At 36.9% G+C, this 120,001-nt stretch overlaps 13 protein-coding genes, 2 long non-coding RNA genes and 3 other non-coding genes across 38 annotated transcripts; 8 read left to right on the forward strand and 10 right to left on the reverse strand.

The window, feature by feature from the left end:
* The first annotated feature begins 4,346 nt into the window (after positions 1 to 4,346).
* Positions 4,347 to 5,894, forward strand: LOC103994254 (probable WRKY transcription factor 48). 2 transcript variants are annotated; one of them, XM_009414586.3, is made up of 3 exons: positions 4,347 to 4,875; positions 4,966 to 5,130; positions 5,227 to 5,894. In XM_009414586.3, the coding sequence occupies exons 1-3, from the start codon at positions 4,493 to 4,495 to the stop codon at positions 5,657 to 5,659; spliced, it is 981 nt and encodes a 326-aa protein (XP_009412861.3). In that variant the 5' UTR covers positions 4,347 to 4,492; the 3' UTR covers positions 5,660 to 5,894. The 2 variants fall into 2 exon arrangements, with proteins under 2 accessions (XP_009412861.3, XP_018685720.2); XM_018830175.2 differs by having other exon boundaries at positions 4,966 to 5,894.
* A 1,830-nt stretch (positions 5,895 to 7,724) lies between these two features.
* On the forward strand, positions 7,725 to 11,645 carry LOC135644457 (probable NADH dehydrogenase [ubiquinone] 1 alpha subcomplex subunit 5, mitochondrial). Of its 5 annotated transcripts, XM_065162028.1 has the most exons (5): positions 7,725 to 8,027; positions 10,092 to 10,302; positions 10,702 to 10,999; positions 11,098 to 11,303; positions 11,484 to 11,645. In XM_065162028.1, coding segments are annotated over exons 1-3 (426 nt in total). In that variant the 5' UTR covers positions 7,725 to 7,813; the 3' UTR covers positions 10,703 to 10,999; positions 11,098 to 11,303; positions 11,484 to 11,645. The 5 variants fall into 5 exon arrangements, 4 of the variants coding, with proteins under 4 accessions (XP_065018100.1, XP_065018098.1, XP_065018099.1 ...); XR_010498481.1 differs by lacking the exon at positions 10,092 to 10,302 and having other exon boundaries at positions 10,709 to 10,999; XM_065162026.1 differs by lacking the exon at positions 10,092 to 10,302.
* Positions 11,646 to 13,102: 1,457 nt separating this feature from the next.
* LOC103993319 (uncharacterized) lies at positions 13,103 to 17,462 on the forward strand. 3 transcript variants are annotated; one of them, XM_009413342.3, is made up of 4 exons: positions 13,103 to 13,318; positions 13,649 to 14,336; positions 16,775 to 16,910; positions 17,173 to 17,462. In XM_009413342.3, exons 2-4 carry the CDS (start codon positions 13,787 to 13,789, stop codon positions 17,180 to 17,182), a joined length of 696 nt encoding a protein of 231 aa, XP_009411617.1. In that variant the 5' UTR covers positions 13,103 to 13,318; positions 13,649 to 13,786; the 3' UTR covers positions 17,183 to 17,462. The 3 variants fall into 3 exon arrangements, with proteins under 3 accessions (XP_009411617.1, XP_009411618.1, XP_065021520.1); XM_009413343.3 differs by having other exon boundaries at positions 13,649 to 14,279; XM_065165448.1 differs by lacking the exons at positions 13,103 to 13,318; positions 16,775 to 16,910; positions 17,173 to 17,462 and adding an exon at positions 14,599 to 14,750 and having other exon boundaries at positions 13,654 to 14,336.
* Positions 17,463 to 26,415: 8,953 nt separating this feature from the next.
* Positions 26,416 to 26,487, reverse strand: TRNAG-UCC (transfer RNA glycine (anticodon UCC)). Its single transcript has one exon. It is a non-coding gene; the product is annotated as a tRNA-Gly (tRNA).
* Positions 26,488 to 26,595: 108 nt separating this feature from the next.
* On the reverse strand, positions 26,596 to 26,667 carry TRNAG-UCC (transfer RNA glycine (anticodon UCC)). Its single transcript has one exon. It is a non-coding gene; the product is annotated as a tRNA-Gly (tRNA).
* A 74-nt stretch (positions 26,668 to 26,741) lies between these two features.
* TRNAG-UCC (transfer RNA glycine (anticodon UCC)) lies at positions 26,742 to 26,813 on the reverse strand. The gene has a single exon. It is a non-coding gene; the product is annotated as a tRNA-Gly (tRNA).
* A 535-nt stretch (positions 26,814 to 27,348) lies between these two features.
* On the reverse strand, positions 27,349 to 34,632 carry LOC135645747 (protein REDUCED WALL ACETYLATION 1-like). 2 transcript variants are annotated; one of them, XM_065164412.1, is made up of 16 exons: positions 34,383 to 34,632; positions 33,721 to 33,812; positions 32,582 to 32,722; positions 32,418 to 32,474; positions 32,268 to 32,340; positions 30,630 to 30,788; positions 29,758 to 29,907; positions 29,383 to 29,638; positions 29,172 to 29,293; positions 28,758 to 28,844; positions 28,583 to 28,671; positions 28,438 to 28,500; positions 28,223 to 28,279; positions 28,005 to 28,101; positions 27,747 to 27,905; positions 27,349 to 27,646 (listed from the first exon to the last, which is right to left on the reverse strand). In XM_065164412.1, exons 1-16 carry the CDS (start codon positions 34,413 to 34,415, stop codon positions 27,641 to 27,643), a joined length of 1,641 nt encoding a protein of 546 aa, XP_065020484.1. In that variant the 5' UTR covers positions 34,416 to 34,632; the 3' UTR covers positions 27,349 to 27,640. The 2 variants fall into 2 exon arrangements, with proteins under 2 accessions (XP_065020484.1, XP_065020485.1); XM_065164413.1 differs by lacking the exons at positions 33,721 to 33,812; positions 34,383 to 34,632 and having other exon boundaries at positions 32,418 to 32,482.
* Positions 34,633 to 35,197: 565 nt separating this feature from the next.
* LOC135645748 (pentatricopeptide repeat-containing protein At3g48810-like) lies at positions 35,198 to 42,002 on the forward strand. 6 transcript variants are annotated; one of them, XR_010498851.1, is made up of 3 exons: positions 35,198 to 35,441; positions 35,555 to 40,623; positions 41,427 to 42,002. XR_010498851.1 is itself a non-coding variant. In XM_065164417.1 (2 exons), exon 2 carries the CDS (start codon positions 35,984 to 35,986, stop codon positions 37,961 to 37,963), a length of 1,980 nt encoding a protein of 659 aa, XP_065020489.1. In that variant the 5' UTR covers positions 35,198 to 35,441; positions 35,520 to 35,983; the 3' UTR covers positions 37,964 to 42,002. The 6 variants fall into 6 exon arrangements, 2 of the variants coding, with proteins under 2 accessions (XP_065020489.1, XP_065020488.1); XR_010498853.1 differs by having other exon boundaries at positions 35,555 to 38,669; XR_010498852.1 differs by having other exon boundaries at positions 35,555 to 38,196; positions 38,497 to 42,002.
* A 1,275-nt stretch (positions 42,003 to 43,277) lies between these two features.
* On the reverse strand, positions 43,278 to 49,920 carry LOC103993316 (long chain acyl-CoA synthetase 1). Of its 6 annotated transcripts, none has more exons than XM_065164414.1 (20): positions 49,505 to 49,920; positions 49,025 to 49,192; positions 48,539 to 48,602; positions 48,344 to 48,433; positions 48,168 to 48,224; positions 48,030 to 48,078; positions 47,720 to 47,796; positions 47,574 to 47,613; positions 47,388 to 47,482; positions 46,959 to 47,126; positions 46,645 to 46,755; positions 46,417 to 46,504; positions 46,267 to 46,333; positions 46,111 to 46,186; positions 45,846 to 45,963; positions 44,762 to 45,007; positions 44,546 to 44,685; positions 44,292 to 44,474; positions 43,613 to 43,732; positions 43,278 to 43,473 (listed from the first exon to the last, which is right to left on the reverse strand). In XM_065164414.1, the coding sequence occupies exons 2-20, from the start codon at positions 49,168 to 49,170 to the stop codon at positions 43,423 to 43,425; spliced, it is 1,986 nt and encodes a 661-aa protein (XP_065020486.1). In that variant the 5' UTR covers positions 49,171 to 49,192; positions 49,505 to 49,920; the 3' UTR covers positions 43,278 to 43,422. The 6 variants fall into 6 exon arrangements, with proteins under 6 accessions (XP_065020486.1, XP_009411612.2, XP_009411611.2 ...); XM_009413337.3 differs by having other exon boundaries at positions 49,539 to 49,919; XM_009413336.3 differs by having other exon boundaries at positions 49,025 to 49,174; positions 49,505 to 49,919.
* A 1,398-nt stretch (positions 49,921 to 51,318) lies between these two features.
* Positions 51,319 to 54,435, reverse strand: LOC135645168 (uncharacterized). The gene is made up of 3 exons (XR_010498685.1): positions 54,366 to 54,435; positions 52,967 to 53,122; positions 51,319 to 51,847 (listed from the first exon to the last, which is right to left on the reverse strand). It is a non-coding gene; the product is annotated as an uncharacterized LOC135645168 (long non-coding RNA).
* A 5,758-nt stretch (positions 54,436 to 60,193) lies between these two features.
* LOC103993315 (transcription factor MYB2) lies at positions 60,194 to 61,329 on the reverse strand. Its single transcript, XM_009413333.3, has 3 exons — positions 61,099 to 61,329; positions 60,875 to 61,004; positions 60,194 to 60,789 (listed from the first exon to the last, which is right to left on the reverse strand). The coding sequence occupies exons 1-3, from the start codon at positions 61,256 to 61,258 to the stop codon at positions 60,309 to 60,311; spliced, it is 771 nt and encodes a 256-aa protein (XP_009411608.2). The 5' UTR covers positions 61,259 to 61,329; the 3' UTR covers positions 60,194 to 60,308.
* A 5,575-nt stretch (positions 61,330 to 66,904) lies between these two features.
* Positions 66,905 to 68,496, forward strand: LOC135645038 (galactinol synthase 1-like). Its single transcript, XM_065163068.1, has 4 exons — positions 66,905 to 67,323; positions 67,421 to 67,744; positions 67,836 to 67,970; positions 68,065 to 68,496. The coding sequence occupies exons 1-4, from the start codon at positions 67,006 to 67,008 to the stop codon at positions 68,266 to 68,268; spliced, it is 981 nt and encodes a 326-aa protein (XP_065019140.1). The 5' UTR covers positions 66,905 to 67,005; the 3' UTR covers positions 68,269 to 68,496.
* Positions 68,497 to 69,341: 845 nt separating this feature from the next.
* LOC108953586 (uncharacterized) lies at positions 69,342 to 74,827 on the reverse strand. The gene is made up of 4 exons (XR_001979369.2): positions 74,717 to 74,827; positions 72,362 to 72,512; positions 69,783 to 70,023; positions 69,342 to 69,644 (listed from the first exon to the last, which is right to left on the reverse strand). It is a non-coding gene; the product is annotated as an uncharacterized LOC108953586 (long non-coding RNA).
* Positions 74,828 to 76,108: 1,281 nt separating this feature from the next.
* On the forward strand, positions 76,109 to 79,321 carry LOC103993312 (uncharacterized). Of its 2 annotated transcripts, none has more exons than XM_009413329.3 (5): positions 76,109 to 76,329; positions 76,952 to 77,307; positions 78,217 to 78,321; positions 78,412 to 78,459; positions 78,677 to 79,321. In XM_009413329.3, exons 2-5 carry the CDS (start codon positions 77,041 to 77,043, stop codon positions 78,914 to 78,916), a joined length of 660 nt encoding a protein of 219 aa, XP_009411604.2. In that variant the 5' UTR covers positions 76,109 to 76,329; positions 76,952 to 77,040; the 3' UTR covers positions 78,917 to 79,321. The 2 variants fall into 2 exon arrangements, with proteins under 2 accessions (XP_009411604.2, XP_009411606.2); XM_009413331.3 differs by lacking the exon at positions 76,109 to 76,329 and adding an exon at positions 76,347 to 76,468.
* A 1,815-nt stretch (positions 79,322 to 81,136) lies between these two features.
* LOC135646165 (peroxidase 5-like) lies at positions 81,137 to 82,501 on the forward strand. Its single transcript, XM_065165390.1, has 2 exons — positions 81,137 to 81,443; positions 81,520 to 82,501. Exons 1-2 carry the CDS (start codon positions 81,228 to 81,230, stop codon positions 82,300 to 82,302), a joined length of 999 nt encoding a protein of 332 aa, XP_065021462.1. The 5' UTR covers positions 81,137 to 81,227; the 3' UTR covers positions 82,303 to 82,501.
* A 6,241-nt stretch (positions 82,502 to 88,742) lies between these two features.
* On the reverse strand, positions 88,743 to 94,126 carry LOC103993310 (uncharacterized). The gene is made up of 7 exons (XM_009413327.3): positions 93,836 to 94,126; positions 93,089 to 93,394; positions 91,394 to 91,602; positions 91,273 to 91,321; positions 91,056 to 91,145; positions 90,880 to 90,942; positions 88,743 to 90,701 (listed from the first exon to the last, which is right to left on the reverse strand). The coding sequence occupies exons 1-7, from the start codon at positions 94,001 to 94,003 to the stop codon at positions 89,040 to 89,042; spliced, it is 2,547 nt and encodes an 848-aa protein (XP_009411602.2). The 5' UTR covers positions 94,004 to 94,126; the 3' UTR covers positions 88,743 to 89,039.
* An 11,976-nt stretch (positions 94,127 to 106,102) lies between these two features.
* LOC135645826 (pto-interacting protein 1-like) lies at positions 106,103 to 111,531 on the forward strand. Its single transcript, XM_065164612.1, has 8 exons — positions 106,103 to 106,234; positions 108,602 to 108,743; positions 108,900 to 109,150; positions 109,223 to 109,349; positions 110,043 to 110,316; positions 110,481 to 110,613; positions 110,757 to 110,843; positions 111,237 to 111,531. The coding sequence occupies exons 2-8, from the start codon at positions 108,659 to 108,661 to the stop codon at positions 111,366 to 111,368; spliced, it is 1,089 nt and encodes a 362-aa protein (XP_065020684.1). The 5' UTR covers positions 106,103 to 106,234; positions 108,602 to 108,658; the 3' UTR covers positions 111,369 to 111,531.
* Positions 111,532 to 112,576: 1,045 nt separating this feature from the next.
* On the reverse strand, positions 112,577 to 117,991 carry LOC135645825 (probable receptor-like protein kinase At5g18500). 2 transcript variants are annotated; one of them, XM_065164610.1, is made up of 8 exons: positions 117,723 to 117,991; positions 116,386 to 117,060; positions 116,190 to 116,294; positions 115,815 to 115,937; positions 115,325 to 115,495; positions 115,069 to 115,198; positions 113,896 to 114,105; positions 112,577 to 112,976 (listed from the first exon to the last, which is right to left on the reverse strand). In XM_065164610.1, the coding sequence occupies exons 2-8, from the start codon at positions 117,039 to 117,041 to the stop codon at positions 112,854 to 112,856; spliced, it is 1,518 nt and encodes a 505-aa protein (XP_065020682.1). In that variant the 5' UTR covers positions 117,042 to 117,060; positions 117,723 to 117,991; the 3' UTR covers positions 112,577 to 112,853. The 2 variants fall into 2 exon arrangements, with proteins under 2 accessions (XP_065020682.1, XP_065020683.1); XM_065164611.1 differs by having other exon boundaries at positions 117,737 to 117,980.
* Between the last annotated feature and the right edge of the window lie 2,010 nt (positions 117,992 to 120,001).

Consider the following 120,001-nt stretch of genomic DNA (forward strand, 5'->3'; position numbering starts at 1 on the left):
GATGCTCAATTAATCTTTTTGAATGAAAAGTTGTAAGAGGAGATTTATTAAAGTAGTCTAAAGGATTTAAATTTAAAGGATTAGAAGATAGAAATATATAAATTGGATAAAGCATTATATAATCAACCAACTTTAATATAGTATAGTAGAATTAATAAGTATTTTCTTTAATATATTTTTTTAAAAAAATTAAATGAGCCAACTTTATATATATAAATCCAAGATGATTGAAAAAATATTAAAAATTTATAATCAACCTTGGTTTAGGTGTGATTTCATGAACAATAAAAAACAAGAATGTGTTGCAAGCTCTAAAATAAAATATGGTACGACAATAAGTGCAGCATGTCAAACAATTGAACTTCGAATAATTCTAATAGATTTTTAAGAAAAATAATATGAACTAACTAAAATCTATTGTAATAATAAGTTTATTATTTCAATAACGAAGAATCTCGCCTTGCATGAGCATATCAAACATATCAAAATTTGATAATATTTTATTCATGAACTGATTGATAAAATTAGAAATTCAAATGTGAGTGGACTATTGTAGTATGGAAGATCGATTCGACATTTTTACAAAAATTTTAATATTTATTTTATAAAATAATACACTATAGATTGAAAGTAATGATGGTTTCTTTTACTATCTTCTTCCCTTTCTCTAAAAAATTCTACATAAAGCCAACAATTTTATTACCATAGCAGTAAGAATAATTGGTAGTAAACCTTGAGCAGTCGTCGGTAAGGACATATCGGATAGCTTTTCATTAGCTAAAACATTAGCAGAAAAAAGTTGACAGAAAATATTGGAAGTAGTCATCTACTATTTATGTTTGCTATAAGAATAAGATTGAGATCCTTGTCCGCAGTGAAGTTTTCAAATCAAGTGCATGGCCACAACTCCCTGTGCCATCAGTAAAAGGAACCCTAACTTAGTTCATGTCTCAAGGTTATAAAATAATGTACAGACTTTGAAATCCCAGAACCTACAATTGTCCTAAATTATTAGAATCCATAGCTTAGTCTTGAGCCAAATGCATGTCCTACACTAGGCATCAATTAAACCTGTTCACATCCAAACAAGGAGTAGATGCAGGACACATCAACCACATCTTTCGGCAGCTTGTACCTATGCTTAAGTTAATGGTATATATATGTATATAGTGATTGTTTGCAGGCTGATTAAGACTATTTGCTCTCTCCTCTTTCCCCCAACAAAGAAGAAAAATAATAATAATCAAGTATGTATCTAATTAAGTGTGTGTTAGTAGTCATATTGATGGCTTATGGATAGACATGTGATCCTTCAATCAGAAAGCTTAATGTCAAAGACACCTAATTATGCAGGTGACAATGAGATTCATTATTATAAAAAAGTATGAAGAGAGCAAATTAAACAAGCAATTGACTCAATGCCATCTCCTGTGCAATTAAACAAGCAGCACAAGTTCCAAAACCTAACTTTAGTTTGCACCTAAACTTTGCCAGATGTCAAAGATGCTTGCTTTGAGCAATTAAGTATGGAATCTGATTGTAGTCATCCAGTGAGAAGGAGTAGCACATGGGATTCTCTTGGCCTAATTGTCTCATCCCTTCTTGTTCCTCATTCAGCAATCTTCTCCATGCCTACAGACCCCGTGTCTTCCTGCACCAGACATGCTGAATCATAATTGTACAAGTGTTTTGTTTATGCTACTTCTTGATGAAAGGGAACAAGCTCATCCTTATCCCAACACTAAGATCTAAGCTCCCTACTCTTTCTTAACGCATGCAAGCATGCACAATAATCCAATCTCGGATCGTAAACTATATTGTTCTCTAGGGTTTTCCTCCAGAGAAACAACAACCTAATTGGCTAACACAACACCTGTCATGTTTTAGCAACCCAACAAGATGGGACCCACCCATGACAGTGTCACTTAGCTTTAGCCGTGACGAAGGAGTCCCCTCCATTTGTGAGGCAATGGGAATAATCCAGGGTGTTTAGGTGAGAGAAAGCATGAGAATAGTGGGAAGAGAGAGGATGGGGGTTTCATGGCATCATGTGAGTCCATGTGCATCGAGTTAGGAGAACATGAGCCTATGCCACAAGGATAGCAGATTTAGTGCCCATTCCTATATGCACAATTAGCACCACAGACATAAGAGGGTGTGTCTCCATGACATATATAAGGACCTGAGAGACAGCACTTTGTTATTTGTGTTTGAGCACCAAGAGCATGGAGGCATCCTTACCATCCGCAGGATTGGTCATGGTTCTCGACGGGTCACGCCGCGCCGGCCCAAGCCCGTTTCGGCGTCAGGCCTCGATGCACCGAGCTCAAAAGAGAATGAGGAGTAGCGCCGAAGGCCCAACAGGCCGCTCACGGAGCTCGACGGGCTCATCCGGCCGGCCGCCGACTCCGTCGAAGGTTCGCGAGTGCTAATCGAAGCCATGCATGCGATGGTCGATACGTTGTCTGCGTGCTCCGACGAGCGAAGCGAAACCGAAGCTGATTTGTAGTTGCCGTTGTTGATAGCCAACCCACATTCATAGGCAAGGAATTCTTGTGACGTACATGACAAGTCTGTAGTCTTCTCTTCAGCCACCGAATGGATTCAATGTGCTGTGCCTTACCACAACGAGCGTCCATCACCTTAAAATCAGATTTGGACGCATCATAGCATCATAAAATTGATGCCTTCAAATCTTCATGCGCGCAGTCCCAATTAATCCACCTCGGATTGGACGTAACGTCGTGACATAATAATCGTTTATTATGTAATCACATAATTGTTTGTCCTCACGATATTATCGGACGACGTCAGCACCCCCACGTCACTGACGGGCAGAATCAACGTTTCTGTTCCCGTGTCGATCTGGGCCACGTGGTATACTCGTCTTTTGGGTTAACGATCTCACGCCTCCCCGTGACTTGTGCGTGTCCCCGAAACCCGTCCACCAAGCAACGAAGTCAACAGCCTCGAACTATGAGAGAGAAAATAATGATACTAAGGGAAGAGGGGAGGAAGGTGTGAAGCAAAGCGACCGAGGAATGGCGTGCGCGGTGTGTTAGTATACGCGTCCCTCTCGGATCGAGAGAACGGAAGAGAGGGTTCGTGGGACGCTTGGGAGCCGTCCGATGCAGGGACGGGCGGTGTCAAGCTTGCAACCTGGCCCTCCTTTTTGCCATCCAGTGCATCGTCTTCAATGAGGACATAGGCTTCACGTAATAAACACTGCAAAAATGGAGATACAACAAACCGAATGAACAAAGAACTGCTGCCTATTCTGAGGTCCTAATCACCGTTCCCATCCTCGTCTAGATCGCTGTAAAGTCCATTAATTAAATCCTACCGTTCACCGGCCAAGCGCTCGAATTCCAATTCCAAATCGCTTTCCTTCGTTCCTCCAAAAGTCCCAAGGAAGAGAAGAAAAAAAAAAAAAGAAGAGGAGAAAGAGAGGAAGTGAAGTGGACGTGAAGACTTAGCACGGGTTCCTCTTTCCCTCGCCTTCCACCTCGCTTCTCGACTGCCATGGACGCGATCATTGACGTAACCAGCGCCAAACCTTATCTTCTTCTTCATCCCATGGTGGAGATTGATGTAGTCGATGTTCGTGAGGGATATCCACCACCGGGCAGCTCTCTCTCTCTCTCTCTCTTCAGGCGATCATAACCATGCCCACCATCGTCGTCGTGCTCAAAGATGGAACTTTTCTTCGCTTCTTCTAACTCCAAAGTTGGATGTGGCTACTGACACCTAAATGCTTTCTAGTCTCTCCTGCTGCTCCTCTAGCAACTAAAGTAAATGATTATTTTTTATCTCCTTTACAACTAAAGTAAATTATTATTTTCGTAATTGGAACCTAATATTTTAGGTAAAAATAAAATTTTTTTGAGTATTTTCCTTTAAAGAGATATAATATAAATTCTTCCAAGTTGTTTGCGTTAAATATTTCAGACATAATGCCTCCTATATCATTGTCTTATTTTTTTGAAATAATATTTTTTTGATAAAATTTCAACAAAAATCTACCCAATTTGACATGTTAATTATTCTTACTAATTTTTGCGTTAACAAAAAATAAAGTAGATCGAAGTATCTCCTGAAAATAAGTTTAATGTCACCAAATAAGAGGCCCTTCAGATCTAGTACACGTGTCGGATCACATGCGCCACACCCGCACCCACACGTGTGACTATCTTCTCTACAGACGTCTTTGTCCTCGTACGAGCCGCCCGGTTTGGGTCGGCACGCTCGCGCTCGACGCTCCCCATCGCCGCCCGTATCAACGCCTCATCGCCCACCTGCGATCGCCGGTCGCCTGTCCCTTTTGGTTTACCTTCTTTTCCCCCCGCACGGTTAAAGAGAAACAAGGAGAAAAAGCTACGTCTTCTCTCTCTGTCTTCTCCGGTCTTCCTCTCTGTCTAGTTCCTATCCGTAAGAAGCCAACCCTAACTCTCACGAGCGAGAGAGCAGGCGAGTACCTGCTGATGCTGATCAGATGATGATGATGATGGATAAGCGAGATGAGGAGACGATGGAGGAACCGGCCGCCGAGATCCCGCTGCCGTTCTCCGCGCAGTCGCCGTCCACCTTTCCGCCCCCGAGAGGGACGTTCCTCGATGCTGATGGCGCGGACAGGGGCTTCCTCGAGCTGATCGGCCTGCAGGAGCTGCACCAGTCGTCCTTCCTGTTCCAACAACCGGCCGCAAGAGCGACGTGTGTGGCGTCTGCTCCTCCTCCGGTCCAAGCGAAGTCCTCCGACGCGGTTAACTTCCCTGCGAACCCGTCGTCGATGTCGTGCTCCTCGACCGAGACGGGCGCCAACCCGACCAAGCCCGCCACCGCGGGGGAGGCGAACGAGCAGGAGGCCGAGACGAAAGAGTATGCCATACGACACTGCGATTTGTAGCTATCTTTGAATATGGAATTGAAATCGAAGCTAATGTTGGGGAAACATTACAAAAATGGCAGGAGATGCAAGGAGGAAGGAGGGAAGAAGAAGAAGAAGAAGGGGCAGAAGCCTCAGAAAGAGCCGAGATTTGCGTTCGAGACGCGGAGCGAGGTCGACCACTTGGACGACGGTTACCGGTGGCGCAAATACGGACAGAAGGCCGTCAAGAACAGCCGCTTCCCCAGGTATTATTTGCTCCCTCTGCCACTCCATCTCCACCGCGCTACCCTAACTTGCTGCAATCATGGCCTGACGCTTCTTCTGTCGGCTCTCTGCTGCAGGAGCTATTACCGCTGCACCAGCGCAACATGCGGCGTGAAGAAGCGGGTGGAGCGGTCATCGGACGATCCCGCCGTGGTGGTGACGACGTACGAAGGGCAACACAACCACCCCAGCCCCGTCGTGCCGCGCGGCGCCCACCATGCGCCACCTCCCCCGCCTCCGCTCCTCCCGGCGGAGCCGTCCATGCCTCCCCCGCTTGGGTTTGTCTTTTCGCCGCCGGTGAACACGAAGGAGTTCCAACTCCCCCTGCTCAGCAGCTACCTCGCGCCTCCCCCGCTTGATTTCAACCGTTCAGCCGCCCCACGGACCCTCGTGGTGACCTCCGATCTCACCGCCTCCATCGAGGGCCGCAATCAGACGGCCGAGTCCGCGATCAGGGACGACGGGCTGCTGCAGGACTTGATACCGTCAGAGATAAGAAAGGAGGAGTAGTCGTAGAGTTATGGTACGTTGGTCGACCTTCTCCTGACAGAGATTGGTGTTTTCTCCTCCATTTTAGGAGATTTTTCCTACAATATTTTCCTCTGACTCCGATCAGTTGGATAAAGAAATCATAGCCGTTCTTTCCCGTATGCACAGATTACCTACTGCTGCTGATTATGTTGTATTACTTACTCTCGGTAACTCTCTGTATATTGAGTTGTTTATCTAAACCTTTCAGTTGAAAGATTGCATTCTTGTCATTAAGAAGCCACTTTAGGAGATTTCACCGAGGGATGCAGAAGCATAGAACTGGAGATGTGTTCCGGTTAGGGTTGTAGGATAGTTGATCAGAGTCATGGGTGGAGCGAGTTGAGTTGGGGAAAGGGAAGGGTGAGAGTGAAGGACTGGTGATGTGCTCAATTCTTCACCTTTGAAAAGCTGAAAGAAACCTCACAATGAGGGGAATGTGCAGGAAAGAACAGCCAGGGAGGGAGTATGAAGAAGAAAGCTTTCCTCATCTCATTTGGAATGGAATTTATGGTTCCTTTTCATTCATTTTGCCGTTTGCATGCTGCCTGTCAGAGCAGATAGCCACTGAGATTGGACATTGCATTCATGCACTGCAGGTTTGCAGACAGCAGTAGGAATGCAATTCTGATGGTTCTGGATGAACTTAATGCGTTGTTTCTTTGTGTTTGTCCTTTCATTCTTTCAAACATAAGGAGAAAAAGATGAGTGAGATGATGATGGCGGTGCATATATGTACTGGTCTTGCTAGGAAATATGAGATTTACTAAATGAGGTTTCCAGTTGCAGCAGGAGATTGATGGAGTCAGAAAGCAGTGGCGGGGAAGGAGTGGCTTCTGAATGAACATTGTTGAAGTGGAAACATCTCAGTTTATTAAAGAGGAATTCACAGGGCTTCATCGAGGAACATTGTGTACGCCTTATCACCTGCAATTTGATCTCAGTGTTCAAAGACCAGGCAATAATGTCTCATTGTTTTACTCGTCCAAAAATGGCGCCGAATGACAAGTTTGTACCTGCAGCGTGACCAAAGTCAACGGGCGTTTGAAGGATGGAAGGAACATAGTTTGAGGATGGGACAGGCGGAGGCAACCTCAAAAGAGAGGGAGGGGCATGTGGATGGCTATATATAAGTTAGTATTTGAGTTAATTATAAATTATCTCATCTAATTAGTCGATATATATAATTTTAGAAATTATATTGAGATTTCTATACTTATGAAAGTAAAATATTTAATCTTATTTTTTTTTATATTATCATCGATTGTTTCACGAAAATATCATATATATTCATTGATAAACTAAAGCGAGATGAAAATTATATAATATTTTTCGTTAATAAAATTATTGATATAAGAAGAAATAATGCTAAATATTTTAATTTGATATAAGGATTTCAATATAATTTTTAAAAATATAAGGATCGAGATATTAAAAATAACTAATTACTTAGTAATATATAATTAGATCGACATATTATTTGGCATAATCATTTCTCTCTTTTTTTTTCACTAAAATATTATATTTTATCTTTCAAATTATAAAATTATATATATATATATATATATATATATAATTTTAGTCGATTTCTCTAGACAAGCCTCAAGTTTAAATTTTCCTATATAGCGTTCCTCATTTCCAAAATGGCGCAAGGAAGCCCTTATTTTTTAAAATGATAAAACTATCCTCGTTGACGACTCACAGCTCGTGCGCTTCGATGGATCATGAAGGGTCTCTAATCTTAAAGCACGGGAAGCAATTACTTCGGATTACGTGAGCGCGTGACGAAAACTAAAGAAAGAACAACTGCATGCAAAATCCAGCGGTATGAATGGATCCAATGTACATATATAATTAATTTAGGTTCGAATCAATTGATTACCCGGTCGAATCGGACCTGGTTTGGTCGGTCCGTTGAACCGGTTAAAAACTATACTCAAGCGGAACTAAAACAAATCCCGAACTGCACAATCTGAGCCGTTGGATCGACGTTTTAACGCATTGAACCGGTCATCTTCATCTTTGTCAAACCTTTTACTTTCTCCATTTCAATCGGCATGAAAGCGCGTGGATGCAGGTGGCGACGGAGATGAAGGAGACGACGGCCATCGTGGGACTTGAGGTGGTTCCCGGCCCATGGGAGGTTGCCTCATCTCCCTCGGAATCCGCAAACTCGAGGACGAGGGCTACCGCGAGGCCGTAGATGACGAGATCTTAACCCGCTGTCGCCTCAAGGTCTGTCGGGAGGAAGGGGACAGGGAGGCCGTCGAGAAGCGCCTCGGATTTGGCCAGGTCGAGGAGCTCATCGAGGAAGCCCTTGAAAATCTCAACCTCATCTACATGATGCTCGGTCCGCCCTTGCTCTGATCCCCCCTTTCTCTTCTTTTCTGTTCCTCGCCAGAGTCGGATTGGTGATTTAGGGCTTCCCGGGTCTGAAACTGAGTGATCTTTGAGATTTTCATCCTTTTCTCACATGTTTATTAGTAAATAGTAGGTATTTAGAGTGAGTAGGCTCTTCAGTATTCTATGGCTTATCCGTCTCATAGAATTGCTTGTTGTCTGTTCTCGCCGTCTCACTAGAATGAAGACCTTTATAGGTTTCACGATGAGAAGGAAGACTATGGGGATGGCAATGCCATAAAAGATGATCTTTTCTTTGAATGAACAGCTCATGCATATTGTGACAGTCGGGATGGTAGGATGATGAATAGTGGTTGACAATGAGATCAATTATACAATACTTGCTCCTGTGTAACCTACATACTTAGCTGGAACATAAAATGTTAAAATTAGTCAACTACATCATGTTGAAATTTGTCTTATTCTTGCTAGTTGTTATCTCATTTGAGATCTGGTTTATGCCTGCTTTTTCAGAAAAGTGCAGATGTGATTGTCTAATATGGTGTTAGACAATGCTTTGCTGAATCATATTAATTTTAAAATGTGACTTGGCTAGCACACTCAACATATCCACACATCAAGCTTCCTAATGTTGTCCAGAATTTGGTAGAAACTATGGCACCTCATAGCTTAGGTTGCACTAATTGTCTGATTTACTAGATGCAGGTTGAAACTAAGGTTGTTATCTTGTTTAAAAATGATATCACCATTCTTTATGTCAAATAATGAATTTGTATTATATTTGTTTTTCAGTGCAGGGATGGTAAAAACTCATTTTTGTCATCATTTGCATCATTTCTCATGCCTATCCTTATGGTCAAGGATGATGCTAACATCGGCTGAACTGAAATCTTGCTGTTATACACTAAAAAGGACAAAGCTGACAAATGGAATGTTTATCTATTTAATGTCCAATATTAATGTGTTTATGCATAGTGATTGAATGTGTTAAGTCTATAAATGTGGACACCAAGGCAAGTACTAGTGAGTTCAGTACTCTGGCCACGTAATTTTGGTTGCAATTTCTGGACTAGTTGTCTTTCTAGGAGTCTCAAGTAAGAGAAAATCAAAATTCAGGATGGATCTAGTTTTTTAAAACTAAAGAAACAATCGCGAAGGTATGATTTACAGCTGCTGTATTTAGTGACTAAGGTCAGTTGTTGCTTCAAGCTTTTGATTTAGAAGTTCAACCTTCTTACAAGTCAAGTTAGACAGTCTTGCACATCAAATATATGAGACATAGTTTGGTGCAGTTCAACACAGGAATATGTGAGAGAAATTTCCATTCTGCAATTTAGTGTATAAGTTTGACATATATTACAGATGAAAGCTTGATTGAAGCCAAAACTGATAAATGCCTCTGGTTTGTTTGTTTCCGCAATTCCTGCAGATCATTAGATGTGTCTTTTTGTATATCATGCCCTGCTTTGATTTCTAGGATCACCTTTGTCAATCTTTTTCTCCTTAACTTAGGGAATGCACATTTCAGGCATTGGCTCTAAATGATGCACCATCAAGATTAGGAAGAATGTCATATCAACATAAGTCCATACAGAGCAACTGTTTCTTTCGCATTTTAGTATGGTTGTTGGTGGTTACATATGGAGTTAAACTGCTACATACTTGCATTCTGGTATGGTTGCGGTGGTTTATCATATTCATATGGATAAGTAGTTATCTTTTTTTAACATGATTTGGTAGTCATAATAATGATAAAAGCGCACAAAAAAATTAGAACTTGAGAAGAGAGAACTAGATGTTGGAAGTTTTATGTAAATAGGTTGAGTGTTTTGACTTCTCTTCTTTGTGTTGGCTTGTAATGCTCAAAGACATCAGCTGAGAGGAGCTAGGTCCTAGTGAAATCTAGAAATCCTTTTTCATCTATCTGTTGAAGTCCTCTCTTGTCATGAACATCTCACAACGAAATCTCTAGTTTATTTGCTGTTTGTTTCTTTTAGCAACTTATCCTGTTTTTAATTACTTATACTTTTCTACTTTAAATATTTAATTATAGAGTGGGAGCCATGGCATGTTCCTGAAGACTATGAATATGAAGTCATTAAAGTCAACACTGTTTCCCAAACATGTCTCTTGACACTGACCTTGTTAACTCCTAATGGAGTTCTTCAAGACGGTAGGGGCAGTCTTTCAATCAAAGGTTTAAAGTTTAAACCTCTGGCTCAGTCGTCTCAAGTTATGTTTGTCTCAAGAGCTCTTATCATTTGGTATGTTATGCTTATCATTAATAGTCTACCTTGCTCTTGTGATAAGAATTCTGTTAGGAGTCAGCAAAAACATAACCTGCTTGAAGGATCCTTTGTCGTGACATTGTTATGATATATGTGATGCAACTCTTAAAGAAAGTTTTTTTTGGATTTGTTGAAAGTTGTGCTGCAAGGTTAGTTCATATAAATAGTCAAGAACGTTCTGATATTAAGAACTAGTCAGGAATGTCAGGTCCATTAAGTTGATCTAACATTTATTTCTTCAGTTCATGCTATAAGGGTTAGAACATCTTAATAGTCTTCACAAGAAAGAAAATTAAAATAAAATTCTACCAGAAATTGTTGCATGAAGCATTTTAACTTTGGATCAACTTCTAAGGGATATCTGGTGGTTGGCAGAGACCAGGGATGGGAGGTTGATTTGGAATCAAGTGTGCATTATCCACCAAGTATTGGACCTGTGTGATTTGATTCGACTGGGACTGTCCTTGAGCGGTGTATATGGAGACCTGAGCCTGGGTCTCAGCCAGCTCACGTTGGGCGACGCTGATCTCCCTCTGCAGCATCGATATCACCCCAACACTCCCATAAACTGGATCTTGCACACGCCAGTAGGCCTCCAATGCAATAGCATCTGCAGCTTGTCTTCTTTGCTCCACTGGAATTTGCTGCAAGATATTTATGCACACTGATGAGAGTACATGTTCATTATATAAGTTCTTGTGTTTTGTTGCTGGAAAATTCTCTCTTTAATTTTGGATTGACCATGTCTAATTAAATGTCTTGGTTTTGCAGGAAATTTTTTCATATGTTCCAGATCCAGAGAAGGGCACATGAACTAGTGATTGTGATTATAGCAAGAATGCAGGAAGAACAAGAACCTGCAACATTCGAGCGGCATTGCTGGCACCAAAGATCCTATGAACGCAGGCGAATCTTTCGGGGTTGACGGAGGGGAAGTAGGGGGCTAACACACAATCCTCGCAGCATCTCCTCCTCAGGTATCGACAAGCAGCACATCGAGTGGAATTGGACATTGCTGTGGTTGCTGCTGGACTCTTAGATTCTCCCAAGGGACACAATAGATCCCCCAAGATCTATACAGGGGAGGGTAATCTAATACTGATCTGGCTCTTAGATTTTGCCAATCTAATGGAATTCTTGTGTACATTTGTTGACAGGTTTCAGTGATGGAAAGTGCAACGGCTAATGGTTTAAACGGAGGTGAGGAGAAAATGGCATGCATGGAGAGATGAAGGTATGAGCAAGCGTGTCAATCTTGTCAAATATGTTTCATGTAAACCGTTACATTTGATACCACCATGGTGAAACGAGATCCGTACAATACTTGGAGAACTGTGTCATGACCCCACACACACAAAAAAAAAAAAAAAAATATATATATATATATATATATATATACTTTAAATAAATTTAGAGAGATAAATACAATATATTTTATCAATTTCTCATAAACATAGTGATATGGTTATTATTTTGATTCGACTCATGAGATTCAGCCAATTCTGAAGATAACGAAGGGCTTATTAAGCATTTCATATCAATAAAGTTTAAAAGGTATTGTTACACAACTTTACGTCATCGTCAGGGAGTGAACATGACTCGATCCCAAGGACCCAAGGTGGTCCATGCAGATTCTTAAGCGGAGGGAGTCGATGTCAGGTTGGGTCGGAGCGTCGTCGGTTGGATTGACAAGGTAGAACAATATGAGGTGGGTTCTTTTATGTCAAATTTCAGCACACATGCTGAAGTCTAGAGGGGGATTCTTGATTTGACTCTTTCGAAATTTAAGTCAATATGAGGTTGAGTTGAAGGTGTTGTGTTTTTAGTGTCCTAAGGTTCGATCGCCTCGTGCTAGCCAAGGGGTTGATCATATGTGGTTCGTTAATGTTTCGGGCGATCTGCCCGTATATTTCTTAAGGTGTGGATTGATCTGCATAGTTTCATGTCGTGTCACGTTGTTTCGCATGTTTCCAAGGCGGTTCCATGCCGTGCGATGTCGTCTCGTATGACCCCAAGTAACACGAGCACGATCTGTCATCACATAGGGGGTCCAAGATGTCACATTTGTGCACATGCACCATGTCAGCTTCGAGGCTCCACGTTGTTGACTGTTGTGTGTTGTTGTGAAGGCGATACCAGAATATACCCTATCAAGTATATTATATTATTAGTTTGTTAATTAGAAGAACTAGATTATATAAAAATGATATTCTTATTTTATGATTAAAAACATTGAACGAATTAAACAAACACTGTATAAAGACACAAGATATATATATATATATATATATATATATATATATATATATATATATATATATATATATATATATATATAGATAAATATCTTGATAAGAGACACGAGATATAGTCATTTTTTTTATCTTAGAAAAAGATTTATTTATTTTCTTTTGTAAGAAGAGGTATGAATGACATATATCTTTCATGTTCGAAAAAATTCTCACCCTCAACTTATAATAGTAATCGAAACATGGGAACATATAAAATCAATTTCGCTAAATAATTGACGTGACACACATATTAGTACGACCAGCTTAGCGTCGGCAATTACCACGGGGTCATGTAGAATCAATTTCACCTTATCACATGGCGAAGATATTGTTAGGATCAGCGCACCATCGGGAAACTGCTGATCTCGGCTACCACGTGTCACCTGTAGAGTCGTTGATCCAATGTCATGTTTTGGGCCAGATGGAACAGGTTAAGGCCATCGGAGGCCCGCGAATTAACTGCTCACATTTCCTCCGTTATTTCATCAATTTCTCTCGTGCCTTTGTTGTGCTCTTCTCTTCTATCTTCTATTCCGTCTTCTTCCTGTGTTTCGTCTTAGCCTTGCCGACACATCCTCTTCCCCTTGCCCTAATCCCTCTCCGATTTGAGGAGCTTCGGTGTTCGTTGATGGGGAAATGGGCGACACGCCCGTGCCGTCTTCTGGATTTGGTCATACGCTTTGTTTCCCCGGTGGAAAATGGTAAGCGCTGACGATCTCCTTTTGTTGTTTGGTAGGGGTTGTTCTTGCACGAACTCTGTGTAATATTTGGCCCATCTTGGTGTTTTTTTTTGTCTTCTGTAGCTTTCTTGCCTTCCTCCAATGATTATTCTTTTCTTTGGGATAATATGATCTGGACTTTAGGTCAGAACAAGTACATTGGGTTCAATCGGAGATGCAGTAGCTGCATTTTGAGATTTTTGGTTGTTTCTCACGACAAGATGATTTGCTTCTTTTGGCTTCTCGATTTCGGGCGTTAAAGCCAGTATTTTTTTGGGTGTTGATTCTAACGTTGACCTTAACTTTACGCAGGAAGATGAGATTTTTGAAATATTTGGAGGTGTTCTAAGTGGCTCTTCGTAAATTATAACGAGAATGTGGGGGCTTCTGTTTGGATTAGGGCCGTGACGGATAAGGGAAAAGGAAACTTCTATATTGATTGTGTTTATCATGGATAGACAAATATCAGTAGATAGAGATGTTTTGGTGGATTTGGAAAGTGGCATGAATACGATGATAAACCAACAAGAGGAAGCAAAAGATGTGGGCTGCGGCGCAGGGCAGGGGAGAAGAGTGTTGGATAAGGAATGGAGTGGCTTTCTGGGCATTGATGGATTCATGAAACATGAAGAAGCTGTGAAATTGGAAAATGGTATGCCTGGTTGTGCTGAGCTTCCTATCAGGAATGCAGAAGCTTCAGTGGACAAGAGGGATGGAGGAGAGGAATGGGTGAGGCTTCTGGAGGAGAAGGTGGGAGCGGAGAAAATGAAAAAGAAAGGCTGCAAAAAGCATCCGAAACCACCCCGGCCTCCCAGGTCTCCATCGTTGGATGCTGCTGATCAGAAGCTGATAAGGGAGATTTCTGAGCTTTCCATGATGAAGCGGGCAAGGATTGAGCAGATGAAAAAGAAGATGAGGAACACAAAGTCGACATCTTCTACAGGCAACTTCTTTGCCTTGATTGTTACCATTCTTTTCTGCCTTGTTATAATCTGGCAAGGTATACTGCATCCATGATTTTTGGTACCTCCAAGTTTTACTGGAAGTTGTTACTTATATATCAATGGCAGTATAGTTACTAGCATTTTGTAGCTTCTTTTTTCTTGGGTTGTGTTGCTACCAAGTAATTGATGTAAGATATTGTGGAAGAATTTGTTCTTCATTGACATATATATTTATGTGCTTTATTTACCATATATTGATGTCAGATCCCTTGAAGTGCAAATATTTTACAATGTGTTGTTTTACATTCTGTGTTGCAGAAAAGGAATGTTTCAAGTAACCCTCTGCTAGGTATAAGAAAGTCTTGTTAATTCTGCTTGATGCTAGTTCATACAAATCAAGATGCTTGCAGATGTTGCTAGTACACCCAATATTGATGCTGCCATAATCAAAGTCAAAAACCTCACCAGAATAGCATGCCTTATCTGAGAACAGTAATAAGAAACAACTGATCATCTTGTTCCTTTTTCTTTAAAAGTTTAACTTTGTATTGTTGAAGGTTGATTTATGAGACAAAGACTGACAAGAATCATGACAAAAGTTGTGTTAGAATGACAATTTTGAATTAATATCAATTTAAGAATTTGAAACAATTGGTCATCTCAGTTGTCCTTTCATCTGCAGCCATCTTTCAGCTAATGTTGATGTTTGAGTTTGATGCTTTCATATATATGAGTGAATTGCGTTAGAATAACATGTTTAAAATGGTGTAATCATCTCCCTGTTTACATCACCAATTCTTATATCTAAATATTTCACTATGTAAATTACAATGACTGCAACTTTCATGTGTATGCATGGCTCTTTAGTTATCCTGCTTTTAAGCCAATAGTTTTCTGGAAAATGGCTTATGATGAACTGCCGAATCTGTTGTCATGCTTTATACATGACTCCAATGTTAGGATTGATATACAAATATGGTGTCAATGCTCAGTTTTATTCTGTTTACAATACCTAGCCCCAAATTATGGCTGACAACTGATTCAGAGTGCTTAAAAATGGGTTTTCATCAGCTTCGTATTATACTTGATGAAGCTTAGCACTTAGAGAAGTCCAAACATAATTCAACCTGATGTGGTATATACTATATAATGTACACCATCTGTAACATCCATGTTTAGTCCCACATCGGAAGTGAGCAAGATTAAGATTGACTTATAAGGATCTGATGAGTGTACTACTATCAACTTCAGTTTAAGCATTTTGGGCAGTGGTTTAGACCAAACGAAGTTAATAGGCTAGTTAGCTCATCAGGCTCGAGCCATGACATTTGGTATCAGAGCCGGCCTAGTATTTGGGCATGGTGAGGGAGCTCAAGTAGGAAAGGATTACCCGTGAATGAAGTCAGAGGACTCGTCATGGCGCGGAGCCACCATTGAGCTACGCTTCACATGCACTATGTTAGGGTTTGATATGGGTTATGCTGAGCCTTGACGAGGACAGTGGTTTAGACCAAACGAAGTTAATAGGCCAATTAGCCCATCAGGCCCGGGTCATGACACCATCTCTATATTTTTCCTTGTGCAACTGTCATTTACTGATTATGATATTTATATGGATCTTTTTTTTTCCTTTTTCGAGCATGTTAAGATTCAATTGTGTTTGATTTGATCGTATATAAACGTAAACCGTATCTGGTTTATTTTAAGTGTTTAAGGGCACTAAACTGCTTATTAATTAATATTATATATAAAGTATTTATATCAATCTCTGATTTGAGTTTTAGTTAATGTTTAATTAAGCTTAATTTTGGTGTATTCTGATGTAAGCTGAAACAAATTTGGTCTGTTTTGACTTTCAGCTGTTTGTGTCCCTTTCTATATTAGTTTTTTCACTTGTGATTTGTTGTATAGCAATAAGCATCAAAGGAAAATATAGTTTCTCCAGGTTTGGATTGTCCTATCAGCCTATTTACATCTATGTAATGATAAAAAGTCCATCCTGTGCACTGTGAATCATGAACACTCACTTCTAAGGTAAAGTTAGCAATATTTGTTATTAATCACTATTCGTAGTTTTTTGTATGTAAACTTGGAGAAGTTGTGCAATAACTTCTTCAGTTGCAGAAGTTTATAATGAAAACATTTTGGGAATCTATCTGTTCAAGATTTGGTTCCAGATTCTGCTGGAATTGTACTCTTGGACAAGCTTCCAGCACATTGGGGTTATTCTCTTCTAATTTAATCGTTAAATAACTGATCAGAAATCATGATTATAAGTGTTGACATCTGTGGGACAATGAAAAATATTTCACTAGTTCGTTTTCATGGCACCTAAATTGTCCTCTAAGGTGCTGATTTATTAGTTGCAATCAGGTATGTCTTCGAACTCTCTAGTAATACAGCTGCTGTTGCAAGTTATGATGTAATTACATCCTGGAAGTTAATATCTAACTGATCAAGCTTCTCAGTTTCATACTTTTTGTGGTTCTGTTAGAAGCTTTTTCACAAAGGAGTTCCATAGTCAGATCTCATGGTTCTGAATCTTCGGTTCGCGGTGGATTAATCTCTGTTCACTTTCACAAGAATGCTTCAGTAAATCACCTTAATATGTCTTCCTCAGGATACCCAAGGTAGGCAGGTTTGGTTTTTTTTTTTCCGCCGTTGTAATTATCTATACCAGTTTCATTAAAAAATCTTGAGATAGTTACATCTGTTTAGTGTTTATATAGGATATCCTAGCAATGTTTTGGATGGCAAAATATACCCGCTAGCACTAAGGGCAGCTATGTAACTAGAGATTTCATGTTGCTAACCGCTTCTGTAATATGAATACTACTATTTAATGATATGCATGTTTCTAATGCCTATCACATGTCTTTGTTCTGATTGCAGTAATTTGTAAGCAAGAAGAACTGGATGATGAGCAGTTCTCAAGATCTCCTGCAATCTCAGCAATAGAAATTTGCAACCTTTGCAAGAGATTGATCTGAATGTAATGTGTCACCCTTTTCTTTTTCGCCTGCCCTTCTTGCAGAGACACTCTCTGCATCCTGTTTGATAGTAATTATGTTCTGTAAATACGATCAGATAACAGTGAGCCGCTAAGAGTTTGACGGTTCTTCTGGCCTTCAAACCTTCAGCTTGTTCTTAAAGATTTTGGCACCTTTGTGCATATTTTTCCAGTCCATGTTGATCCATGAGCCATCACCCTTTGCCAAGAAAAAGAGAAGTTTCTTGCCCTGATTGGTTTCTGGCCATTTGCCATTAACAGTTTTCTTACGTAAAGATATATTTTGTTGCTTAGTACCTTTGACCATGTTTTAAAAGTACTTATAAATTGGGAGTGAACTGTATTTATAATAGATTTAATTAGTTTATGGGCATCTTATATTATAAATTGTCACATGGCAATATTTAGAACAGTTTTAATCTAATTTTTTAAAATTAATTCTAATCAAGTTTACTGCATTACTTAAGGAGAAAAAAAGGAGAAGCAAATGTATAAAAAAAATTGGAAGAAATTAAATTATGATTGTTATTAGAGGTAACAAATATTGATTTAAGATCTTACAAGTTTATCAATTATTATCATCATATATTAGATCTTGTAATGTGTTATTCGGAAGTGAGTCAATGAATTGAATTTATTTTTTTACATTACCTGGGAGATGAGAGAGAACACAATTGTCAATTTTTTTTAATGGTATGATTTTATCGTCTATGTGCAGAGATATTTTTGAACTTTATTCCTTGATTAGTCTGATAGTTATCTTATTTTATATTTCTTTTATTTTATTATCATAAAAAAAATCCATATTCATTGTAAATTACTCCTAAATCTATTTGTTATTAGAGTTGTATTTTAGTTAAGATGTTTTATCATCCAAGTTGATCCATATCTTAATTATATAACTCGATATAAGTTGTTACCTAGTGAAAGCCAATTTAATTTATCTTATATTTGCATAAATTATAATTAGTTTAAAGGTATTAAGTTGCACATGATAATATTTAGAATAATTCTAATGTCGTTTCTCATATTGCTCAAGGAAGGGAAAAAGAAATTAAATATAAAAAAAATAAATTATGATTATAATTGAAGTTACAAATCTTAAAAATTCATCAATTGAAGTACAAATTTGATTCCATCATAGCAACGTTCATGATCATATCATTTTAGAATATTAGAAAATGAAGAGAAGTTCGTTCTTTTAAATAACTTATAAAAGTCGGATGTTAGATGTAATTTTTGTTTATATTTGTGTCATTTAGTTTTTTTCACATACCATATAAAGAGTTTCAATAGATTTGATAATTTTATTTTGATTTGTTTTAATTGTCATTTTAGTTTTGTAAATATAGGTTGTCTATGGCCATCGTATAAATTTAAAACTATCCCAAAATATATCATCCAAATAATCATTTTAGGATTTTTTAGCTTCGTATGGGGATACAAAGTGTTAGCCAGTATAGCATCCTAGAGCTACTCAGATGTTATATGATTGAATGGGTCTTTGGGATATTATGTAAGGTTGATTCGTTGTCAATGTTTCACAGTAGCATCATATGGGCACTTGTGGGGATTTTTGATCATGAGAGACCATTTGTTGCATGATTGTTTAGTGTTTGCGAAGTCTATATTTATAATTTACATTATCTATTAAGTGTTTGGTAAAATCTCTACTCATAGGATCCCGAGAAAAATGCTTCCTCTAACTTATATTCTCTTTTACAGGCCTTTACTGGACCATAAGATGTTTCAATAAGGTTAGTCCTTTGCAGATGAATATGCAAGGGTGTTGCACTGTCATAGATAGTCATCGTGCACTCACAATGTAATCAAATCAAATATTTGAGATTGAGATTTAAATTTTATTTTCCTTACTTGCCATCATAATTTAGGAAATCTTAATCTACTTCCTTGTTTGTTGATATGAATTAAGGAAATAACTATTAAGTATTCCAAATATGATGATATCATATTTGTTAGTATATTAAATGAAAATAATTTATATTAAATAAATACGAAAATTAAAATTTATTTCCCTTAATAGAGGCTCACCACCTCCTATTTAAAGGGGAGGGATTTCTCTCCTTCGTTCCTTACCTAGTCGAGCCTGGCAGCGGGAGGAACGAGGAGTTACACTCTGTTGACAAGAGAACGAGGAGTTACACCCTATTGACAAGAGGTAGGTTTCCCTACCTTTCTTTAAAGTTTTAGCTTTTATTTTGATTCTTTAAATGTTGAAAGTTTTATAATTTGAAAAATGTTTATCAATTCTTTAAATGTCAAATTTTTTATATTAAAATAATCAATTAAAGTTATCATAATATTCTTTGACCCATGATTAAGGTTTTTATTGTATAATTAAATATGTTAAAAAAAAAATGTTTTATATGATATATTTTCTGTATTAGAGTTTATCTTCAATCTTATTTGGATTAAAATCTTGTTAGACTAGAATATGTTATCTAAAATCCCTTTTTTTGATATTCTTTGATCTGAAATTTAAAATATATTATTCTGAATGATTTAAAATATGACTAGAATATGTTGAAATTTTATGTGTTGAAAACATGATTTTTATTTGAATTTAGAAAGCTATTTCCTTGTGTTAAAACTTATCTCCTAGTCTCTCTTTTAATGTCTTATGATTTCTAGTCAAATTGAGAATGTTATTTCTTTGTATTAAAGCTTTTCTACTCATCTATCTTTTAATGCATTATTATGTTTTCATTTATGTTGTTAATGGGTATATGCTATGACTAGTCCATGGGCCAAGGTTGGGCTAGTTTTATGTAATGCATGCTCGATCATGTATAATGCACATAACCAGTAGATGAACTGGCTCAATCTAGCCCAATATTATTGTTGAACTTGAGCCCAAATATTGATTGAATTAAACTAGACTTGATTAGTCTAGATCAATTCAGGGTGATTCCGAATTGATTGACTTATTCAAGTTAGTTTAACCTAAATTGAACTTAATCTAGTCTAAATTATACTAGTCTAGGGTGGTTTCAGACCAGTTAAATAAGGATTAGAGATCAGTTCAGTTAGGCTCTAGTAAATCGAGTTCAATTGAATCGATTAAACTAGAGTTCAAGTCAATTGAGGGTTAATTTATATTATTTGATATTGATGATTTTTGAAAGAGATGTTTTAAATATGTTATTTCATCCCGAAATGGATATGACCAGTGTGAGATTATATTCCTGCCGAGAGCAGGTAGGGCGATTCCCTTCGGGGATTAGCGGGCCGTCAGACGTGGCGGCTGGACGGTTCCTCCATCCGCTGTTGGGAGGAACGTGTCCCCACTTTGGCGGGTGTGGGACACCACTCCATCCGCTGTTGGGAGTGTGATATGAGTTTGCCTCCATCCGCTGTTGGGAGAACACAAACTCATCCCGTAGGATAAAGCATCTTCATCCGCTGTTGGGGGAGTGCTCCTTCGGGTACTTGATATACGCCAATGGGATGATTGATTGAATTTTGATCATGTATTCATCTTGATTTGACTTTTGGGGTTCCTACTCAACGTTGCTGAATTTTCTTTGTTTTTGATTTTCAGAGCAGCCTCTCTCTAGTACTAAATCATATTCCAATGGAGAGCGGACCTTCCTCTACCGCTAGGTAGAGCCACTTGGATGACTCTTGAAGTTAACATCACTATGTTTACTTTCTATTTGTAATTTTATGAATAAATGAATTGTAATAAATGGTTATAGATGATGAATAAAGTGATGTTTATTTATTTGGCTTGTGTGGATATATATATATATATATATATATATATATATATATATATATATAAATCCAAGATGTGACACACAATACTTTCATTAATAGATCATTCATCACCTTTGTTTACTTGCATATATATTTGACAATGTGTTTTACCTTGTTTTTATGTGTTTTTACTTAAAAATTATAAGCAAGAATAGTTTGCAAGACTACGGAATGATCTCTCACCAAAATGGGTAGAACTGCTCTAAAATGACCCAATTTTCGTGTGTCATGACTTGTTTTTTACAAGTTGTGATGCGGAGCCAAATGTCAGCCATCTCAGTACTCTAGAACCACTCGAGTGGCCCAGGACTGGATGAGGATTTTGGATAGTATTGAGCATTGATTGAATTCACAAATTCGTATATTAAGATTATAGAAACTTGTTAACCCACTTGGCACTCAGTGAGTAGCCATTCGTAGACTTGCGATTATTAGTTTACCTTTTAAAATTTATATTTTCTCCTTTCTCTTTTTTCTCTCTTTGCTCACCAAGTGTTTGTTAAATTATTAATAAAATTATCCTCTTTGTTATATGTTGGGACTTGTCTATCATTCATTTTCAGAACTAATCAATTTGCTCTTTTGTAGGTCCTTCGAGACTTAAGCAAGGGTACAACTAGGTTGATCCTTTGCGAATGGATAATGTAAGGGTGTCTCATGACTTAGGTAATTCTAACTAAGTTTATTATATTATGGTATTAGAGTGGACAACCAGTTCGATCAAATAACGGAAGTTTACAATCTCACATGGCAAAACATTATGGTGAATTAAGCAAAATGGGGTTGGAGAAGGGAAAAATTATCACCTTTAGTTCGAGTAGTTCGAAATCCAATAGTGATGATAAAGATTTGTAAGAATCCTAGATGGGAGCAATGCATTTGTTGAATGCATTGTAAGGTCAAGTGGGGGAGAACAAGAAGATGAAGCAAAAAAAAAATAGGGAGCAATGAGCTAATGTACATGAACATCAAGCTAAATAGTCGAACAACTTGTGCAATGGTGGACACGGGTGCTACTTACAATTTTATTATCGATCAAAAAGTAAGGCGACTTAAGTTGAACCTAGAGAAGAGCCCAAGTCGGATGAAGACGGTAAACTCGAAAGCAAAGCAAATCTCCGGGCTAACAAAAGGGGTCCCTATTAAGATTAAGATATGGAGCGAAAGCACAACTAATATGATGATACTATTGGATGACTTTCAAGTGATCCTCAAAATAGAGTTCATGCACATGATGAAGTTGGTGTTAATGTCATTCTTACTCCCTATATTTGATAGAAGGTGATCGACCTTTGTGTGGTTCAAGTTTTTCAAGGACAAACTAAAGACCCACAACAAATATCAACTTTACAACTAAAGAAGGAGGGGCGCAAAAAGGTGAATTAACTTTCATAGTTACAGTAAAGTTGGAGCTACTAGATGTGGAGGCTACTCATAAACCTGTTGTGGTGGTAGACATTTTTGTTATTTCTCTCTTGCACACTAAGTATTTATTGAATTATTTGTAAAGCTATCCTCTTTATGAGACATCAAGACTTATCCATCATTTCTTTTTAGAACTAATCAATTTACTTGTTTACAAGTCCTTTGGAATCTAAACGAGGTTGCAACTAAGCTAACCTTTTATGGACGGATAACACAAATATGCCTAATAATTTAAGTAATTCTAACTAAGTTTGTGATAGCACGACTTAGGCAAAACCAACTAAATCTATGACATATGATATCAGAGCGTGAAAAGTACACTTAGAAATACTTGGCATACAAATATAGGGGACTTAGTGGGGTTGTGTTGAACGCAACCAACTCATATAATCGTTTGAGGGAGGGTGTAGATACATATAAAAAAGAATCACTAAGAGGAGCAAATATTCAAGGCTGACATTTAAAAGAATGACCAACCTTTTGTACACGATGTATTATGAGGACAAACGAACAAGAAAAAATATATAATACATAAAGATTGAGATAGCTAAGTTTGAGCTACGGCTTGATATTGGCAATCAAAGGGAGAATCATATACAATAGACTACATATGTTGAGAGGGGTACCTCAAGATGACAGCTCAATAAAGCTTAATGGAATGAGTGAGCAACAAGGAGTCATCACATGATCTCTTATGAGATAATACATTGGTAGATGCAGTATGAGATCAAATGAGGGAGCAACTCTAGGCAACACTAGATGATGACACACTTGGAGCCAATGTGGAGATCATTTTCAATGGAGGACTGACATATGGAGTAGGCATGATGGCCAACATCAACTTAATGTAATCCAAGGATTAGAGCAACTTAGGTAAAACTTGGTGAAGTACTCAAGTCGCATAAAGGGAGTCAACATAGAAGATGAAACATGGTGTGAAGGCACGAAAATACTAGACATTCATTGGACAGAGATTAAGGACATGAACTCTAATAGAGATAAGAGTAAGATTATATTATTATATGGGTCTCTTGTTCTAATGAAGCGAACTCATTTTATATTATTCCAAAGTCGAATAAAGCTTCGAGGCACATACACCATATCTTAGTAAAGTAATTAACATAGGGACTAAGGTGACTCAACTTACAGAGGTAAAATTAGATTTAAAAGACCTTGGCATGAGACAAAAGAATATAGAGGTAGATACTCTTGAAGAATATGCTGTAGTATTATCATTTAAGTTGCCACTAAGGAAGATGTGTGTAATGTAGATTATGCTAGGACCAAAGGCCTTGTATCCATATAATAGCATAACAATTTTAGTGAAGTCAATGAACTTTGAGAGCTGTTAGATGATGGACTATCTTAGAGTTGCACTTCATCTATGTATGACATAAAAGCAAGTAAACAAAGGTCGATTACCGAAGGAGTGAATATAATTGAAAGTGATGGAAGCTTAGAATGTGCTGGTGGAGAACAGATATTGAGAGATCACGATCCAAGTTTATCATATAATAATTAAAATATAACGAAGATATACTAGGAGATGACATAGTCTAGCAAATCCTAGTGCTTAATTTGAGGCAATATGACACACACGAGAGATGTCCAATGAAGGACAATTATACGAAGGCATGATTGGAAGCTATTAGGAGCTATACTTCAATGTGATAATAAAAAGGGCTATGAATTTAAGAAGTGAATATCATAGTATTATAGAAGTGGGTCTTTCATGCTGTACCGAATTTTGCATCATATGAAAGCTTTAGTCATCAATATATGAAGGCTATGTACCACTAAGGAGAATTTTGAGTGTAAGTACTAGTGAGTCCCATGGGGGAGATATGATAATATAGAGATATGATCATAGATGTTAGAAAGTTAGACTAATTTAAAGCTCATATTTACTTGAGAGAGCCCAATAAGTTAGAGAATAATATCGAGCGAGTAAATATTACTACTAAGAATGTAAAAGATAATAAAATCAAAATGAGCCTTACAACTTGATGGCGAGGGCTATGCATGAGAGGTGTAGTATATCTTTTTGTTAACTAAGGAAAATTGCTTGAAGAACACAAATGTTTTGAAGCAGGTGATTAAAAAAGCGAGGAAGCAACGATGAGTTCAAAGGGACTTAGCTACCCAAAATTAAGTAACAGTTAAGATGAAGATAGACTTGGAGGAGTGTCATAGTGTTGCATAGCTTCCTATCAATTGTGAAGAAAAAGACGTAGATAAGAGACGATGAATAGTAGGGTCATAGGCATGGTAATGTCATGATACTATAGAGATGAGATTTATAGAGTCATCAATCTCTTACTCTCATGGAGGGAGACACATGGTCATAAAGGGGGGCTGAGGAGGTGAAGAATGCAAAGGTAACGACAAGGCAAAAGGATAGAGGTTAGGGAACTTTGTAACTTCGATGCCAATAAGCTTCTCATTAAGATAGTTGAAAATAAGAGACTTCGGGTCGATGTAGGAGTGTTTAACTAAGGAATAAAGTAGGCAATATGCGATCGTATCATTACCGAGAGATGATAAGGAGACAAGACGAAGATCAGAAAAGGGATAGTAGAAATGGCGACAAGAGTCACAAGAGTAATATTCTATTTTAGAAAATAAAAGATTACAAAAATAAAATAAAAAAGAAGCCCTCTTTAGAAAATAAATAAAAATATAAGATTTGTTAAATAATTTATTCTTAACTATAAATGCTGAATATGACACGAGGAAACAAGAGTCAAGACTGGAGGAGAGATAATAGTGACGATGATGGAAGTCATAATAAAGTTAATATTATCCTTTGATAAAGTAAAGAATATTTTACAATAATTAGAAAAAAAACTTGAAAAAAAAGTAGGCAATATGCGATCGTATCATTACCGAGAGATGATAAGGAGACAAGACAAAGATCAGAAGAGGGATAGTAGGAATGACAACAAGAGTCACAAGAGTAATATTCTCTTTTAGAAAATAAAGGATTACAAAAATAAAATAAAAAAGAAGTCTTCTTTAAAAATAAATAAAAATATAATATTTATTAAAAAAATTATTCTTAAATATAAATGTCGAATATGACACGAGGAGACAAGAGTCAAGATCGGAGGAGAGATAATAGTGACGATGATGGAAGTCATAATAAGGTTAATATCATCCTTTTAGAAAGTAAAGAATGCTTTACGAGAATTAAAAAAAACACTTAAAAAAAAATAGGCGATCGTATATTATCGGGAGATGATAAGGAGATAGGACGAAGATCAGAAGAGGGATAGTAGTAATAACGATGAGAGTCACAAGAGTAATATTCTTTTTTAGGAAATAAAGGATTACAAAAATAAAATAAAAAAGAAGCCCTCTTTAGAAAATAAATAAAAATATAATATTTATTAAATAATTTATTCTTAAATATAAATGTCGAATATAACATGAGGAGACAAGAGTCAAGATCGGAGGAGAGATAATAGTGACGACGATGGAAGTCATAATAAGGTTAATATCATCCTTTTAGAAAGTAAAGAATGTTTTACGGGAATTAGAAAAAAATTACTTTAAAAAAAAAGATAATATGCGATCGTATCAGGAAGATGATAAGGAGACATGACGAAGATCATAAGAGGGATACTAGCAATGACAACGAGAGTCACAGGAGTAATATTCTCTTTTAAAAAATAAAAGATTACAAAACTAAAGCATAAAAGAAGCCCTTTTTAGAAAATAAATAAAAATATAAAATTTGTTAAATAATTTATTCTTAAATATAAATGTCGAATATGATATGATGAGACAAGAGTCCAAATCGGATGAGAGATAATAATGATGATGATGGAAGTTATAATAAGGTTAATATCATTCTTTTAAATAGTAAATAACGTTTTAACGGAATTTTAAAAAAAAAAGCACTACAAAAAACAAACAATTGCGTCTGCCGGGAATCGAACCCGGATCTATTGCTTGGAAGGCAATTATCCTAACCTTTGGACTACAGACGCCTTTATGTTTATTTGTTATATATTTATTAATCGAAAATGATAGTACATAAATATTTATTAATTGAAAATGATAGTACATAAATATAAAAGAAAATTGTTTAAAACAAATGCGTCTGCCGGGAATCGAACCCGGATCTATTGCTTGGAAGGCAATTATCCTAACCTTTGGACTACAGACGCTTTATGTTTTGTTATAAATTTTATTAGTTGAAAATGATAGTACATAAGAATAAAAGAAAATTGTTTAAAACAATTGCGTCTGCCGGGAATCGAACCCGGATCTATTGCTTGGAAGGCAATTATCCTAACCTTTGGACTACAGACGCCTTTATGTTTATTTGTTATAAATATTATATATATATAATTATTTTAGTTCTTTATTCCCCAAATCAAACGCGCGTTGGTAAGTTGAAACAAACCGCTTGATTGATTTGACCATTCATTGATTCCTCGACGTCCACATTTGTCCCTTTCAGCAAAAGTTACGAACTGTCCCAAGAAGACGTTTGTTCTGAGGTCTGATCGAACTTGTCTACAATGAAAGACCATACCCTACAGATGGAAAATATGATGTCCTCAAATTAATCGGTTCGTTAGTGTCACAAAATTACCAGCGGCAGATAATAATAAATGCATCTCCGTCTCTGTCGAGTCCATACCATATCAGTTCCATTTCATCATCTATACATATGGCTTCTGAATCAGGTTCAGCAGCAATGAGTTAAATCCCCCACTAGTTCACTTTGTTATGATCATTAGTTTGACTTCAAATATCTACATTGCATTCATTAAAAGAGGATAAAACTGCAGCTTGCTCTATGCTTTTCCCCTATTCATAGATGTGCACTGCAGGCCGAGGCATAGAAACACTCAGAAAGAGCAAAATAATTGCTATGAAGCATCTGTGTCAACTTGGGGGATGTAGTGGAACAGAAACTACAAAAATACACATCACAACAGCTTAACTTTTATATAGAAATCTGCAGCCTGATTTGCTGGTGCTTCATCTTCCAAATAGACGTTATCGCCACAAGCTTTGTCTCGTATGCACGCCAGGTGTATTTGCCAAAGCTCTTTAAATTTTAGCAATACACAGATTGCATAGCTGCTATATTTCCCAATATTATTTGAAGTATTGACACAGTGTATCACGTCATACCTACAAAGGATAGAAACATGAGAGTAGGAACTAGGCAAAGCAGGCATTCCTTTTCAAATTTGCATCTGATCTTAACTGGCATAAGTGCAGATATGCTTACCAGCATTTTTGGAACACTGACGAATACAAATGACACTGAGTACAAGATAACTGAGACTGCAATTCCAGCAATCACGTTGTGAGCGAGGCGCTTATCGTCTCTGCTCGGCACAAATGCCATCTTCAATGTGTTTGTCAACTCAAAGAGTCGATGTGAAACCTGCACATGGAAATCAAGAAATAGTCACTCTTTGTTTATTTGTTAGTTCACACACTAGCTACCAATTTATGTGCCAGGTTGATTTGGTAATCCACACACCGCAACATATATCGCGGTAGTGAGCATGAAATTCAACATTGGATAATCAGGAACGAGTGACAGCAGCCATCGCGGTTGTCCATCAGGAACTCCTGATCTGCAAGGTCACAAAACTTCAGTGAGGATATGTTTTAATCCATAATTCAGGAATAAAATGCATTTCCAAGATTATTCATTGACTGAGGAATTCCGACAGAACTATAGATCACATTGCAGACCTTAGCCAGATATGGATCTGAGATATGTAAGTCTCCAAGGTTATTTTGCCAAGCCACCTAACACGTAATTACAGACAATTTTAGAATCTTCTAGTACATAAAAGGCATTTAGATTACAAGAATAGCTTTCCTAAAACTTAAAAGGTAATAGTATATACATCTGTATTCTCATCGAAGAATCAACAAACAATGACTAAAGGAAAGAGGTTACTTACGCAAAAAGGGTAAGAGAGCAGCTCCGAAATGGTTGGGTAAAGTTTCTCAAGGAGATATAAACACTTAATTTACAAGAGAAAGAAGTGTTAGAAGATGGCAAATGAAGATCATAAAATGCACGATGCATGTACAGTAGTTGCATACGTTATCGGGATCCATGATGTATATGGATGATACTTGTTGTAGGTAACCCTGTCCAGCTTGTAAATATACTCGTACCATAAGTATCCAGCCTGAGATGCAATAAGAAAGGCATTTGAGACAAAAAGCAGAATAATTGTGAACATTATACGAAAAATATAACGTCTAATAAAGCTACCACTAGTGAAACTGTAACAATAGATGTCTTGATTGATATTCTCTTCCTTGTTTCAGCTTCTTCAAGCTTTTCCATCCACCTCTCAACCTGTAACAGCAAGTATAGAAGTTTGGCAACGAACTAAAAAAAAAGAGTAAGATTATACTTCATAAAGAATGTCATATTCAAAAAATAGTCACGACAACAATGTGAACATTTTCATAAAGGCATATTTCGCATATCTGATTCATGTGCATGGTCATAAATCTTATAGAACAGTTCTGTGTAATTTGTATAGCTGCAAGCCTCTGGTTGCCTTAAGATGTCAGAACCATGATTTATAGATAAAAAGTAATCATTGTGAAATGTAGAATGTTCAATTAAATTATGGAATAATTTCTTAGCAAAAAGTACTTAAAAATATTTAAAACTTACAGTTGGGTGATAGTATGCATATATCATTCCAACAATCCAGATATACCGATCAAGTCCTGACCGGAAGTGCCATTCGTGCAGACGAGGGAATTTTGGTTTCGAAGGATCAGGATCGCTGTAACCTGAATATGTATAAAGAAAATAACTTATTTGACTTAAAACTAACATAATCAAGTCAAAGCACTTGGTGAAAACTTTGCAGAGCACCAACCGAGCAGGAAGGTGAATGGACTCCAAACAATATCAAAAACCCCAGGAACCTCCCAGATCAGAATAACAACCAAAAAGCAGGCAACAACTTTTATGGCAATCACAGCACCAAGCTCATTATATTTGTTCAAAATTCCAAGTGCACCATAGACCATAAGGGTGAAAAGAGTGTGCATGGGGCAGATATAATACAGCATGTAGTCGTTATTAAGGACAATGCAGCAAAATGCCACAAAAAAATTAAGGCGCCACATCATCTGTTAAACAAAGACATTGTTAGCAGAATTTAGTTAGAAAAGGATAAGGAAACAAGAAGGTAGGCAAAACCACAAAATCAACACAAAGAAATAACTATATGTGTGTGCATACAATTTACCTGAGCAAATCGAGCAAGACTGAAATCTTTCCGAACATAATAGTAAGAAAAATTTCCAAATCCAGTCATCCACACATATGCAGCAATGAAAACACGAATTGCGTTGTATATTTCCTTTGCATTAAAGTAGTGGTACATTAAAAATAATACCTGTAAAAGAGCAGCCACTATAAGAAGAGCATAAATGCTGAAAGGTGAGGCTTATATCTGATGGTCCAGCTCCAAAGTAATTCAAAAACCAAGATCTTAAAAAATGAGTTTACAAATACTATACTGGACAAAATAAAAATGGTCATGGAGTCTACACAATAATATAAGGAGTCTACAAAAGTCAAGCCACGAAACATTTTATCTGAGAATGAAAAACAGATTGTGCTTAAACAGTACTAGGAATTATTATAGGTTGGACCAGATACGATTCAACAGGAATATATTAACCAACAGAATTGGGAAAGATATCCAACAAAATCCAGATCAACAGAATGAACACAAAGTTTTCGAGCAAGTTTCTTCTATGATTAGCTTTGCCAGTAGGAATCAATCAAAATAGAAAAGCCTCCTGGTGAAACCAGAAATTTATGCTTTGTTGATTCAAGATGAAAAAGAACATTCTAATCCTCTGGCCTTAGGTTGTGCTGTTGATTTCTAATCGTCTGTACTTCATGTGCCGTCCACAAACTTGTTTCACATTTTCTACTACACAAATATATCCAGGTACATATTATCTAACTAGTAATCATGGTAAGCTCTCTGCTACATGATAACAAAATTAAACTGGAACAGTTTATTTGCACAGACAATTTTCATATACATAGTATAAACAAACAGAAACACAGGTTGACCAAGCAATGATAGTCAATAGGAGGATAAACCTGCATCCATCCTTTCCATTCTTCAGTCTGATGCCTATTCAGATACAATATAGATTTTCCTGAAAATGGCGACTTGTCTTGGTGGACTTTGAAAGATGTCATTGAGGCCACAACAATAAGAAGAAAGTAGAGAAAAAGAAAGAGATCACGGCTGTAATTCTGCAGATAGAAGGCGATATAGAGTGAGCATTTTTTAAAAGTATATAACATTCTGCAACTATGCCAAACAACAATAAAATTGTCAAACCACAGTCAAACAGAAAGAAAATCATAAAAAATTTATGAACAAAAGAAATTGTAGGGGTTATTGCATTTCAGAGTTGTTTTACCATCAATCTATTACTAAAGGAAAGTTTCTAGAGACATGTATTCATGTATATTATAAGTAACAGCTCTCTGTAACTTTCCAAAGAAATAACCAGTATCACCTCAGTATTGCCAAGAGATAAGGTTGATAATTATCCAATTTGGTGCCTTTTTGGTCCTGACTTTTAGCCTATGCAAGAGTTAATGCAGCTGTTCAGTCCCATAACAATTAAGTTAGACACAGATGACTACTGGGTAGCTTGTGACGATTTGAATTTATAAACTTCTCTCAACAGTATATAAATTGCAATAATAATTTTCCTTGTGGCTAGAGTATATAATCACCATTCTGATTATCAATTTTTTTTGGGTTCCATATTGCCAAGTGCCTAACATTCTATTCTATTAAGAAACAGTTCTTACTGTGACGAATATTCTTGATACATTTTGTAGGTACACACTTCCCTGAATTGCCAAGATTTTACCACAATAAAAAAGGATGAGAATACCAAGATCTGAACTAGTTGAAAACAGAACCCTACATCCAGAAAGGTATCACATGTAATGTCGAGTAAGGCTTGTTGGTCATGTTCTTTTACAAACATTGATTTTCTAGGTAAATTGCCAAGGGCTGCAAGCCATTCTATGTTGTGCTTTCACTCTGAAAGAGTTTTGCTGTGAACCAGCTTGATTCTCAAAACTTTCTTAACTGCAACTTTCTAAACGCCCACACCTATCGAGCACAAATACTTTGATGGCTTGTTTTGTTTATATTGAGTACATGCCAAACACAGTATTGTACGATAATTCTTGGACATGGATACTTCCTCGAAACATCTGAATCTTAAAATACATTAAAAAATGATAATTTAGGATATGGCATTGAATACTACTTCGGAGAAGTTTGCTTATCTTAAATGTCGAATTTTGTCTTTTATTATAGACAAGACATAAATATATTAATAAAAGAATTGTATATACATAATTCATAATAACCATCATGTTATGATTATTGAGATATAAATAATGAAAATTTAAGTTCAACCATAATTTTCTTATCATAATGCTATGTCAGTAAAAAAAATCATCATGAATTGTTTAAGGGTGCTAGTTATAAACTTTAAGACTATTAACAAATATCAAACTTCACCACATTGATTTGACATAGCAGTGCTTTCATATACCAAGTTGTACTAGTTACTATAATATCCATATCTGCATATATGCATCATAAATTAACACTATTTTCCATATATCTAGGTGCTTCAGTGTGGACAAAAACTCTGTAAAAGAAGCATGATAAAATTTAAGCAACTTGAGTGCTAATCGTACCTTTTTTGACTCCCCAAATAGATTAGTACGATCACATACATAAAAATAGAGCAAATAAGCACCAAATTCTGATCTGAAATTGCCATTTGACAAAAATCACAATCGGTAAAATCAACAAACATTTTATAATACAATAAAATAGTTACTTACATAGCCCTCAATATCAATCGATTCTCTAGCAAGAATGCTTCGTCCATCAGAAAGAACCTAAACAGCTCCAAAATGTACAATGAAATTTGACCTTAGCTAAGAACAGATAGCAACATAAAGCTTTCCTAGCAATACAGATGGTTCAAGAACATCAGATGACCAACCTTAAAAAGTGTGATGTGGTAGACAAATGGTAAGCTTTTGGAGATGCTGCTTGAAGACCACTCTCTAATAACACAGCTTGATCATCTTCTTTGTTTGCTTCCTTATCCAATACAACCAAATTGACGTCCGAGTTTCTGCCGCTGCAGAATGAATTGTAATCATCAGTTGCTGTTTAAGGCTAAACTTTAAGACAACTCCGGCTTACTCACTGTAATCCAGAACAGACATGAAACTTCGCAGAAATTTAAGATTAAAAAATAGAACAATTTGAAGGACTAACTAGTACCTAGTATGGTAGCAACTCATGCTAAGATAATTGGATCATATTAGTAGTTCATCTTGGTGACATCCTCAGTCCACAGCAGCAAACAGCTCTCCCATACCATCACCTCGGTCGAAACACCACCATAGCTTGACCAGCCAAATGGTGGGGGTGGGAGATAAAGAATCATTTTGTTTATCATTTATTTCAATTCAACAGTCATTCATCCTCAAATAGCATTTCATTGTGTTGGCATAGATCCATCATTGTTTATACTCTATACCCATCTAATCCATAATCATCTAAAACAAATATGATTGTCCAAACTCATTTCCTCCAAATAACCAAAGATCATCAGGTTAAAAGGCTTCCCATATTATACATATGTTTCTCCATCTAAAGACAAAAAGGTGAATGCCCAATTCATCAACTTCATATCTGATCAAATTTTAAGATGTATCAAGTATCACCACATGTTTATGATTTGACTGCCAAGCCCATTTCACTAAGTTGATCGTAAAATTATCTTCTCGAGTCTATCTACAACTTCATCAATGACATCATCACTTCTTTGGTGTCACTAATCAGCATAAGGGAAGCACAAATTTCATTCAACTTATAGTGGCAACATCAGCTCTTTGATCTCAAATAGCCAGTACCGCTTAAGCTTATTTCATATGACATTGGAGTGTCATATAAACAGAAAGCTAGCTACTAAAGCAAATTCTGTGTTAAAATTTGTATCACAAACTCCACCTTGTGGTGCAAGATAAAATGGCCATCACTCCAACTTAAGATGAACGACAAAGTATTAACAGTAACTAACAGCAAACCTACAGGAAAAGATCTATCTGATATAAATGGAAAACAACTCACGCTTTCAAGGGTGCTGAATTTTTCCTGTACTGCAAGAATTCTGAATACACCCATGCTGCCAAAAGTGGAATAATTCCAAGCATAAATGACACCTGTCACAAGCAAAACATAATACATTAGTTCACAAGAAGCCAATGAACTGCTTTTTACAGCGTTCTTACGGCATCGAGGAATGAAAACCGGAAACAAGCGAGATCTGATTGGAGTTAGATAAATGCTTAAAACATATCTTGTAAATCACTTCATTTTCAACATTGTAATTCACGAATATAACAAAGTGTAACGGAGTCATCAATTCCGAATCTATAAATTGAAATCCAAAAGCAAGAGACTGGAAATGCCGTCCTTCATAGATAAGACGACCGATCAGAGAATTCCGTTCACCTCTTAACACCTTGAACACCACGGAACCCACTACCCAAAACCCTAGGCTCCGCAATGTCGCATCGCAAGTAAAAAACACATTCGAACACACGAAAAATCCACGAATCCTAGCATATCATCTGTATCCGACTTCTCGTATATCCAACGAAATGCAGCTCGAAACAAGAACCCAAATCGAAATCGCTCGACACTCAAATCGACCGAAGGTAAAGGGAAATATTTCAATTAAACGACAAATCGGATCAAAAATCCATCAGATCTAGCTCGATTCCCTTTACCTGCCCCGCAGTTACAGGGCCAGAGATCTCCATCGACGATGGAAGAGTAAACAGCAGATCTACAAGGAGAAGAGCCCAAGATCGACGAGCATTCGATGGATCGATCAGAGGAGAGCACCAGATCTGATCCCCAAACTCATCTCATTACAGCCACAACCAAGAAATTAACGCAAGAGGGATTGATCGAGCGCGTAAATGCGAGGTTGGGTGAGCGGCGGTCACCCAAAGACAGCAACCCGGAAATAAATTGAGTTCGAGATCAGTGACGCAGGATGAGTTGTTCGTTTGTTAGATGATCAGAATCACGGGGCTGCCACTGTGAGCTCCGAGGTGACGTGTCCCTCTTTCCGTGTCGGTGCCGCCAAGAATGCATGCGTTCCCATTGCGATTAGGAATTGATGTTCCAATCGATCCAACTCAATTCGATTGGATTCGATCCGTTTTGTCTTGTAAATTAAACCGAGAGAACCACTTATCCTAATTTCAAATTTATGTCATTACATTTCTAATAAAAATATATGTTGGTATAAGTTACGTTTCATCGTACTTAAATAATGTGGCAATTTGCGACTTTGACGATTCATCTTACTCAAATAATGTGACGATCTTACTATAATTTGGTAAATGATGCAAGCGGGATTCGGGGTTGCTCATTGTAGTCTATGATGCGGATGACGAAAACTGACGGAATATACCTGGAATATTCCGCTAGATTAAACGCGAGGGATTCATAGTGGAGCGACCTTCGGCTCTACGACGAAAATGACAGAATATACCCGGAATATTCCGCTAGATTAACCGTAAGGGAGTCATATTGGAGCGACCTACGGTTCTCGTACGACGAGAGCGAGTTGAAGGGGCATCTCTTCCCGTCGCCGTTTCAGCCACGATCTCACCGTCGCTGACGCTGCCATAAAGGCGTCGAAACGATCAGCCCTGATGGAAGTCCTCGTACGGGTGTCCCTAGGATAGCAAGCATGGATGTCGCGTGTGGACTTGGGGGCTCCTTTAGGGTTTTAGCTTCACTCAGTAACTCCCTCCGGTGAATTCAACACAAAGGTAGGCGATATTGTTTTATGTCGAATTTTCTTTGGGAATTTATCTTTCAGGATTTAGCAAAAAAGGACGATCTTGCAGTTCATTTCTTTCCGTTTGATTCTTTGTGTTACTAGGCTTCGGTAAATTACTGCGCCATAGCTCAATTTACTCTTCGGGTTCATTTAATTAATGCTGGAGTGTGGCTAGAGTGTGGAAAAAACGCTTCTTTGGAATTAAATCACGAAGCTTTAGTGATTGACAATGTTACGTTTGAGATGATGCGTACTGGGACAAGCTTCATTGCAATTCTCTTCTTTTTGGGAGAAAGAATACCTTTGGTTGTTTGTCGGAAGATAGGTGACTGAGAGAGTATTCCTTGTTTGTTTTTTTTTTTAAATCGTGGTATCTAATATTGGCATTCTTCATAACCATCTGAGAAGATAATGATGGCTATTGGGTGATGAACCTCGGCTATGGCCAGATGTTGTTGTGTTGATCTTGGATATTTTTTTGATATGCAATCCATTGGTGGAGATTGGTGATCCTTCCTGGAAACTTGAATCATGTATCTCAGAGAGGGTCGCTCCTTGTTGTTGAAGGTTCGAAATCCGGTGATGCCAGTGGTCCTCAATATGGATTTGGTCCCTGATGGTAAGCGAGAAAAGGTTTCAAATGTTTCTGAAGTGAAAGAGACTGATGTACTGAAGAGTTTACATTCGGAGAGGAATGTTGCGGTTGCACTAGATTATTTCAGATCTGTAGCTGTATCAAGAGGCTTTAGGCACACACGGCTCACATACCAAATTATGATTGAGAAACTAGGGAGGGAAAGTCAGATGGATTCTGTTCAATACCTCCTGCAACAAATGAAGCTGCAATGTCTACCCTGCTCCGAGGACATACTTGTCAGCGTCATAAGCTCATATGCTCGAATTGGATCTGCAGATCAAGCTTTAAAAACATTCTATCGCATTCAAGATCTCGGTTGCAGGCCGACTGTGAGAATCTATAATCATCTTTTGGATTCATTGCTCAAAGATAACAGGTTTAGTATGATAAATCCTATTTACAGTAACATGAAGAAAGAGGGAATAGAGCCCAATGTGTTCACATACAACATTCTTCTCAAAGCTTTATGCCAAAATGATCGAGTAGATGTTGCATACAAACTTCTTATTGAGATGGCAAATAAGGGACATTCTCCAGATTCTGTGAGTTATACAACAATAGTTTCTTCCCTTTGCAAGTCTGGGAAGTTAAATGAGGCTAAGGTGCTGGTTACTTGTTCAACCCCATGTGTACCTACTTATAATGCTCTCATAAATGGCATGTGCGAAGAACTTAGAATGAAAGAGGCACTATGTTTTGTAGATGATATGATAGCTAGAGGATTATTCCCTAATGTAATTACCTACACAACAATTCTTAATGCATTTTGTAAGGTTAGAGAAATGAGGTTGTCCCTCGCTATTTTGGCTCAAATGCTGGTTAAAGGATGTGCGCCTAATATCCTTACTTTCACATCTTTGATAAAAGGTTTTTTTGAAGAGCACAATATATCTGAAGCTCTCGATGTTTGGGATAGGATGATTCGGGACAGATGCATGCCCAATGTTGTTGCATACAATGTCCTTGTTCATGGTGTTTGCTCTACTGGTAATCTGAAAAGTGCTTTATCTGTCTTTGATGAGATGATTCAAAATGATTTTCCTCCTAATATTAGAACTTATGGTTCTCTTATTGATGGCTTCTCGAAGCAAGGAGACCTAGAAGGTGCAATGTCAACATGGAACAAGATGATGGACAGCGGTTGCAAGCCTAATGTCCTCGTGTATACTTACATGGTGGAGGCATTTTGCAAGAACTCCATGTTTGATCATGCAATAAATCTTATCCAGAACATGATGTTAGAGGATTGTCCTCCCAATACAGTGACATACAACACATTGATTAAGCATCTATGTGACAGTGGAAGAGTGGGTTGGGCCATGAGTATAATTGATGATATGAAAATACAAAGGTGTCAACCAAACACCAGAACCTACAATCAGTTGCTTGATGGCCTTTGCAGAGAAGGAAACTTCAAAGAAGCTTTTACACTTGTGAATGATATGTTAGTGAATGGGATTGAGCTAACTTTGGTTACCTATAACACCATAATACATGGCATCACTCAGGCAGGTATGATCGAGGAAGCTTTACTACTTACTGGAAAGATGATAGTTCAGGGTGTACAACCTGATTCACTCACTATTAATGGAATAATTCATGCTTTCTGTGAGGAAGGCAAAGTTACAAATGCTGCTCGACTATTAGGTCTAATGAACACAGAAAATTGTTATAGGGATGTCTTTTCATACACTAGACTGATTTCTGGTCTTTGCAATCAGCAGAATTTAGAAGAATCAATGGTATATCTTCTGAAGATGTTGAGTGAAGGAATTTTCCCAAATGTTGCTACATGGAACGTGCTAGTGCGCAGCATTTCCATGAATATGGATTACTCTAGTTCAATTCAATTAGTGAATCATATCCTGAATTAAGGTGATAGTGATAGAGCATGGATGGTATATTCTTTGTTAACAATCATCAACAACGAGTTGGATTCTGAATATTTCTAGCCCACTTTATAATCAGCAGAATTTTCAGTTTGCTTCCTATCCTTCGGCGGCAGTTGCTTTTGCCATGAGCTGATACATTTTTGGGTGACACAAGGTTGAATTATAGTCTGTCAAAGCCTACAATTCACATAATACATGAGTTAGCAGAGACAATGGTATAAGAACCTTGATGAGCATCTTGCTATTTGATTAGTTTTGGGTAACAATAAATCTTGCTTCTTTTTTAGAAGTAAATATCCCTGCTACAACTACTTGCATTAGCCATTGACTGATGGTGAGGTACCTTATCTGTTCAGTAGATAAAAGGTTTTAAATTTAAGCCTCTTGTGTCAAAAATTTATCCTTGGCATGCTTTAACATGCCAATATGAGCTTCTGACCAACTGATAATTATTATTTGATTTAATTGATCTATGGCTCTATGTCTTCACTTATAGTATCCATGTTTTGTGGTAGATGCTTGCTTTGTATCTCAAGAGGTTTTCTAGCAGAATTCCCACAATAATAACTGGAGAAGTCATCCATCAAAATCCTAGAGGAAGACATCTCCAAAGTGAAATTTCTTGGGGGACATACAAATGCCAGTATTATTGAGGATAACTACAGGAACTTCTCGATGCTCTAACTTTGTATGAAATGTATCTTTACTGAAGTTGATAATCGGTGCTAAATGATTTTACAGATTATGGCACTTATCCATGTGAAGTAGATAATAAAATGTTGCTACATGGTCCCACTTACATCAGAAGTATGTTGTTAATTTCTACTTAACATTATATGCTATTAACCTATTGCAGCCTTTTCTTATCTTTAAAGCCTTAAAAAATGTTCAAAAATGTTAACTGTACTTCGTTTCAGCTGTAAAATTTACAAAACCTTCAAGAAGATATGAAGTCCATCAACTAAATAAATTCCTAGAGTTTCATTGAAGTATTGCTTGAGTTATCATAGATGAAATAAAACATGGACAATGATCTTGCAGATTCATCGAACATGATGAGCATTTTCAGTTATTTTTATATAGTCTAGGTGACTTTTGAGTTTTGATTGATATCACTTATTTTAAAATATAATTTATTTGATTCTAGTAGTTGAAACTGCAAAAGGAATTAAGGAGGTAAACTCGATATGTCGCCTCATCTTGGTTACAATTTCACTTCACTTGCATTCCTGGCTTTATATTTCCTTTTAATGTATTATATGGAGTATCTATGAATGTTCATGCTAACAGTTACATAATAGCTCGTCTTTTGTAGATCCTGTAATCTTTTCCCCTAAATGGTACAAGATTCATGTCAGGTTGGTTCATTACTAATGGAGTAATAATACAGTTAGATCTGTCTATTTTTGTTATTCTCCTTAATTGCTTTGAACGTGATGTTGGATTGGCTACTAGATGCTTGGCTTAATAAGTGATAAGTAAATTTAGGCAGACAGCATGCTCTAGGGCACTTATCATTTCTCAGCAACTTGTAGGTGCTACGTCAATTATAAAGTATTGTGGTAGTATGTCATTTTTTTGTTTTCTTCCAAACAATATTGGTTATAGTTAGGTTGAGTATTCTGCAAGTTTTCAAGGAAGCTTAGCATGCTGTCTTTTTAAAATGCTTAATTTTGAATATCACTAATCATGTTTTTCCCCTCAACAACCTAAACATTTGTTATTGATTTTTAGTGTTCAATAAAATATTCTCATTTCATCTGATAAACATTTATTTCACATGATAAGTTTACTTGATTGTAAGATTTATGTAAACTTTGGCATGTATGAATTCTCCAGCAAAGGCATTATTAATTTGGATACAAACTCTTGGAATTAGATTGTCCATAGTTCAGATAGCAGAATTTAGGCTTAAGTTCCTACCCTATTATGCATATGTTCATTTCTCATCTCTTTGTTGGCCCTGATTGACATTTCATGCTATGATTCCCATATCAACTAAGAAGAATAACCACTGAATTATGACAGCTTCACATTTCTATACATCTTCTAGATGTTGCCTCATCAGTAAACAGTAAAACACCTTCTGAAGCTAAGCTGTACCAAGTTTGTGGATTTGTAACTTTCTAGAGAAGATTACCATAGCAAAGAGGACCTCTAATGGTCCCTGATAAAAACAGTCAAATCTGAGAAAAGTTGAAATCTCAGCATGACTTATCAGATGCTCTGGATTTACTCAATTTGGAATATAGGTTGGTTAGCAGCATGATTTGATTTGGCTGAAATGCTACCGAGAATTCACTGAGTAGTGCTTCTTTGTTGCTTAATTTTATGTACGATGATGTGATGATCTTGGCCTTGCTTAATCTGGACAGAGTTGATCGCTAGTGTTTCTCCAGACTGCATAGTGCTGCCCTGCTGCTTAATTTAGTCTTGCTTTATGCTTATAGAATGATATTTAGATGTGTATGATGATGTGATAATCTTGGTCTTGCTTAATCTGGACAGTATTGATCGCTAGTGTTTCTACTGCAATTGATATGCTTATCAAAGCAGTAGGAAGAGCTAACTCTTGTAAGTGTACTACATGGCCTGTCTCAAGGACTTTCAAATGATTGCAAGTAGACACTATCTAGCAGCTGGTACATTTCCAGTTTAGGAATGATGCATTGTTTTAGTATATGCACTTTAATTACTCAGTTCACTCAAATTTGGCTTTAACATCTGGTTATACCTCATGTTTACTGTCATGAAAACATGATGCATCAGATTCAACAAGCATTGCTTTGTGTAACTGTTTTTTTAGTCATATTACTAAAAGAATGACAAGCTCTGGACAATTTGGTGGAGCATTTTAGTCTTCTTTGAGGGTCTTAACCTATCATCATTTTTTTCCCCTATAAGTGGCAATCTCATGATCTCGTATGCTGAAGTAAATCTTATTTATCTACCACTCGTGCTCAGATTTAGATTAACTTTGGCTAGAATTTTATATTTCCTTTTCTTCACTGAAATACTGAGGCAAATGAATAATCAATTTCATATTTTGCCCTCTACTTCAAGCTGTTTTTTTTATTTTTTCGTGGCCTTACTGATTTTTCTGTTGTAACAGTATTTTTTAAGGCTAAATAATGTCTGCTTGTCAAGATTCAGTTGTATTTGGTCCTTTTGTTAATAAAATGATGTTTTCTTTCCTATTTGTCTGTTATGTAAACTTTGTTTGTCAGTATTACTTGCTAGAAGATATTGAACTTGTGAAGGGATTCTATGTACTCTACAAGTCTTGGTAGTTCCTTTGGAAGTTGCCTTGATTAAGAATACTTTTTACTGATTGATTCTGGACATTCATTCATTGGTCAAGTTTCTGTTTGATAGTTTTTTTACTCATAAATCTTCTCTTCATTTTGTTATGAATGAAAATTTCTCATCTAAAAAAATTCAACAGATGCTAGCTGAGGAGAATCCGATCCAAAGCTCTGTTACGTCCTCAAACAGAGAAGTCCAAATGATACGTAAACATCGGCTTATGAATAGAATTCTCGTGGACAATGAAAGCAGAAGAGTCAGAATCTGACCATGAGGGGAACGGAAAGACGAGATGTAGCAAACCCTCTGCATGTTTATGACTCTGATGATCTCAGTGGCAGCATGGACCAGCTTCAAGATCTACAGATAGTGTGGTGACATCTATCGAGGCAATTTTTGTCATTGGATCATCTTGAGTTGAAGATTCTATTTATGTAATCGAAATGTTTTTTCAGGCCATTATGGTTGATTCCACCTCATGATACAGTAGGGTCTCATGAGACTGGATGTTTGGTTATGTTGAAGAAGGATTTAACACAGATGGAGGAGATGAGGTTATTTGCTCCAAAGAGGATAATGTTGTATTTTCTTTTACACATTAATTTCTGATGCTGGACTTTGGTTGCATAGCTTAGGTCACCTAATTGTCATGGACGATTGTTGTGCACCCGCAACATTTTCGCTTAACGAATTGTTCGTTGCTTTTGCATCTTTATACATATTTTTATATTTGGTAATATGTTTTGTTTTGATTTTATGTGTTTTTGCTAGAAAAAAGTAAGCAAGAATAGTATGCAGCACTACAATGCGATCGCTCACCACGTCGAGCAAAATTGTCCCAAAATGATTTTATTTTTGCATGTCACGACTTGTTTTATGTGAATCTAGTTTTGTCCAAAACATCAGTCATCTCAGATCCATGGAACCCCACAGGTGGCACAAGAGTGGATGGGGCTTCGAGGTAATATTAGGTATTGATCGGTATACACAAGTTCACACATTAATTTGATAAGAATTTGTCATCGCGCTCGACACCCGATGAGGAATCGTTTGTGGACTTGCGATTGTTCGTTTTGCTTTCTAAAGGCCTTGTTTTCTCCTTCCATTTTTTTCTCTTTGGCACTCGAAGTGTTTGCTAAATCACTTGTAAATCTTTCCTCTTTGCGAGACGTCGGGATTTTTTCATCGTTCGCTTTCGAACTAATCAACTTGCTCTTTTTATAGATCCTATAAGATCCGAGAGATATTATAAATTAGCTAACTTTTTGCGAGAGCATATCGCAAAGGCGTTTCATGACTTAGACAATCTTAACTAAGTCTAAAAAGTTGACATAAAAGTGCTTCACAACTTAAACAACTCCAATTAAATTCACGATTTTGTCACAAGAGTATCTTATGAGTTGAACAATTTTAACTAAGTCCATGACATAATAACAAAGAAGCCTATGTTTTATAACATATAACTCAAAAGGCTTATAAGTAGTCATCTGACTAAAACAGAGTTTAAACTACCCATACTTGTGTACTTGGATCTTATTAGCATTATAATTTTTATACTTAAAAATTTTTTATTGAGATCTTTATAATCGTCGTCAGCTACATTGATGGAAAACACAATATATGACATCATGTGTTGGATCGATGTGAAAATAATGGATAAAAAGATAATTTTAATATTTCTACTATTTTTAATGATTTTATCAGTAAAAAAATAATTTTAACATATCATATATTAGAAGCGAAAGAAATATTCAAATTATCTTTTTGCTCAATATTTTAACGTCGATCCAACAACACATGATATAACATATTGTGCTTTCCATTAATATAATTGATACTGTTAAAGCAAATGCAATTATTTGTTTCACTTTCAAAATTATAGGAATCCAATATAAATTTCGATACTAATAGGTCCAAGTCTAAGGAATAATATGTAATTAACCCGATACTTATGTCATAATATTATATCAAGGAAAGCAGCAAATGCCCATTGATTATTTACCACTCTATTTTATTAAGTTAAGATAGGTTTTTAGCATGATAAGCTATAATAGACAAGTAGACAACAGCATTTTTTATGATGATACTGAGTTTGCTCCTCTATTTGACACAAATATATGAACTGCTTCCAGAGTTCAAGCTCTCCCTTCTGCCAGAATATTATGATAAAGTTTGTCGATCTCTGACTGCACAATGCAAACATGTAAAGTTGAAGGTTAATCACCAGAAACAATTAGAAGAATGACTGGATTAAATGCACATGATCATGCAGTCACCAGAGCAGAAGCACAAGATTCCACACTGTTAGACCCTCTATTTGTTTACCTGATAGAACTTCAGCATCTGTGCTCTTTTTTTCTTCATGGTGGGAGTCACAAGATCCCTTTCAATGTCAAATGGTAGGGGATCCACAAGAATCCCTTTAATGTACTCGAAACCTCTCAGCTGCAGAGTAAGCAAATAAGCAAAAAAAAAAAATTGTTAAAAATTTGATTAGTATTCTATAAATTCCACCTGAAGTTGATTGAGCAAATACATTTACTTTTTGAACCCACTTTTTGATAGTTCACCATTTGAATTCTTATGTTCCACATTGTTCAAATGTCCTTTAATACTGAAGTAAGATTATGCACCCTTTTTTTTTTACAAATAGGTGGCTGCATGATGATATGATCATTAAAAGAAACACAGAAGTGCCAATTGTGTAGGTTGGCTACCAGGGAGCCTTCACAGGCAAATACAGCTTCTTGGTAACATGGAATGCACAATGAGTTCTCAAGAAAAAGCTTCAACTCAAATCCAACACTAAATGAGTTAGGTTCATTAAAAATGGCACTGAAATAAAACTTTTAGAGAAAGAAGTTTAATCAAAAGACAGTAAGTAACATGCTGAACATTTTCAAAAGTTGAAATCCAAGATTGGCTCTTAATATTAAATGATAAGAAAAACCCACTGTGAGTAAAGAAGCCTTTCAATCCATGGAAGAAAGGAGCAGCAGTTTACCTTATTGTTCTCAGCAACTGTCTTCAGCTCTTGAAGAATAAACTTATTTAAAACTTCAAGCTTACAGAGGTCACAGAATGATTCTTTATGGCCATTTTGCTCTGCCCATCTTTTGGCACTATCTTCGTGTGGTGTTACCACCGCTACAAGCATAGATCTAAAGCTGTCCCCATAAACCCAAATCTGAAATAAAACAATGCAGTTGTTAGAACATGAGAGGCATTGTGGACTATTTGAGTGACAGTGAAACTGACATCTTCAACAATTGGAGAAATTTTATATATCTTCTCCAAGTATTCAACTGCAACATATTCCCCTTGTGATAGTTTAAATATGTTCTTCTTTCTGTCTATAATCTTCAACACTCCATCAGGTCTCATCTCCCCAATATCCCCTGGAGAGAGCAAGAGATAAGACTAGAGTTGTCGCAGTGCTGTTTGTTCATTAGAATAACTTGCATTCATCTTCACCTGTATGAAACCACCCATCTACCATCACCTCTTTGGTCAGCTCAGGGTTTTTGTAGTACTCAGAGAAGAGTGTCTTCCCTCTTACACATATTTCGCCACGCGAAGGTGTTCCCAGCGGATCGTAGCCCAGCTCTGGTGCTTCTTCAAGCCGCACCTCAGAGTATGTAGATGCAACACCAACAGTTCCAACCAACGACATATCATCAGGAAATCCGACAGTGCTGAGTCCGCATGTTTCGGTCAGACCTTAAACAACAGTAAATCTCTGTTTACACTTCATGCAATGGACTCAGAATTAAGGAATAAGATACTGACTTCCAAGGTTGTAATTGGCAAAACCATCCATTCTATTTTGAATCTGAAGTAGGCAAAACCATTTCAGCAGAACAATTTTGCAAAACTGAGACTTCATTGAATTAGTACTATGGCAATAGAGTTTGACTTGAAGGCAGTGAAATAAGGTTATTATCTGTCCATCGTATACACTTTTTCACCAGTTTTGTATTCAATCTACTTCACTGTCAGATTTTGACCTCAAGTGTTTTGACTCAGCTGGTACTTGAACATAAGGAATTTGCTATATTGGAAACACTGATATTTAACAACATACATAAACAAAGGTTTTAATGTCCATAAGAGGCAAATCTTATATGTTAAGCTGAAGGAAATCTTCTTTTCCAAGAATGGAGGCAAGCTGGAATGCATGACATAAGAATAAAAACCTTTTAACCACTGATGAAGAATCTGCTACTGTGGAACCCTTCAAAGAAGTGTGAATAGTAGTTAACTAGTGCTGCTAGATAAATTTAGGGCAATCTTTTCATGTTTTACCAGGAATATATCATAGCTCTGCAATGAATTAACAGTTTGATGTGATCAAGAATATTTCATGTAGCCAACTATTGCATAATACCTAGCAGTCACTGAAGAAAAAAGAAGATAATTGTTTAATGACAGACAACGGAAGGACAAAATAGAATATAGCAGAAACAACTTATTTAGCTGCAATTATCAGTAAGCTAAATTCATAATATAGCTTTGATTCTAATAATTTGGTCAAATAAATGAACAGCATGTGCTTTACCGTAGCCTTGAGTAAGATAAGCACAACTAGTGACTCTCAAGAACTCCTCAATTTCAGGATTTAATGGAGCACCTCCAGATATTATAAGACGAACTCGGCCTCCCAGCCTAGCCTTCACCTAAAGTAACATCGATAACTCTAAGATCCGAATATGGAGATTGAAGAAAAACTTTCATGCAGCATGTGGTGTCAAGCTTCCAGCATAATTTCTTGACATGAATACAAAAAACGTGCTAAATTTCATGAGACAGAGACAATATATAACCTTTCGGAACGCCAACATGTCTGCAAATGGAGAAGCCGTCTTATGAGAACATCCTAACCTCATCCACCGTAGCTTACTGTTAATGAAACAAAAAGTGAACAATACATTGAATATAGCAAATTCTAATAAAAAATTGAAAGATATGTTCCAATTTACTGTTTGTATAAGGCATTGAAGATCATCCTTCTAAGTGGTCTGAGTTCTGATAATGCTTTCAGCACACCTGAAACCCAAAGCCATAGCTTTTGGAAACATGTAAATCAAAAGAATAAATTGAGAGCTGTACTGATGAAAAAGGTTGAGTGCCTTCATGAACTCTTTCGAAAACCCGAGGAACACCAGCAAAGAGAGTTGGCTTCAGCTCCATGAGGTCATCCCTCAAGGCATGAATGTCCTTGTCAATTGAAATTTTCATCACATCATTATCAACCGAAAGATAGCCATGGATCCAGAAAATGCAGCTGAATCTATCATGATAAGTAACCACAAAATTGCTTTCGCTCTCACTGACTGTATGAAAATATTTTGTCATACCCCTTGATAATAGCCAACGGAGGCCCCATTGTGGAAAAAATATTCTTCAATCATACGGTCAAGAATGTGAGCTAAGGGAAGAAAGGAGAGGTAGACATCATCCGTAGTCATCTAAAACATAAATCTCAAATCAGATATTTCAAGTCGGTATGCAATTTGAAAAAAACATGCTCATATACATTGAATTTCCTCAAAAGAGAAGGATTTATAGCCGAAAACAACAATACTTTAGATGGCATTCAATAAAATGGTCCTAAAAGAAACAATTGGCACAATTAACCATGTTAACACCCAGAAGAGAGCCAAGACATCACCTTGTCTTCAAATTCGTTCAGAAAGAGGTCAGCGCCCTTTACATATGTTGCATGGCTTTCATGAGTCAATACGACACCTTTAGGGTTGCCACTAGTTCCACTTGTGTACATTATTGTGCATATATTATGAGGTTGTGGGGGCAAAGGCTCTGATGGATATTCTTTTCCCTGAGAAAACAATACTACTTCTAAGTCAAAACCAAAAAAAAAAAACAAAACATGCTCAGTTGCAGTAGAGGATTTAAAGCAATGAAGCAGGACAGAACATCTGAGGTCTGAGCATACAGAAAATCTTAAAATTTATTACTGGTTATCAGTTGGAAATTGTCCATGATAAACTACAATCAGTGACACAAGGATGATCGCCATATGATCTTCTCACCAACACCTCAGTGATCAAATAAGTGAATAACATCTTAGGAAACTAACCATCCGTAGTGTTTCGTTCCAAGAGTATAATTTTATTCCAATGTCCGCAGCGGCATCGTTTTGTTCCCCGGTGGTTGAACTAAATGAGACAATTGCTGTTATCATATCGAAAGCAACAGTAGATTAGTAAAAGGTACTAAAAAGGGTCTCTATATATCAAACGAGTTAAAATTGAAGCATACTCACATTTTATCAGACGAGCAGATTCACAGCTGGAGGACAAAATCTGCAAAATGAGTGATACATGTTGGTATTAGAAACTGTAATTGCCAGCTGATAGAGGAGGAGGACCCTTCAGATCTAAGTTAGAAAAAGATTATGTAAACTCTCACTTCTTTCATTTTCTTATCCTGGACAAAGACAAAATCAATATCTGCATGCTTTAAAATGTAATCAATAGCTCCTGAACCTGTTAACAAAGAACAAACAACATTTGTAAAATAGATCCATACAACTTTAATCAGAACAGCACTGGCTAATAGAACACATGGCATTTTTCCAATTAGAATCCATGTGTACTTTCCACCTGAGGTAAAAGGGCTGAAATATAGATTTGTAATAATCGTTTCTATCAAAGCTACATGAATGTCGGATCTTCAAGCCCGAACGATACTGCAAAATAGACCTTATCGATTTGCTTACCTAGAGTGTCGTAGAGTGGGACACAGATTAAGCTGTATCCATTGCAAGCCTGTACAGTATCCCATCTTGGTTAGCATTAAGTTTATTCAGCAGACTAAAAAGTCATTCTAACTTCACATAGGAAAAAGTTGGACAAACCTCCATCACCACTATCCACTGAGGACAGTTTGCTCCGTAGATCCCTATTCGTGAACCCTATGACAGAGTGATATATGGGCATCATGAACACCAATAACCAGGAGAAAGAATTATCAAATATTAAAAGAAAATGTCTGGCACTCAGATTGAATCATTGAAATTAGTTCTTTGCTCACAGGTTTAGCACCCAGATGACATAAAGCAGAACCAACTTGCAGTACTTCCTCATATACTTCCTTGTAAGTTTTCCATAAATAAGGCCCTGCCTGTTAGAGAACAATCATATCCATGCACAAACATGCATAAGTTATGGAGTAGAAGGAAGATTTACAAGAAGAGCCTTGAAACCAAGAATAGCAAGCATAATTTACCTTCCCATTCTTGATCTCACGCCATCCAAGCATCCTATTATTTGGATACTTCTCTGCTGCTACCCTGAAGCACAATTATTCATGCACGAGAAGCAGAAATGTAAGTCGACTACATCAGAAGACATTAACCACAAAAACTAAAAGATCTTCACTGAAAAAAATCAATCCAAGCATCCAGGAATATATGCTTAAAAGGTGATTAGTATGAAAGCCTGAAGCCTCTGTTCAGGCTTCTTTATCGGCGGATGGATACTTGGACCGAAGTCTTCTCAAAAACTTCATCGATCGACGAAGCCGTAGTGGAGTTTACAAGACTTAAGTATTCAACTCAAATAACTACAATTGTGTTCAACTGTTAATGGCATTAACAGGATCTCAAAGTAAACATATACACTAAAGGACATTAAAGAACTTTCTTAAAGCATCAACGAACCCTAACATGTTTTGTGCAGCATCTGACTCTTAACTTAGTTTTTCTCAGAGTACCTGAACACATCCCATGAGGTGGTCATGTCAGGGTCGAGCGGTGGAAACCCGTTCTTGGCTAATGAATTCCGGTACACCGGTCCGACCGATGGCTTCCCATCTTCCCCTGCTCTTCCGCTCTCCACTTTGACAGTATGATTTGCCATGATCCTGCAGTCAGTCGTCAGCCTAACCAAGAAGAAACAGCCAGACGTACGTATATCACTTCCGGCTAACGGGAAAGTAAGAGAAAATACAATCTAATAAACCGATGAAGCGCCAATCCGTCTTGTCTACAGCTGCAATTTTCACTTTCGTACTTGCAATCATCGGTGGTCAGTGCAAAGAAGCAAAACAATGTTAACTAGACAAAAGAACAATCCGACAATCCTAACAAAACAAACAACGTGAGGCGTAAAGAGATGGGCTCATTCACACACGAAAAAGAAGCCAGCGAACTAATCATTTCGGTCCAAGAAACATGATGTGCAACGAGGCAACCTGCGAAAGCACCGGCGAGATGTACGTGACCCACCTAGATAGGTGCGTCTGAGGTGCTCGTAGATCACCAAAAGAGGACTTCTGAAGCCAAAGCTGAGTTGAGCTTGGTGTAGAACACAGGCAGGCGCACACACACACACAACCAAATAGCTCCTCGACGTAGGAGAACCAGTGGAGCAGTGACCAAAACGACGTCCAGTATTAATTCAAATCTGCCTGCCTTCCCCCGTTTCACTCAGCAATGAATTCCAGCAACCAACTTCCCATTAAAGAGACGGTCCAACGCAACCCGACCAAGAGGTGCAGTCAGTAAACAGTTTGGTGGCACTGTACATGGTTTTAAGGCTAACCCGACCAATGAACGAGTATACATGTATCGAACCAATACTAATGTACCAATCTGAACTTAAATCCTAAATAGAACATGATAAATTGATATGTTTTAGTGTCTCAAATAAAACGAAAGAAGAAAGAGAAAATGAAGAAATAAAAGGAGACAATTAGGAAGGAGAAAGGAGGGAAAGAAAAAAAGAAGAAGAAGAAGAAGAAAATGATGGTGGAGGAAAAGAGGAGGATAAGGAACCAACCATAGACAACGACGGTGAAATAGGCAGTGAACGACAATAATAAAGAGGTAGGTAGCGAATGACGATATCAGGAAGGTAAGCAGTAATGATCATAGTAGCTTGGGAGTTACTCCGCGCACTCTGCAGGACATCGAGAAGTGGACCTGAACGTGCCTCTAGAACCAACGATTCTAGTTGATCAAACAAGGATAAATAAATAAATAAGTTCCAACTAAGATTTGATCCAAAACATTACACTTGGAGTTTGAAGTGAAAACCACTACACCATAATTATTACATTTATGCCTTAATTATTTTTTTGATTTTTTTCAATCCATTTGGAGTCAAATCCAAATAGATGGTTATGATTTGGTCACGATTTTAGGGGGATGGAACTAAAATCAAACCATTCGAACTAAAAAAGTTCGAAATTATGAAACCGTTAATCGATTCTAGTTTTACCTGATTCAATTCATGGTTTGAATCAAACCATGGTTACTCTACCGAAAGAGGGCTCGCATTCGCAAACCCTAATTGAAGACTGCTAGAATATTCTTTATTTTTCTAATGGGTCAAATCGAAGCACCTGAAATGAATGGTGATTGATTAGTGCCATTTTCTAATGAGTCACTAAACCCAACCAAATTTTCACAGAATAAGTAGAACATGATTCTTAGATGATTGATACTATTTATTATTTTAAATTTTTTTATGATAATTAATGATCGAATGTAATTTTATCAACTTCTACTAGACCGACCAAAACTTCAATAAAACTACTGGGACATAATGATTCCACGATGATTAGTATCACTTTTATTATTATTTTTAATAAATTAAAAAAAATTAGATATGTTTCGTGATAAGTGTAACTCAATTTAATTTTAAATATAATTTAATTAACTTTCACTAAGCTACCTCAAACTTTCACCAAACTATCTGACCATAATTTTAAGATTGTAACATAATTTTCGTTTTTATAAAATTTTATAATAATTAATTATCAAATTTTAAAAAAATTAATAGATTCCATGATTGAGTTTAACTTACTTCAATTTGGAATATAGCTTGATGATTTTTAAGTAAATCGATCTAAATTTTTAAAAAATTATTATGATGTTATTTTAAGATTATTAGTATGATTTTTTGATAACTTTTTATGATTAATTATCAAATTTTAAGATTTTTAAAATAAAAATAGTGTATATTTTTTTCTGGTAGAATACCTTATAATAAATCTTCCTCCAACTATAGACTTAAACCCTCGTGGTGCAGTGCGTAGTGGGACCTATTCATTGCTATAAACCTATTTATCCTTTGGTTGCTGGAAATATGACCTGTTCATTCCTTCAGTACCGATGCATGCTTTGGTGGATTCTTCCTCTCTCCTTCTTGGGGGAAGGAAAAAGCAGGGCACTGTCATTCTTTTGTTGCTGGAGATATGCGCAAGGCTGTCGAACTATTCATGCATCTCATCTTCCCCGAGAACAGAATGCCTTTCTAGCTTTCTGGAATGGGTTGTGATGCATCGATGAGTCTTGTTATCCTCTCAGGATAATTTTGAAACAGTGCCTTTCAAGTCACAACTGCAATGTATAAAGAGTCGGCATTATTTCCGCTTAAATTTAGTGATGAAAAAGAACGCGAGAAAGCGACATCTGAACGACTTCTCTGTAACTGAAGTTAATGCCTCCCTGCGCTGTTTCCTTCCACCTAAAAGTCTCTGGAAAATATGCCGTGTACATCCGTAGCATAATTCATCATCGACATGGTTGTCCTGCGACATAAAAGACTGATATGAATGCTCTTATAATTAAATTTCATCGGACATTGAAATAGTGATTAATATTAAAGTCATAGGAAACCCCACATCGAAAGTATTTTAGATTCCTTGAGATTTATAATCTACATAGATTTTTTTTTCCCTTATTACAAGATGAGATTTTTTTACCACCTAAGCTAACAAAGACCTCCACTTAAAAAAAGTGAAAACAGATCAAATATTACGAAAAAAAATCATATCTTATCAACTATCAACCAGTGGATATACAAATGAATTAAAATGGGAGATGGGCATCCTCTCCTACCTCACGGAAATACTTGTTCAAAACAAGCACTTATATGCTGGTAGAACATAAAAAAGTACCTACTCCGTCATTTTCTTAATGTTTGAAGTTACCACTTTTACTGTGAGCTATGTCAAGAGAGCCTTCAACAATTGGCTCCACCTGAGCAGAAACTAATCAAGAATTACCATCTTTCAACTAGTGAACAAAAAATCCATAAGTAGAAAATTTGACGAGAAAGGTATATTACTTTCCATCTTATTATTTCTCATCAGAAGAACCTTATTAGGATCATTTTTGATGGAAAATACTTGCAGAATTACTCCCGATAAATTATGTACAGATTATGTAGAAAGTGACTCAAGTCAGTTTCCAAACTTTAGGTTCAAGACAGATCGTGTATAAGCCCTCCTCATAAATGGAGTCTTTAATATTCACTGCTTTAACTTAAGGGACAGTATTATTTTAATCCTCACGCACCTGACATATACATGCATGTTCCTCCATACTGCTTGTCAGAGAGTCAGTCAGCTAATTGAAAGGAGAATTTAATGGAGGGAACCAGGCTACTTGTATGTATGAGCCTTTTGCTTCACCATAGGAGAAATCAATCTGGTTTCAAATTAACCTATCAACAATGATATTAACTTCAAGATACAGTAACAGAGAACCAGTACTTGAGTGGATATTTTGTGCTACCAATATCTTATAAAAGTTACTAATTACATGAAATAGAAACAACATGAGGACTATATATAAGGACTTTGGTCAAGTATACAAAGTAAGAAATCTAATTTTAATTAATTGTTTTTGAAAAGAAGGTATCATACTTGGAATTTGTCTTCTGGAAGATCCTTATGCCTCAGTGTGGTGGGCTCAATTCGAAGGAGAACTCCAGTTTTCTAAACTCTCCAGCCAGAAATTTCAGGAGTAGGCCTGATGTGTGAAGGAGCCACAGTTCCATCATCTGTTTGTGGATTATCCTGCTGCACAAGGAATCCTTCCCAATTGACTTAAGCACAGTTGATGTGAATCATGGTACTGAAAAAACCTACTGAAATTATTAGTTTAACTAATCAAAAAGAGAACATGTTTCGACCTTAAAAATCATAGAATTGAGGTTTTTTAATGATAAACCTGCATACTTGAATTTTGTATGAAAATTGTACATGTATGGCAGATAGAACTTATACTAGCAATATGCGGATAACCTCAAAATACTAATATCGATGCATCATGACCCTCCCAAGTTTGCATGCATAACCTGAAATCAGAACAGTGTTCCACATGGTGCACCCACCAAGAACATCCATTTTTCTCCATGTACTCTTAAAACAAGCTGGCAATCAACTTTTTTATGTTAACAAGAACAGCGGAACGCCAAACAACATCGGAATTTAGTTTGAGATGGGCAACTTCATCATACCGTGTCCCTGGTAATCCTTGCAATCCAAATCCCGATCAAGATTGATGACATTCTCAAGCATCTCAGTTGAATCAATTTTTTTTATGTCACAAACATGAAAAGAATCATTCTTTTTTCTCCATAGACTCTTAAAACGAGCTGATTGCCATTAAATATTCAATCAAAGACAAAAGTTGAAGATCTCCATTTCTACAATATCAGAAAAGAAGTCTTTTGACGGTGAAACTGTTTTGCGACCTGGAAACTGGCCCATTCCCATCTCTGAAATCTTGCTTTTGACGTTGGAATTATTTGTCATCTGGGACCAACTCATAGATTGCTTGTCAATTGTTTTCTGTATCAAAGGTTGGATGCACAACCATTGTCTCACAACCAGATGAGTCTTCATAACCTAAATAAACAAAAGAATCCGCTATAGCATTTTTTCTTGTTTCGACAATAGCATTCTGTAATCTCTTGAAGAGAAAGAAATTGATAGAAACACCTTTGTTTCCACAATTCTTATAAACCCACGCAAAAATAGCTCGAGATACCATTTCTCTGATTTTGGATTCCTATTTTTCTCGAGATTGCACAATTTCTAACCTCTAAATTGTCAAACAATCCAAAAACCCACTGTCTGTGCTCTACAAGTAAAGCTAAAGAAATGGATAGATGAGAAGCCCATAAATCCGATCAGAAACATTTCAACAAACCCAAGAAGAGAGAGAGGAGGAGGAGGAGGAGGAGGCGTTAAGACGAACGATACGAGTGAAAAATCAACAAACAGGGGAAAAAAGAAAGGGGGTAACTGATCCAAGTACCAGCGGTTCGGGAAGAATCCATTCCCCAAGCCCTATGCTGCTGAGCCCCGAACTCCATCATCTCCCGGTTGGCGGGAAAGCAGGCCCGAGTCACCGAGGGTCTCCGGAGGGGATGAGATCTGTCGGTGCCATCGGCTTGGGCTTGGGCTTGGAGTGGACGCCCAAGAGCCAGGGTTTCAGCCTTGGGCGGGAAACCAGGGGCCCCGGGGGTTGTTTTAGAGGGAACATAACGAAGGCAATTCTAGAACCTTCGGCTTTGCGTGAGGAGACGCATGTATCTATATCGAGCTGGCGACGCCGACGTGCGACCTGGTGAAGGAGATGGATTCTTGGATGAGGACCATCCTCCTCGAACCCTATCGTGTAGCTTCAACCACTGCTGCCGCCGCCGCCGCCGCCGTCGCCAAGAGTAATAAGAGGTAAACTGGCGACGAGGAGCACACTCCGCGGCTGGATGAGCCCTTGCGAACCAAGTACTTCAACGGCCGCCGGCGCGGATTTGCCGTCTCACGCCGACGCATCAAAATCCTTCCTAACTACGGCCGCCGGCTGCATTTGTTGTTTATCTCATTTCACATCTGCCATTCAAATATAACAAGTCTAACATGTTTCACATGGAGGCTTAGCCGCTATAGAAGAATCTCTCGTTAGTGTGACATGTGCCGCATCAAAATTATATTGCAATATAACAACATACATGCTCATTTCCCGTCTCTACTTTTCTTTCGTCATCTCTAATGGGTTTTTAACGATGTGTTCGAACTTGTTCATCTTCCATTCAGAACTGACAGCTTGAGAACAAAAGAAATCATCAGATTCAATGAAGGAATTGGTCCTGATTCTTATGAAATGTCCCCGTCAACCTGTCAGTAAACCTGCATATGGAGATCAACTTCACGTGACTGAAAGAAAACATTCAAGCTGATCTAATTATATCTTCGGGAAGAGAGTTTTATGCCAACGGCAGGGGCAGAATCAGTGTCTTTGTCTCTCTCTCTCTCTCTCTCTCTCTCTCTCTCTCTCTCTCTTACATATATATATATATATATATATATGTGTATATATATATGTAAGAGAGAGAGAGAGAGAAGTGTTAAAAAGGTTGAGAGCTGAAGGAAATGACAGCCTTTCATGCAGAGATGAAAGCGAGTACTTAATTGTTTTCCAGCGAGTCATGCAGAGCGCTTTCATCATTTTTATCTCTTTACTGTGTTGGCGTAAGTCTCACTGATGCCAAGGGCTTCAAACATGAAGGATGATTCTTCTTGTTCTGTTGTCTTTCCCCACCAACTCTCTCTCTCTCTCTCTCTCTCTCTCTCTCTCTCTCTCTCTCTCTCTCTACCATTACCTCCATCTTCTTCTCATTCTTGCGTCAAACAGAACAGTAACTCGTCACTGTATCGACTACGTATGATATGATGATAAAAGATATCAACAGCAGCAGAAGCATTGCCTCTCCAGCCCTTCTTTGACCGGTCTTCTCTCCTCCCTCTTTGAAGAACGTGTTGACGTCGCCATGGCCATCATCAGTGTCTACCCTTGTGCTCGACGAGCGCCCACGCCCTCCCGTTTCCCCATGGAGCATTCATCAAAGCTCATTAAATACCCGTCCCAGCCTACGTGTGCGTCGTCGTCTCCACTCGAGTCGTTCAAACTTCAAAGAGAAAGATGATACCGATGTTCTTCGTGGTGCACGAACCCTCATGTGAGTCTTTGTGCTTAGTTCCACCTTGTCTCCAAATATAATAGTAATAACGTGAATGTGAAGGCACTCGTGTGACATGCACCTGCCTTCTCCGTCGCACATACTACCGCACAGCTATATAATAGCCATCTACGAGTTCATGTCTTCTTCCCCATCTCTTCAAGCCAACTTGTAGAGTTATTTTTGTTTTCTTAGCCAATCTTCCCTCTCCCTCCCTTCACAATCTGTCTTGCTTCACTCTGCTCCCTCTGCAGCGCTGTCCCCGTGGTAGGTAGGCTTTCGAGTTGAGGCAGTACATGTAAAATGGCATCTTCTTTATCTTCTTTCTTTGCAGGCCTAGCTTTAGGTTTGGAGAATGGAGGACAAGGATCTCGGTCACTTTCTATGGCTTACCTCTGATAACGACTTGGTAAGGAGAAGAGAAAGGATATACTAATACTCTTCAGTTCTGCATCTCATGTTCCTTCTTTTACTTGCAGGATACCTATTCCAAGTCCGTTGTAATGGGAGGAGTCGTCGTTGTTTATGTCATCACCAGCATCCACTTGCTTGGCTACACCAGACATGGATGCAACATTTCGTGTTACTAGTCTCGAAATGGTGCTATCTGTACTGAGCTTTTCACCTCTTTGCATGTTGTTCTCTTTTTCATGTTGTTATCTCTTCCCTTGCAAGTCTTCTTGACCTTGTAAGACCTTTTCTTGACCTTGTAAGGCCTCATTCCTCGATCTCCACCCTCGTCCCCGACGGTCTTTGGTTCCCTCTCTTCTCGCTTCCCACTTGCCCTCCTCTCCCGTCTATCCCTCTTGAGCAGTTTACGTGTGACTGTGCTCGTGGTTGCAATGTTGTTTCGCCTGCCTCTTTCGTCTCACATGTTGATGATGATGGATGATTGACCGCTCGAGTCTGTCGCAACGTATGAAAAGTCTTGGAACATCATCTGCACTCTTTTTTGTGTGGTAGCTTTCACTGTTCCAACTGGCAAATGTATGTACGTATGTATGTATCTCTTTGGGTTTAAGTTCTTTTGGTGTGTTCTAAAATGGTGCTGGAGCCTGTAAGAAAACAAAGATAAACTCCATAAAATTTGATGTCGATGAGCTCTCATGGGCTTGCATGCAGTCACTGAATTTGATGCCGAGATCGCTCTCAATCTCGAGCGATCCACCTCGGTTTCTGCGACACGCGAGGATATCACAAAGCAAGCCATGGGTTTTAGCAGCGCCGAGATTGGCAGCATGCAGGAAAAAGATATAGCAGGGTTTGTCATCTCAGATGACAAGATGGTGAGATAGCAGACCCATCGAGGATGATGACGGTGACGATGATGGCTCAGAATCCATGGGAGTAACATCTGATCAAGGAAAGCTTTCATAGGATGACGATGATGCCTTTGGCACACATTCATCATGAGGTCACCATCATAGATGAGGACTTCTCTGCTGAAGGACGAAGGCGTCGTTTCATGTATTTGGATTCCTCGAGCATCCAATGTTGCGCTCTTCCTGTCTGCTTTACACTTGTAGATGACAACAATTATGCCTATAATAATAACAATAATTCATAATATTCTAATTATTTGGTGTAGATTTATTTTTACTATCCTTTTGTTGGTCACACACTATGGCTGCAATTAATTAATTAATCATGCAACGTTTTTCCAACTCTTTTCTATTTAATTAGGATTTTATAGGTCAATTTTGTAAAGAATATGTTGGGAAAGTGATATTATTCTACGTGTCTCTATCATTATCTTTTATCAAAATTATATTACAATCCTATGAAATAGTAGATAAAAAGTAATTCGGATCCTCCACGCGAACAAACTTTCCTTTGAAATGGAGGCTAGAAATATAGCCCAAATCAACCTATTTATAAAGCTTCTTTAATTATTAATAATCGATATGAATATTATTTTGTGTGAGATTCGAGAAACGTGATCTTATCGATGCATGCTAAATATGTTATGTCAATTATAAAACATAGTGAAAAAAACCTATACAACATCAAAAATGATATATTCTTTCATTAAACTAAAGATTACACGAATAACACTATGTAAAATAGTCTTCTGATGTAAGTTTTAGATGTTTACAAATACGTATTAGCTTAGGCTTTACTAGGCATACTCTCGACGTAATATTTTACGTATAGAATAAATTTTTCTCTCGTCAAATTCTGAATGTAGTTTAATGAGTCATCTCTTCTAGACGTGATAATACTTAAAACACAAGTTAGGTCAAATCAATTTACCAAGTTAAAATGATTATTAAATAATTATATTGATAATAATATTAAATTTAATTATCAACCCAAGCTAGATTTTGGGCTTATGGTTTGAAATCAAGTGGGTGGATATGAAATATGAAGATCTTGCAAATCTAGTGTAATGCACACATATTAGAAGTAGTTGGAGATATGGCTAGAGATTCATCCTATATGGAGAGAGGAGGTCCCTATATATATGTAAATAATTTGTAAGTGTTACAAATCATAATCCGAATTCATCTCATAAACTAAACAATTGGAATGCGAATTGGGGAATTCTAAACCTAGTATAAAGTGGTCAAAAGTTGCATCTATGTAATCGTAGGTGTACATGGGAAATCTATCGACTTGTCACCCACCCCAACATTACATGCGATCGATGATTGAGGGGATCAGATCATGGCACTAAGTGGGCCGACGTGGCTAAACCGGGAATTAAGCACGAGGGAATACGACTCCGCGGTTGACCACCATGTGCGCAAAAGACCCTACTTTGACCGACGCCGACGGGCCCCGCGGCATTGACGCACGTCAGCGACCGCGGGCGACCAGCTTGTGCGCGTCGGTGGTCCTCCTCGCGACCTGAAGCGCGGGTGCAGAAGTGGGTGCGTGCGCCAAAGGTACCCACGAACGGGACTAATGAATTATATTCAGGTGTTTTTTAATGCAATTAAGGAAAACAAATAACCAAATAATATTCTGATTTTATAGGTAAATAATTAATCTAGCGGTATAAATATTTCTTGAGATTGACGAGTATTCTAAGATTACTGAAGTTAATATCCCATAAAGACAAAAGATCTTAGCAAAAATAGAGTCCTCATAAAAGAATAAAATATCAAAAATTAGATTTGGTTCTTTTATATTTCATGAGGATAAAAAATCTTAGTAAAAAAAAAGTCCTCGTAAAATAATAAAATATCAAAATTATATTTGGTTCTTTTATATCCCGCGAGAACAAAAAATCTTAATAAAAAAAGATTTATTGTAAAAGAATAAAATATTAAAATTAGATTTAGTTCTTTTATAAGTCGCATGTATTCTTATATTTTAGTGGGAGGAGAGTAAAATATGAAGAATATTTTGATTGACTATCCTCTATAAAAATGACGAGAGAAAAATATAAATTGTTTAAGATATATATGATAGTATAAACAAGGAGATTTATATTTAACTGAATTATATCCGTAGATGTAAATGAGAATTATCGAACCATGTTACTATTATATCGACTTTCTAGTATGTTATTTATTTATTGATATATGATATTTTCTTGTGAATAAATAATTTTAATAAAATATAAAAATATGAATTATCATTAATCAGTTTATAAAGGAGGTATTAAAAATAAAATTTCACTATTGGAGAAGTGAAAAAGGGGAATTTCTCACATCAAATATATATTAGTAAGGGAGAGAAAAAAAAAAAAAAAAAAGAGTTCCCACGGAATGGTTAAGATATCATCTTGCGTGGGTCATCTCTTCCATTGATGCAAGCATCGATAAAGGTGCTGTTTCGAGATGTGTTTATGGTTAGAGCACTATAGGTGTTTCCCAAAGAATAAAAAGTACATGAATGTATGATGACACAGTTCTAAGTTGTAAGGAAGAAGGAATGGTTGGAAATGCACACATAAGTGGCCAACTATAATGAGACAGTGAAACAAATGGGACCTCCACTAGTGGAATTCAACATCTATCTATCACTCTAATCCACCACCTTATAGGAGATATTATATTATGTGTTGATGTAATCACATAGAGGTTAAGGATAATTTTATTTTATTTTTGTAAGTGAACTTCATGTCATGTTAAACCCAAAGAATGAAAATTGTAATTTTATTATTTTTCTCAAGCAAAAATAATATGTAATCTAATCCTCCTTTTTCTTCACAGTTGTAAGTCTTTTAAGGTTATCATGTGGTTTGGCTTCACAGTACAGACTCTTTTTCTTCTCTCTTCCTCCTCTTTCTAAAGCTGTTGCTGCAGCCATATGTCTTCCGCACTCCACAGGTCGTCTCCCCACACGCTGTGGTCGAAGTCAGGCAACCCCAGGTCAGTGTCGCCGGACTCCGACCACCATCCGGGGAGTTCACCCTCGCCACTCTGCGTGGCGGCGGCGGCGGCGGCGGGGAAGGTATCGAAGACCGGAGGCGCCGGTGGGAACTCTGCTCCGAACGACGAACTGGGGGTGCTCGACTCCTCTGGGCTCGGCTTCATCACCAGCTCGACTTCCGCGGCCGGGCCCGCCGGAGCCGTGGTCGAGACGCCGGAGGCCGCCCGGATCCGCTCCACGAGGCGAGGCATCCACACGTATGTCATGGCGTCCTTGAACTGCTTGCTGTTGACGTCGCACCGGAGCTGCTTCGCGTGCTTCTGCACCCTCGTCCGCCAGTAGTTCTTGATCTCGTTGTCGGTCCTCCCGGGCAAGTACTGCGCGATCTTGGACCACCTGCGACAGATCACTCTTCATCATTCATCGTCGGCAAAGCTCGTCGCGCCAAGGAGGGGATTTATACATGGTGAGACTGGCTTACCGGTTTCCCCAGCGAGTGTGGAGTTGCAGGATGAGGAGCTGCTCCTCCGGGGTGATGTTGCCCCGCCGGACGTCGGGACGAAGATAGTTGAGCCATCGAAGCCGGCAGCTCTTCCCTGTTCTTCTCAGCCCTGAACAGCAATTTGCAGCGAGGGAGAGAGAGTTAGATCTGTCGCCATCATCAGGAACAGTCTCAGAGATGTTCATAGCGGATGAGCTACGTACCCGAGCAACGGGCGAGAGAATTCCATCGCCCCTCGCCATGAGCCGCCACATAGTTCATCAGAACGAGGTCTTCCTCCGCGGTCCACGGCCCCCTTCTCAGGTCCACCTCCTCCTCGCTCTGGGCCATGAAGGAGCCGCAAGTCCTGCCATGGAACTCCATCGATTCCTCCAACTTCCTGTGACTGTTCTTCCGTGAAGCACACAAGAGAAGGGAAGAGAGAGTTGGATGTGTACATGACCACTTTTGGTAGCAGACTCGGGCTTTATATAGAGGGATGGAGTGGAAGAGATATGGATTGGCTTAAGCTCTTTAAAGCCTAAAGTGGTGGCTTTTCATCATCATCCGTCATCCAACAGCGTACACGACCTTTGAACTTTGACTTCTCAGCCTTTCCTCTCCGTTTCTTTTCCATGTGGCTATTGCCTCCTTGGACTTCCATGGCTCTCAAGTGGGTAACTCTGCAACACTGCTGTGACTTCATATGGCAAGTTGGATTCTCTCAGGAAAGAGTACTGTCTTGACATGGACTGCAGTAGACGAAGCAGGTCGTCTTTGGCCATGCCTAAATGATTTGGTACTTGGGATGGAGGTTGCATGAATGATATATACCTAAAATACTATGATCTGTGTATTAATGGCTTGTTTAACAGGTTTGTATTAGTTTAAGTAGCAAGTGGAGATGACATGAGAAGAGGGAAGGAGAAGAAGGAAGCACTGAGCTGGAGCCACTTTGTTACCAACAAAGGGTTTAGAGGCTGTATGTACTTGACAGCATTTGCTTGTGTGATTTCATCTGAATGATTCATAAAGCTAGAAAAGAATTTACTTTATATTTGATTTAAATGTCCCTTCTTATGTGAAGTCAAATTATAGAGTCATTATTCAAATTCATAATTTGATATCATAATAAATATTTAGAATTATATGATCATCAGTTCAAAATTCAAAAGTTTAAGATGGTAGGAAAGGATCTAATCATTTTAGTTTTCGGTTTCCTTACCGCCACTCGAAAAAAATAAAATAGTATTAATGTTAATGATCCAATTATTTGATCGTAAAGAAACAATCTTACGGTGACACCGATAAGAATTTCCAAGATTAAATAGAATTACTATGATCAAAGATGAACCAAATCAAGGTTTTATGGCTTGATATCTATCTACCATTATGCTCTCAGTTTTTGGTGTCATTACAGCATTCTGCACAAAAATCAAGGAAACCTTCTCTTCTCCTAATTTATAGCTAAACTAAACTAAACTACTGGAAGTTCTCTTTCTCATGATAAATTACACACAATAATCACCTCACCACCACTAACTCTTAACAATGAAGAATGTCATATATTTCATTTGACTAGAAAGTCTTCAGATCATCATGCAAATAGACCATTTCATGACACATGACAAGAAGTTTTCTGGTCACTCCTTCTCAGAAAACTTGGTTGGATGTGGCAACAGAAACACCAGCTAAATCCAAGACCACAACTGTAAGATCAACCCCATACATGTCTTGTACTCCTTGTCTGATGCTTTCTCCTATGTGTCTCACTCTGTGAAGGGAAACAGTGGCCAGAAAGCCAGACAAGAAATCAAAAAACCAGTGACCTCATGTTTTGATGAGGGTGAGTAGGCCAAAGGGGATGTTTTGAGTGACTTTTCTTTATTTACTAAACTATCATCCTTGTGTTGATGGAAGTTCTTTAGTTCTCCATTGATATTTTGACCTTCATTCAAATACATGTAGTATTATAGTAATGGTGGTTCCTACTTAGACCTAACTCGCCTAAGACAAGGATTATTAGAATCTTAACCTGATAATTATGAGGATAACACGTTAGGATGATCCAAAGTTAATTTCCTAAAGATGTTTAAATCAATATCACGAGGTATTTAGTTTAGTTTTGAGGCACACTTTAAGATAATTAGATAAGAGATGTATTTAGGGGCTCTTTTTATAATAGTTTGAATACTCATTAAATTGAAGTGAAAAGTTAATTTATAAAATCTTGACCTATCATTCCATTACGAAGATGATGTACGCCAATCTATCAAGCGTTACGATTATGACACAATGACTCTGTTAATGTCAAGAGCTTTTGATCGATATGTTTGTGTCAGAATGGATAATTATCTTTGTCGATGTTGACTCGAAATCAAATTTATAGTGATGTATCGTCAGTTTATCCATGTGTCATTTTCTCTCATCATTATCTTTGTAGATTAGAAATGGCTATAAAGAGCTTGGAAAAAGAACATGAAGAATGACTTTGCATGCTTCATGTGGACCACTAATTTTTGCCTTTCTCTCTTCAACATTGTATGTAACATAGCATGCCAAACTCAATTGCAACTGTGATATGAAAGCTTTAATTGCCTAACAAATCTTGAGAATGACATATCAAGCTTCAGCTGCATATTCCACTTGGGAATAGTATTGGACTAAAAAAGAAACAAAAGAATACAATGAAAATACAAAACCAGCCTCCCAACCATTGGATCTCCCATCCAATGGTCATGGCCTGCCCTCAATCAACAGATAATTTTAGAGTGTGTGGTGGAGCTCACTGTATCACATTCTTCAACCCTTCGACTTCCTTGTCTCTCTCTCTCTCTTTCCCCCCTTCCCAATACAACAGCAACCCCCTGAAACTTGAACATATGGACTAAGGTTCAATCCTCAACACTTATAAACAGAATAAGAGAGAGAGAGAGAGAGAGAGGAAGAGTCCACAACACTTATAATCATAAACAACTCAATAATTAAGAGAGATAGATAGATAGATAGAGAGTTCTTTAATGAAGCGTGTTCTTGCACCACTAGGCAAGGTTTATAGCAGCTCACTAGTTTAGTGACATGATCGTAGAATGAGTAACAGGTGTTGAGCCCTTTCTACCTTCCCCTTCCTCCTCGTGTTTGTTAATGGAGGAGAGAGAGAGAGAGAGAGAGAGAGAGAGAGAGAGAAATTTCAAGGTGATGGAGTTGCAGCCATCCCTATCACACACTACCACACGCACTTTACTCTAGCCACCCTATTACTCGCCGAAATCCTTCATCATGTCTTCATCATCACCTCCCTCGAACCAATCAGGTGGCTCCGTGTGTCGATTTAAGGGAGACGGCCGATGGTGAGGATGACGAGAGCTGCATGAGAACGACACCCAACCAAGCCCTTCACACCTGACAGTCAGCAGGCTCGAGTTGGCAAGATATGATTCAGATGACTAAATTTCTTGTGATTAGGTCCTCCTTTTCCCTCATAGCCACCACCACCGCCATCGCAGGTCTCCCGAGTACCGAGTCTATACGCGTATTCCTCTTTTGTCATCCAAAGAAGGCGAGTTCACATCCGCGTGTTGCAACCACGATGATGACGACGACGACTAAGTGGCTGATCGAGTGGGGAATCCACAGGCGTTGCATGCTCAGAGGAGCTGCAGAGCCATGTATCACGAACATGCAGTGCCATGGTACCTACCATGTGCTGATTTGTACGAAGGTTCAGCGATGCTTCTTGCACCCCTGAGGTCAACCCATCACGACCTCAGCAGCAGTGTTTAAGGGTCAATCCATGTCTCAGGTCAATGAGGTGTGCTGTGGGGCTTATCCTTGAGAGAGTCATCAAAAGATATGAAGCACCTTTCCTTGCGATCGTGTTCACTTTGCAGCACTCACCAAAGATGGCCGACACAGGTGGATGATGTAGCGTGGGATGCGTACGTCTCATTGGGGAAGAAGCCTTTAAACCCCAAGTACAAGAGGAGAAAGGCGCTTTGCTCCTGTTCCAAAAGGGTCAACAGTATGAGAGGACGAGAGATGGAGAAGGAGGAGGCGGAGGCGGGGAAAAGAAATGTACCAGGTTGACTTGCAGAAAGGTGCAGAAAAAAGGTACTGATTTGGTCGTCCCTCAGCTCTCTACTCTCCGTGTTGCTGTTGTCAATTCTGCAGCCTATGCAGCCTCGCTTTCATACGAAAGGAAGAGGAATAGAGATCACCAGTTTTCATGCAAACACAGCAGGTTTTTGGTGGCCGTCTGAAGTGCTCAAGCCATGGAGGTGATGTGTAGATACGAAGACCTTTTTCTCTTTTGGATATATAGGCTTCAAACGATTTGCTTTCGTAGAGGACATGTGGTGCGATGCTATTGGAGGACATGCACCTTTCAAGTTCATTATGGTAGGTCATAGAAAAAAAGGTCAAAATATCTCTAAAAAGTCAACAATAGTAGGGGAGACAAATGAATGCCCTAGAAAAAGGGACCATATCAAACGACAGAAGATACCATTGCATTGGCAAATGAAGATAGCAGAAGATGTGATGCCTTTCTTTTGTTATTATCGTACGAACCGATTCCTCCACAAAAAAAGAAAAGAAAAACAATATAGTTCTCTTAATTGATTTAATCATAATGCTGTTCGATGCTCTAATGATCATTTTGCATAATGGTTTTAACAATCGGATCCGATAAGAGAGTTAATCTAATAATCTATTAATTTTTTATTATTAAGAAAAATACTTTAAGTTCGAGATAATAATAATCATCATCATCCATCATCTCAGCGGACAAGCAGAGACAGAGAGGAGACCGATAATATGGGGTTTTGGGCCTTTAACGGGTGGCACAAAAGAGCCGTTAATTATCTGTGGGAGAAGCCCGATACCAGCCTGGCTCGGCCCAAATTAGCGTTCAGCGATAGGCCCATCATGCTTCAAGAATCGTGCAAACATCGAATTGACGCTTTAGCATTCGTGCCTTCAGGAATTGTACAGTCATGAGGGAGAGACATTCTTTTCTTCGTTATCAAGTTCTTTCCATGTTGTGATTTCCTCCAAAATACAAAACTGGTCGACCCGACACTAATTAGTCTTGCTTTCTAGTAGAATATGACCCATTACTTTATTTATGTTTAGGGCGAGGTGGAGATTATAGCTGTCTCCATGATCGCCATCAGGTCTCCATCAGGCAGCTCATGTAGCTCCACGTGTCCACGCATGGTCCGGTTTAGTCCCCGGTCGGTGGTCCAACCGGACACTAATACAAGGAATGCACCTACCACGACGTGCGATCCCATAACCGCCCATTCGGATAAGGCAAAGACCGCGCGTCGAGGCGGTGGAGTTGTCCACTTGGCCTACTGTGTGGGGAGCCGGTGACGACACCGCGATTTCAACCAGATTTGCACGGTCACGATCCACCGCTCGTTGAATCCCGAAGTCGGTTATGGTACCTCGACGAACTAACGGTCTCGGCCACTCGTGTCGCGCCACCTCCACGCGGGGACAATGACCGACCCCGCGTTCGTTGGTTGAGATCACACAGCTGCCTCATCACCGTCGATCCGTCGGAACTAACAGATGAATGGCTCTGATCATCACCGAACTCGTTTCACCTTCGGGTGCACCGTGGCGGACACGGACCATAATTATTACTGTGCCCTTCGCCAGCGGGCGAGCGAACACGTTACCCGGAGAGCACGGGTCGTACCGCCGCTCCTAGATAACTAAACCGGTACCTAAATCATGAACCGTACAACAGATATGTGGCAATTTCGAAGAGCGAGGTGGCGCTCCTGCGGACGCGCAGGGTGAGGCGAGTTGATATCGGTGTTCTGTGCTGCCTACGACTTCCAGAAGTAACCCTCTTCCAGAACTTTCGTAGGACCATCTCTCCCGTTTGATCGCCTTAGTCGGACACGTGTACGGTGCCGACACTTAACCCTCCCCAGGGACAGATTACCTTAAATGTAATTTCACAAGTCTCCATTCTCTCCACCGCGCTTATTTAATCGCATCCGAACTCACCTTTCCCCCCATTCCATCTCAACAGACTCTCCGAAGTGTTCTCTGTTCTATTACTCTGCGTTCGTAGCTGCGTTTGACCTTGTTCTTTCTTGACTTCGGTCGCATCCATGGCGCCGAACATGAAGGCTAAGGGGAAAGGGAAGCAGGCCGGGGGGAAGCCGTCTAGAGCGTACGTGACGTTCCTGGCGGGCGACGGCGACTACGTGAAGGGTGCGGTGGGGCTAGCGAAGGGGTTGAGGAAGGTTGGATCCGCTTACCCGTTGGTGGTGGCGGTCCTTCCCGATGTGCCGGAGAGCCACCGTCGCCTCCTCGCCGCCCAGGGCTGCATCGTCCGCGAGATCGAGCCTGTCTACCCCCCGGAGAGCCAGACCCGGTTCGCCATGGCCTACTACGTCATCAATTACTCCAAGCTCCGCTTATGGGAGGTAAACTAAATCTTTCTCTTATCTGTTGTTTTGCATTCGAGGCTCCATTCTGTTGGTACGATTGGGGGGTGTAAGAAACGGAGGAACTCGATTGCAGTTTGTGGAGTACAAGAAGATGGTGTACCTGGACGCGGACATACAGGTGTTCGAGAACATCGACCACCTGTTCGATCTGCCGGACGGCCATTTCTACGCCGTCATGGATTGCTTCTGCGAGAAGACATGGAGTCACTCACCACAGTACAAGATCGGCTACTGCCAGCAGTGCCCGGACCGGGTGGCCTGGCCCAGCGACGAGTTGGGTCCGCCGCCCTCCCTCTACTTCAACGCTGGCATGTTCGTCCACGAGCCCAGCCTCGCCACCAGCGAGTCCCTCCTCGCCGCCCTCAAGATCACTCGCCCTACCCCCTTCGCCGAGCAGGTAGATGAAACAACTTCTCCCCCTCTCCCTAGTCGTATCCGCGTGCCCATAGGTGTACAGAAACCTAAGGATTCGTATGCTACCATTGTAGGACTTCCTGAACATGTTCTTCAAGGATATCTACAAGCCAATCCCGTTGGTCTACAACCTGGTCTTGGCCATGCTGTGGAGGCACCCGGAGAACGTGGAGCTAGAGAAGGTGAAGGTGGTCCACTACTGCGCTGCGGTACGCATCCATCCCGCAGCGATTATTCCGTCCCACGGGGCCGACACAGGAATCATGGTTTTGACATCGAGAGGTTTTGTGGTGATGAGTGCAGGGATCGAAGCCATGGAGGTTCACAGGGAAGGAAGCGAACATGGACCGGAAGGACATCAACGTGCTGGTGAAAAGGTGGTGGGACGTATACCATGACGAGAGCCTGGACTACAAGGGCCCAGCGGTGACCTCGAAGCAGCCGCTCCGGGGGGCGCTGCCGGAGGCTGGGCCGGTGAAGTACGTGACTGCACCTTCGGCCGCGTGACGAGAGAGATCTGCCATCTTGTCACTCTTCCCCTCTTCTTTCTTTTAGCGTGGTGTATATGATTAGAATGAATCGTGCGTGGTGTGGTCTATCAAAGAAACACTTATGTAAACGGTAACTTAAAATCTGTGAATTATAGGTAATATTGTGGGCCTACTCTGAGGGCATCATCAGACTGTTGTATAATTAATCCAGATTAGTGAGAATCAATTTAGAATGATATGTGAAGACTTTGTCTTCTTATTGGGAAACCAACATCACACATTCAAGATAGTCTTGTCGACCTATGATCATTTATGTCCTTACTCTTTGCAAACGAATGCCATTGAAAAAATAATCCTATTGAAAAAATAATCCTCCTTGAGGTAGTAACTTTATTTTAAGCACAATCCTTTCAACTTCGTAGCAAAATGCATTCCACCTTTTAATATTTTATCTCCATTTCTTTTCATCTTAAACCTCCGATTTCAATATGATATTCCGCTTCGTCTGTATTCTACTTTCATAACCTCTCTACGAACATCTGTATATTCAATTGGATTACATCTCTTCCTCACTTTTATCTACAAAGAAATATTTTTTTACGTATTTTCTCGTTTCCCTATTTGTATTTACTCCTCGCCTTTCATCTTCTATCATTTCCGGCTGCGGAGAACTTAGGATCTATCACATCTCAATATGCCTAATGCATCGGATTTTTTATTTTATTTTGAGATTAACTGTCGTAATACAGCCAAATAAATCTAGTAGCCAACAACTCAATGTACGGAGATCTTAAGAATGAGACTCAAAATGCTGAAGGTCATGAAATCTTCTTAGATACTTTTTTCTCATTCTACCGGAGAATCTCTTTCCATCCCAATGAAGTCGTTCATCTACGTTGACCAAATTAATTTCATAATTTAAGATTACATAATTGATTAAGATAAAAGTGCTGATGGATGATCTTGGAAGACCTGACATCAGATGAGGCCATGGGATGTCGGCAGAGGCACCGTGACAATGACACCGTGCTATTTTTCTTTTTTTAAAGTCTATTCCATTAGTTGAAATTGACTTTGATAATCTTTTAATTAGATTTGGGATTAGAATCGATTTTGAAATTAACTATTTAGATAAATTTGAAAAATAACACGACTTTAAATTCCAAAAGGTAAAATTAGAAGAAACCAACCTCTTTGTCCTTCTATACCGCGCCGGCCGGAGCCAGGGAAGCTGCGTCCTTCGGTGCGTCGTCAGCCTGTCGTGCTGTGCCACAGCGAAGGATAGTGGTATGGCGCCCACGTCGCAATCTGGCGCATCTACGTGTCGAAGTCGAAAAGAGCAACTCCCCCACGCGGCGTTGCATGGCCATAAGAGTCCGCCCTGGTTTTGGCCTGTTAAAATAGCATTTAACCAGGGAGAGTTCTCCAGGTGGATTATGTTTTATGGTGAGAAGCCTATAACTACTACTGAACATATAAAAGGCGATACAAAGATAAGTACGAAGCTTTCGCCTGTCTCTACCTACTCACCGACGGAGCAGACTCTTCATCATGCAACACATGGTTAAGACGTTGATTACGATCTTCCCCCTGAAAAGCGGAGTAGGTTTCATCTCAAGGCAGAACGTGGCCTGACTGGCAATGTCAGCTGAATGATGTAGGAGTAGCTGAGGGTGGAGAAAGGGAACTGGGGTGTGAATCCGGAAACATCACCATCATCCTTGGGCTTATAGTCCACCAAAGTATGGGAAAAGAAGGCTCTAAGAAGGCTCTGGTATAAGAAAAAAAAAGGATCAAGTAAATAAATAAAATAAAATACAAATTACATGCATGGATGAAACTTGAAGAGTAGCACAAATGAACGATGACAAATTCGCCTATGTAACATGTATGACTTTTAAGTATACATATAAACGACGACAACTTGTAATCTAAAGCACAAGTCTCTTGGGATCAATATATACGCAATCTTATCAATGCAAGCAAAAGATCCAGATTCATGATCTAGATCCTAGTCATCTAGGTCACAAGAAGTGAAGAAATCCACCAAAACTTAATTGAGGAGCACCTGAAAAATCTGATTTTGAGACCAGACAAGCTCAAAAGAATGAAGAATCAGCAACAGAAAAGGATCCGAATTATCCTAGCATTTAAGTACAACAAACATAAAGATGGGAACAGAGTAATTTATCGTTTACCTTAAACCATCATCCCAGCATATAATTAACTAAAACTCCTGAATTAGAACTATAGAAAAAAAAGAGTAAACTTTCCAATAAATCCAATGATAGCCTAAAGCACAACATTCAAGGACCTCAAATGGTATAACTTTGCAATTACCTCGATGTGGTAATTGGAAGAAGTAGATTTGAAGTAAAATCTGTTCTAGGAATCTGGAATGAGACCATAGAGTATAGACCACCTCTTTTGTTAACTATTTTAGATAAAGTGTCAATAAAAAATTTTGATCCTTCAAGCCTTCACAAAATTCATATAGGCTACCTCAGGTGAGTAATCTCTGCATGCTGAACAGGTTGGTCACGTGGAAAAACGCAAGATGAATTTAGTGGTCATACCAGCTAACTCCATGCTTAGCTCCAAGTAGAAAGTCAAAAGCAATGAAAAATATGCAATTAAAATCTCTCTCTCTCCACATTCTGGAAAATGTTCACCAGACTATACGTCCTACATTTTGCACCTTGTGTATCCTGTAGAATACCAATTAATTTGTGAAGTTTAGTAAGCGGATTAAAACGAAGCAAAGTGCCTAAGGATAACCGTACAGGATTTATGAGATTCAATTGTTTCAGTAACTTTGGGTCTATACCAATGGCATGCCAAACATATTTTTGCTCCCTTTTGCATGTCACAGATTTAAATGAGCACAAACACTGAACTGATAGATCATGGCATCTCGAATCTGCAGAGGATAATGGTTCTAGACAAACTATCAGATTAAAACAGAGGGAACAAAGTTGTGGATAAGATATCAGATAAAGTAAGATGGCAAACACAAAAGTAGCTTATGAAAGAAAGCTAAATTTCATAACCAAGAGATGGCTCTTGTTAGCATTTCATCATCTACAAACTGAAATAATAATATGCAGATGGTGGATCACAACAAGGGAGAGAGGTCTCCCTACCAACATGCCAACCACACAAAAGCCAGTAAAGTTTCATTAGGCAACAAGAAAAATAGAGTAACCCTGCATCAGATAAGAGAGGGAATAAAGAATGCACCACAGTAAGCAGAGAACATGTTTTCCTACAAAACAGTTTCATAAAGGCTATTCAATTAGTGGAAGAGCTGAAATTGGTTGGATTTTATCACTTGCCACAGATAATAGCATAGAATTATGTCAGGATTTGGCACTTGGATATTTCATGGATAGGCTAAGCATGCTTACTATCCCCAAATGATACCTTATCCAGTTTACTACACTACAATTGCTTTATCTTCTCTCTTACTTTCTTTTTTGTTTTAGAAAAATATAACAATCATGCAATGCAAAGCCAATTAGTCAAGAAAATTTGAGATGAATGGTGCATGATAAAATTCAATGAATTAACAAAATCACCAGGTCCTAGAGCCCAAATACCGGGGATAGTCATTCAAACATCCCAAAGGAAGGATGCAATACAGAAACATAAGAGCATAATTCACATGCATCAGAAAAGAGTATGTTAAAGCATGCTTCAGCCAACGATGGAAGGCCAAAAGATAGTGAAACGAAAAAATGGAACAGGTAAGGATCTAAAGAAGGCCATAACTATGCATGAAAGCCACTATAATACATAAAAAATATTGCTGTAAAATATCGAGCATGAGAGAGAGAGAGAGAGAGAGAGAGAGAGAGAGAGAGAGGAAACATCATATGTCTGTTTGGTTATAAACTGCATCCATTTTCCAGTGACAATGTTCTACCAGCTATACCATAAAAATGATTAGCCATATCGTGAAACGCAGATTTTGAAATAGAGAGAGCAATTAAAGACGACACATGTTCATAGCCTTTTTTGTCACTAATTATTCAACTTAAACAACAACACATCTCCATAGTTCTCCTTTCAGATGATAATGAAATTGTGATCAGGAATTTCATCTTTACCTCAGACTTCTAGAATACTGGGATTCTTTTCGTGCCCATATCTTCTAAAATTCTTCTGCCATTTTAGCTTCAGAAGTATCCAAATTTTTAATCCACAAACTCTGGTAATGGTACCGAAAGCAGCAAAGAGAAAAAAACATTTTGATGCAACCTAGAAATATTCATTATACAATACCATGATATGTAAGAAAGCAAGTGTAGTCCAACATGAATACCATGATAAATAAGAAGGTAAATGTATGGATCAACATCTTTCCACGACAGATGACAGAAAAGTATTAAAAGCATATCTTCCTAGTAAAAACTAAGCAGAATTATAAAAAGAATATAAAGGAAACATGAAGGCATAAAAAGAATATAATGGAAACAACATAAACGGAAGAACAAGAGAAATTTGAAAATATGGATCCTACCAAGATAACAGGAAGGCATAACCATTAAATTTTCAGGATTATTATCTAAATTAACCTCAAACATAAACGCCTTCTTAACATCAAATGCAAGGTAATATAGACTATCAGTTCAATACCAAATTCCAAGTTCATTAAGCATCTCCACTTTTTATTCTGATGCATGGATATTGTTCATAGATGTTCACTGATAGAAAAATCTTGATGTATTCACCGCATAGCAATACAAAAGGGATGATGACTTGCTTCCAAGCTAGGTATGTTTCTATTTTGAAGAAGTCAAAGAATTCACAAACATAAATGCATTTGAGATCAATAATTTTAAAATTTTAAATGGTGTTTTTACATATCTATCCTTGCAAAGTTTGGAAATAGTGTATTTGTTATTACAGATTTTAATATAGCATACATGCCTTCCAATATTAAGATTTTCCACATATACCTCTTCCCTTAACATCTGTCCAAAATACTCAAGTTCACCACTTTTAATTGTAATTAGTATTAACTTATTTAAATTAAAGACATATGTAAAATTATATAATATCTAAAGAATCCTTAATGTACTTCCCATCATAACGAGTTTGCAAAGGTTCGTACTGTAAATTAGAGTTTTAACTAACGGTGAGATGACAGTCAACTGATGGAGAATTGGAGATAAACCAAGATGACATATATGCAAATTTTTAACATTTGGAGATATATATATATATATATATATATATATATATATATATAAACTTAAATTTAGAGGGACAAAACAAAAATCATTGAGTTTGGAGGGATATAAGCAATTTTGCCATTGTCACCATGCAAAGTCATCTGATGGTGATGAAACAATAATAAACAAACCATACTTAAAAGGGGATCCACAAATCAGTTGTTATCCAAATTTTACGAGCCTCAATAGAAAATTCTCATTCATACAGCTCAGGTAAGTCATTATGATTTTAGATGTATTAATACTTTTACAAAAAGATAATTTATTCAAAACCTAATTATTTGGCTACAGGAAAATCCCTACAATAAACAAAGCTCAGATGTGACCTTAATGTACATAGATGTCTTTACTGGATGCCCTACCTTTATGCGCTATGCATGTTAATGGTTGTCCAAGTTTTAGGATTGTCATGGTCCTCTATTTTATGATATTACAATGTAGCAAAATAGGTAGGTCACTTGTTAATTGTTTCCAAAACAAGCAAAAAACAAGTCATCAAAAAGTCATTTGATTTTGACTAATTCTATAGACATTAGGAGAAAAAGACAATAAAACTAATCTGACAAGACCTGAAATCACCTATCAGGGCTTTCATCAATTCAAGAAGCAGGAACGGCTTCCATGAACAGTCAAATTATTGATGGCTATAGCTAAAGGTCTACAATTATAGAATTTTAGTGTCGATGGCTTCATGCTACACATAAACCTCACAGTCATCATCCTGTTGCAGATCAAGGTACAAAGTACCTTAGACATCAAGCAAAAGAAGCACAATGCCCACTTCAAGCAGCTTGAAATATTACTAGATGGGATCACCCATTTCGGAGCCACCTGCACTCGCACTAGTGTAGTAACATAGGCATCTAACTTGGAAAGTCATCAGGACAGGAAGCATGAACCCCAAAGCACAAGTGAGGCACAACATATGGTGATGGCAGAGGAACACCGTTGGGTCCCTACCCTATTACTCATCTGTAGGACAGGGCATACAACAGTTGTTTGCAGCAATACATCAAACAATTGTTGGCGTCAGTAATGCAGTGATTCCGTCTATGAACCGAATTCAAATACGCGTGGTCGGACAATTTCAAACAAATCATTGCAACCCTTTTTCGTTTGCAGTGTGGGTTTTCCGAAGAAGAAGAAGAAGAAAGATCCAAACAGATCAAGATTCATAGGCAGGAATCTAGTAAGGATTGGTGGAGAGAGAGAGAAGTAGAGACTCACGGGAGGATCAAGAGCCAGCGGGAACCGGGCGGAGTCGAACGGAGCAGAGCTGCGCGATCGGCGGAGCCACCGAGATCGCGACGCATGACCGGCTCAAACCGCGATTCAAATTTCATCGAATGTATATTATCGTAACCGTCCCCCGACTAATTATATATTATCTCTGTGTCTAATATTATCATCTTTATACTTTCAAAAATTACATAATTTTTTTTATATTTATAAAAATAAAAATATTTAAATATATTATTCCAACAATTTTTTTTATTTTTAACTCTGCAAAATTATTTTTTGAATTAAATCTTAATATTTTATTTTATAAATATAAAAATCTTAATATATCTTTTGAAAATATATAATTAACCCCTTTAAAATATTTTATTTTTACTAAAAAGCCCCGATGTCTAATATCGTTAGGCTAAGTAACATCTTCATGATTTATTAATTAGGATAAGTGTAAAATCATCAATAAGTACTATTGATGCATTATTGGTGAAGTCGATATATTTCATTTTTTTGAAAAAAAAATTAATGAAATATTGATTGATACATCCTAATATGCATAATTGATACAAAATAAATGGAATATTTCTTTTGGAATAATTGATACATCCAAAGAAAGTAAAAAATATATTTCCTTTCGTTATCGACTGTGAGACCCACATTGACTTAATATGCAATCATGAATCACATCCTCAATCATATGCACTTTTATATCGAATTATTTCATCGACATGGAGTCATGTGATTGTTCATCCTAAGTTTTTCTAATGGCTCAACAAAAGGACATGGTCATTATTGAACCTTTTTTTCTTTCTTAAAATTATATTATTATTTTTCCATTTGAGATGTCATTTATATACAATTTTATTGTAGTAATTGAATCTATCAACTCGATTGCAACATATATTAGTGACATTATTGAAATAATTTTAATATTTGAAATTATATGTTACAGCAAAACTAATTGGCTTTATCATTATCATGTCAAGATGTAAAAGCACTTTCCTCCTCACCCAAAAACAAAAAAGATATATAACTATTAGAAGGAAAAAAAGAAAAAAATTCGTATATGGTAGAAGTTGAAAGAGTTCTTAGAATTAAGTGATATATTGACGATATTTATGTTTATAAATATTAAAAGTTCTTAATAAAGCATGAAGTATATTTTAGATATACATTATCAATTTAGGATTACCAAAATTTTTGGATGGTGTCACCAAATTGTTTGGGTTAACAACAAGTCAGTTACGGCAAATTTATTTGAGGGCAAACCAATCTAATAATCCGATTCATTAATCTAATTAAGGGCGAGGGAGGGAGGAAGAAATCGCCACGTCATATTTTTGACCTGACCCGAGGTTGGCACGTTGGATATTTGTACTCTTCCTTCTCCCCAATCTCATCACTTCTCGTTTCATCCCTACGATCCGACGAAGGAATCCGTGGCCTTTCTGCGTTGCATCTCTCTCCCTCCATTGCCCTTTTCTCCTCCCGTCACCGATTCTGATCTCTCTCGTCACCACTGCCAGAAGTTCAATTTAATCGAAGTTATCGAAAAGATCGGGGTTACTGCTGTGTCTGCCGTTTCTTTGATCCCGGGAGGCTCCGAGGTGAGAACTTTGTTTCTTTGGTCGATCGATCGGCGTCAAAATTCGAGAAAGATGGCGTCTTTTCGCGATAAGCTCTCGGTTTCTTGATCTTTTTGCTCTGTTTTTCGCCTTTACTTGGACTTTCCCGGGAGGCTCCGAGGTGAGAACTTTGGTTGTTTGGTCGATCGATCGGCTTCAAACTTCGAGAAAGATGGCATCTTTTCGTGATAGGCTCTCGGTTTCTTGATCTTTTTGCTCTGTTTTTCGTCTTTACACGAATTTTCTCTTTTAGAATGTGGTTGTTGTCTGTGGATTACAGTGGGCGAGGGTTTTATTAGTTCTTCATCATAATACTAGAACCAAGTAATGGTTGTTGTTTGCCAATATGGTTGCTAGGATGAGTTGTAACGAACTCATTGTTTTGATTCTTATTTATGGACCATTTACATGTTCTCGTCGATGGTTGGGCACAAATCACTTTCAGGTCTTTCTCATGATTTCATCCACTGGCCATAATTTTATTCTGTTGATGCTTTTTTCTTCTTTAGAGGACTCTTGGGATCCTTATATCTCAGTATGCAGAAATGCATGTAACATTCAAAAGAGATTCTTTTTTATTGACATGATATAGTTCATCTTGTAGGTACATTCCATCTGTTCAACAAAGCATACATTTAGCAGCAGACAAGGGAAGACTTCATCAATCAATTATACCTGAAAATTTAAAGGCGAATGGGTTCGGAAGGGCCATCAGTTGTAACTGTTCATGTGACTGGATTTAAGAAGTTCCATGGGGTGTCTGAGAATCCAACAGAGATAATTGTCAGAAACCTGAAGGGGTTCATGCAAAAGAAAGGATTGCCTGAAGGTCTTGTTCTTGGGAGCTGCAATGTTCTTGAGACAGCTGGAGAGGGGGCAGTTCCTCAACTTTATGAAGTATTGCAGCTTGCTGTGGCTGGGCAAAACAAAGAAACTTCAGAAAGGGGGCAAATCATTTGGGTAAACCACTCAGTTCATTCTGCTATCTTCGAGTGGCAATGTAGAATTACAATATATGATTATAGTAATTTTATAGGTATTCATCAGCTTATTATGCTTATTGTTCTTATCTTTTGTTTGAATCCAAAAACTCAACCCCATGGAGCCTGTTTTGTTTTTACCAAACACTAACCAACTTCTTCTACATCGAGTGTAGTCGAATTGATGTTGTTTGGGAGGTCCCATATTGGAAAACACAAAGCATTGGTATTTTCAGCATGACAGCAATTAGTCTAATAATTTTATGATGTTGATCAACAAATTTCGCTAGCTGAACTGCTATTATGACAGTTTGTTTTCTTTGAATCATCCCATTTTTACTCACCAGAAGTAAGGAGATAAGATTTTCTATATCAAATAATGTGGCTCAGACAAAGTATGCCAATAAATAGGTCAGAAGACACCTAGGGTCTAAAATTAGGTTCTGGAAGTTTGGTGTCTAACCATCTATACGAATGCCATCCAACAACTCTTGGTGCAAAACCGACATGTATTGCGTCTTTTATACAACAGAAGCTTTCAGGTTGGGTATTCTGCCCATTGGACTTAAGATTTCAATGCTTGATTATTTCATAAGTCTGTAATTATAGTTATCCTGAAGTAAAGCAACTGGAGCCAGATGTGAAACTTGTAATGTTTTTGCTATATTACAGGTGTTACTTGATCTTGGTGAAAAATGAATTCATTATGCCCATTGCATTCTTTTAGCATCTTGATCATCATCCTTCCTGTCGCTCTTTCTCTTTCTAATTATGTACTTGGACCTTAGCGTCCATCTTTGCATGTGATTATTTTTCTCAATTAACCTGGTTTCTCTTTCAATCATGTCTTTTCACACATTTGTTGTTTGGGTTTATGTTGTTTTATCAGCTGCATCTTGGAGTAAATAGTGGTGCTACAAGGTTTGCTATCGAGAATCAAGCAGTCAATGAGGCTACATTTCGTTGTCCAGACGAAATGGGATGGAAGCCTCAGGTTAGATGTGCTAAGCTCTTTTAGCTGTGCATCATGCTTTTACTTTACGACTGTTCTATGATCCATTGCCTTCCGCTGTTCATTTTTCAGAGAGCCCCAGTTGTAACTTCTGATGGAAGCATCTCACGTGTTCGAGAGGTATGCTGACCATTATGATTATCAGTATGAAAATTTCTGCATCGACAAGATCTCCTGTTACCTTTCTCTTAGAAGACATTTTTGAAACATCAGGATCTTTAGAAGTTATTTAAATACATGATAGCATAATTATTTTCTGAGGACGTCAAATGCCATTACAGTTTAGTTTGTTAAATCATTAGAACTTTAATGTTTTTTCCCTTATGGACTGCTGCAGACTTCTCTTCCTGTCAGTGAAATTGTTAAGGGCTTATCAAAGATGGGGTATGATGTAATGCCTTCCGATGATGCTGGTCGGTTCGTTTGCAACTTTGTATACTATCATTCTCTTCGGTTTGCAGAACACAACAGAATCAAATCTCTCTTTGTGCATGTCCCCCTGTTCCTGACGATCGATGAGGAAACCCAAATGGAGTTTGTTGCTTCCCTCTTGAAAGTGCTTGCTTCACCGCACTAGTACTCACCTTCCTCAAGTCAGGTCCCCGAATAGAGCAGCTCTCCTGTTTGGACCTGTTGGCATGTTATCACGTTCAAAACCATGCATGTCGTGAATTATATTGAACTTATCGCATCCTCGCCTTGCTGAGGATACGAAGTCGATGTAATGCAGTTGGAAGAGATGGTTCGTGTAGTTATCTGAGTTCAAGTATGTGCAGAAAGCCGGTGGATGAAATTGATCTATGCTTCATGGGTGTCATTGGATTTTGATGGTAAGACCATATGCAATTAAGTCTCCAAGGTGTCCTTGTGGTTTTGTATGACATTGCATATGTGTATGAACTGGTATAAAGTTTGTGTCTCCAACTTGCTTCCAATTTGCATGTAGCCTTTGCATCTCCTTCACGCTAACTCATTTGCATCATCTCTATTTCTCTTTTGTGTTCTTCGAACTGATAAAATGTCTATCGCGCAAATATGTATGTTTGGAATGAATTCCACCAAGTAATTCAGTTGAATTTCTTTGAAGTAGTATGGTTGAATTGATTTCTTGGATTTATGGATGTGAAAGGAAATTGGGACTCTCCACATCTTCTATTCATTGTTATTCCAGTCAATAGTTAGGCCATCATTTTAGCAGTTCATTTTCTTTTTGATTTGTTTCCAGAAATTTAATTCACAGGAAGTTCTTGAGATGGTGATATAGAACAGCCAAGGGGAGAAGCAAGCATGTAACATAAACAATTGTTCTTTTGATCGAGAGAGAAATCACATCAATAAGAATGGCATCATTTAGAAACAAATACAAGAACTCAACCCTCCTACAAAGAAATCCCATTTAGGTGGTGGTGGCGGCTCATAACAATCGAGCCCTAACCAAGAACATTAAACTCTTTTGCTGAGCTGCAGAAGAAGGCCAGAAGACCTAGATGGTGCACGGATGAGAAGAAACGCTGAGCAACTGGTTCCCGGCGGAAACGCCGGTGAACAATCAAAAAGCCCAAAACTTTCTTCACGGACATATCCACGCTCAATTGATTTCAGAGCAAAAACCCATAAACCAAGATCTTCTTCCGTAATCCCAAGCAAATCCCTCCATGACCGCCCAGATTCGATCAAGAAACACGCGCAAATCGAACTTAGAGATCCGACAACTCGTTCCAAACGGCACCAATCCTACAAAATCCTAAATTGGCAAGCAGAAATCGAGGGTTCTGATCTCCTCCCCTGTCTCAGTTTTGGGTACTCATAACACATTTCGCTTCCCTTCGAAGTTCTCATGCGTACTACTCTTTTCTTTGGCCTTTCGAACTTTAAATTCCAAACACCTACAATTATCATTTTATCCGTAATTAAACTCTGCAATTTCCCTATTATTATTGACTAATCTTCAGTTAATACTGCTTTAATCCCACTTTTGTGACCCCTCAAATCCAGCATAATTTTTCGCTTAATGACCATAACACTGTTAGGACTCGCCGCAGATGCTGTCGCTCGATCAGCATCAGACGGTTCCCAGTTCATAACTTGCCGAAATGACTGTTTTACCCCTTCGGATCAGACGGTGGCGATACGATGCAAATGATTGGTTGCGACCGCGGGACCCCCCTCCGGACCCCACGTATCGGCAGGCGGACTCAAAGAGCACTGGTTTATGATGACTAAGTCATCATGTGGGACCCGGTGGTTGCTTTCCAGCAAAAAGAGAGGTATGATTAGGGTGCGAGTCCCACATGAATTAATAAACAAGCCTATCGACCTGCGGTCGGCGTGCCCTTGGACCGTACACCGAGTGCGCCGTTCCGACGCTGACCGTTGGATCGAGGCGGCTACATGCATTCACACAACGTGACAGCCCAATTGATCGATCCTTACACAGAACCGAAATCAGATCCGGCTCGACCGGACCGTCAAATTACACACGCCAGTAAGCATGTGCCTGCGGAATTAGTCAACCATGAGTAATCAATCACGATGTTTGACCAAGTGCCGATAGCGAAATCTGACCATCCAAGATGCGTGCTTTGTGATTGCTTGTTTGCATGAATCCCATCCCGAGCCATTTGATGGAGACGCTGCATTAGAACATTCATTTACTTTGTCAATGCGAGTGTAATCTACCACGACGAATCGAGACAGTCGATGCGCGTCACGTTTACCCGGTAAACCGAGCTCCGTCTCGGCCATGGATCTCTTCAAGCTGCCTATAAATGCCGTTGCATGTTGCCGACCCTTGTACCTCGCATCCTTTTCGTCTTCTCTCTCTCTCTCTCTCTCTCTCTCTCTCTCTCCGGCTCTCGTTCTTGCTCGAGGAGGAACTGAAGGCGACCATGGGTGTCATCTCTCGTGGTCGCTCTGTCCTCTTCGTGGTTTTGATCCTTGCCATGGCCTCGTCAACGTATGCTTCCCTTGCGGTAGACTTCTACAAGGAGAGATGCCCCTTCGCGGAGTCCATCGTGCGGGCAACCGTTCAAATGGCGGTGGCTGTGAACCCTGGCCTCGCCGCCGGGCTCATCCGAATGCAGTTCCATGATTGCTTCGTGAGGGTAAGCTTTCTTGCTCTTCTGCTTTCAAGCTTCTTGTTGAGAGCTAAAGGAGCAGTATATATGTATCTTTGATCAGGGGTGTGATGCCTCGGTGCTTCTTGACTCGACTCCGTGGAGTAAGGCAGAGAAGGAGTCTCCGGCGAACAAGCCGAGCTTACGAGGCTTCGAAGTGATATACGCAGCAAAGGCAGCACTCGAAGCTCGCTGCCCGAGCACGGTCTCATGCGCCGACATCATCGCCTTCGCGGCTCGCGACTCGGCCCTCCTGGCCGGCGGCATCCACTACTCCGTGCCCGCAGGCAGGCGCGACGGAAGAGTTTCCCTGGAGTCGGAGGTGCTCGGCAACATCCCCTTGCCCAATTTCACCGTCACGGATCTGTTGAGCAGCTTCGCCAAGAAACGGCTGTCGCTCGACGACATGGTCACGCTCTCTGGAGCTCACTCGATCGGCCGCTCCCATTGTCCTTCCTTCGCCGGGCGGCTGTACAACTTCAGCCCCTCCCAGCCTCAAGATCCGTCGATGGACCCGGCCCTGGCGGCCTACCTGAAGAGCCAGTGCTCGCCGGCCACCGTCAACATCAACAGCACCGACCCAACCACGGTGCATCTCGATGGAGTGACGCCGAAGAGGCTGGACAACCAGTACTACAAGAACCTTCTGACGCACCGGGGAGTGCTGTTCTCCGATCAAACCCTGCAGGCGAGCCCACTGACGGCGGGCACGGTGAGCTGCAACGCCGAGAATGGACCAGCTTGGGCTGCCAAGTTCGCCGCCGCCATGGTGAAGATGGCCTCCATCGACGTGCTCACCGGAAGCCATGGGGAGATCAGGAAGCAGTGTTGGGTCGTGAACCGATGATGATGATGATGATTTGTATATGAGACCCTTGTGTATCATCGATTACATCCGCTGTGAAGTCTGTGCTATCATGTATTACATTTTATCCACGTTCCAATATCCAACAACTTGTTATCTCTATCATCAGTTTCCATTGTAATGATGATTTAGAGTGATATTTATAATCTAATAATATCAATCGTAAGAGTTGGAGAATCCATGACAGAGATGGTTGCGGGTTTGACTCGAGAGAAGGGTGGAGGTAATATATGGATTAGGTGCAACAATAGTCAATACGATTGAATAGTCAAAGGCTCATGTCACCCTTATACACGAGAACTAAGTATCTGTAAGCTTTGCTACTTATGATGGAAGTCTCGTGCAAGAAACATTTTCCTTGTACACAAGTCAAATGCCGGCTTTATTTATGATATATGTGTTAATTATGTATTGGATTAGTAAGTCATTTAGGAGTGTGATAGATTTAAATTATTTAAAGGATTATGATTAATTCAAGTAGAAAAAAATCTTTATAAAATATCTAAATAAATTGAGTTTATTTTTTTTGAGAGTTTTCTTATTAAAAATTTTTTATATATTTTTATTATGATACTTTTTCTTTTGGTTAAAGTTTTTTATTTTTCCAATATACTATTTCCCATCGACTTTATGGTTTCTGTCAGTTTGGTAAGTCTCATATAGTCCCACGTCGGGAAAATCAAGCTTGTTATCTCTTATTGCAACTATAAATAAAGGCTTGGGCTTTGAAGTCAGATGCACTAAAACCTAATTGTTTGCTTTAGGTTTTTCGTAGTTTCAGGTATTTTATAACCTAAGAATATTTTTCTAAAGTATTTGTAATTATCCCTTTTATAGTAGAGTTTTGCTCATTCGTCCTAGGTCAATTAACCGAACCACATAAATATGATATTCTTATCTTTTTTATTTTATTATTTTATTATTTTTTTTATTATCAAATTACCTGGGCTAGCTCTAACAGTTTCCATATATGAATTAAAATGATATTTTATTTGAGTATAATCTAATGTCGTCGGTTTAAACATTAATCTGTCTTAAGGTTCATGTCATCTTCCACAAACATTAGAGATTAATTGTGGCAAGTGCAAGCTGTAAAATGTGTCTTAAGGTTCATGTCATCTTCCACAAATATTAGAGATTAATTGTAGCAAGTGCAAGCAGTGAGAAACTTCTTCCGGCAGGCAGTATATGCTTATTTTATTACACATTTTAAGGCAAATATGGAGCTAATAATGAAACCAAACCCATGGAGAAACGATTACTTGCATGAATAAAACAAGGAATATGTCAATCCATTAGAGACAGTCAACAGATTAATAAAGTAGATTTCTTATTGGAAGACATGAATGAATGGCTGTGCATCAGTTGCATCATTTCCTTGTCATTTCCCCTACAGCTGACTTCCACAGGCATACAAATCTCTGTCAGGGTTGGAACAAAAAAGAGGACATATTAGATAGTGGATGGCATCTGTGTTAGGAATAATTTATTATGTGAAGGTAGGTGAAAAATAGTAAATATATATATATATAAAGGACAAAGCTAATGAGTCTTATCTCATTTGAAAATTCGAGATTAGAGGTAAGATGGATTAAGATGATGCAAGACAAGCCTTGTTTGCAAAGGTGGGAATTAAATCTAAGATTCTATAGTAAAATTTTAAAGTTTTTACCAAATAAGAACCTTCAAGAATACTTCTTATAAATTAGCATAAGTGAGAAGAAGATGATTAGATCTGATCAAACTATGTATAAGAAAATGATTATGATGAATAATATGATGTATGAATGTATTATGGTTTAGATTAATTATTTTATTAAATTGGATCATGATAAAAGTTATTATATCTAAGTTAATATTGGATATGATAAGGGTTCGAATAGAAAATGACTATTCATAAATAATATTAGTAGAATTATTATTGAGTTAGAAATGATATATGTTAAGGAAAAATATCATTGACAGACGTGATTGAAACTCATATGTACAAAAATATTCAAGATGCCTTTAAGATGGTCAGAGGTGACTTCAAGATATCACCTGATGATCCCTTCGATGCTTAAATTAATAATATAAAATTCTCTTGTCATAAAAAGGATAATAAGGATAATGAACGATCTAATATAATCTATAACCATAGGAAAAGAAAAGGCTTGTAATAGTGGCACCTGAACTATATATCTCGGGTGATGATATGATTGGTAGTGCTAAACAGCAGTATACTGGCTAATCTAAACATTAAGATATTTGGACTTGGAGAATAGGTTGTACATGACACTTGCTATTTGACTGGTTCCTCTTGCGCCTCATAGATCTTAGCATGACCGAGTCTAGTGAAGCCCTATACTTCATCAAATTTAAGAGTGTTATTAAGCCTCATGTCAGAGACGTAGTTCACAAGAAAGAGGTAAAGACAGCAAAATGCAAGCTGCAAGAAGCTTCTTCCACCAAATGCATGAACAACACAACGCAAGGAATAGGTCAATCCATTGGAGACAGTCGAGAGATGAAGACAGTGGGCTTACTCTGTAAACATGCAGCTAATCAACCATTTGATCCTCTCTTCTCTCCGTAGAAGAGAGTATAAACGAATGCATGCCAATGCATCAGAGCGAGCTCACTCCACCATAGGCATACTTTTGAGCAAAGAATACGTGTCACTGTCCTTTCTTGTTTCATCCTATTCATCGCTGTTGCGCTCTTTATGGCTTCATCGGTAAGTATAGAAATTATAGTTTATTATTATTATATAAAAAATATTATAAATTAAAATTAAATAATAATATATCAAATATATGATGTATATTTTTTGATATCATTCAAAAAGTCTTTATCTGATATGCAAGAGTATCATCATCGTATTCCAAGGTTATAATAATGTCGATCTATAAGTAAAACTAAACACATCTCCTCTAATATTTATTCCTAAGAGGTCATATTATTTTATAATCAGAATCTAATTATATTTATAATATATCTTAAATAATATCGCATAATCTAACATCCCTTCATGTAGGATTCTACATGAAGATGTAATCATCAACGGAGAGTCGTCGTTGCTGGGCTTATCAGAATACACTTCAATGATTGTTTCATTAGGGTACTGCTTATGTGTTCTTCTCTCTTCTCCTCCTTTTGGTGGATTCTTACAATGCATGGGCTAAGGGTGCAATCGATGTGTAACTATTGTAGAGATGTGATGCTTTGTTACTACTTGACTAGACTCCTAGTTGTTAGATTATGTGATCCTATCTATTTAAGTATGATATATTATCGATATGATTAAATTTTAATTATGATTATCAGTCATTAGAAAGAAAGTCTAATTATGATAGGATTCTTTAAGATAACCTTGAGAGAATGACTTTCCTAATTACTTATCCTAAGACTTTTTACTTTTATCTATAAATATATAGGACCTAATAGGGATTCAAAGTGGAGATGTAGATACGCGGATATGCAAATAAGCAGAGATAGATATACTTAACATTAATGAGAGATTATAGATCTTCTCTCATCTTCCCTTAGTAACTTGAATTATTCAATAAGAGATTATAGATTTTCTCTTATCTCTCATTTGTCCCTAATCCATTATTCATAGCCATCATTTTAAGGATAGAAAGATAGAAGAAGATGAGTCTAGTTCTCCTTATAGATAGGCATCGTGTTACTTTTAGATTCGACGATGATGCACCCGTAGATCAGATAAAAACTTTCTGAATGATATTGAAAGGTACATATTATAAATTTAATATATTATTGTTTGATTTTAGATTTTAGTATCAAAGTTTTTCGTATAACAATAGCAAAAGATGATTTTTATACTTATAATTAGTATAAGAGCTATGTTTGTAAAATCAAATACTTTAGAACTATTTGTTAGCATATTTCGTTTACGAAAAAATATTATTCGATTTTGATTTATGATGCTTGACTGATTTGTCTGTATTGTCAATCTACTTTTTTATTCAATCCGTCTTATTGTTTGCTTGCAAGTAATGCGAGGTTCCTCATATTTGATCGATGGACCAATGTTGATAGCTTGTTGTCAATGATAATATTATTAAGGGCGATGACGTTTGGTGGTTGCCTACCCAATTGTGCATACCCAATACAAGCACTATGGGGTGCGATAACCCTGTGGTGGCTGTAGCAGCGTTGTTGCCTATGTGGCTACGACAATTGTCACTACGCATAGTGACTGCGATAATTACAATAATGCCCCTATGACGACATCTGCTAGTCGCGATCGACATCACTGGGTAACATGTGTGCATAGTCGCAAGGTTGCTGAGCGGTGTGTGTGTGCACAACATGGGTAGGGAGGCCACGCAAGCGATGACTATGCACGGTAGTGGCAGTCGTGCCTCGCGTAGCGACCATAAATGATGGCTACGGTGCCTCGCGTAGGCGACGATCATGCACAGCTGGCCACGCCTCACGTAGCGATCGTAGGGAGTGTCAATTAGAGTTTTTAATAAAAGGATTGTTTTATCCCTCATAAATTAAATAATTCACTTAGAACTTCATGTTCTTGGGTTTGTGAGCAACCCATAAAAGATATAACAATGCATGTCTGAGTGACATTATAATTGATATTCTTATTTACATAATTAAAGTTATTTATATATTTATATATGTATATATTATGGTTGAATGTGCTAATAAAATTGTGTTAGCAAGATAAATTATATAGGTTATTTTAGACTATATTAAGAAGGCCTAACAATGTTGTAGTAAATAAAAAGAAGTATGACATTAATAATATACCATCATTATAACTCGCATTAGTAGTCAAACTTAATGTGGTATTATATTTATTAGCTTATTGGCATGATTTATAAAATTTGTGTGTATATGTAATTTTTTAAATTTCATAATATAATTAAATAAAATTATTTTCAAATAAAATTTTATTTTATTTATTTTGATTTTAGATTTTCTTTATATCTTACTAATTAATGGGTCAAGTGAGAGTAGATAAGATATATTATCGATATGATTAAATTCTAATTATGATTATCAATCAATAGAAAGTAAATTCAGTTATGATTTATTAAGAGATGGCTTTGATAAATTTGACTTTACTAATTATTTATCTTAAACCCTTGACTCTTTATGATAGGAATATGTAACATTATTAAGATATCATATATCTATTATATATCTTCTCTCATTTTATCTTTTGTTTCTCATCTTATCTTTTATTCCTTTTCATAAAAAAGGACACTAAGAAGGATAAGGTAAATCTAGTTTTTCTTGTAAATGGATCCAGTTATGATTTATTAAGAGATGACCTTGATAAACTTGAGTTTACTAATTACTTATCTTAGACTCTTGACTCTTTATATAGGAATATGTAACATTATTAAGATATCATATATCTTCTCTCATTTTATCTTTTGTTTCTCATCTTATCTTTTATTCCTTTCCATAAAAAAAGATACTAAGAAGGATAAGGTAAATCTAGTTTTTCTTGTAAATGGATCCAGTTATGATTTATTAAGAGATGACCTTGATAAACTTGACTTTACTAATTACTTATCTTAGACTCTTGACTCTTTATGATAGGAATATGTAACATTATTAAGATATCATATATCTATCATATATCTTCTCTCATTTTATCTTTTGTTTCTCATCTTATCTTTTATTTCTTTCCATAAAAAAGGACACTAAGAAGGATAAGGTAAATCTAGTTTTTCTTGTAAATGGATATTACTCTTTTAGATTCGACTATGATTTCTTTATGGATCAGATAAAAGATTTTTGAATAATACATATTAATCCAATAGGGGACCACTTAGTCTGTCTCGGTGCACCTTGGGGGTGCGAAGGATTATCCGCTTTGCGTGAGTGCGAACCCACGTGATTTATTAAGAAGGATAAGGTAAATCTAGTTTTTCTTGTAAATGGATATTACTCTTTTAGATTCGACTATGATTTCTTTATGGATAAGATAAAAGATTTTTGAATGATACATATTAATCCAATAGGGGACCATTTGGTCTGTCTCGGTGCACCTTGGGGGTGCGAAGGATTATCCGCTTTGCGTGAGTGCGAACCCACGTGAATCGGAGCTACAGAGGAGGCACGTCTGCCTTATGAGCCCTTGGCTCCGCCACTCCTCAATTGATGTGGGACTAAGTTGACCCTATGACTGTTGAGACACCAGGGGGTGTCTATGTGAATTGTCGTTGAGCTCCTCCTCAAGACTCTCGTCTGTGTCCAAATTGTATCATGTCCAATGGGTTTTCTTTTTTTTGATCATTTTATAATCATAAAAATTATTTTATGCACAATTTTCTTGTAAACTGTTTCCTCTCTACGAGAAATCTAAGATAAATTTCAGCACAATTTGTTGGATTACATTCTTGCTTAGAGTTGGATCCCAGCTAGGAAAACAACCGCATAGTTTGGAATTCAAGAAAATGTTACCCCAAATATTTTTTAAACAAAGATAAAAAGTATCAGCCCGTAGTTTCTGCTGAGACAAAGGAGCACCCAATAACATAAAACTTCTACATCTGTAAATATTTTTCAGCCAGACCATTGTATCTGAGGAAACATCCAAAACACTTTTGCTCATCGAGAACATAAACTACACTTGCAAAAAGAATCGCAGGTTGCAAACCACAAACCATCCTGCAACCATTTCCAACTCCCGACGGGTGATGGCACAACCTGACCTCGGATTCACCATTGAAGGTTGTCAGTTTTCAGGCATTCCTGTTGGAGTTTGCAAAAAGTCTATGTGCACCGCCACTTCGCCAAACACCTCGGACCGGCACACCATCGGGCGGCCCATCGCCAGCAGTTCTGTTTTCTGTAGGTTCAGGGCTCGTATCCCTGCGAGAAAGATCGAGAAGTGCAGTCGCTGAACTGTCACCCAGACGAACTCTATGAAATTTTGATGTCTTCTTACGTTGTTTACCACTAGCTTCATTAGCTAAATTTTGCTTTGCAACGTCTGAACCAGTTTGGGATTCCCTATCAGTACTTTTCCCAATGGAATTCACATCAACGGAACTTGAATTACCATGAACTTGCTTAGCTGACACTTGAAATGTATCCTTGGTGACTCGGTAGCCACCCTTTGAAAGCACCTCCACCCCATCCTCCTGAGGCTTCTGGTTCAGTTGTAGCTTTCTTACAGAAGCCAAGAAGTCATCAGCTAAAGAATCTTTAGCACTAGATTGAGCACGAGCTACTGCTTTTCCCTTACCTTTACCGCCACGACTGCTGCCATCATTTTCTTGCAGACTTTTGTTCTGCAAATTGGCACTGTAGGTATCAATTAGTTCCTTCTGTTTCTGACCATCAGGGCAGAGCCGAGCAAGTTCAGGAACAAGATGCGACAAGCCAAATTGCTCGACATAAGAGAGGTACTCCCATGTGTTGATTTGGCCTTGCCGATACTCAGAGGATAAGTTTTTGAATGCACCATACATATCATCATCCATCCCTAAGGCAGCTCGAATCCTTTCAACCAAGGACTTGTTGGCAGTGTAGACGTCCCCTGTGACAGTAAGAGATTGCTTACTTTGAGTTAATGGTTCCTCTCCCTTCGCACCAGAAGACACACCAGGAACAGCTTGGTTAAAAAATGATCCCTCAGCAAGGTTAGGAGCTGATGCTGAATGCTTCATCCTATTAACAGTATCCAAATTATAAGCAGTACTGGAGGATGAAGGTGATCTATGTGCATTTTCTCTTATAGGTTTTCCTCCCAACTGAGAACTTGTTGAAGTGGATGATGTGGAACCATAATTTGGTGTGGCTCTCAACTGAGAAGCGGATGGGAAGATCTCATGATACTCTGGTGGCCTAGATGGAGCAGAGTTGACAACTACAGAGCCTCTGTTGCGCTGAATACGGGCAGCAAAAGTATTTGTGGACGAACTTTCAGATCCATGAATTGGCTTTGGTTTACTAGTTGCACCAGGTAGAGGAGGAAATGATTCTTCTCTAAGTTTGACCGCATTTCTAGAGTTTTGACTGAGAGCTTGAGCATATCTAGAAGAAGGCTCTGGTAACTCTCTATCACCAAGGGGAGGGAAAGACGATTCTTCTAGTATTGGTGTTGTCCTGGAGCTTTGGCTAAGTGACAATGGAGTACTTAAAGGTGCTTCTGAACCTGCATTAACATTTGAGACTTCTGATGAATTCCTGACTGCATCAGCCCGCCTCGTCTCCCCATGCTCAGCATTCATACGAGAACCAAAAGAAGAATCCTGAAATCTCCCATCAGCTACAGCCATTTCAAGGCTGGCTTGTATTGCCATAGATAGCTGGTCACCAGAAGGATCAGGCCGAAATCCGTGACCTCTTCCGCGGCGTTGTTCTTGTTCATTCCGTCGATATCTGAAGCTAGTTGGTATCTGAATGGAAGAATATAACATCAGGGAATAAAAGGAGACAAATAAATACCTCACAACAGAGGCCCAAGTAAAGAAAAGGTAATGACTGATAGATAAAAGAACTATCACTATTATAGACTACTTCGGGTGAAAAACTGCTTCAGCAGAAAGAAAGAAAAAATCAGGACTAGTTTAATACCCTGAGTGCAGCATTGCGCTTAGAACGAGACATGTGTCCCCCATGCTCAAGAGTATTGTGCCTCTGGAAGATGCATTAACTAGAGGATTAGCCTTGAAGGTGTCTAGTAAAATATGATAGTATCTAAAAATGAAAAGAAAAATAATACAGAAGTAGGACAATCAACATAATCGCACCTTCATCTCTGATTCAGTTTGAAAAACAACAAACTTCTTCTCTAAACACGCCTCGTTCTCACAAAGGAAATGCTCTTGGCGAAAATGCATCTGTTATGTAACACAAAAGAAAAGAGCATGTATAGCTTAAAAGTCTTACATAAGTGTTTTCAATTACAGTTGCAGTAGATCTAGCATCCCTCAAAAATTACAAGAAAATAGAGATTTATAACACTACCTCCAAGTCATTGTAGTCTCTAAAATAATCATATTGTCCAGGATGTTGCCTGCAAATGATTGTGACAAATGTTACATAACGTTCTCAAGATAATTCATCTAATGAAATTAAGAAAACATACCTTTGACAAATGTGGCAGGTATAGTGCTCTGTTGACATGTGCATATAAAGTTCATTATCTCCATAAAATCGGTTTCTGCAGAACTCACACGTAGGATGGCCCATAAAGCCACCACGTTCACTCTCATTGCCATCCACTTCAGAATCACCGGTGCTTTTGTGTTGATTTAGCTGTGATCTAGTGTATAACTTTTGTTCGCAAATGAATACCTGCTTGAAAGTTCCATTTTCCAATGATCCAGCAAAAACACAAAAAAATGCACTTACATTACACAGAATATTGGAAGTGACTTACAAATTACCAAAACCATAATTTTATGAGAAAATCATAAGATAATTCCTAAAGGGCCAACATATAGGTAAATGTGTTAGAAGGCTGCCCCTGCTAAACAGTTTATTCCATCTCCCAACCATCCAACAATGACTCACAAAAAAATGCAACGACATTACAGAAATTGTTGGAAATGACTTACAAAATACCAGAACTATAATTTTATGAGAAAGTTACAAGACAATTCCTAGAGGGCCAAAATACAGGGAAACACATTAGAAGGCTGCCCCTGCTAAAATGTTGCCATATTAAGTACATTCTAACACAAGCTCCAACAATCAACATGATTGCTAATGAATTTGTGTCCTGATGAAAGCAAGAATGGCTAAACCTAACTGCACAAATTCATGACAAAGAATGAGATGTCAATGATGTTCCTAATAGAAGTATCTATCACATCAAACTGGGAAAAGATCTACAAATTGAAGAAACAAACAGAAAAAGTACTGAAGCAATTTCAAAACAGCATAAATATGAACAGGGGTTGGACTCAAGGTTGAACCATTATAATAGCATACTAATAAATTAGCATTAAATATGAAACTAAAAATTAGTGAACTATAAAATTATATGTAAAATTCATGTCAGTATACAAATCGCTACTTGTATTAACAATGGTACCCGACTCTAACACTGTCGAACAGAGAGACTGAGGACAGGAGAATCCTTATGATGTCTGAGCTTTAGCCAGACAGGAAGAAGAAAGGGGTGAAAGAGATTTGGACAAAGTCACAAAGGGATTAGAGATGGGGAAAGAATTATTTGTTGATTGCTTCATAACTTAACTCTTCTTGTTGCTCTCTCTTTTCACCATTTTAGCTCATAAATTCTGTACAAACACTTCACTTTTATTGCAATTGAAGAAAAAGAAGAAAATTGATTTCTGAATCAAATAGGAAAATTTTGTGCAAAAGTAGAAAGGAAAGTGGACAGAGAGAATGCTGTCGATGTTCCAGCGCTGCATGAACAAGAAAAAACACGGACCAGTCTTTTTGTTCCAACTTCTAAGTTTGACTTCCATAGTTCCACAAAGTGCCACATGCCTTTAGAAGCACATCATATCAAATAAAGCCATAATCTCAAGATAAAGAGAGGTTAAGCAGAACTCAAGACTTGTTCATTAAAAAAACACAAATCTAAATATAACAACTCTAAAAGCTAAGTCAACTAAAACATGTACGAAGACATGCCACCATGAATGACCACTTACTTAGAACAGGATATGTTTTGTGTATATAAACAAAGCAACAAATTACGAATTGAGCAAAATTTCATCATTCCACATCAGTTCAGATAGTAATACACTAACAAGCCATCAAAACACAGAGCAACTTATTATGTTAAACCCATTATGTGACACCTCACCTTTCTTCCTTCCAAGCATAGATTGCACATAAACAAGTTGTGTTGATGCCTCAAATGCCCATTTAATTGTTCTATGCTCCTAAATCTGATCCTCCTCTTTGCACTCTCGCCACCTTGCACCTCTGCATTCTTGTCACAGACGCTACAAGACAGCCGGCACATTGCCTTTATCATCCGGTAATGATCCACATCATCGAAAAAGGCCTGTGTATCCTCATGGAACCAATATTGCCCCACCTGCCCTTCTGTTGGACTAGCTGGGAAGACTGAGAAATCAGCTACCACCCTCGTGTAATCGCCCAGTGCCTGTAAATCAAAAAGCCATCTGATCTCAAAGCAACAATCATGGGAAAACTAAACAGGTTAATAATATATAAATGTAAATTATTCATGGAAATAATAGACCACGGATCTCATCCAAGTTCTTATATCTACTATCATGAAAGAATCAGCAGAAGACTACGCTCATCAGATCCTAATTCTATTCGAACATAGATCAAAGGATAAAATAAAATCGAATAAGATAAAAAAAAAGGTCAAAATTTCTACAACAAATTGACAATTATACCAAGGAAAAATAACTAACTTCATCAAGATTTAGGGGAAAACGTTGTAACAATCGATATTTAACCAAGAATTCCACCTCCATGGCCAAATCCCACTTAGTCGGAAACAAACAGATCTCGATGCGATTCAAGAACAATCGACGAAAGCAACAGACTGGGGCAAAACCATAGGGCATGATACCTTGGTGACGAAGACAAAGGAGCACTCGGTCTTGCAGATGCAACAGCGGCGGTCGGCGAGGACGAACCGAAGGCGCACGACGCAGGTGGAGCAAACCTCCCGGTGGCCGCACGGCCCGTAGGCCACCCACTCGAGGGCGTCGGCACACACCGCACAGCTATCGTCCATCGCTGACCGAGGGGCGAGGGGCGGGCGATCGGAGACCGGAGATTGGTGGGCGAGCCAAGAAGGCGGCGATGGCTTGGTGAGCAAGGAAACACCGAAAGAGGCGCACACACGGCGTTTGGGAGAGCGTGCGATTTGATGTGACGGAAAACAATTATATATATGAGGATATGAATTCACAAATAAAAAAGAATATTACATATATATATAGATATGATTTTTATGAATAGTATTATGATATTTAAAACAATTGGCTTGTTGATGTTCATGGTTAAATATGTTAGCTTTTCAATCAAAGGTTTTTATGTTATCTTTTTATATGAATAAAAAACAATGAGCTTATAAATAAATATATATATATATATATATTTGTTACTGTTTATTATTTTTATTAAAAATAATACATCATATATTGTAAACAAAATTTGATGATCAAATTTTTACAAGATGTTTGAGACCTCAAATATTGAAAACCATTACATGAGTATAATATATTTTTAGAAAATTTTAAAAAATATTTAGTAATTAGAAAATAAGACCTAAATAATTTAAAAAAAACTTTTAAAATGGAAAGACACCGATGAAATATGTTCATCTGGATTCAATTCAAAGACATTTTAGAACTTTAAAGCATTTTGAGATGTCCAATTATGTGATGTATTATTTTTGGATTTTGATAAAAAAAAACTGTGCAACACATATGAGTAAAACTTTTTAATGACCAAATTTTTATTTAAGTATTTAGGATCTAATTAGAATGTCATATGTCAAAAAAAAAAAAACATAAGTGTATGATATTTTGGAGGAAATTTAAAAAATTATTAAAAAAATTAAAAAATGACACACTATGTAGGACTTGAATGATTCTGAAAAATATCGAAATAATTCTCTAAAATAAAAAGAAATACTGACATAGGTTCATATAGTATTTTTGACAAGTCCTGCTGTGTGATGCACTGTTTTCTATATTTTGGTAAAAAACAATGCACCACTTATTAGTAATATTTTTTTATAGCCAAATTTTTACCATGTGTTAGGACTTAATTAGAAGGTTAAATGCCAAAAAAAAATGGATGAGTGCATGATATTTTATAGAAATTTTAAAAAGTTTTTCAAAAATAAAAAATGACACAATTTGCATGAGCCGAATAATTATAAAAATATTGAACAAATTTCCTGAAATGAAATATCACTGGCATCTAAAATTCAAAGATATCTTCAAAATTTTAGTATATTTTGACAAGTCTTATTATATGATGCATTGTTTTAGGATTTTGGCCAAAAATAACGTATCCCATATAAGAAAATATTTTGGTCAAATTTTTACAAGGTGATTGTGACCTTATTGGAAGTTCAAATGTTAAAAAGTATTACAAAAGTGTATGATATTTTTATAAAACTTTAAAATTTCTTAGAAATTTAGAAACTAGCACACTTTTCAAGAGCTAAAATTTTCTAAAAAATATAGAAAATTCCATAAAATAGAAAAACATTGGCATATGTCTATCTAGATCAAATTAAAAAATATCTCTAAAATTTTAGAACATTTTGATAAGTCTTGCTATTTGATGTACTATTTTTTTGGATTTTGGTCAAAGATAGTGCATTGCATATAAGGAAATATTTTTTTAATGTCAAATTTTCATTGACATTTGAGATTTAATTAGAATCTCAAATGTCAAAAAAAATATTACATTAGTGCATGGTATTTTTTATTAAAAAATAAAAAATTACATTATATAGAAATTAAAATTGTTAAAATATTAAAAAATCTTAAACTAGATAAACAATAACATATATCCATCCAAATCCCATTAAGAGGTATCCTAAAACCTTCAGAGTATTTTGACAAATCCTGTTATGTGATGCACTATTTTTGAATTTTGGCCAAAAATAATTCATCACATATTAGTAAAACTTTTTTGATAGCCAAATTTTTATCACATGTTTAGGTTCTAATTAGAAGGTCAAATGTTAAAAAACTTACATGAGTCCATGATATTTTTGTGAAAATTTGAAAAATAAAAAAAGCATAATGTGTAGAAGCTGAAATTTTTGATAAATATAAAAAAACCTCTGAAATAAAAAAAACACTAACATATGTCAATCTCGATCCAATTTGAAGGTATCATCTAAATTTTAAAATATTTTTTAAGTTCTACTATGTGTTGCACTATTTTTAGATTTTTTAAAAATAATATATCATATATTAGGAAATATTTTCTGATGGTCCAATTTTTACCAAGTATTTGGGACCTAAGTAGAAGGTCAAATGTGAAAAAACATTACACGATATTTTGCTAGAAATGAAAAAAAAAAAAAAGAAGCTAATGTGATATTACCCATTTTAGTGTTATATTATTTCATGAAATGCAAAAAATATTATTTTCTTTTGAATCATCTTATTATTGGGAGGATTTTCAATTCTTAATGACACTGATAGACAAATATTACATGATACATTAATTTTGAGTAAAAGTCATTTGTCAAATAGCTCAGGTTTTGAGACTCCTTGAATGATCAATTTTATGATAATGAAAATGATTGATAGTGATGATATCTTTAAAAATAAATTGACTGAAGAAAGAATACATGAAGGGGTTGAAGATGACAGAAATTCTAATATTTGTGATGCATTAGATGTTCTTGGTGTGCAAGTTGTTTTAAGTGAGGACATGTATGATAAAATTTAACAAGTGCTTGTTAAATATGATTATAGTCAAGATGATGGTGTGTTGTTAAACATGCTAATTTCTTTCGATGAAGATGGTGATTATTCATACAATGATCTAAATGATACAAAAGTTATTTTCTTGAATTTACTTGATATATATTATTTTATAACTCAAATGATGTTTTTATACATGTGTTTCTAGATAAGGTTGAGTTTCAAAAAGTTATGAAATATTGTGTCATTCGAATAAATTTTAAGATTAAACATATTGCAACTAGAAGTTATAAGATAAAAGAAAAATGTAAAGTTTTTTATTATTAATGGATGATAGTAGATCATGGAGGAACTGATAGTTTTTGAATCATCAAGTTTCATAAAGATTACGATTGTAATTTGTCAAGATTGAATAGGGATCATAAGGATTGTAGTAGTTCTTTCATCACTGATCAAATTGAAAATTAAGTTATGATAAATATTAATTATACTTTAAAGATTATTATTATTATTATTATTATTTAAAAAAAATATGAAGTTGTTGTTTGATAGAAAAAGGCTTATCTTGCATAGGAGATTACTCTCAATATGGACAGTGGTAACTTTGATCAGACATATATTAATAAAATTTTATTTTTTAAGGGAGTTAAAACTACATAACTATAAGAATCATGTCCAAATAATAGTTTCATAATTTTTTTTTGAGATTTTCAAGTTTGCTTTAGACATTTTAGGTTATATATGTGATATGTTTTTGGTATCAATACTATACATCTCTTAAGCAAATGTCCTAGTGCTTTGATTATGGCTATAGCTATTGATGGATATAATAAATTACTTCTAATTATATTTGCTGTGATAGAAATTAAGTATAAGAATTCATGGGAGTGGTTCTTGTATCAATTAAGATATGTATTTTGGGATGCGAAAAATTGACTATTATTACTTACCAAAATCTAAAAATTCTTTCAGCTATTGTTAGTTACCAAGATTTTCCTAGGAGCATATCATGATTATTGCATAGTTCATATATCTAAAAATCTTATGAGCAAGACACAGAGACTGTAAAATTGTTCTAGGTTATTGTTAGATCCCCTATTATGTACGAGTTTAATAAATGCATATAAAAATTAAGAAAAAAATTACAAATGACGTTTTGTTTCGATATCTAAAATTGAAAAGGTCTACATTTTTTTTCATAGTTGTCGTTATACAAAGTTCATACCTTTATGATTAAAATGGAGGAAGGTTACTAAATAGTTCTACATCTATCATAAAAGAGTTTAAAATTAATTATGATAAGTATTGGTGAAGATCAACTTACCAAAACGAAAGACAAGGATCGATACTACAATGTCTTTCCTCGTACTATTGAATTTGAAGTGCAGACATCCTTTGAGACAATTATAGTAGATTCGAAAAAAAAAAATTTATTTATGTCGATGTTTTGATAATTTCATGTTCTCATGTGATGCTACAATTGGATATATTAATGCCAATTCATATTTAATTTGTGAAAAATTTTATACAACATGCACCTTAGAAAACATCTACAAAGATAAAAAAATTTCCGATGAGAAGCAAACAATATTAGATATGATTAGATTTCAATCATATTATATTACCTCCAAAAAGCATGGTGTAAGATGGTAGAAGAAAGCAAGAATTGAATTAACATATAGTGATAAAAATAAGAATGAGTATTCAAGGTGTTAACAATTTAAATATAATCATCAATCATGTAAATTCTCAACTGTATCATCAACTTGAGGACAATGACATTTAGATAGGAGATTTGGTTGTATATTTTCAAGGACTTAAAATTTGTAATTTAATATGTTTAATATGTTCAAACTATTTGGTTGTTCAAAGTTGAAGCAAGTTATATTGGAATTGTAAATTGAAGCAATTCAAATATATCCTAAAATTTTAGAAAAACACTATCATATGTCCAACAAATTCAGAAATTAGAAAAATAGCACACTGTAGGAGGTGAATAATTGAACATTTTGACAAGTGCTGCTATGAGATGTACTATTTTTAGATTTTTGCTAAAAATAATGTATCAAATATAAAAAAATATTTTTTCGACCTAACTAGAAGCTCAAATGTTAAAATACATTGCATGAGTATATGAATTTTTATGAAAATTTATAAAATATGAAAAAAAGAAAATATCACATTGTGTAGGAACTCAATAATTTAGAAATATTTTAAAAAGTTTGAAATAGAAAAAATATTGGAATATGTCTATGTGGATCTAATGCAAAGGTATCCTCAAAATTTCAAAATATTTTTGACAAATGCTACTGTGCGAAGCACTAATTTTTGGATTTTGGCCAAAAAACAGTACATTGCATAGAAGAAAATATTTTTTGAGAATCAAATTTTTACTAGGTATTTGAGACATAACTAGAAGCTCAAATGTCAAAAAAATACATGATTTTATGAATTCTTTGTGAAAATTAAAAAAGTGTTTTAAAAAAGAAAATGGCATGGTATGCAAGAGGTGAATTATTTAGAAAAATATCAAAATAATTTTATAAAATAGAAAAATATTAGAATATATCCATATGGATCCAATGCAAAAGTATTCTCTAAATTTCATGATGTTTTGACAAGTGTGGCTATGCAATGTACCATTTTTGGATTTTGGCCCAAAATAAAGAAATATTTTTCAGGGACAAATTTTTACTAGATGTTTAGGACCTAAATAGAAGCTTAAATGTAAAAAAAAAATTACATGAGTACATGAATTTTTATAAAATTTTTAAAAAAAATTAAGAAAAAAATAAAAAAAAATAGCACACTATGTAGAAATTGAATAATTAGAAAATATAAAAAATAAAAATAAAAAACATTGGAATATGTCTTTGTGGATCCAATTAAAAGATATCCTCTAAATTTCAAGATATTTTTTCAAGTTCTACTTTGCGATGTTTTTTTTTTTTTAGGTTTTAGCCAAAAACAATGTCTCGTATATTAGGAAATATTTTCCAAAGGCCAAACTTTTAAGGTCAAATGTCAAAAAATATTACATGAGTGCATAATATTTGACTATAAATGAAAAAAAGTCAATATGTTATTACCATTTTAAAATAGCATAATCAAATGTTCTGTGTTTTAACAACATTTATTGGTACTGTCATACACATTAGAGAAATGCTCATTATTATATCAAAACACTAGAAATATCATGGTTTACACAATTCTATTTATACAGTATGATACACATTACAAAAATGCTCCTTTCATGATCAAAACTTTAATCATTTGTATAATTTTAAAATATCAATAATTTTCGGAGAATCATATTCTCCACAAAATTGAATAAGTACATTGACATTCTATATATTGCACAGGATTTACAATGCCATATATATTTGTTTAACCAGATACATACAACTCTTATGAAAACTATGAACTAAATTATCCACGAAAAATTTTGTCATCCAAAATTGATCCTACAATTTACGCTGGAAGAATGATCCTACAAGAACAAATGCTCAATATACATCATAACGAATAAAGAACAATAATTCCTTATACATGCAAAAGTCATCAGTTAGTTAATTAATCAGTGACAAACCATTTATGATTTTTTAGAATATTTATAATAAGTTAAGATGCAACTTGCTTAATATTTTCCTATGATCATCCCTTTGATTTGATGATTGACGTAATTCCATATGTGCATCACTTATATTCTTTAATATGTTCACCTATAATATTAGAAACAAACATCATTAAATTTGTTTATCGAAATAAAAGATTTAAAAGGACTCCGCTAAATAATTGTCATTTTATAATGTCTTTTAATTTTATATTTTACATTAGATATAGTGCTCCTAAATCTTCTTATGTAAATCTTCTTATTATGCAATGGCACAAAAATGTATTTAATTGGCACTATTTTATAAATATTTATAAATTATCTAATAATACAAGATCATATATCTTGAAGTATTTTTGAAACAATAAGAAAAAGTTAGTAACCTATAAAATCTATACTAAATAAAAAATATCAATGATATTGAACATTAAAATACCTTAAATTATAAATATATTACTATTGACGACGTACAAGATTCTTGGAGTGACACTATCGCACATGCCTTTCTAATTTAAATGTTGGTATGTGCATTGATTAAGTCATCCTCTACTATACAGTTGAAATCTATCAACTACATAAATGCAAGTTGCGATGGCTTACATCATCTCTCTAGATTATTTTAGTTGATAAACTATAATATGAAAGAAATCAAATAATTTGGTCAATTGTCTTATATTTAATAGATAAATAAAAAATTAATTTTGTATAATGAAGCTCTATAAAAAGGAACTTAACTGGTCACAAGTGCTTTGGCTTTCCTAATATTATTATTGTTTCTTGGTCTGAACTAATTTTATCTTTTTCAATAAAAGATAAAAAAAATTTAATTCAGTAAGATATTAAGATAATCGTCTCCTTTTCATAATTAATCTTGTTTTTTTAGGTTTGACCTTCATTTGAGTCTTTGAGAAGATTCATAAATCCTTCGGGGTCGATCTTCTTATTCTCTCCTAATTTATCCTCTGATTTTTTCTCGAATTTCATCTTCAAAATCTTTTTTTCACGATAGTTGCCATTCTCTTCTTCTTTTTTATGACTCCTCATTTCATAGGTATTATATATATTATTTTACTATGATATTTTTGAGGATCATGTATTTGTATCATTGATGTATATATATTTTTAAATTATTTGAGCACCATTTTATGAATAATATTAGTCGGTTCATATTTTTGTACTAACAGCATGAACCTCATAAGTGTCTCAAGATATATCTTATAACTTTTATATTCATATTATTGAGGTTCACGTGACTTCGATTGTTTTTTTTGACATCATCCATACATATATCTGCTTGCTAGAATGAAAAATAAATTTATTATTTAGTTATCTAAGAGAAAACTATAATTAGTGTGACTCAAGAAAGAAACATAATTCTATATTATATGATCACTAAGTAGGTCATGATTCATCGGTTATTAGTACCTTAGCTACTAATACCTCGATGCTCCGCAAGAATGTAATTATACCTCACATGGTAAAAGATTTAGCTTTCTAATGATCTACAAATAATAAAAAGCAATCATTAGAATAGTTTTCCAAAAGAAGATACAAAAATAAATCTGAATTTAATTTCAAAATAAGTTATTTGCTTAATTAGATTGTACTGATGATATCATTCTATTAATTATTTTTCAATACAACGTGGGTATAGACCATTTTCATTTTATTGGATATTTTATTTTATTTGATAGCTTAAAGTACAGGGATGCGCTCACAAAACCACCCATATCAAATATCAAATAAGATCAAATCATATTATACAAAAAAAAGTAAGGTACAGTAATTTATAAACTATATACATACACATAAGTTACCTATAATATGGATAAGCAGGCTTTCAAATAACCTATAGTTGGAGTCTCATTTCTCTTAAATCTCTATATATTCTCTCCCACTATTACAATTCTCTCAAAAATAAATGAATCAACTATTACTTAACAAATATACTTATTTAAATTTTTTAAATTGTCAGATACTAAGAACTAATCGATTTAAAAAGACATATATAATCAAAAATATATATCATATACGTTTGATAAAAATCCATTCTTTATCATCACTTAGATATAAATTTATAAAATAAAAAATAAAATACTTATGTGTAAGATGCTCTTTGGATCTAAATACTTTCAAATCAATGACTTTTCTAAGCATAATGCATAAAAAAGATAGTTTTACTTTATTCATTAGACACTTTATCATTCTATAATTATGGATATTAATTCATGAGATACAAAAATAATAAGGATATCAAAAATTGATCAAATATAGTATTCCTTATAACATCCAAGTGACACTACCTTAGTGATAATGAGTCTAATTTTACTCAACTACGCTTAGTAGATGTCATAAGTAAATAGCAAAAATATTCATAAATCACTTGAAAATTATCCTATTAAAGTGACTTTTCCTTTCTTCAACGACTTGATCCACAGGTACCTATAAATGAAATTTAAAACTTATTAATGATAATTAAACAAAAAATTAAGTAAAAATTTATATAAACAAAACATATATATGCTTAAATCAATATTCTTGTAGTTGGCTTTAGACATTCTACCTATATAATAAGCATATAATGATATATATACATATGACTTAATCTTTGATGGTAACAATGGTTAGTAATGATTTATCAAAATTTTATTTGGTAAATAATTAAGAAAGAAATGTATATAAAGATACAAAGTATATTAATATTTGGACGTACATGCATGCTGGATTATAATTAATAGGGTTAAATATGTTATTCTAAGACATTTTCAAGGCTCGATATATAGAAAAAAATACAAAAAGGAAATACCGATATAAATAAAAAAATATAAAAATTATGGCCAGATATATTTTAATTGACACTAATTTGATAAACTTAGTGGTAATTGTGGTCCGTTTCCATCAATTGACTATTAGTAAAAATATAGCATGCATATCTATTTCAATTTGAAATTTCCGATTTTGTTTCTTTATATTAAAGTTGGTTAAAGGAAGTGAAAATGTTTGGTGAACATAAATATGAGGGATATTACAAGCCTCTAAAATTTTAGTATTTTTCTTGAACTAATTCATGAAAATTTTAGTGGTTATTAGTAATATATGAAGGTTTTAAATAATAAAATATATAAGTATTTGATCAAATAACCAATGATGACTATAATTGTATTCCGAAACCTAAATCTAGACAATCAAGATCAGTGCAAGGAAATAAGATCTATTTCTTTAGTTCTACATGAATCATTGCTTGTCCAATAATGATAAAACCAAATCCAAATGTTATAAACTAAGCCTTTCAACCTGAATTTGTGAAGATATGATGATAAAGAGTGTAGGTGAGATTAACTATTTATTATATTTACTATTATTTTGGATGATCGAACTATAAGTAGTCTTTTTTATTAAAAAAAATAAATATTTTATAATAATAAAATCACAAGTATGTCATATCAATAGGAAAGAAATATTCCCCAACATTTATAGACTAAGCCTTTAAAAACTTCTGAAGATATTGATGATAAATAGTGAAGGTGAGATTAACTATTTATTTTATTTACTATGATTTAAGATGATAAAGCTATATCTAGTATTTTCCTTTAAAAAATAAATACTTTATAATAACAAAATCACAAGTATGTCACTTTAATTGTAATAAATATTTAGAGGCAAAAAAACTAACAAATATGTCATTAGGTTTGTTCTAATATCAATTATATCTGACTTGATGAGATAATTGATCTGAAGTTAGCCTAAATCACTGTCTCAAAATATTAAAACTATAACTAATAATAATAATATATCTATCATTCTAAATCGGAACTCATTTTTTATGTGACTGTAGTGTTCCAATTTCCAATGTTGATAATATTTGAGTTCAAATTTACTCACTGATTTCAAAACTTGTCATATGATATAACATGCATCTTCTTCTCTTCTCGGCACATCATCTTTCATGGATGAGAATGATAATGGGTAAAGTATCCGTGAATCTCATTCAAATCCAAATCTAATTTGACTCTACATATTAATTTTTTGATAAAAAATTATTTTGAACTTACTTAAAAGACATTATAATCTTATTTAAGTTGATCATCTTTGTTCTTTTTTTTCTCATTACCATTTCAATGAGTGCATGAATATTATACAAATTCAGTGAAGAAGATTTGAGATCTTATATGACAAATTTACTTGACTAGTTTATCAAGGGTTCGGTAAAATCTACAATGGTGTGCAGGAGTTATTTATGGCTCAAAATCTTTTGATAAGTTTTTGAAGATATTAGTTACGGTCTATAGTAGTATCTACAATTGAATCCGTAAATTCTTAAATAAAAAATTTAAGTTTCTTTTTTTTTCCTTTACAATTCATTACTTATTATTTTTTAAAAATAAGATTATTCATGACCTCTGCCATGGTTGTTGTCGCCTATATCTCGTCACCCTATTGTGGTTGTTTTTGTCCCTAGTCATCGCTTCTACCTTCCCATCCTTGCTCTTGCCATCGTTTGTTATTTGCGCGCCTCACTCTTGTTTACTACTTCCAAGGCATCGCTAAGACCTCTATCTCTACTCCGTAATCCCATCATCAAGAGAGGCAATGAGGCAAATAGTATGTTTGTCGATGTAAAGAAAGGTATAAATAGTGGCAATAGAGCGTGAGGGAACAAGAGTGATGAGGGATGGTACATAAAGTTATCCATCTCATCAGTGGATGAGATGATGATTTGGACGAAGGCAATACCCAAAAAGCAAAGAAAGTAAACGAGGAAAGCTATAAAGATGATGAGGCCAAAGATGATGAAGATCTTAGAGAAACTAAGGAGGTCAAACGAGATGAAATGATAAAAGGATGAATCTTCTCGTATCATCATCGTATTGGAAGAGGTAGGGTATCGATCTAGGTGATGAGGGTCATGGATGGGCAATGGGACGATGAGGGTGATGGATTAAAATAAAAAATGTTAATAACGAATAAAGTAAAAATGTTACTGGACATAAGGATGAAAGGCGAGGAACTATCGTATCGAGGTAAGAGATAATTTTGATTTCTTAGAAAATTAAAAAAGCTTTGCTCAAAAAATAAAAAAAAAATGATTTTTATTTTTATTTTTATTTTTTTTGAAATTTTGACCAAAAAAAAAAGAAAGAACGTGGTTCAAAAGTGGGGTCAAATATTGCATGCGGTAGGGGCTCCACCAACCCACGAATCATAGCCTAGAATCCGCCGGTCACGGGCGTGGTGCGTCCAAACTGGCGCGGGGTCCACGCGAAATCACACGCGTTTCGTGCTCTTTCTTCGTAGACCGCCTCTCCGAGTAAAGTCAAACCGACGGCGATGGCGCTGGGGAACAGCCGCCCTTTAGAACGTGGCATCGATGTGTACCGTAGATCTGGCATGTGCGGGCATGATCGTACTTTTGCCAGCAGCATCGAGACCCTTTACGTAACTTTCGTTCCTCAGCTGCTCGCAGTTGGACTGCCGACTCTGACAGCGATGCTATCCGCACAACCCCCTCCAACTTTGTTCCCCCGGTGAATTACCAACCACGGTTCTGCGCAGGTTCGTGCACTGGGCTAGACATGGGATCAAATCATTAAATTCCAATTCGAATTAAAATCTTAATTCCCTATTTTCTTGGGTTTTTTATGCGCGATTTTTCTTCAATCACAATACTTTGATTAACTTACTACCATTAAATGACCAAATTATGTTTTCAAATCATATATTTATCGATTTATTTCTCTATTATTTATTCAGCCGGACCAAGTCAGACAGTGAGGGGAGGTGAGCACACCGCGAGTTACTAGCGTTGGCCATTAAATTGACGGCTACTAAGCTGGAGGTCGAACAGTGTCCGGCTTCGCCCTCCGTCTTTGCGCCATCCTGCGCCTCCCCACCGTCCTCCGAGTCCCGTCGGCCGGCGCAGGCGATCGCCTTCGGTCTAAGAGTTCCTCTCGAGGTAGGAATCTTCCCCCCCCCCCCCCCCCCCCCCTTCAAGGCTTCTTTCTTTTCGTGGGAATTCTACACCATGAGTTCGGTGTTCCAGTTATTTCTGCTCGTCTTGGTCGATTTGCGATGCGATCAATCTTTTGACGGTCCCAATCTTCCGAATTTTGGGACTCTGTGGATCTTGCCTCACCGCAACTTCTGTTGGATGTAGATTTGGGTTATCGCCTGTTGATCTTAGCTCCCTTTGTGTCGGATAATAAGTAGATCGGAACAAGGAAGTGTCAGATTGAAGCCATAGACAAATTGTCGCAGCATCCCATTTCTGGGCAGACCAAGATGATAATAACCTAGTGTTGCCGTACGCTATCTTCCTTTTGGGGTGCAACTTTTCCCAATTTATGGAGATATCCTAATTCTTGGAATTGTGTGTTATTACCAAATAAGAGAATTTGAAGAAATACGTTTGGTATCGTGGAGGTGGTTTCTCTGTATCTCTGTAATTTATCACCTATGGCAACAATATATTTTAATACAAACGAATGGCGATGCAGAGGAAATCAAAATGCTTTCAGACTTCACAAGTCATATTTGTCAAATTAGGAATTGTGTCATCAGCCTATTCGTGATGTAATGATTGCAAAAAGGATAAATTACTGAAATTTAGACAACTGGGAATTCATCTCTTTGATCTGGTAAAACTTCAGTACTATTATTTTTTTGTTTTTCTTATTTTTCTTAATTGGTGTAGGCAGAAGTTAATGGATAAAAGACTGAGGAGTTTCCACGATGCCTTATTTTGCATCTCCTCTTTTTCGTTTGATTAACATAAACTAGAATTGAGTTCCCTACTGTTTATTTGTGATCAAATGAAAATTGGTTAGACCCTTTGTGTCCAATGAATAAAAAAACTGCACAGTTGTGAATAGTACCTTTATGACTCTGATTTTAAAAGATTCTTGCAGTTTTCCTTTAGAAATACCATCTAACTTATTGTCATTTATTCAGCTGTTTGTCTAAAATTTATATCAGTTACTTTCGTCGTCGAGAAAAGTTTTGGCTGCAGGAGTTTTTTTCTTGTTAATTGCTCTTTATATGCATAACCAAACCTGTCATTGTATAAGGTTTCTAGAAAAAAAATTTCTTCTACAATATTCTATAAGTGACAAATAGGCCTTAGATCTAGAATTAACAAAAGATTGGTATGAGCATGAGATGACATCAACAATCAGTTTGCTACCATTAAATTACATTTCAAGATACATTTTTCTTGGTGGCATGGAGTCAATGCAAGAAGTTGCTACCTCACTTATCCCTTTCTTCTTGGTTACGAAATGTAAACATATTGTCATCTTTGTAAAAGCAAAAGGTTGCAATCGCAGGTGGGATTAAGGATGAAAAAATAGCCTTGTTGATATCCAGGTTTGCAATTTCGTGTACCAGTACTATACCTGTCAGGCTTTGGACCGGACATCGGGTTTCAAAAAAATTCCTAAAAAGAAGTTAAAATAACAAAAGAAGGAAAATACCCAGTATAGAGCTTGTACCGCCCTGTATAGGGATACAGGGCGGGACAAGGGCTTGCACCACCAGTAGAGGTCTGTATCAGGCATTCTGCCCAGTTTGGTCCATGTATAGGCAACTTGTCGGACCTATCAATACCGGCCATAGCAAAATGTACCAAGTGTTATTGCAAACCTTGGTTGATATCTTTTCAATCTTTCACTTATTGTTCATGCTACTAGATGACCTAGACAAAAGCTGGGATTTGGAACTCCAATAACTTAGCTATCATCTGGACTTGATGGAAGTAGTTTAAATGTAAGGAAAAACAAGTGGAAATTATATGCACTTGATGCCTTATGTGAAATAATAGTGTCAAGAACATAAATCTATTGCTTTGGATCATGAATCGGAACATTTAGTTTGACTGTCACCCTCAAATTATGATGTAATAATCAAGAATGTGGAGTAAAATGTACAGTATTAGTTTAGGCTGTTTCCGATGGCATGTAATCCAACTGCCAATAATTATATATTTTCACTAATGAAATAAAATTATATAAACTAGGGATGATAATCTTGTACACCGAGGTGCCTCTTGTTTTGTTTTATGGAGCATCAACTATGGTTTTAAGGTTTGGTTTTATTTTGGTATTTAAGCATTTGCCTTGGTCCTCTGCAAGCATTTCTTTTTTCCTTTGTATGAACCTTGAATTACTTCCATGTTAACTACCCTAATTTTGGTTACACTCTTGTTGCATTGCATTTTTCCATGTTTAACTAATATAGATTATTTGCCATCCAATATAAATCCATTTAAGTTGTTGTCATTCCCATGAGTGATGTTGCTAGCTGGATTTCTCTTTTCGAATAACAGGTTCTTGTAAGTAGCAAGTCTGTTTGCTATTGGTTGGAGTACATTAGCAGAAAAATAATGTCGTGCTTTGGGTGCTGTGAAGAGGATAATATTCATCGAACTACTGTCAGCGGTGGTCCTTATGTAACAAACTATACAACAGGTAAGGATAGTTTAGATGGTTGCTAATGTTTGTTGTCTCAAGTAATATTCCAAAGCAAATTTAATTTCCATTTTTTGTACATCTATAGCGTTAGTTCATTTTTTCTCACCCTTAGTGATATGCTTTTTAGTTCTGAATTTGAATGACACTTTGCAGGAAATGATGGACCATATCATGCTGCAAACCCTCCTCCTAAAGGTGTTCAAACTGTTAGACCTCAGCCTATTGCAGTCCCAGCCATTCCTGTAGAGGAAATAAGGGAAGTCACAAAGAATTTTGGCGATGAAGCTTTAATTGGGGAGGGCTCGTTCGGTAGAGTGTATTTTGCTGTTCTCAGAAATGGTAGAAGCACAGCTATAAAAAAGTTAGACTCAAGCAAGCAGCCAGACCAAGAATTTTTAGCACAGGTTCAAATATTGATCCTACTCCTAGTACTTTTCCAGGTTGGATTTCCATGCTCATGTGAAGGACTTTTACAGGTTTCCATGGTGTCGAGGCTGAAGCATGAGAATGTCGTGGAGTTAGTTGGTTACTGTGTTGACGGAAATCTCCGTCTATTAGCATATGAGTTTGCTACCATGGGATCTCTTCATGATATTCTTCATGGTATGAATCTTATCCAAGTTGTAACTATCAGTAATTCCGATGTTGAAGCTTGAGGTGATTCATTGTGATGTAATATGCAATATAATAGCTCATAGATTTTAATTTCTGAGTGAACTAATGTCAATTGAATGAACAGAATATACACCTTGTTATATTTGGTATGCTTCTTTTCTTGTATAATATTCCCTAACTCCACGCCAATCTCAAATCCAAATTTTGTACTGAAAAGAATGGTGAATGAATATTGAACCATTCCACGTAAGACCTCTCAATAGGCATCCTTAGCCACATGCCTGGTAAAATCAACAGAAATTGACACCTTGTCCATGCCTTCCTGTAAATGCTAGTTGACATGGACCTTCATTGAATTCTTTGTCTCTCCTTGAGATAGACATGAGCCATACCTGAATTGAGGAATGGACTGGCACTAAACCTTTAGTGAATCAAGGCATGGATTGGCACTAAGCATGCATGACATTATCATATACATATTACAGCATATACATGCATAAATGGGCATCCATTTTAAACACCCCATTTGCATGCCCATCTGAATGATTCATCTTTTATTTGTAACACTTCCACAGTTGCACTATGTTTTTGTACATAATTTACTTCTCATGATTGCCTTTATTTGTGCAATTTGCTTGTATTCACTTTATTCATATCCTTTTGCTATGTGATCGTATACAGGGAGAAAAGGGGTTAAAGGAGCACAACCGGGTCCAGTGTTGTCATGGCAACAAAGAGTGAAGATTGCTGTAGGAGCAGCAAAAGGACTTGAATACCTACACGAGAAAGCTCAACCTCATATTATTCATCGTGACATAAAGTCCAGCAATGTTCTGCTCTTTGATGATGATGTTGCAAAGATAGCTGACTTTGACCTATCAAATCAGGCTCCTGACATGGCTGCTCGTCTTCATTCTACTAGAGTTCTGGGGACATTTGGTTATCATGCACCAGAGTAAGTTTGTTGATTTTTGACACAGATACTGATCATGATATTTTTATTTTTCGCACCAGAAGAACTAAAAGACAGATGCATGTAAACTTGATCACATAAATTTGGTGTTGTATGCATCTTCACAATCAGAATTCTATCGATTAGCTGTTTACTGGAGATTGCAGGTATGCGATGACTGGTCAACTTAGCTCTAAGAGTGATGTGTATAGCTTTGGTGTTGTTCTATTGGAGCTTTTGACTGGCCGCAAACCTGTGGACCATACTTTACCAAGAGGACAGCAAAGTCTTGTGACTTGGGTAAAACTATTTCTTCTTGTATTTCATATATTTGGTTGAGTGATATTCTAAAAGCAGACAAGATTGATTCATTCTTTAGCTTCTTCATTGAAATGAGTGATAACATTCTGTAGCTTACCAATTGACATATTGAACTTGTTCAGGCAACGCCAAGGCTCAGCGAAGACAAGGTAAGGCAATGTATTGACTCAAGGCTAGGTGGAGATTATCCCCCAAAAGCAGTTGCAAAGGTAATCATCAAGGAACCTACTTGCCCTACTTCTTCTGACCAGTCCTTTCACTACTCTGAATAATTCTTGGTCTGTTAATACCTTACAAAGCCCAATATTGGCACTTGGATGTGTTGAGACTGCCCAATTATGCTTCATCCGCTATGCAATCTATATGCAATGATGTAGCAAATAACTTGTTTGTTGGAAGTTTTATAAGGATCAACAACCTCATTTAGCTCTGCGTGAATCATGTCCCAACTTGATTATGCTTATTTTTCAAAAAAAGACCATCGTGCTTGAGGCAAAGATTGTATTACAAAGTTATTTCCCATTTCACTTTGCGTGGTTGGAAGAGTGACTGCGAAAAGGATTTTATTCGACTTTTAATGTGTCTTCATTTTATGTAAACAGTTTGCTGCAGTGGCTGCCTTGTGTGTGCAATATGAAGCTGATTTCAGGCCAAACATGAGTATCGTAGTCAAAGCACTACAACCCCTGCTGAACACTCGGTCTGGCCACCCTGGTGAAGGCCCCGGACTGTGAACCCGCATTCTCTGAGCTTTGCCCTATGCCCCCTTTGAGTGCAGTGCTGACCTGTAGATTATATATATTTGTTCCACAACAAGTCATTCATTTGGAACCTCTTGTAGTTTGAATCTCCTTTTGCAATCAAAGAGATTTGTTAGTTTGTGGTTTGTCCCTAAAATCTCGGCTTGTAACCGCCTGTGCTACATATTTCTTTTGTTCTCTGTGGTGAATGATCAGTTCTTATGTAGCAGGAAATCCCCTGACAAGGATATTGGTGTTGAAGTTACCTAGTCAAAAGCTTAAATCTAATTGCAGTCGATCTATCCATCTGATGAATGATCCAATGAGTGAATCAAGGACTAGAACAGAAATTATTAGTGAAAAAGCTATTGTCGGCAATAAGATTGTTGTTGTTTGGAATTTGTGCTCTCCAGAGATGATGTCCAGTACGAGAAGTTTGCATAAATCTTGGATTTAGAATTTAAGTTTTTTTTTTGTTAATAAACAAAAAAATAAAAAGCCATGGATCATTTCTTTTTCTTCTTTTGTTGATTTTCTCATAGTTCAGATTGGTTAGCACATCACACAGGAGAAAGAATATTCAAGCTTGTAATATCTAATCAAGAAAGAGTTTGGATTTGTTCTAAGAAAGAGTGAAAATGAATTACAAGAATTTATTTTTATTTTTTTCCTGATCTCCATACATCTGTTTGTGATCGATCGGTAATTGAAGGATGAATGAATTATTAATGCTAAAATGTTTTTGATATATCTATCCTCTCAAAGTTTGAAATTAGCCTATTTGTTCAAGAAAATTTTAATATGGCATATATAACGTTAATATGGCATATATATATATATATATATATATATATATATATATATATATATATATATATATATATATATATATATATATATATATATATATATATGTGTGTGTGTGTGTGTGTGTCTCTTTGTGTGTATATGTATATATATATACATACATATACATATACACACACACACACACATATATATATATATATATATATATATATGCAATTTTGCCTCTGTTAATATTGTCTAAGCCTCACATCACCTTTTTGCACTTAAAAATGGTGCAAATTATGGTTCATTCAAGCACTCAATTTCTACAATCAACTACACAGAGACTCAATTATCAAGGGAGATTCAAGCTTCATTGTGACATCATGATATTTATCTTAAAGAAGACATGGTTTAGTTTGTAATCACCACAGCATCTCTCAGTCACAATCACATTCATGGATTAGTACTTTTTACAATTGCTGAAACTATATGCTGTACATACCTGCATGACTGATGACACAAATATCCTAATACACTCCAAAACCTAATACTGAGAAACCAATAAAAGAAATTCCTTGGTTTTTCCTGGTGCTCTTGCTTTGAATTCAAGCCAAAGCCAATGCCCACTAAAGCAACAATCAATGAAAAGAAGAAAAAAAAAAAGCAGCATAAATAGTTTCTCTCCAATCATTTTTCGCCGTTGCCTTTTTTTCTGTTGGATTTAAAATCAGGCTTGGTTTTTGTGTCAGAATTCTTCCTTTGTAATTCAACTTCTATTTCCCCAGCTCTCTCGTGTCGATGCTTTTGGTCCTGTTAAATTTCCAAGAATTTGTTAAAATTCACATCATAAAAGGTTATGTTAAATGTGGAGTTTATTGAATTGACATGAATATGGACATGACCAACACAAAATACAGTCAACAATATCACAACTGCCAGGTAATACATCTCACAGCTTTGAAATGAATTTACAAACAAAAGATGCAGTCAAGAATAGCAGAAGACAGTAAAGATGACGTTACACCCAAAACAGTAAACCTCAGAATGCAATTGGATCATACAATTTTTTTCTAAACCAAGCAAAACTATAGCTACTGGCATATAGCAAGTCTCATTTGCACTGTTCCAGCTTAGCTTACATTTTCTTTTTATAAAGCAACTCTAGATTTCTTAACAACCATCAAGGTCAATATGCATAGAATTTGATGAACAGAAGGCTATATCACAGAGCAGTCATCTCAGCATTAACTCAATTATTTATGGAGAGATGATCCAGGACAGTGAAAGATTGTGAAAACATTATTGTGACCTTAAAAACATAAGGTCACAATAATTTAGTATTACCAGGAGGATTATTAGATGATGCAGCAAGTTTAGTTGCTAAAACTTAGAAAAATTACCATGAAAAATGCGTCAAATGGAAGGTGTGGCTTCTGGGCTAGCATAAATATATTTTGAACCGAGTATTAGTGTATGCTACTTCTCCATCCAAAGCCGTGATTTAAAATTTTATGTTGCACTAGCGACTTCTTATCTTGTATTGCCTAGATAAAAGTCTACACATACAGAGAAGCTGTTGAATACAAAAAATATAAATGAGTTAAGTTTTAGTCAAGACAACCATGTCCAAGAATGTGTTACAAAATTCTTGATAACATGACTTCCTATACAATTATTTATGGTTTATAATAGGCCACTGAATATTCAACCAAGAGATTGAAAAGCGAACCTGATGTGGTCTAGGGTTATCAGGTTCCAGCATCTGGACAACTCGGCCCATTGTTGGTCTCTTCTCTGAATCTGGATCGACACACCTCAATGCGGTCAAAAGTGCCTTTTTAAGAGCTTTAGTAGATGGTCTAGTAACAATGCCTGGATCTACCACTTCTTCTGAACGGCGGTTGCCAATCATCCATTTAAGCCAGTCAACAAGATTTACCTGCAATCATGGGATGAAAAGATGTTTTTAAGATGTGGAAACTTGTGGGGGGAAAATGCTGGACATTGGTGAGTACATTTTGCAAGAGAGTTCCCATGCTTTTGATGGAGATCTTGATGGTCTAGCTTGAGTTGAGAGTTCCTGTATATGTTTCATTTTTTTAAAATATTTAATGACCTACCTATGATGTGAGTTCAAGATTGAATTCACAAGGAGACTATGATCAAACTAATCCAAGATTGAATTATGTAAATTCAAGATATACCATGGCAAGATAATTAAGACCAAATTACCATTGTAGAAATTTTTGACATTTTAGGTGGTTTCTAGGTGTGAGATATTTTCAAGGCATGAATAGATCTCTACAGTAGACATCATACACTTTGGATAAAAATCCTCATCATATATGCTTAATACAGGGCTTGCTTACAGACAACAGATTAAAAGAATACTAAATCAGGTGCTCTTCTTACAATTTACAATTAAAAAAACTTATTAAAGGAAAATAAGGAGATATCAACATGGACTAGAAAATATATAACTAAAAATATCAGGACATACTGATAGAAACCAACACTTTCCCAGAAGCTTATAAAATTAGCATCGACAAGCCAGGTCAGGAATGGACAATTGATGTCCACTAAAGCACCAGAAGTTTATAGTTCTTTTGCAGTTGTGCACTTGTGCATGTTGAGAGTCAAAAACTTGAAATTAGCACTGGAGGATGATCATTGTTGCTCTTTTGTTTGTATTTGTGATGGTTGTGAATGAAGAAAGTTTTTGAAACATAACCAGCCAATCTTTAAAACTTCTTTGCAAATTAATGTTTTTAAGGTGCTTAAAATGGCTGCACTAGTAAAAGATTATCCCTTGGACAAGCTGCTGATAAAAATAATATTATTTGGACATCTAAACCCTGAAATTGAATTTTAATATTGTCTTAGCTGCCAGAAGTTTTCGTACCTCATCAGGAGGACGACGATAGTCAACTGGATCCCTCCCAGTAATGGCCTCCAAGAAAACAATGCCAAAGCTGTAGATGTCACTCTTTTCATTAAGAAATCCAGTATTCGCATATTCCGGTGCCACATATCTGCAAATATAGTGCAATAACAATGACACTGGCTCACATTTTTATTGCACTATGCCTTGAAATTAAATGAGAAAATCAAACAATCCGACAGATTCAAGTTGCACAATGTTTCAGCTAAATATTTACCCAAAAGTACCCATCACTCGAGTAGCAATATGGCTTTTCCCAGCACCCAGCAGCTTTGCTAAACCAAAGTCAGACACTTTGGCATTGAAATCTTCATCAATCAATATGTTACTGGACTTGATATCCCGATGCACTACTTTTGGTTCAACGGCATCGTGTAAATAGGCCAGGCTGTTAAAGTACATCTTTAGATCAACCAACCAAAAAACAAAACCTACTCTCAGAAGAGATAAAATATTTATCATGGACAAGGCATATTCATATATAGGATGCAGAGGTTAATTCAAAAAGTATCCTGGACTTGTATAGGTAATAACAAAATGTACTTCAAGTTAGAAACATATGCATACACTGAGTTGATTTTCAGAATGGAGTACTAATCATTGCCAAAAGACTCAAATTCATCAAGATCCAGAGAACAAAAAATGCCCTTCAACTATAAGTGTAAATTTGGAAAAATGTGAGAGCAAGTTTCAGATGATTCACTTACGCTTTAGCTGTTCCCAAAATAATCTTCATACGAGCATCCCAAGTGAGAGAACCCTGCTCCCGCATGGCCCCATGAAGCCACTGCTCAAGATTTCCATTATTGACATATTCATAAACCAGCATCCTGATGGTTTTTAGGCAGCATGAAATAAATGGCTCAGAATATGGAGTATAGCATCACATGTTAAAAAAAATCTGGAAAAACTTAGGCAGCAAAGGGAAAAAAAAGGGATGACTATGAGCAACTGTTCATGGAGGAAAAAATATATCTTAGATGCACTTGGTTTATTTCTATGTTTCAGTGCCAAATAGTTAAAGCTAGTGGAAGTTACAGCTTTAAAAGAGCATAAAAGTTTGACATTAAAGGATAGTGCACCTTTGAGTGCCTTCCACACAGTATCCAAGGAGCCGAACTAAGTTCTTGTGACGAACATGACCAATGGCCTCAACTTCAACTCTAAATTCTTTCTCTGCTTGGCCTCTAGAATCCATGAAAAAAAAAAAAGAATTGTCAAAATCACACCCTTGAAAGAGAACTGCAAAATTACCTACATCAAGTGTGTGAAACTTACAAATTGTTGAGGAGTCTCTTGATTGCTACTGGAGTTCCATTGACCAGCTGCCCACGATAAACAATGCCGTAACCACCCTCCCCAAGAACATTGTCCTTGGAAAACCAGTTGGTCGCAATTTGTAAATCCCTTAGGGTAAACCAATGACCCCAACCTAGGTGAGAGAACTCCGGAAGGCCTGCAAACTGTGAAGGAGCAACCAAAGGGTGAGCAGAATGTTGTCTATTAACATCAACTATCCCTGTGCTTCCCGCTTCAGCAGACTTGGAGCTTGAATCTTTCTCAACATAACGAAATGAGTCAGAGTCACTGTTGCTGTCACCATGTTCCAATTTGCTTATGTCTGCACCCTTATTTGAGTCATTATCACTATAGCCATCATAAATTCTGAGAAGAGCAGAGTCATCTTTTATCGATTTCTCAACTGGAACTTCCTTAATATCTCTTGAAAATGCAGGTATCTGAGTGGTGGGCAGGTAACCTGAAGCCCTTCGATACCTTCTCCGGTTTTGAATCCAGACACACATCACTAGCAATAATAGTGCACAAAACAAGAGAACTCCGAAACTGATACCGATTATCTCCCACATTTTAAGACCAAAAGGACCTATCTTTTGAGATAGGTGTTCAGCAAGAGCAGTGTTGGGTGATGACATATTTCTGAAGGCACACTCCCTATAAGAAATGGAAATAACATGATATTAGTGAAACAGAAGACTTTGATGCAAAAGGAACTTTTGAATGAATGCCAGAAATGACCAAAAATAAATCTCCAGTTTCATTTTAGACAAAAAGAAAGGGACTCCATTACAAGAAGTCAGAGCAACATCAATTGGACATGTAAAGATAAAACAATGACTACAACCGTATATAGAAATCCTAAAAGAATAGAGAGAACCTCTCTATCCTGCAACATCTCTCATAACAGCTTAAGATGGGAAAGGATAACGAAATCAAAAGCCAAAAATTTCGTAGCAAATGCATCAAATTTCGGAACACCTGCACTAAATTTTCACACCAAATTCAGTAAGATCAAATGGATAACAAAGATCGTGGCAAATCGGAAGAAGAAACTCATTACACGCACATCTAGATCATCAAATTCTACCACAAGAAGCAAATGAAGAACACCTTGTGGTGATAAATTCTAAGAAAATTAAAAAAGATTTATTTTCTCCCCAATTGCTTCTCCCAATCAAGTCAGGCCACACATCTACCGTTCTAATGCAACGATCAGAAACTGTTTCTGTAATCACCAGCAGCATGCGTAGATTCCAATTTCAGAACCCTTGCGACACCCAAACCAATCCAAAAAAGCAATTCGATACACATCCTACCTCCAAAATCTGACCTTTAGTCACGCCACTTTCAATCCGCGGAGCAACAACCATCCCCCTTCGCCTCGCCCGCTGCCTCTTATACCTCCCCCGCTCCACCGCAAGCAAGACCTGTACGCGACCGACGCCGGCCCCACCCAGCACAGGCGAAGCTACAAGACCATTTCCGAGGGCCAGCAAGGAGATCGCACGGTAGTCGGTGGGTGGCAAGGGGGGCTCCCACGGTTGGTGCGGCCGCAATGGGCCCTTCTCCTCGACCCGCGGCAGGGGGTGGCGGTATATGACGCAGTGTCGGCAGCGACAGCAGCAGCGGCGGCCGAAACGGCGAGGCCATGAGACAAACGAGCGGCCCCCACTCACCTTCTCCGCTACCATTTGCCATGAGACAAACGGGTGTGGAAGTGGGTCGCGGACAGGGGTAGGTGGCGACATAAAGAACACCGTATACCCCAATCGTATGTACGTATACATATGTAACGTTATGTGGGCAAGAATGCGATGACATATAACGCCTAATTCTTTGGGAATACAAAGATGTCTCGAAGAGAAGAATTCTTTGGCCATTATGAGATCATATAACGCCTAATTCACCACTCATATATGTATGTATGTATGTATGTCATACGATTACGAAGCAAATTTAGAGGTGCAAAATGACAGGTAAAATAAACAACCTGTGAGTGGTCGGGGAGGGTGGGCCCCTTTTTTTACGTGGGACAATCTTATTAACATTAAAGAAAAACCCAAATCCGTTATCCATCACATAGTGGTGGGTCCCACTTAAAATAGATTATTATTTTATAATTATTATTATTAGATAAAAGATGAAAAGATTTTTGGGGCTTTCTTTGTAGCACCTAAAAACAATTCGACTAATTGAGAATGGATGAATTTATTCATTATCATTCTCAATTAACTTTAAAAATGAAAAATTGATCAGATTGTATCTGTATTAGTGAACAAGATTAATTCAGAATAAGAAATATATAGTTCAGATTGGAAATTTGGATCAGTTCTTCCTGCCATGGAACTGTTTTTTTAGGTTGAGTGAAGAACACTGTGGAAATTGGAAAGAGACAGAGTCTAACAGATGCAATGTGTCTGTCTCATGTTATAATTGATGCAAAATCCAAAAGATATCAGCCAAATGTTTGTTAGTTGGTCTAATCAAGAATCAAAATATATGGTGTCCTATTAAAAATGGCTGTCTCACTCTTTGAGGTTTCCTGTTTGCATTACCAGATAAGACATGCATCTAAAATGCTCCCAACCCAATCCTACCTGCATGTATTTTAAGGTCATCCATCCCCCAGTGTTTTATATTAGATGACACACAATGCTCCCCAACATTTATCCTAAAATTAGACTTGTAGGGATGATGTTTTATATATTACAGCCCAGTTTAATCTCATGTTAGATAGGAAAGAAAATTTGAGTTGATAGAACTAGATTAATCATTTATTATCAAGTTATAGATCATGGATCATCACAGTTTCATATCTGATCTGATGTCAAAGGAAAGGAAACTTGAGGTGGTATATTAGAACTAAATTAATCAATTATTATTAATTTATAAATCATGAGTCATCCAATGAGTCAATTCCACTATAACTTCTTATTCTGGATTATGTTTGAATCTTAAATATTAAACCTTAAGTAAAAAAAATTATAATATTTATATCTCACATCGTATGCAAGAGGAGATTTGAATCGATTTATAAAGAGCAAATTTATTATTATTAATTTAGCTTAAGCTTTTTAAATCATAAGCCTATCAAATAATAAGCTAATTAATCCTAATAAGAATCTTTCACGAAGAATCCAATATCAAGTCCTCCTTCTCAAAATGAAATATCTTATCAAAATTCTAGAATTTGTTGGGGTTACACAAGCATCAAATCCTCCATATTCAATGAATACCTTTGAATTAAACAAGGTATACGATTTTGAATGATACCGCTCGGTACGGGTGGTACGTATCGATTCGATAGCTTATCAATATGCGGATCGCTCGTTATCGGGCGGACCGCTTAAAAATGCACCGTATCGGACGATACAAGATTATACCAAGTGGTAACGATTGAAATTTCGATCATTACCGCTCGGCACAATTCAGTAACAATCGATTTTGACTGTTACCGTTTGGTAATAATCGAACGGGTAAATTTGTGCTATATTTCATTCTATTTCATTTCATTTCATTTTCATACTTTCTTAAACTATCTCAAACTCTTTTTTTTTTTTTTCCCGTTTATGCTCTCCTAAACTTTACAAAACAA

The sequence above is a fragment of the Musa acuminata genome, chromosome BXJ3-8 (genome assembly GCF_036884655.1).
Source record: "Musa acuminata AAA Group cultivar baxijiao chromosome BXJ3-8, Cavendish_Baxijiao_AAA, whole genome shotgun sequence".
In the NCBI taxonomy this organism is placed as follows: Eukaryota; Viridiplantae; Streptophyta; class Magnoliopsida; order Zingiberales; family Musaceae; genus Musa; species Musa acuminata.

Coding starts and splice junctions, on each gene's coding strand:
- LOC103994254 (XM_018830175.2), top strand. CDS start 4,493: ATGATGATGATGATGGATAAGCGAGATGAGGAGACGATGGAGGAACCG. Junction 4,876..4,965: donor CAGGAGGCCGAGACGAAAGA/GTATGCCATACG, acceptor CAAAAATGGCAG/GAGATGCAAGGAGGAAGGAG.
- LOC135644457 (XM_065162027.1), top strand. CDS start 7,814: ATGGGAGGTTGCCTCATCTCCCTCGGAATCCGCAAACTCGAGGACGAG. Junction 8,028..10,701: donor CCTCATCTACATGATGCTCG/GTCCGCCCTTGC, acceptor GGTGGTTGGCAG/AGACCAGGGATGGGAGGTTG.
- LOC103993319 (XM_009413342.3), top strand. CDS start 13,787: ATGGATAGACAAATATCAGTAGATAGAGATGTTTTGGTGGATTTGGAA. Junction 14,337..16,774: donor CCTTGTTATAATCTGGCAAG/GTATACTGCATC, acceptor TGGTTCTGTTAG/AAGCTTTTTCACAAAGGAGT.
- LOC135645747 (XM_065164412.1), bottom strand. CDS start 34,415: ATGGAGATCTCTGGCCCTGTAACTGCGGGGCAG. Junction 33,813..34,382: donor GCCCTGTAACTGCGGGGCAG/GTAAAGGGAATC, acceptor TGCTTGTGACAG/GTGTCATTTATGCTTGGAAT. Junction 28,501..28,582: donor ACATCATGGATCCCGATAAC/GTATGCAACTAC, acceptor TTGTAAATTAAG/TGTTTATATCTCCTTGAGAA.
- LOC135645748 (XM_065164417.1), top strand. CDS start 35,984: ATGTATCTCAGAGAGGGTCGCTCCTTGTTGTTGAAGGTTCGAAATCCG.
- LOC103993316 (XM_065164414.1), bottom strand. CDS start 49,170: ATGGCAAATCATACTGTCAAAGTGGAGAGCGGAAGAGCAGGGGAAGAT. Junction 46,756..46,958: donor TGAACGAATTTGAAGACAAG/GTGATGTCTTGG, acceptor TTTATGTTTTAG/ATGACTACGGATGATGTCTA. Junction 44,686..44,761: donor AGATGGGTGGTTTCATACAG/GTGAAGATGAAT, acceptor TGCTCTCTCCAG/GGGATATTGGGGAGATGAGA.
- LOC103993315 (XM_009413333.3), bottom strand. CDS start 61,258: ATGGAGTTCCATGGCAGGACTTGCGGCTCCTTCATGGCCCAGAGCGAG. Junction 61,005..61,098: donor TTCTCTCGCCCGTTGCTCGG/GTACGTAGCTCA, acceptor ATTGCTGTTCAG/GGCTGAGAAGAACAGGGAAG. Junction 60,790..60,874: donor CACACTCGCTGGGGAAACCG/GTAAGCCAGTCT, acceptor GATCTGTCGCAG/GTGGTCCAAGATCGCGCAGT.
- LOC135645038 (XM_065163068.1), top strand. CDS start 67,006: ATGGCGCCGAACATGAAGGCTAAGGGGAAAGGGAAGCAGGCCGGGGGG. Junction 67,745..67,835: donor CTACCCCCTTCGCCGAGCAG/GTAGATGAAACA, acceptor CTACCATTGTAG/GACTTCCTGAACATGTTCTT. Junction 67,971..68,064: donor TGGTCCACTACTGCGCTGCG/GTACGCATCCAT, acceptor TGATGAGTGCAG/GGATCGAAGCCATGGAGGTT.
- LOC103993312 (XM_009413329.3), top strand. CDS start 77,041: ATGGGTTCGGAAGGGCCATCAGTTGTAACTGTTCATGTGACTGGATTT. Junction 77,308..78,216: donor AAAGGGGGCAAATCATTTGG/GTAAACCACTCA, acceptor TTGTTTTATCAG/CTGCATCTTGGAGTAAATAG. Junction 78,322..78,411: donor AAATGGGATGGAAGCCTCAG/GTTAGATGTGCT, acceptor TTCATTTTTCAG/AGAGCCCCAGTTGTAACTTC.
- LOC135646165 (XM_065165390.1), top strand. CDS start 81,228: ATGGGTGTCATCTCTCGTGGTCGCTCTGTCCTCTTCGTGGTTTTGATC. Junction 81,444..81,519: donor TCCATGATTGCTTCGTGAGG/GTAAGCTTTCTT, acceptor ATCTTTGATCAG/GGGTGTGATGCCTCGGTGCT.
- LOC103993310 (XM_009413327.3), bottom strand. CDS start 94,003: ATGGACGATAGCTGTGCGGTGTGTGCCGACGCCCTCGAGTGGGTGGCC. Junction 93,395..93,835: donor CCTTTGTCTTCGTCACCAAG/GTATCATGCCCT, acceptor TTTGATTTACAG/GCACTGGGCGATTACACGAG. Junction 91,603..93,088: donor TATGCTTGGAAGGAAGAAAG/GTGAGGTGTCAC, acceptor ACTTTCAAGCAG/GTATTCATTTGCGAACAAAA.
- LOC135645826 (XM_065164612.1), top strand. CDS start 108,659: ATGTCGTGCTTTGGGTGCTGTGAAGAGGATAATATTCATCGAACTACT. Junction 110,317..110,480: donor TTTGGTTATCATGCACCAGA/GTAAGTTTGTTG, acceptor TGGAGATTGCAG/GTATGCGATGACTGGTCAAC. Junction 110,614..110,756: donor AGCAAAGTCTTGTGACTTGG/GTAAAACTATTT, acceptor GAACTTGTTCAG/GCAACGCCAAGGCTCAGCGA.
- LOC135645825 (XM_065164610.1), bottom strand. CDS start 117,041: ATGTCATCACCCAACACTGCTCTTGCTGAACACCTATCTCAAAAGATA. Junction 115,938..116,189: donor TGTGTGGAAGGCACTCAAAG/GTGCACTATCCT, acceptor AAAAACCATCAG/GATGCTGGTTTATGAATATG. Junction 114,106..115,068: donor ATCGTCGTCCTCCTGATGAG/GTACGAAAACTT, acceptor CCATGATTGCAG/GTAAATCTTGTTGACTGGCT.